General features: G+C 39.8%; 3 pseudogenes; 2 read left to right on the top strand and 1 right to left on the bottom strand.

Moving 5' to 3' along the window:
- Positions 1-65,977: 65,977 nt before the first annotated feature.
- On the bottom strand, positions 65,978-67,723 carry LOC148026761 (laccase-22-like; annotated as a pseudogene).
- On the top strand, positions 67,678-91,699 carry LOC148026760 (laccase-4-like; annotated as a pseudogene).
- Positions 91,700-91,967: 268 nt separating this feature from the next.
- LOC148026759 (laccase-12 pseudogene) lies at positions 91,968-105,610 on the top strand (annotated as a pseudogene).
- The last annotated feature ends 17,999 nt before the right edge of the window (positions 105,611-123,609 follow it).

Raw genomic sequence — 123,609 nt, 5'->3', positions numbered from 1 at the left:
TAAAAGGTGATGATTTCAAGGAAAATTGATTGCTACCATCCTTATTTTGCACCAAGCACATGCCAACCCTCATTCATCTCCACATTTTTAAATCAAGCAAGCCTCTTGTATCATGTGCTTTCAAAGTCTCTATTGTTATTGCCATGATACCTTGAATATCAAGCTCCATGAGCTTGTAGCTTTCCCTTTCAAATGTGAAATATTTAGGTGACACATAGATAAATGGGCTCAATGAACGATGGGTTGCTACATTAGGCCTTTGACCACCGCACTGTAAAATCTCTGCAACATCCTGATCATCGCTCGATGGATTGCTATTATCATGTTTGGAGTATTCTTCGAATTCAAAGTCACTAACAATTCCTCCATTATGGTCCATCATCTAGCAAAGTAGAAATGAAACAAGTGCATTGCAATGAGAAAGCATCTCCCATCAATCCAAACCATTAGCAAAATCACAAAATACCATGCTGTAAGAACTTGTGCATCTCAATCTTTCTTCAATAAGTGTATAAATTATAAATCATTTAGGCTCACCTTGTTGCTTTGTATTAAATCTCCCAACCCGTCCAGATTTGCAGAAACTTGAATGAAACCGTTTTGCTAGCCCTTTTTGCACAAAACCATCCCACAAACATCTGTCCTAGTTTACTTTTAGTAAACTAGGACCTGAATTTTTTAAGGACTAAAAGTGTAGCACCTATCAAACCAATAGAATAATAGGCTAAATAAAGCCACATTGCATCAATAGCCCTTAATATAACCCATTCCATGATCCATCTCGAAAAACGAAAAGGAACACCCGGTTTTTTGGCCTAGTTTACTTTTGGGCCTAGTTTACTGTTTTGGTCTAGTTTACTTTGGTTGCGCCGATAAAGTGCATAGATGTTCGTTTCAATGTCCGAGATCTATTCGAGATGCGTGGCACCTTTTCAACTGTGGATCCCAACTCTCCCCTTCATTGAATACGCGTGCAAGATAGTCTTAAGGGGGGATGGGGGGGTGCATGTGTGCGTGTGTCATTGTTTCTTGGGCCAATATGCAAGATCATCACTTTTGATTGAAGAAGCCAGCTTGCAACTCTTGCCCTTCACAAAATCTTACTCAAAGATGGAGAACAGTTCCATCTTAATAGGCCCACCAAGTCTAGAAGACGTCGGCCCTCTAAGCAAATTTTGATGTTTCTTTTTTCCCCTTCCCTTCCCAAAAGGATTATGAACAAAGGACTTACTTGCCTTGGCCATTGGTCAGATTGATCGTGCAAATAAGTCTCCACTCTTACAAAGGGGCCTAATAGGATGCCTCCCTTAAAGTAAGTGGACATTTTAGACTATCCAATAGGAGAGTTGGATGTTGGCTTCCATGTTGTGTGAATCTTTTCCCATAAAAATAAGGTTGAGCCAGGATCCACAAGTTTGTAACTAATCAAACAGTTTGTGCACAAAGTTTGAGTCTTACAACCTAGATTCTCCTAGGTTCTAATTGACTCCTTCTTACAAACTCGGAGCTAAAGATGTGAATGATCCTTAGAAGCAAATTGCCAAGGGCGTGATTAGGTTCCAACATCGAAGTGTTGGAACTTGCACTAGTCTTAAAGTCCTAATCTAGCACATGTACACACACAAGGGTATACATGTCATAGGTGTAAATCCAGTGGACTCAATTGAACATTCATTCCATCCTAACAGCCCCACCAAATCTAGAAAAAGTCCACCCTTTAAGTAGCATGCTTTTTCTTTTATTTTCTCTCACAAAGTAGGAAATACTTGGCATCACTTTTGTTAGACTGATTGTCCAAATAACTTTGGACTCATACAAGGGCCACACATGCTACTAGTGATTTCCAAACAAATCAGCCTTTTGGATTATCGAATAGGTTTAAGATGGAGAAGTGCAATCCCATCTTGATAGCCCCACCCCAATGTTTGCGTCTCACCAAATCTAGAAATCCTCCACCCGTCAAGCAATGTAGATTTCATCCCAAAGAGTTACAAAACAATGGATTTTTTGGCTTTCCTCGGACTCATCATTTAGAGAAATTTAGATGGACCATGTGAAAAAGTCACTTTTAAGTAAGTAGACCTATCAAATTGTCCACTAGCACTAGCGTCAAATGATGAGTGGTTTGATTCAAACGTAAAAGGAAGAATGTAAAAATGATAGATCAAGATAGCACCATTTTGAATTTAGTCATTAAGTTTATGCATGAGCTTTGAAAATGCAATAACCTTGCCACAAATCATGAGCCCGTTTTATTGTTAGAAATTTTCCAAATTCAAAGTTCGTTTTTAAAAAAAAACTATGAGCCATCTAGAATCTTTAATTGTTTTAAAACTTTTTTTTTTGTTTTTGTACATTTTTTTCTAACTTTTTAGGGTCGAACCTCTCTTTTAATCCAACCTCCAAACTTGAGGGTTGGATCAATTTACAAATGGCTTAATAATTGTAATGGGTTTGTATCTTGCTATATTGAAGCGTATTTCATATTGGTCATTATTTTTGAGTACTTTGGAACCTTTGTAATGAGTTCATGCATTATTCTTGTTTGTTTCAAGTAAAATCACTCCTAGTGCATTATTATCCTCACTATTTTTATCCACACACTTAAGTGTTTCTAATTCTGAGTGCCCTCAATCATGCTTTGTTGGTTATTTTGTAGACATTCTTTCCTATTAGGTAGTTGAACATACTAACAATGTTTCCTTAAAGCAAAAAAAACTAATCACATTTAAATTGAATATGACCATCTAGTAGGTTTCTTTATTATAGCCTTAACAAATGCTCGAGGACAATAAATTAGTCAACCTTTAGTACGAATTCCATGGTTTTTCTATTTGCAATACATCAAGTTTTATATAGAGAAGGAGTACAATCCATGATATTGAGGTGTGAAATAATAAAGTTAATGACAAAAAATGTATTATCCTTCAACAATAGATCCTCTTCGGTGCTATTGCAGCCACATATGAATCGCTCTCACACTATCAAAGTTAATGACATAAATGATGCTCTAAACCATTGGAAGGCCATGCAATGGAGTTTAAGTATCATAAGGTTGGACCCCACACATTTGCTGAAGTCCAACCCAACATGTGCACGTGCAAAAAGACATATATATGATATGTGTATCTGAAGCTCATGTTCTAACTTGACTAGCATTCTCAAAATTTTGGTTGAATATGTTCATATGTTTTTTCCCTTTAATCATTAAAGTGTATCCTTCTAATTCCACTCATTCATAATAACTAGTTGTATACCTAACTAGGAAAATTTATCTGATCAACATTCTGGTTCTATAAGAAAACTAGCAGCAAAACAACTAGTGGAGATTTTTCTATAGTTACAAATATAACATATCAAAGGGAGAATGGTGATAGTGGATTGGAACAAAAGAGTAATTCAAGCATTCTATCTTAAGGAATGGTTACAACTACGAATTAAGGATACGGTGTAGATGTAACTTAAAGCTATCCAAAGATGTGACAAATGCTATAAATTGGAATGCATGTTCAAAACTTGTGCTTTTACTTTGGCTTCGGATTAGGATAGTGAATGACTTACTACAATTGAAACAATTGATTGCATAAAATAAGCAAAGATATCACACTAAGTGCAAGAATCCATTTAAAGCTGTGGTTGTTCTTAAATCTAGATTTGATCAACCAGTTTTTAGGTTAGCAAATAATGAGTGGACAAACTTGGTGTATGGCCTTCATATATCTGCATTGGTGGTTATTGAAATGCAAGTCATCATTTTGAACAAAGATACACATGATATTTAGACCACAGATGTATCAAGAAAATGGGGAGACTTCAAAGTGAACATGGTGAAAGCTAATACGAATTGGCCTTCGAATTTTGTAAGATGAGAAACTATATTTTTTACATGTGATTCATTGAGAAATTTCTATTTTGATTTACCGTGGATGCAAGACTAGGAGTTGACAACAATTTACAATGATTAACAGGTTACAAATAACATCTTCTCACATTACAGATAACCAAATCACTTGAAAATGTAAACTTGCCCTACATGAAAATGATGTTAGCTAATTTTTTTTTCATATTATTTGCAAAATTATTGAAATATTCCTTCACTTGATGAAAATTGGTATGTGTTGTTCTAAGGGTCCAAAACAAAAATTTGTGAAAGGGTTAGTATTTTGGATTACATAAAAGGTCATGTTTAAAGTCTCTAAGCTGGAACAAGTAAAGTTTGTATGGACTTAAGGGGTTCTTAGTTCCATTCAACCTTCTCATTCTCTATCTTCTTTGCTTCCTATCTTAGTTTTCATACAATTATTTTTCTCCATTCCATTTGCCGTGTGAGCATGGATCCTCACATATGGTTTGTAATTTCCTAGCTAAATAACAAACATTTCCCCTCACATTGGCAAATGAGAGTTTTGAGTGACTGTTAAATTTTTCAATAAAGAATATCTCATCACAACCATAGAAAGAAATAGAGTTGTAGGCAAGAAATAGATGTGTTTTGTAAACGAGGAAAGAAGTGTCAAGTGCATCTATAGTCATGTTTATAGTGATTTCAATGCAATTGCATCTATAGGCTTGTGTTTCATTGCAAGTTTCACACAACTTTAAATGAAAATAAATAGATTTATATATGACATCCCATTGATATTTTTCATGTTATTTTAGATAATTATTTAAATGCATTTATAGATACAATATCTATTATTATGCCACAATGATACAACCAATAGCTCTCTAGTTTCTTTTCTCCCCTCCCTGCTTACATGTTGAGCATTGGTTGAATCAATGGAACCAACACATAAAAGACGACAAGAAATAATGTAGCTTGACCCAACAAAATGTATAATTCAAATTTAGAATAAGAAGGACAATGACCAAACAACAATCTTATTTGCATTGTAAAATATAAATGGGTGTACATAAGGTTTTGCAAGACAAAATCTATATTGCATGTAGCATAGGAGAAGGTGAAGCACCAAACTTGAATGTTCTTCATTGCATTACAAATAACTATTTTGAAAGAAAAACTTTGGCTTGCATGAATGTCAATATAGAACTAGTAGAAACTAATATGATGTGTCTCATCCACTATCGTCATCAAAACCATTGGGGTCTCGTTCTCTTGCTTCCTCCTCTCCCTCTTTATTGCCTTGTGCCTATATAAATGAGGCATGTTACACAATGAGAAAAATATTACAATACTTAATATTAGAAATACACAAGTTTAATGAATCTGATGTTAGATAACTTCCAAACTCAACTTCTCATGATGCTTGTTCCTCTCATCCAAAGTGCAACTGCCATGCTATTCTAGTTGGACTTATCATGCCCCAATGTGTTGTTCACTATAAACCTGTTCTTTTACATGCTTCTTCACTTCATCATATATAACTAGGTGCCTTGGGTTGGGTTGGACTCATTGGCCAATGTGTAGACCTCAAGAAGCTATACGTGTATGCCTATGGCTACACTATATATGGCATAGTGTAGTACTATATTGAAACCAACATAATCAATTGCATAACATGTGCCAATCCATGACTCAAAATCATGCACGTTAACCATATTCAAAATTTTGCGAGTGAGAAAGATAAGGTAAGATGCATGTTTTTTATGTGTGGGTTACCATGAGTTAAGAAATTGATTATGTAAGTTTGAGTATGGAATTCTATCCCATACAAAGTATTATCATAGCCAAAGATGTATAGATTCCTAAAGTCTACATATCACCTTAAAACTTGGACTCAACACAGAATTTCTCTCTCATTTCACCATACTACATGTGGAAGGCCATCCCTTCCCATTAGAATGAAAGTTCAAGATCAAGTTGTTACAACTCTAGCAAAAATGTCAAGGTTTAATTTCAATTAACCCTCAAACCATAATTTATATGTAGTGAAGCTCCAAGTAACTCTCTTAATATCAGTGGGAGCTTCTTAGCATTTTTTACTCCCAACAACTACTATTGTCAAAAATTACTATTCCACCCCTTATATGGTGCCCGAGCCCTTCTTGGAACTCATCATCGAGAGTAACAACTTGAATTTTGCATACTATAGGTGTGGAATGTTGGGACTTGAGTGGCATAGTTTGATGGAGAAGTAATGGTTGTCATTGATGGACATGAAGCTAATGATGGTTTAAGGAATGCATTTAGCCTCCTTACATAGATGATGGTTTTAAGCTTGGTCGTGGATGATAAGGATTTGGAGGGGATATATCATTGTTGATGGTGGTAGAATTGACTTATGGGTCCTTTCATAATGTTCATGACTTTTTTAGGGACACAGCTCAAAAGATGTAAGTATACAATGTACAATCAACTAAAGGGCTATGTCATCTACACAATTTTCTCTAAATTTACAAGATTACATTTCTAGAATAGCTTTATTGTTGTAATTTTAACAACTCACAAAAAAATTGATTCAAATGATGTTACTTGATTATTATTTGTTGTGTGTTACTTTACAAAACTTGGTGCAAGAAAGAAACCCTCTTTGTTATTCTTGCTAGTAGTTGACAATGCCAAGAACACATGTATATGAAGAGACCAATCAATTGTTACATGTATAAGCATGTTGAATCTCATTTTTTTTTTTACAATCAAAGTTATTGGAGAGCAATATGTGCCCTTAATAATTTTTGGGATACTTAAAATTTCTACTTTCTAGAATCTTCTTGAATGCACTTTACAAATCACGTTAGTAATAATTAGTACAATTTATAAGGAATAGTGATGCCATGTTGCATCACATAAAATATGCAAATGGTATCACTACAAGTGTCACTTATGTACATTGCTTAAGAGACATTGATAGTGACGTGTCACATATGCAATGGCGAATGTACATAAGTGACATCTACACCTTTGTAACTTAAGCGGCCCTAGTCTTTAAGAAAAAAATAAAATCCCCCCATGATCTCAATGTATCTCTATCTCTATCTCTCTTCCATACACACACACACTCACTTTCACTCTTACTCACACACACACACACACACACACACACTCTCTCTCTCTCATATGTGGAAAATCAGAGTTTGGAGCAAGAAGAATGTGCACAAGAGGGAGAAGAGAGCTCAAAGTACAAGAACAAAATATTTCTTACTAAGTTGCTTAGAGTACAACTTGTGTACACACTCTCTCTCACCTTATGGTGACCCATAGGTTGTTTATATAGCCTCTGCCAAGGTAGAGTTAGGGTTTTCCCTACCTCTTAAGGCCATTCACATCCATCTACTCTCATAGACCCTTGCTTAGGGTGAGTTCCCATGCCTATATTCTAACACCCCCCTCAATGCCAGAGTGGCATCGCATCACAAGACATGTTAAATATCCCTCCCTCAATCAAATGGGATGACTTTATAAATCAGGCTACAAGGATACTCATAGGTAGAGGATGTTACAAGACTCAAAAGAGTCGGTCATCTATGGATTGGGAGGCAAAGTTGGCCTCCGATTCCTTAGGTACTTCTGGAACACTGGGACACTTATTAGGGTGATATGCCCATTCTTTTTGCATTTATTACCCTTCATTTTGTCAAGATATTTCTTCCAACAATTGCATACAATATGCCCTTTTTTGTGACAGAAGCAACACTTAGTAGAAGTGGTATGGACTAACACTTGCTCATGGGAAGTAAATGTTGAATTTCCTTTAGTATGATTTCTCTTCTGTTCATCCAGGAAAGACTAGATGGTACTTGCCAAGGTTGGGTTCGAGATATTTGGTGCGCAAATTGGATGCTATATGCATGCGTAGTGAACACCAAAAGGTCCCCAAGAACAAAGAACTCTACTAAAACTCATAAATTAAAAAGAAGGTTTTGCACGACATGAGGAAAAAAGACAAATTGGGTACAATCTCCCCCCATGCCTTGTGTGAGCACTCCACAAGGCATGTATTTATAAATTTATTAATCTCCAAGCTAAAAAATAGCCCAATTTACAAATAGCATGCTTTGGCTTTTGTGTTTGCTTTTGCCCAAATAAAGAATAAAGCGGTTGGGCATCCAAAAAGTTAGGTTGTGCCCAAATACAATGTCCAATAATGAAATATTTAAATTGAGTGCTTATACACATACAAAAAAATAAATGTTTGTCAAGTGCTTTAATAAATAAGGATGCCTAAATAAATATTAGCATCGCGCCTTTAATGATAAGGCACACACCCATAAAAATTGATCATTTCTTCTAGGTAATCTGAATATAGGCCATCGCCCAGTATTTCCAAACACCACCGCTGTGCCTGCTCCACACATCAACTAAAGCATTCACAATTGTTAAAAAATAATATAAGTAAACCGACAAAAGTGAATATCTAGCAGTCTTCAGCTACAAAATAAATGAATACGTTGGAAATCTATCCTAATCTTAATTTAATATGAGTGCACTCTAAACTCATAAATGTCTATTAATTTAACGATGTATTTTATGGAATCACCTACTGTGGAATCACCCACGTGCATATTAAATTAATATGATGCCCGAAAAGGATAGCCGTCCTCGTCAACTTCTCGCACAAGGAATCCACCTTGTGTATGAGCCCTGTCAAATAAATATAGTTTTACGAAATCCACCGCAAAACCTCACGAAATCCACCGTGGTTTCAAAGAATCCACCGTGGAATATGCCTCCTGACATCATACCCCCGAGGTGGGATAGCATTTGTCCTCAATTGCCATTAGCTCAATGTGGAGTGAGAAGTGAGAGATAATCACTTAGGTGGTGGGTGCATCCATTGGGCCCCTTCAACAAGATGATTTTTAAATTTAACCAAATATCTAGAATATCTATAGCTAGTTCTAGTGGTCATAAAGTCAGTATCTAGAATAGTTTCAAACTCAAGGATTTTAGTTTCTTCTTTTAACAAAGGAGGGTTTTCATAGACAGGGTGGAAAGGTAATTGACCTTTAAAAGGTCGTAACAAACTGATATGAAAAGTATTTTGAATTTTCCATAGTTGGGGTAGTTCTAGTTTAAATGCATTGTCATTGATTTTGTGAATGAGTTTGAAAGGTCCATCAAATCTAGGTGCTAATTTAACAATAGGGTGTTTTCTCAACACTTTGCAATCTTCTCTTTTCAATGTGTAACCAAACATAATCATAAACTTTGAAACTCATGGCTTTTCTTTTCTTATTAGCTTGTTTAGTGTATGATTGCTGGGATTTCACAATCATATCTTTAACTTCATAAAAAATAGTAGCATGTGTATAGGCAATATCATCAACAGCTTTAACTTTGTTCGACAATAACATAATAGGTGTAGGCAATCTATGTCCATAAATGATTTCAAAAGGTGCTTTTTGTGTATCTGTATGTGGTGTGTTATTGTATGAAAATTAAAGTAGATGCAAGTGTGTATCCCATGTTTGTGGTTTTGAAAGTGTGTATGCACGTAAGAGATCTACAATTGTACTATTAGTAGCTTTTGTTTGCCCATTGGTTTTAGGATGAAACGTAGATGAGAAATCAATCTTAGTACATAAATTAGCAAACAAAGTAGTCCAAAATTTATTATAGAATCTAGAATCACGATCAAAAATAATAAATTTTGGCAAACCATGGTTAGTGAAAACAATCTTCAAAAACAATTGTGCAGCTTAAGATGCAGTTAATGTTTTCTTGCATGGCAGGAAATATACTTGTTTGCTAAATCGATCTACTATAGTCCAAATCATATCATGATTAGCTTGGGTGTTAGGCAAACTAGTTATGAAATCCATTTAAATATGTTCCCATGGCCGTTCAAGAATTGGTAAATACATTAACAAACCATATTACTTACCATGGTGTTGCTTGACTCTTTGACAAATTAAACACTCAGAAACAAAGTTAAAAACATCAGTTTCCATATTTGGCTAGTGAAAATCTTCAATCAATGTTCTTAAAGTAGAAATAATACCTTTGGCCTTGATATGGGGAACAACAAATTTCATGCAACACAAACGATCTAAATGGAACAATGACACACAATCTTTTCTCGTAAAACATAAATCCATAAGAATAAGACAAAGAATCAATTGGAACACAGTTATTAGTAACTAATTTGTCCCAATCAGCTTGAAAACTGGGTCATGGTCATAGGTATCTTTCATAGAAATAAGGGAATCAAAACATATAACATAAATATTATGGATACTTGGTCTTCTACATAATGCATCGGCAACAACATTCTCTTTTCCGGGTTGATATTGGATAAGTGGATGAAAACTTTGAATGAAAGTAGCCCATTGGATATGAGGTCTGAAATTTGTGGCTGACTAAGCAGATGTTTGATACTTTGTTGGTCAATTTTTATCATAAATTTCGATCCCATCAGATAGTGTTTCCATTGACATAAGGCTTGTACTACAACTAACAATTCATTATCATAGGTAGAATACTTCAATTTATAGGGTTTAAGTTTGCAATTAGAATAGGCTATGGGATGTGAATCTTGCATAAGAACACCTGCTATTCCTGATCCACTAGCATTAGTGACTCCTAGAAAGAATGATCGATTAAAATCAAGTAATTACAAAACATGTGCATGTGTCAAAGCATGTTTGAATAAATCAATAGACTTTTGCTCATTATCAGACCAATGATATACAACACATTTCTTTAATAATTTCATTAAAGGTAATGCAAGCAATGAAAAATTTTTCATAACTCATGCACATTTTAAAGGATTGGTCAATTCAAAATTTCTTCTATATTTTTAGGATCAACTTGAATACCATCAGAAGAAACAATGTGACCTAAGTATTCAATGTGGATTTGGAAAAATTCACTCTTTTCAGGGTTTACATGGTGGTTGAGAGCCTGGGATTGTGTCTATTCAATCAGATTGTGTCTATAAGATGCTTTACATGGTGGCTCAGAGCCTGGGATTAAATCTATTTTAGGCTCTTCGGGATGTGGAGGTGGTAAACTAGGGGGTAAATCGGTAGAAAAAAATCTTTAAATTGTGAAAGAAATTGTGCGTGCCTAGGACGCATCTGATTTTTCTTAGTTTAAATTTCATTTACCCATACTCAGTATGATTTGCTACCTTTTCTCAATGCACGTTTAGCCTGTGTGTGACTAAGCAATGGAAAATTATCAAAGGTGTACGTTCCGTGTAATGTCATTTGTTTTCCGTTAGAATGAATTTTTGTTGAATGTGTGGAATAATCTATGTCAGGATTATATTTGTGATGCCAAGGCATTCCTAAAATAATATCACTTGCAAAGGCATAACCAAGAAATTTCTACACTCAACATAATCACGAATTTTAATTTCTAAATAATGAACTTCTTGTGTACCATTGTATCTAGTGCCTAAGAATATAGCTTTTATGCGATAATGAGTTGGAACAATATGTAAATTCAATTCTTTTACCAACTTTGCAAAAATAAAATCATGTATGCTCCCATCATTATGCAAAACAATCTTTTCGTGACCATGCACAAGAAATTTCACTATTAATAATGAATGAGGATTTGGCATACCTGGTAAAGTATTTGATGCATTGTCAATATCATCATTATCTTCAATGAAATCTTGTATATCTTCATGGTCTTCATCTTTTGTCGCTCCCAAGTAGTTGATGTGAATGACTAGCTTCTTGGATTGACAGTTCACTGCTAAGTATCTAGGTTGATGGCACTTGTAGCAAACTATAGACTTTGCTTTGGAAATGTTATTGGTAAGGGCTAGCAATTTAGGTATGTTGGGATTTGGCTGGAGAGATGGCTTAGGGTTTGAGTTTGTGTTTGATGGTAAAGGAGGAGGTCAAGTCTAGGGTTTACAGAAAGAAGAAGGAACAAAGTGATTTTGACCAAAGTTACTATTAGTTGGAAATTGTTGTGGTCACTTTTCTCGTCCACGAATTTTGTATTTAGAATCATGGGCCAAAGAAGTTGCATCCTCCAAAGTCTTTGACTTGAACATATTCACTTCCGCATAGAAGTGACCAAGCAAACCGGATATATACTTGTGCTTGTGGATGGCCTTAAGAACATCTTCAAGCATTCCAAGTTACAGTAAGTCACTCCAGAAACGCTTAGTGTATTGTGGTATGGATTCATGATCTCTTTGTTGCAGAAGATCCCACTCTTTGATTTCTTTTTCATGGGATTGAGGTAGAAGAAAATTTTGCAATTTTTTTTTTTAGGTCTCCCAAGTAGTAGGACAATCAATACTCTTGTGGACAATAGTCCACCATAACAATGCTCTGTCCTCTAGATGGTTAGTGACTCATTTGAGTTTATCTTTTTCAGCATATTACTCTTTGTGGAAATAATCATCAAACTGACTAATAAAAGTGAGAATAGTTTTTACGTCACGTTGCCCATTAAAAGTACGCAATTTGAAATTTCTTTTACTTATCTTGGCTTCTTTCATGAGAGACTGTGCTTCGAGTGTCGCATCACCAAATAACATCTTTGGGTTGCGCTCCATCTTGATCAACAGTGGATCGTTGAAGTGTAACCAGCTGTGCTTGCAAAGTTTGACGTGCTCTTTATTCCTCTTAAAGTTGCATCATAATTAGGTCCAATTTTTGCTCCATAGTTGGTTCTAGTAAATCACCTTTGGTCATAAAATCTTCCATGTTTTGATCGGACATCCTGCAAAATCTCAAACAACCTCAAACACTCAAAATCTCGTTAGAAGGATGAGTGTAGCTTAGATTTAGGTTTACAAGGCTTGCTTTTTTTATATAAATATGACTTTTTGTGATCTTGCTTCTTTTATGGGTACAGTAATTGATGACGGTCTTCTTCCAAGCGAGAAAGAGTCTGTGTATGTTAGTTTGCTTGCTAGAAATCAACTCTATCAAGGTGCAGGTGTGAACAGAGGCTTGTTGAAGTTTTTTCTCAAGATTGATTCAGGAAAGAGCTCAATGTGAACAATTGCTAAGCACGAGATTTAAGCTTGAAAATTTTAAGCCTTAGTAAAGCTTAAAAACCTTAAGCCTTATAAAATCTTAATAGATTTTTTTCGAAATCGACACAACGGCGGCACGTTCTGGGCAGATTCGGCAACGATCAATACATGCTCTTGCTACAATCGTTGGAATTAAGAAGGGTTAAGCTTTTCTTAAGATTTGTAAAGCTTGAAAGTTCAAACTTAATGAAGTTTTGTTCTCTAATTTCTCTCTGAAAAAGAAAACTCTTCCAAAGGAGCTTGGGAAGTGGTCCTCAGGGGGTTCTTCACCACCAGGAACATGCTGGTATTGATGGTTCCTCGCGAGCCTGCCTATAGAGCCTGTTTGTTCCAGGAGCTTCGCCTTCGTGCAAGATGGTAAGCGATTGGAAGCCCTTGATCGCAGCTTCACTTTGATACCACTAGTGCACAAATTGGATGTTGTATGCGTGTGTAGTGAACGTGGGAAGGTTTCTAAGAACAAAGAACTCTAATAAAACTCATAAAGTAAAAATAAGGTTTTGCACGACATGAGGCAAAAAGAAAAATAGGGTACAATCTCCCCCCATGCCTTGTGTGAGCGCTCCACAAGGCATGTATTTATAAATTTATTAGTCTCCAAGCTCAAAATAGCCCAATTTACAATTAGTATGCTTTGGCTTTTGTATTTGCTTTTGCCCAAATATAGAATAAAGTGATTGGGCGTCCAAAAGTTCGGGATGTGCCCAAATACAATGTCCAATAATGAAATATTTAAACCGTACGGCTATGTGCATACAACATAATAAATATTTGTCAAGTGCTTTAATAAATAAGCGCGCCTAAATAAAAATTAGCAGCACACCTTTAATGATAAGACATGCGCCCATAAAAAATGATAATTCTTTCTAGGTAATCTGAATACATGCCATCGCCCAGTGCTTCTCCAACACCACTGCTGCCTGCTCTACACATCAACTGAAGTATTCACAATTGTTAGAAAATAATAAAATTAAACTGACAAAAGTAAATATCTAGCAATCTTCAGCTACAAAATAAATAAATAGGTTGAAACTTTGTCATAACCTTAATTTAATATGAGTACACTCTAAACTCATAAATTTCTATTAATTTAAATATGTATTTTGAGGAATCACCCGCAGTGGTATCACCCATGTGCACACTAAATTAATCTGATGCCCAAAAAGGACAAGCGTCCCTGTTAACTTCTCGCAACAAGGAATCCACCTTATGTACGAGCCCCGAAAAAATTTTTAGTTTTATAGAATCCACTGCAAAACTTTGTGAAATCCACTGTCGTCTCACGGAATCCACCGTGGAATATGCCTCCTAGCATCAATATTAGTTAGGGTAGTCACAAGGGTTGGAAAAACCTTCTGCATAGACTTTAGAAGGATGGCAATGGCACCTTCATCATGAATGGGTGTTTGAATGAAGGCAAGATGTGCCATAACCCCTTCATATATGAAATAAACTTGCTTAGATCTTCTCCTTGTTTGTACTCTAGGCTAAAAAACTCAATCTTGAGAAATATCTTGGAGTTCTTCCTTGCAGCACTGTAGAGCCTTTCAAGCTCATCCCACTTCTCCTTGGCAGTGGAGAGTTGGTCAATATGATGAATTAAGGATTCATCTAAATGAAGCATAATAATGGCCTGAGCCCTTTCATCATCTTCTACATCAAGGGGATTGGATGGGTCAATAACTTTGGTCCCTTTTATGAAGGGCTAGTAACCTCTTTCTGTTAACGCGAACACAAAGAGAGCGAAAGAAAGTGGAAAATACGCAGGGCAAAGGCAGAAAAAAGGTAGCCTGACGGAAGGAAAAAAAGGAGAAAAGGCCAAAAGCGCAAGGACAACCTTAAAAGGCCAAGGCAAACACGAAAAGGGAAAGGCACATAAAAAGCGCACCCTAAAATCTTGTAAAAGAGTGCCGGGCTCTCACCCGTGCAATTTGTAAATATAGAAGGGTAGTGAAAAGGAAACAAGGAAGATAAAAGAACAATGGAAAACAGGGCCTCTAGGCTATGACCGGCCATGTAAAAAAGGGAAAAAGGGGATGACCGCCCAAAAGGAAGTAGGGTTTTGTATATAGAGTTGAAAAGTGAATGAAGAGCTCATTCTTTGGTGTGGCAAAACTAGTCTTCTTCTTCCTCTCTTCTTCTCTCCTTCTTGCTTGTGTATGCTCTTGAGAGAGGGAGTGTGAGAGTGTGAGGGAGTGAGTGTGTGTGAGAGTGAGGGATCAAGAGGGTGAAGCTCTTCACCATCTCCTCTCCCCAACTTCTCTTCTCTTCTCTTCTCTTCTCTTGCGTGCGCGGCTATGGAGGATGGAGCTTGGAGATGGAGGAGGCTTGAGGATGCTTGAGCTAGCATTGAGAATCGTGGAGCTACCGAAGTGTGAGAGAGAGAAGGGTACTCGATCAAGCATCAAGGTAAGTTCACTGCATTTGTAGGATCGACGGCGCGTCGGCTAGGTGAGAGATAGCCATGAGAGCTCGCTTGGAACGCTTGAAACAATAAGCGGTCTATGGGTCTTGGCGGTTGAGCGAAAGCTCCCACATTTTGGTTCCGTTGCCAGGACAAACGGATTCAATCTCGAGCACTCGTGCGCCTCATACCGAGCATCGAAGTAGGGTATTCACCCTGAAACGGAGCTTGAGATAGGTAGGAAGTCGGGTGTTTTTTATCTTTAGAACATGTAAGTATTTTGGAACAATCTGGTTATTAATGACTGGAAAACATGGAGAAATTAGTTCAGAGTTTTGCTTTTGATTCAGGATGTGTTTAGGATAGATTAGTAGTAGGAAATCACACACGAAGAGGCAGAGGGCTACTGCTGTGAAACAGGGGAAAAACCACAGGAAACGAAAGGAAAAAACGGAGTAAATGCAAAGGTAACGGCATAGGAAATGCCAGGGAAGGAATCTGTAGTGTGTAGGGCAAAACTAGCAGGGTATAAACTCTGGGAGGGCAAGAGGACCCCATTTCCAACCAACGGAGAGCGAGAGAGATAGAGAGTGAGAGAGTGAGCGAGCTGGGCAGCCGTTCGATCGACCAGAGCTAGGAGGACATCGCATTCGGCGACTCCCAGGTAACCGATCTCCTCCGCCCCACTTCAACTCCATCGCTGGTTAATCGCATGACCAATATGATAAAACACCTAGTGAAAATTGAGCAAATCTACAACTCATCGAACCGGCGGAATCGGATGTCTGACCCAGTGTCCGATTCCTAGAATCGGACACTCGGACTACCATCTGATCGGAATGACCCGTCCAATTACTAGACTCAGACCAACTGGTCCGATCGGACATGCCATGTGGCACTCGGACCAACCGTCCGATTTTTAGAATCGGACGCTCGGACCAACTTGTCTGACTCAAACGCTCGGACCAACTTGCCCGACTCAAACACTTGGACCACTCGGACGCTCTGAGTCGGACCCACCCTGTCCAATCGGACGAAGTAATACACGTCACCAGTCGGACCACCTGTCCGGTCCGATTTCCAAAATCGGACCGATCCATAATCGAACCACTAGGAATCGGATCACCCGGTCTGATCGGACCACCAAGAATCGAACCGCCTGGAATCGCGGACCGCCTAGAATCGGACCCTCTAGGCCGATTCCTCGAACACCTGCCCGTCCGATTCTTGAGAATTGGATACGCGGACCTTAAGACTACCACTCAGCCCTGACATACCTCGTCCGATTCCCACAATCGGACCTCTGGTGAATCGGATGTCCGATTCCTAGAGTCAAACCAAAACAAAACCTGACCCATCCAGGGACACACTGGGGCACTCCTCCAGCGACCCACCCCCACGTGAGCGATAGGAAGCAGCATAGGACCCTGGGACCCGTAGATCGGCCAGGACTAGAGTAGCAAAGCCTGTCAGGCCCAAAACGAGCAAGAGTGAGCAAGATGCCGGGGAATCACTCACAGCACTCTGATTGAATTTCTGCACTTGAAGAACACTTAGGAAAGCCGAAAGCCTGATTGAGCACAAGTGCACAAGGAACAACACACTCATGAGTGACCATAAGTTGAGCGCTGCATTCAAAAATTAAAAAGAACTTACTCAGATAAATCGCCCAAAAAACCCACCACTAGGAGAAGACCCAAGGTGTAAGCAAACGTGCGGAGCGCAAGGTAGGATCAAGCAAGGAGCGACAACGACAAGGATCTGACTTACAACCAGGCGCAAGAATCCCACCATGACAGAGGAAGGCTCAGATCATTGGTTTATAGGGGAGCTAGATGTTAGCACATTTCCAGAAGCCATACAACAAATGGTGAGCAGTTACGATGCGCATGCCAGGTACGAACACCATGGCAGGACGGCAGAGGAAATCATTGCGGACCTAGAGGAGGAGAGGAGGCTAGCCCGCAAGGCATTGCAGGGCATAGCCAAGTACAACAGGGACCAACAAGCCAGGAGCCTAAGGCAAAGCATGGAGCTGCACGAGGTGCAGCAAGTGCTGAACTTGGCTGGCCGAAACTGGACAGACCAGGAAAAAGCACTAGAGGAAGACCTGACGCTGGGTGAGCTCCTCATGAAACGGCTGCTCGATAACACCGCGGTGGAACAGAATACCACTGCGCTAGCAACCTCGCTACTTGCAGGGCTAGGGGCAAACCAGGGCTCAAAGAGGCAAGCCAAAATACCTATTGTGGTCAAGCAACTCGACAAGTACCAGCCACCGGATGACCCATACAGCTTTGTCGAGCAGTTTGAGCAAATCTGCGAAGCCAATGGCCTCAACGACCAGGCCCAACGTTCGCAAGCATTTGGACTCTGCTTAAGAGATAAGGGTAGGACATGGTATACAAGCCTAGTTGCTATAGAACGAGCCAACTTCAATAACCTCAAGGACCTTTTTGTCAAGAGGTTTTCCGAACCCGGATACTCTGACAACCTGCTAGTGCACCTGATGAACGTCATGCAGAAGGAGAGGGAGGGCATCCGCGACTATGTGACCCACGTGAGAAGCCTCCTTAAGAGAATCCCCTTAGGCGAAAGACCGACTGACAGGGTAGTGTCAACCGTATTCATCAGCGGGATTCGGGATGAAGAATTGTACAAGGCACTAGCAGGCAACTCGAGCTTGCAACGGGACGTGGTGGCTAGGGTTTTTGAGGAAGCCATTAGGGTTGATGATGACCAGCTGAAAGAGCGGAGCTCTAGGAGCTCAAACCTAGAAGAAATCAACCCACGGAGTTTAGAGCGAACGCCAACCTCCAGCGAGTGATCCAACGCATCGTCCCAAGATAAGGGGAAGGCCACCGAGACGGACCACGGCTTGGCCGAGGACAAGACGGAACTGGCCAAAATACAAGACATGTTGAGGCGACCGACGCGTCCGCACGTCCAGTGCGTGTACTGTGGAGGAAACCACCTGCCGGCAGAATGTCAGGACCCTAGGTCAAGACCCTGCGCTAACTGTGGAAGGTTCGGCCACGATGCCGCACACTGTAGACTACCACGAAGACTACCATATACGCAACCCTACGGCCAGCTCTATCCGACTAACAAGCCACAGCCATTCTTCGGAAGGGGAGCCCCGCTAGCCCTACCAGTGCCTAACGACATGAAGCCAGCAGTCCCTAGGCTGGACATAAATCCTACTGGTATTCCTAGACCGCCTGGTCCCTATGTGACCCACCCACCGAGCGATGATCCCGTGCACTACGTAGAAGAGCCCAGTGATGAAGAAACCTACATATACCCTTAGGTCTCGCATGATGACAAGGGCAATGCAATCCTCATGGATTACCGACCGATGCCGATGATGGCATTAGGACAAGGACGGGGTAGAGGCCTGGGAGGGCAGCCACAGGATCCGGTCACTTGTTGGACGTGTGGACATCTTGGCCACGTCTCATCACGCTGCCCAGAAAGAGAGCAGCAAAGTAGGGACAAATCTGACCAAAGGTGCGCGGAGTGCGGTATCACCCATCTTTTCATAGACTGCCCAAAACGGAAGCTGTCTTCCAGTTCAGCTAATTTGCCGTCTGTCCCGCTGGGGCTGTTTGGTGTTGAAAACCCCGATGGGGAGGCCATACCTATCCCCCTATGAGTGATGACCCGAGCACAAATGAAGCAGGCCGGTGTCTCTCTGCCAGGACCTAGCAATCTCGACACGACCTCAGTAGGAAAGAAGAGCCGTAGGCGAAAAAAGAAGAGATCAGAGGCTAAGGTCGCACTAAAAACCGACAACATTACGACCTTACCCCACAGAAAGAAAGTCTCAAACGCAGAGGCAGAGACTTCAGCCCCTAGAACTGCCCAAAAGGAAAGCGCTAAGGTAGGGGAATACCCACACCCCAAGCGGCAATTGGAAGCCATAGAAAATGTGAAGGAATGGGTGAGGGAGGCTCAACAGTACCTCAAGGATGTCGGAACCCATCACGGAGGATGAGATTGATGATCTCTCCAGCATGAGTGCGCCGCTATCACTACCCAACCTAAGTCTGCCGAGGCTGCTACGCCACAGGCAGTGCCGTCAAGGCCAAGCCTAGACATAACAGACCCGCAGGACAGCCGTGGCCATTGGCCCGGACAGTCTAAACGAAGGGAAGGACGAGTGTTTAGCAATCTTCTAACCACACTAGTGACCACCCCTGTAATGGTTGGTTTGGGAGAGTTGCTCAGGCAGCACTCTGCCCTATGGCAGGACCTCAAACATTGGGTCGAGAGACCACACGAGCAAGCTCAAGACCAGGATGCGAAAACGCACTTACCAAGTTTGACGCTACACTCAGGCCCTAAATCCTTGCACATCAATGCCTTCTGGGAGGGCTCGGAGATGCACGCAGTCCTGCCAGTCCTAGCCCTGGGAGACACAACAAGAAAGGGGATTGTAGACACAGGAGCTGGGGTTAGTGTGCTTAACCACGCAGTGTTACAGAACTGGGGAAACCCACCTGTCGAAGCTGCTCGGTTTAACGTCATGCTAGCAAACGGTATGCGAGTGAAACCATTCGGGGTCTTGAAGAATTGGCCAGTGAAGATTGCAGGAGTCCAGTTCTCTTTCGACTTTATCGTTATGAAGGGAGTCGACTATGATATCTTATTGGGTCAACCCTGGATGCGCAATGCTAGAGTTATCGAAGACTGGGGTAACAACCTGATCTTCTTGGGCAACCGAACTAACATTGTGAGAATAGAGATGGACACTTGGAAGACCTCGCCAGTTGAGCTAGACGCCATCTCTACTCTACTCAAGGGAAACACCCAGAACAAGGAACCTTATGGGTCCTTAACGAAGTATATCCCTGGTGCGCAGATCGGTCGCTGTATGCTCATGTAGTGAATCCCGGAAGGTCCCCAAGAACAATGAACTCTACCTTTTTTCACAAATTACAATGTAAAAAGCATGAACGACAAGAGCAAGCGACCAATTGGGTTCAATCTCCCCCCATGCCTTGTGTGAGCGCTTCACAAAGCATGTATTTTATGTATATTTCCATCTTCATGCTCAATAATAGCCCAATTTACAAAAATATATCAAGCTTTTAGCTTTTGAGTTTGCTTTTACAAAAATAGGAATAAAGCTAATGGACGGTGACCATAGAGTCTGGCACGCCCAACACAATGTCCAAATAGAAATAACATATCCGTGCGCATAGGCGCATACAAAATAATAATAAATAATCGATGCCTCAATATACATGACAAAATATAGGCGTGGCACCTATCAAAATATAATCCATAGGTCGAATACTCGCTAGACTCCAATGCTTTCCTCCGCCACTGCTGCTATCTCTACACATCAACTAAAGCATTCACAATCGTTAGTAAAATAATACAATTAAACCGACAAAAGTGAATACCTAGCAGTCTTCAGCTACATAAATAAATCAACTGGTTAGAAATAAATCCTAACCTTAATTTATTACGAGTGCGCACTCTAAACTCATAAACATTTATTAATTTAATATGCATTTTGCAGAATCACCTGCTATGGAATCACCCATGTACACACTAAATTAATGAAACGCCCGAAAAGGATAGGCATCCCCATCAACTTCTCGCACAAAGAATCCACTTTGTGTATGAGCCCCGGTCATCAAAGTTTACGGAATCCACCGTAAAACCTCACGGAATCCACCGTGAAATATGCCTCCTGGCATCATACCCCAGGGGGTGGGATAGCAATTGACCTCAATTGCTATTAGCTCAATGTGGAGCTAACAGAGTGGGGAAAGCATTTAAGTCTCTAGCGTGCATCCATTGTGCTTCCTCTACAGGATGCTTCTTAAATTTTACTAGATATCTAGAATACCTTCGGCTAGTTCTAGTGGTCATAAAGTCAGTGTCTATGATAGCTTCTGGTTCAAGTATTTCAGTCTCTTCCTCTAATAAAGGTGGGTTTTCATAAATAGGGTGGACAGGTAATTGGCCTCTAAATGGTCTCAATAAACTAATGTGAAATGTATTGTGAATTTTCCAATGAGATGGTAATTCTAACTTGAATGCATTGTCATTAATTTTATGAATGATTCTAAATGGTCCATAGAATCTGGGAGCTAATTTGACAACTGGATGTCTATCTACACTTTGCAGTCTACATTTTTCTATTCTCAACCAAACATAATCATCAACTTTGAAATTCATGGCTTGTCTTTTCTTGTTGGCTTGTTTGGTATATGATTGCTGGGCTTTAGCAATCATATCTTTAACTTCATCAAATATACTGTTATGCATACTAGCAATATCATCAGCACTTTGAATTCTATTAGACAAAGATGCAACAGGTGTAGATAATCTATATCCATAAATGACTTCAAACGGTGCTTTCTTTGTAGATGTGTGCGGTGTATTGTTATATGCAAACTGTAACAAATGCAAATGAGTGTCCCATGTGTGAGGTTTAGAGATAGTATATGCACGTAAAAGATCTAGAATGGTACTGTTTGTGGCTTCTGTTTGTCCATTAGTTTCTGGATGAAATGCAAATGAGGAACCAATCTTTGTGCCTAGATTAGCAAACAGGGTAATCCAAAAATTGTTACAAAATCTAGAATCACGATCTAAAATGATAACTTTTGGCAATCCATGGTTAGTAAAAATAGTTTTCAAAAACAATTGTGCTGCTTGTGATGCTGTTAAAGTTTTCTTACATGGAATGAAATATGCTTGTTTACTAAATCTATCTACAACTGTCCAAATCATATCATGGTTAGATTTAGTATTTGGTAAACTAGTAATGAAATCCATAGAAATTTGTTCCCAAGGTTTAGATGGAATAGACAAAGACATAAGTAATCCATACTGTTTACCATGATGTCTCTTAACTCTTTGACAAATCAAACATTCAGAAATGAAATTAGATACATCTACATCCATATGCGGCCAATAAAAATCTTCAGTTAACATACGTAATGTAGATATGATACCTCTATGACCTTGATATGGGGGACAATGAATTTCATTCAAAACAAAAGATCGGAATGGAATTGTAACACATAGTCTCTTTTCATAAAACATAAATCCATCATTATATGACAATGAATCAACAGGAATGAAATTATTTTGAACTAATTTATTCCAATCAGAATGAAAAGTAATATCCTGGTGATATGTATCTTTCATAGCAATCAAAGAATCAAAAGATATGACAGAAATATTATGAATGGCAGGTCTTCTACTCAATGCATCAGCCACTACATTTTCTTTTCCAGCTTGGTATTGAATGATAGGATGAAAACTTTGAATAAAGGAAGCCCATTTGATATGACGGTCAGAGATTTGGGGTTGGCTAAGTAAATGTCTAATACTTTGCTGGTCGGTCTTTATCATAAATTCTGAACCCATTAAGTAGTGTTTCCACTGTCTTAATGCTTGTACAACTTCTAATAGTTCTTTGTCATATGTGGAATATTTCAGCTCAGAGGGTTTCAGCTTACAACTAGAATATGCTATAGGATGATTGTCTTGCATAAGTACGGCTCCTATTCCTGATCCACTAGCATCGGTCACTACTAGAAAGAATGGTCTATTAAAGTCAGGCAACTGTAGAACAGGGGCATTGGTTAATGCATGTTTCAGTAAGTCAAAGGATTTCTGTTGATTTTCAGTCCATTGATAAGTTATTCCTTTCTTGAGAAGTTTGGTTAATGGTAAAGCAAGTAATGAAAAATTACGTACAAACTTCCTATAGAAACTAGCAAGACCAAGGAATGAGCATAACTCATGCACGTTTTTAGGAACAGGCCAATTCATTATTGCATCAATTTTCTTAGGATCAACTTTAATTCCATCAGATGATACAATATGACCTAAATACTCAATTTCTGTCTTAAAGAATTCACTCTTGTCAGGATTTGCATACAGTTGATTTTCTTTCAATAACTGAAAAACCAATGACAAATGCTCATAATGTTCTTTCTCATTTTGACTAAACACCAAAATATCATCAAAGAAAACAATTACACAATATTGATATTTCAAAAAGATACGGTTCATCATTCTACTAAAGGTAGCAGGTGCATTAGTCAATCCGAATGGCATGACTAAAAATTCGTAATGACCAAACTGTGTTCTGAATGCAATCTTGAATATGTCAGATTTATCTAGCCTCACCTGATGATAACCAGACTTAAGGTCAATTTTACTAAATATAGAAGATCCTTGCAGTTTGTCCATAAGGTCATCAACTCTAGGAATAGGATACCTATTCTTTACAGTGATCTTATTTAAAGCTCGGTAATCAATACACATACGATAGGTATTATTCTTTTTCTTGACTAACAATACAGGCGCACCGAATGGAGAACTGCTAGGTCGAATTAAACCTCTATTTAGTAATTCCTCAACTTGACTCTGGATTTCTTTTTGCTCTATCTGGTTGTGCCTATATGGTGCTTTGCAAGGTGGTTGTGTGCCAGGGATCAAATCTATCTTATGGTCTTCTGGACGTGAAGGAGGTAAACCTGGTGGTAAGTCTTCTGCAAAACAATCCTTAAAATATGCAAGAAATTCCTTATGCCTAGGGTGCAATTCATTCACCCAAATAAGATAGGATTTCTTCTTTCAGTGTATGAACCAATTTGAATCTCTAAGTCTTGCACTTCCTGTGTACCATTATACCTAGTGGCTAAAAATGCAGATTTTATGCGATAATGCGTAGGTACAGTCTGTAATTTCAATTCCTTTACCAATTTTGCTGAAATAAAATCATGAGTACTACCATCATCATACAAAATAGTCTTTTCCTTTCCATGCACCAAACATTTCATAGTCAATAATGAATGTGGAGTAGGCATACCTGGTAAAGTATCGGAAGTAGTAGTAGTGTCGTCCTCATCTTCAGTGAAATCAGGCATATCCTCATGTTCATCTTTGTCCATGGCTCCAAGATAGTTGATATGAGCTGGTGGCTTCTTTGAATGACAGTTTGCTGCAAGATATCCAGGCTGGTGGCATTTATAGCATACTATTGGTTTGGCTTTGGTTACATTATTTGCAATGGCGGGAAGTCTAGGTACATTTGGATTTGGCTATGGAATAGGCTTAGGATTTGGATTGACATTGGATGGTAATGCAGGTGGTTTAGCCCAATTCTTGCGGAAAGATGATGAAGAGAAACGACCTGGATTAAATCTTCTAAAATTGGAATTGAATTGTTTAGATCCATAATTACCATTGGCTTGGAATTGATGTGGTCGTCTGTCTCTACCTCGTAGCTTATCTTCAGTGTCGTGAGCTAGTGAAATGGCGTCTTCAAGGGTAGCAGGCTTGAACATGTTTACTTCAGCGTAGTAATGTCCAAGAAGTCCAGACATATACTTCCGCTTATGTGTCGTCTCTGGTACGTTTTCAAGCATGCGTAGGTGTAGGAGTGCATTCCAAAAACGCTCTGTATACTGAGGTATAGGCTCACGATCCCGTTGTTGGAGTAGATCCCATTGCTTGATAGTCTTCTCATGAAATTGCGGTGGAAGGAAATTCTGCATGAACTTCTTCTTGAAATCTTCCCAAGTAGCAGGACATTCTATGCTCTTGCATACTACAGTCCACCAAAGTGATGCTCTGTCTACCAAATGATTAGTAACACACTTGATTTTATCTTTTTCTGGATAAGTTTCCTCATGGAAATAGTCATCAAACTGACTAATGAATGCTAGAATAGTCTTTCCTTCTCGTATGCCATTGAAAGTACGAAATTTGAAACTTCGTTTACTTATCTTTGATTCCTTGCGAATGGTTTGAGCTTCAAGGGTGGCGTCGATGGTACGTCGAATCAGATCTTCAGCTTGAGGTTCTTCTTTGTCGGTAGACTCTCTTTGTAATTTTGCGAGTTGCGCTTGCAATGCTTGCCTAGCCCTTCGTTCTTCTTCCAATTGCATCATGATTAAGTCTAGCTTTTGCTCCATCGTAGGCTCAGGTAGGTCGTCTTCAGCCATAAGATAATCCATATGTGGTTCTGTCATCCTGTAAAACTCAAAAGACCTTTCTCACTCAAAATCAAGTTAGCGGGATGAGCGTAGCTCAAGTTCGGGGTTACAAGGCTTATGTGTTTTTGGGTATTTCTTTCTCAATCTTCAAAAAATCTGCGATTTTTCCTTCTTCGTATGCTGAAAATGCTTCAGAAAACCTGCGTATGGGTAGAATACCTTCCAACGAACAACTTTGCAGTTCGGAGCTTCTGCGCAGGAACAACCCTTCTAGGAGTTTTGAGCACAAGTCAGTTCTGACTCCAGTTGACTAGTCTAACTTGCAGAGTTACAGACTTATGTGACTTGTAGAGTTGCAGATTTGCAGAACTTAGTCGACTTAGTGAACTTGCAGAACTTGATCACAGATGACTTGCAGAACTTGATCTCTGAAGTGCGGGACCTGGAGTTTGTTGACTTGCAGAGTTAGGAGATAACTTGTCTGACTTGATTGGGATAAGATTAATGGATTAAGCTTAGTGGGGGGGGCCTTAATTGATGAAAAATGGCGCAGTCGTTGGGGGGGGGGCCGTTTTGATCCGTCACGAATAAAAAACGAAGATCTTTCGATACCTCGCGGACTGATTTTGTGGAGCTAGTAAGCTTCTTTAAAGCTTATAAGCTTAGTATTAAGCTTTTTGAAGGAATTAACTATGGAAATAATAAAGCTTATCTCTCTGTTTTGACAACTTGATGAAGGAGATAAATGAGTGGTCCTCCGCCTGTACAACCCGGTCCTTCGCGATTTGATGACAGAAACAGGGGTTCTTGATCGCCAGAAGTCTGCCTGTATCGACGGTTCGCGACGAGATTGACTGTAGAGCCTGATCATTCCAGGAGCTCTGCCTTCGCACGAGATGGGTAGCGATTGGAAGCTCTTGATCTCAGCTCAGCTCTGATACCACTGGTGCGCAGATCGGTCGCTGTATGCTCACGTAGTGAATCCCGAAAGGTCCCCAAGAACAATGAACTCTACCTTTTTGCACAAATTACAATGTAAAAAGCATGAACGACAAGAGCAAGAGACCAATTGGGTTCAATCTCCCCCCATGCCTTGTGTGAGCGCTTCACAAAGCATGTATTTTATGTATATTTCCATCTTTATACTCAATAATAGCCCAATTTACAAAAATATATCAAGCTTTTAGCTTTTGAGTTTGCTTTTACAAAAATAGGAATAAAGCTAATGGACGGTGCCCATAGAGTCTGGCACGCCGAACACAATGTCCAAATAGAAATAACATATCCGTGCGCATAGGTGCATACAAAATAATAATAAATAATCGATGCCTCAATAGACATGACAAAATATAGGTGTGGCGCCTATCAAAATATAATCCATAGGTCGAATACTCGCTAGACTCCAATGCTTTCCTCCACCACTGCTGCTATCTCTACACATCAACTGAAGCATTCACAATCGTTAGTAAAATAATACAATTAAACCGACAAAAGTGAATACCTAGCAGTCTTCAACTACATAAATAAATCAACTGGTTAGAAATAAATCCTAACCTTAATTTATTACGAGTGCGCACTCTAAACTCATAAACGTTTATTAATTTAATATGCATTTTACGGAATCACCCGCTATGGAATCACCCATGTACACACTAAATTAATGAAACGCCCGAAAAGGACAGGCGTCCCCATCAACTTCTCGCACAAAGAATCCACTTTGTGTATGAGCCCCGGTCATCAAAGTTTATGGAATCCACCGTAAAACCTCACGGAATCCACCGTGGCATGGAATCCATCGTGAAATATGCCTCCTGGCATCAATCCCTTGCCCAGACGATGAACGGGATTGGATGCACATTCTCGCTACACTCGACCTGCCGTTCTCAGATCATGAGGCGTACGAGCAGGCTGTCAAAACAGTTGGCAAGCCAAGAGAAACACTGCCTGCAGCTATCTACATGATGGCAGCAAGCCTCCATGACCTGTCGCTTCCCAAGTGCCTACCAACAGGAGAGAACTCCAGGGAATACTGGGGCACCTAACAGACTGACTGGCACGCAACGCAGCCACCAATCTCAAGCCTCTCCAAGACCTCTTGGAAGAACCCGAGTGGAAGTGGACCAGGGTACACGAACTGAACCTCAGAACTGGGCGTTGGTCCCCAACCAACAAGATGAGGCAGAGCAGGCCTTGGGGGACAATGAGCACTCTAGCGAGGCAGATTCCGGTGACGAATACGAAGATTGCCAACCCTTCGATGAAGGAAGTGAGGGTGAGATGGACACGGTAGAATATGACACCGAAGGGCGAGAGATTGAGCAAATCTGAGCACATGCTAAGCCGCAGCCGAGACCGGCCCTTAGAATGGACCAAGGAGTCATGTGTGCGAAATGTGATCGTGCTTGGTTGGAATAGATGGGAGCTGTGGATTTTAAGCAAGCCGGCCTGACCCAACCAGGAACGACAGCAATGCTTAGAACCGAATCGCCATCCGAACTGCGGCCGCCAGGGGAAACCACCTCCTCTAGTGAAAATGGGAAATTCGACTCTGAATCTGAAGTTGCTTTAGATGATGACCCAGAAATCCCTAGGCCACCCATGACCAGACGCACCAAGGGAGACTTACCCATCCACCTGAGGCGTAGACGGTTACGGCAGAATGAAGCTAAGCGTCCCAACGATGTGCGATCAGAGGAACAAAGGAAGCCACAAGACCTCCCTAAGCGCTTTTCGAAATTCAAGAGAGGGGACAGGGTGGTGGTTCTGCTAAGTGCCAAGCGCCAAGGGCAAACCCGCAAACCAATCGAAGGGCCAGCCAAGGTCAAGGAGGTAAACCTAGCCCTAGAAGGGGAAGCACCCCAACCAGTGTTCATTGCCGAGGACTTGACCACTGAAGAAGAATCCAGCCTTGTCACTCTTTTGCGGGAGTACCAGGACGTATTTGCTTGGTCTTTAGATGAGCTATGAGGGGTAGATCCGAGTGTTGTGACTCACAACATACCCATGACAACGGATGCAACGACGGTCAAGCAGCGACCATACCCCATGAATCCAAAGCACGCCCATGCTCTCAAGGAGGAAATTGACAAGTTGATGAGAGCCGCATTCATTTACGAAATTGAGCACACGGACTGGGTGTCACCCATAGTCATTGTGATGAAGAAAAACGGCAAGATTCGAGTGTGCGTCAATTACAAGAAAGTAAACGCTATGACAAAGAGAGACAACTACCCCTTACCGTACACCGAGCACATGCTTGAGAGGGTGGCAGGTAAGGAAGGTTACAGTTTTCTGGATGGCTTCTCGGGGTACAATCAGGTGCAAGTGCACCCTACGGGTGGATAGGCACAAGACCGCCTTCACCACTGAGTGGGGCGTCTTTGCATACGTAGTCATGCCATTCGGGCTAACCAATGCCCCCACCACCTTTCAACGCCTCATGTGCACCATATTCAAGGACATGCTTCGCAAGGAGTTAGAGGTCTTCGTCTATGACCTGTGTGTCCATTCGGCCTGGAACCAACATCTTGAAAAACTCCACGCGGTCTTTGAACGGTGTCATTTATACCGTCTCTCCCTCAACCCCCTGAAATGTCAGTTTTGGGTGAAGCAGGGATGTATCTTGGGACACGTGGTGTCCAAGAACGACATTGCCACGGACTTCTCAAAGGTCAAGGTCATCGTGGACCTTCCACCCCCAAGTAATTACAGGGGAGTTCAATGCTTCTTAGGTCACACAGGATACTATCGGCGGTTTGTACTGAACTACCGTTGATCGCTAGGCCATTGTACAAACTGCTAATTGTCTTCGAGTGGACTGAATCATGCCAACGAGCCTACGAGGAACTGAAAAAATCCCTAACAATGGCACCTATCCTACAATCCCCAGATTGGACTATGACTTTTCACGTACACATCGACGCCTCTAAGTTTGCCATGGGGGCAGTGCTGTGCCAACCTGGTGAGCATAACTTAGATTACCCAGTGAGTTTTGCTAGCAGGCAGCTCACTGAGACAAATATGAATTATTCGACAACGGAAAGGGAGGGATTAGCCATGGTATTCGCCGTGAAGAAGTTTCGGCATTACCTACTAGCCACCCCCTTCGTCTTCTTTGTAGACCATCAAGCCTTGCTCTATCTAGTCAACAAACCTTGCGCTACAGGACGTATAGCTCGATGGCTTCTCCTGCTCCTGGAGTTCGACTTCTCAGTGGTGGTACAGAAGGGAAAACAACACTACATGGCTGACCATCTGTCCCGTATACCCACAGGAGAAGCTGCTGGACAAGGCATCGTGGACGAGTTACCAGACAGCCACTTATTCCACGTATCCAGCGAAAAAGACCTATTCAGGGCCGATCTGACACCATACTGGGCAGACGACATAGTCCAAGTGCTCGAGCATGGGCTGCCCAAACGACTAATAGAACGGGCACGGCTTAGGCTCTTAATCCTAAAAATCCAGCCCTATCAGTTGATTGCAGGCCAGCTCTATAGGCTGGGGCAAGACGGTCTGCTACGTAGATGCGTATGTGAGCATGAGATGCACGATGTGCTCTCAGAGGCACACAGCGGTATTGCAGGAGGACACTTTAGCGGGGACACTACAGCACGAAAGGTGTTGCAGTCCCAGCTATGGTGGCCCACACTCTTCCGCGATGCCTCACAATTTGTCAAACATTGCGACGAGTGCCAACATACAAGGGTCCCGGTCCGTAAAGATCAGATGGAGTTAACCTCGGTTATCGCTCGCCAACCTTTCGAAAAATGCAGAATTGACTTCATAGGACCCATCAGCCCCGCGGCACAATATTCACAGGCTAGATACATCGTGGTGGCCACGGATTACCTCACCAAATGGGCGGAGGCGAGGGCCACGTGCAAAAACGACGCTAGGACAACTGCCAAGTTTTTATGGAAGCAAGTAATCTTGCATTTTGGTTGCCCCATCGAATTGGTTAGCGACCACGGAACGCACTTCATCAACGAAGTGATAGCCCATCTCCTACCGACCTTCCTCATCATCCATCGCAAATCCTCACCATACTACCCTCAGGCTAATGGCCAGGATGAATCAACCAACAAAATTCTCATCACTGTCCTAACCAAAGTAGTCTCAACCTCACGAAGTGACTGGGATAACAAGTTGATGGCAGCCCTGTGGGCCTACCGACCAGCTTATAAGACGGCCGTCGGACAACAAACGCCTTTTAGGCTAACCTATGGGACTGAAGCTATTCTCCCATTAGAATTCTTCGTCCCTAGCTTGCGGATAGCACTCCAAGAACGATGGGAAGGAAGGGAGGCATGGATGCAATGCTTGGTCGAGCTCGAATACCTGTCAGAGGTTCGTCTCCTAGCCACCCATGCGCTTATCTGTGAGAAAGCCAGACGCAAAAGCTGGTTTGACAAACACGTCAAGCAACGAGAGTTTGAGCCAGGTGACCTAGTGCTCCTCTACTCAGTTAAAGGACACAAACAAAAGATGAAATTCAGAGGTCTCGGACCCTTTAAGGTCCGCACAATCAGCCGAACTGGTAATGTCGAGCTGGAAACACTGGATGGTGAGGGAATGGGCTTCTTCAATGGCAGTCGAATCAAGAAGTACTTTCCGCCCACTCACCCGCTGCATGAACAACCAATGGTGGAAACGCCTGTTAAAATACGCCTATTAAAATGCATTGGCACTCGTCTAGGAGGGGGGTAATGTTAACCCCAACACGAAGAGAGCGAAAGAAAGTGGAAAAGATGCAGGGCAAAGGCAGAAAGAAGGTAGCCCGACGGAAGGAAAAAAAGGAGAAAAGACCAAAAGCGCAAGGACAACCTTAAAAGGCCAAGGCAAACACGAAAAGGGAAAGGTGCATAAAAAGCGCACCCTAAAATCTTGTAAAAGAGTGCCGGGCTCTCACCCGTGCAATTTGAAAATATAGAAGGGTAGTAAAAAGGAAACAAGGAAGATAAAAGGACAATGGAAAACAGGGCCTAGGCTATGACCGGCCATGTAAAAAAGGGAAAAAGGGGATGACCGCCCAAAAGGGAAGTAGGGTTTTGTATATAGAGTTGAAAAGTGAATGAAGAGCTCATTCTTTGGTGTGGCAAAACTAGTCTTCTTCTTCCTCTCTTCTTCTCTCCTTCTTGCTTGTGTATGCTCTTGAGAGAGGGAGTGTGAGAGTGTGAGGGAGTGAGTGTGTGTGAGAGCGAGGGATCAAGAGGGTGAAGCTCTTCACCATCTCCTCTCCCCAACTTCTCTTCTCTTGCGCGCGCGGCTATGGAGGATGGAGCTTGGAGATGGAGGAGGCTTGAGGATGCTTGAGCTAGCATCGAGAATCGTGGAGCTACCGGAGTGTGAGAGAGAGGAGGGTACTCGATCGAGCATCAAAGTAAGTTCACTGCATTTGTAGGATCGACGGCGCGTCGGCTAGGTGAGAGATAGCCATGAGAGCTCGCTTGGAACGCTTGAAACAATAAGCGGTCCGTGGGTCTTGGCGGTTGAGCGAAAGCTCCCACCCTTTCCATCATTTTGTATTTTACCAAGACTTGCCAAGGATGGAAATATTTTCCATTGAGCTTGCGAATTTGAGGCCTTACATCTGCATAGGCCATGGCCATAATAGCTCTGGCATGAATCAAAGGAGAGTACAATAACACTCATATTTTGGATATACCAGCAACAAACTAACATTGGGAGATGGTCTATGTGTTTATAGTTGTACACATAGCCTTACAACCAAGCAAGCACAGGTTAATGACATAAAGCACTTGATGGATTTAATTTTCAACACAATATTAGTGAGTTTGGCAATCTCCCAATTCCCATTTTTTGAATACTAAAAAGGTGGCACATGGATAACATGCCCATAAGTTTCTCAAAACCATATAATGTGACATATCATTGGAAAGCTCTTGAAAAATGGAATCTATTGCACTATAGAGTGCTCGATTTGGAGTTATAGTGTTCAAGTTATGACAAATCCAAAGATTTAACCATGTGTCCCAAACTTATGAAAAATTTCCATATTCCCCAATATGGTGTTTTTTCCATTAAAACACCAGACTGATTCAATATCCAGCTAGAAACATGATTGTAAAATGCAACATTAGTACTTACAAGCACTCATCTCAAAGTTTTATGCCACTTGAGATGTGAAATGTGGATTGTTTGATGAACTAAAGAGGTCCACCATGGGTAAGAGACTTTAAATTAGAGCTTCTAAATCTTCAAATAACTTTGGAGAAGATCAATCTCACTGATTAGAATCACTGTTAAAGCTTAGAAATTGAAAATTTTAAAGAATGGAAAATCTTAAAGCTTTCTAGCTATGGCTGCCAGAAGATAGGCAGTTAGGGTTTGCCTCAGTGTGGCCAACAGAGATGGAATTTTTGCAAACCATTTTAGGGTTAGGAAGCCCACTTGGGGGGCTATAATTTCCCCAAGATGCTTGCCATGATTGCTCCTTCTACAGGCCGCGCCAAGGAGCTAAATAGGAGGTTGCAAAATTTGCGCCAGATTTACAATTTTTGCAATGCTACCCTCCACGACACATTATGTTGCCCTCTGATGTGTCGCGCCAGGTCATCTTGTGTTGGGGAAGAAGTCTTCAGTAGATGTCAAGAGCTGAAACACTCTCTTTTGGCTTCCCCAGGTCCTCTAAAGTCAGGGGGTCAAGGTTTGACTATGGAGGTAAGAAGAAAAAGATAAAGATGATTAAAAATCATGTGCACTGAGTGAAGTTGAGGATAGAGGAAGTTGAAAGGATAAGAGGAGGCTCTAATACCATGTGGAAAATCAAAGTTTATAGCAAGAAGAATGTGCACAGGGAGAAGAAATCTCAAAGTACAAGAACAAAATCTTGCTTACTAAGTTGCTTAGAGTACAACTTGGGTACAACTAGCATTAAAAAGAAACAAAGTGCCATCTCTCAATGATATTCATGGTGTATAAAAACACCAAGACAACTATATAAGATACTTTTAATTAATAATAAACATATATTTAATAACTACAAGATTTTTTTTATAAAGGTTTTTAAGATCGATACATGTTTGTTATGAGTGTCAAAGTCATGTCCATATAGAATCACTACTTTGTTATATCACTTATAGGAGAAATATTACTTTTGTGGATTTTGTATAAAATATTTAGCTGTATTGCCATTTATAAAATGTTTATGATATCCTAATTGATGAGCAGGGTGCATTCCTTCCATATATTTCAAAGTAGAGGCCAAAGGAGTCTGCTTGAGTTGTGATAATTGCAAGATATTCAATGTAAGAGATGGATGACTTGAGGCTGTTGAGATATCGAGCTCCACTCGTGATATGCCAGGGTGACCGTTGTGCATTTATGTCACCGACTTGTTAGCTACAGATGCGGTTGGTACAGCACCCATGAATAATAGCTAGATGACAACTATCCGAATCTACTCTAGTTCGTGGCTCAGTTAGTATGCCACCTTAGTTAGTTGAGTTTGGTTTGAGACCCATATATAGGGTTCTTCTATTTCTTTATACTAGAGTTATTTTGGCTTACACAACTAAAAAAGAGGAAAATTGTTTTCAACCTCCACCTTTGTGTGTATTCCCCCATTGTGTAAGTGAGAAAGCTACAAGTGAGACTCCTTTCTTCTCTCCCACAATCTTGACATGGTATCAAAGCCTAGTTTGTGGTAAGGAGATCAAGAAAGCAAACCAAGTTCGCGGCATTTTGGTAAGACGACCAATGTTGCTTTCATTTTTCGAGTTTGGGAGCAAGTCTCTGCAGGTAGCACAGCCGAAAAGTGCAAGAGTGCATTGTCTCAGATTGAGACGCCCTTCGCGGTGTAGCAAGAGGGTAGTATATGCTGCGGGAAGAGGCTTTAGCCCTCAGTTGCCCTATTTTTTTAATTCGAGGCCATTTCGGGGCCTGTTTTGGAGGCAGAAGTTTTCCGTACGCACTCAGGAAAAGGCCCTGTTTTTTGCTGTGCGACCACTGTTCTATAGGTCGGTGAAAAGTTACCATAGAAATTATATCGTATGCCTGTGCGCAGAGACATTGGGAGTTACAGAATCATCCTTGTTGCCTGTTAATGCAAAATTATCACTAGGAAGTGACTGTGTGGTCAAATACCACTTTCGTCAGTTTTGCAGATTTTCCCTTGTGAGGCTGAAGCTGTGTTTTTTGCAGTGACAGAATTTTTTGCAGTGTTCTGTAATGGCGTCTGATTCTCTTTCACAGATTGTCACTGAAAAGCTTGGCAAGAACAACTTCCAAACATGGAAGTTTAGAATGACGAATTTCCTTATGGGAAAAGGATATTGGGAATTCGTTGCAGGAAACGAAGAAGAACCAGTTCTTCCTGATGTTCCCAATCAACAACAAATGCAGGCATTTAAAGGATGACAGGAGAGAGCCAGAAAAGTTATGTACTGGCTGTCTATCAGTATTTCAGACTCTGTGATTGTGCATATTCAGGATGCAAGTACGCCAAAGGAGCCATGGGATACTTTGTCAAAAATGTATAGCACAAATACGCAAGCCAGGAAAATGCAGCTCAAGCAAGAGTTACACAATGTGCAAAGAGAAAGTATGAACATCAATGACTACCACATGAAGGTGAAGAAGATTGCAGATGCACTTGCTTCCATTGGGTCACCAGAGGAAGATGATGATTTAGTTTCTGTGACCTTGAATGGTCTAGAAAAGGATTATGCACAGTTTCGAACATTGATTTCCATCCGTGAAAGATTTCCTGATTTTGAGGAGTTGATTGGTCTTCTAATTTTTGAGGAGCAGAGAAATGGTAGTGCATCTTCTTCAGGAGGAACTTCAAAAGAAGCTATATTCTACTCAAATGCTGGAAGAGGCAGAGGCAGAGGTAGAGGAGGCCGATCTGGAGGCCGTGGTAGAAATCAGAATATTCAACAAACTCAAGAAAACCAGTCCTATGGAGGAGGACGTGGTAACTCTAGAGGCAGGGGGAGCCAAAGAGGTCGTGGTGGATGGCAAAGATGCCAAAATGCAAACAACAATGTTGAATGCTACTACTGTGGTAAAATGGGTCATATGGCTAAAGACTGCTATAAAAAGCAGAATGACATCACAAATGGAAAATTGCAACAAGGGAATTATGCATCTTCTAGTAGACAGGGTGATGACAGAAATGAGCATTTGTTTATGGTGTAGCACATGACCAATTCTGTGACAAGTGCTAAAAAAAGTAACGATGTATGGTATGTTGACTCAGGTGCATCAAACCACATGATAGGTCATGCCGAATGGATGCATGATGTAAGGAAAATGGAAAAACTAGGATTTGTGGAGATTGGTGATGATACTGTACATCCTATTGTGCAGATTGGAAAAATTCCTTTGTTTATGCACGATGGGAAAAAGAAATACCTGTCGGATGTATTTCATATCCCGAATATCACCAAGAACCTAGTTTCTGTTGGTCAAATGGTTGAGTAGGGCTTGCAGGTCAGATTTAATTCTCATGGATGCTTTGTTGAGGATATGAAAAATAAAGGTTGCTTGATAGCAAAAGGAAAGAAGAAGGACAGAATGTTTACGTTGGATATAGACATGCCTAAATTGAGTGCAGCAATGAACTTTGCACATGGGATCGGTGTAGTTGCAGATATTGATATCTAGCATAAACGCATTGGTCATGTTAATGTACAACGACTTAAATCAATGCAAGCCCAAAATATTATTGCAGGATTGCCTAAATTCAAGGTTGCAGAAATGCATAAGGTATGTGAAGCCTGTCAATTTGGAAAACAAGCAAGGAAACCATTTCCTAGACATGTTCAAGAGAGTAAGAAGCCATTGGAATTAATCCACTCTGATGTGTGGACTACTAAAGCTGCATCTATTGGAGGCTGTCATTATTTTGTCACTTTTATTGATAACTATAGCAGAAAAGTTTAGGTGTATTTTATGAAAAAGAAAAGTGAAGTGTTTGGGTATTTCAAAACTCTTAAAGCTATGGCTGAAAAAAGGCCTGCAAATAAAATGCCTAAGGTCAGATGGAGGGGCAGAGTACCTCTCAAATGAGTTTGCAAGGTTCCTGCAAGAGCATGGCATAAAGCAGCAATATTCATGCAGTCATACCCCACAACAAAATGGAATTGCAGAAAGGAAAAACATGCATATTGGAGAGGTATCTCGTGCCATGCTCAACGAAAAGGACTTGCCAGATTTTCACAAGGCTGAAGCAGTTGCTACAGCAGTCTACATAATGAACAGAACTTCCACTGCAACAATACATGGGATGACTCCAGAGGAGAGGTATACTGGTAGGAAACCAGATATTTCTCATTTGAAGATTTCTAGTTGCATTGCCTATGTTCATGTGCCAGATGAGTTGAGATCCAAGTTGGATCCAAAAGCTGAGAAGTGCATCTTTATTGGTTACTCTCTGCAACAGAAAGGGTATAGATGCTATAACCCTTCTACTCGTAAGTTTACAGTGAGCAGAGATGTTGCTTTTTATGAGATGAGTAGCTGGTATAAACCAGTAAATGTGATTGATGATGTAGATGCACAAAATGGTAATGCTGCACAGAGTTCACAGCAGCAATCACAAAATATTAGTGGACTTGGAGTGTCCTCTAGCAGTGGTTCACGTTCTTTGCCATGGACAGGCAGATTGAGATCAGGAGAATCTCCTCAAAACAATGCAGATAGTGGTATGCAAGTTTCATAAAAAGGAAAAGAGAAGGTAGATCAGGCCATGTTTGATGTGAATGCAGGTCACTCTTATGTGGATGGTGAATCCAGTGGCTCAGAACAGAGCATTGATGATGAGTTGGGTATTCCTTCTATTGTTACACCTGGAGTAAGGAATACCAGGGATGTTTTGAGAGCACCTGGGAGTGAACCTATTTTGCGCAGGTCCACCAAAGCTAGTATCCTGTGGATAGGATGAAATATGATGGATTTACATCCACTCACTATGCCTATATGGTCAAAGTGATAAAGGAACCAGAACCCACAAGGGCAAATCTGCAAAACTGGCAAAAGTGGTATTTGACCACACAGTCACTTCCTAGTGACCATTTTGCATAAACAGGAACCAAGGATGATTTTGTAACTCCCAATGTCTCTGCACAAAAGCATACGATGCAATTTCTGTGGTAACTTTTCACCAACCTGTAGAACAGTGGTCGCATAGCATAAAACAGGGCCTTTTCCTGACTGCGTGCAGAAAACTTTCGCCTCCAAAACAGGCCCCGAAATGGCCTCAAATAAAAAAAACAAGCCCCGAAATGCACTCTTGCAATTTTCGACTGTGCTACCTGCAGAGATCTGCTCCCAAAACAGAAAATGAAAGAAACAATGCTCCTCTTACCAGAACACCGCGAGCAGCAAGAAACAGCGTACAGTTGCCTTGTCGAGCATAGAGGCTGAGTACAGGGGTGCAGCAATGGCTGCATGTGAGGTAGCTTGGTTGCATAAGCTACTTTATGATATGCATCAGTCTACAGATGGGCCAATTGTCATTTATTGTGACAACATGAGCAGTATACACTTGGCAAATAACCTAGTCTATCATGCTAGAACAAAGCACATTGAGGTGCATTATCACTATATGCAAGAGAGGGTTTTACTAAGTCTTATTGATCTAGTTTATGTTAGCACAGAGGATCAGGTAGCTGACATATTCACAAAGGCATTGGGCGTAGAGAAGCTGCGCAAGTTCAGAGACTTGCTTGGTGTGCAGGAATTGGGATTGAGCTCAAGGGGGAGTGTTGAGATATCGAGCTCCACTCGTGATATGCCAAGGTGACTGTTGTGCATTTATGTCACCGACTTGTTAGCTGCAGATGTGGTTGGTACACTGCCCATGAATAATAGCTAGATGACAGCTATCCTTATCTACTCTAGTTCGTGGCTCAGTTAGTATGCCACCTTAGTTAGTTGAGTTTGGTTTGAGGCCCATATATAGGGTTCTTCTATTTCTTTGTACTAGAGTTCTTTTGGCTTACACAACTAAAAAAGAGGAAAACTGTTTTCAGCCTCCACCTTTGTGTGTATTCTCCCATCGTGTAAGTGAGAAAGCTACAAGTGAGACTCCTTCCTTCTCTCCCACAATCTTGACAGAGGCATTTGATGAGCATATTTGTATAATAGATACTCTCTTTAAGCAAGAAGTGATTGAAGGTAAAATATATCTTATTTCTTTATCATTGATGATCTTGTGTTGCATTGATGATGAAAATGAAATATCATCATTCTATATTTTAGTCCATTCATCACTAACAACCTTGAATTGTTCATACAATTCAAGTACATATTAAACTACCTCCTCTCCATAACAATCAAACTTCATGACTTCACATGCATCATGGGATTTTCATAAGTGAAGTATGTATAGTAGAAGCACTTCTTCTGTGGCAAGTGGAGGAGCGCCTTATAGTGATCGCATGTAATGTGTATCCCAAGAATATGTGAGACATGTCCCATGTCCTTCATCTCAAAGCTTTTCTTGAGCTAAACTTTCAAGGCATCCAACTCCTTGTAATCAACATATCATCCACATAGAGGATCAAAATCATAAGGCTACCATCACGAGGCTCCTTCTGTATGAACACAGATATGTATCACTACGAGAATATCCCTGTGAATGCATAAAGGCATCAAACTTGTGGTACCATCTCCTTTAGTGATAAGGCACCATGCCTTTAGTGATAAGACTAGTACCCATCAAAAATAGTAAATTTTCTAGCATTTGGATTTACGCTATTGCTCGGTGCTACCCAACGCCATCGCTGTGTGCTCTACACATCAACTCAAGCATTCACAATTGTTAGAAAATAATTAAATAAAACCCAACTAAAAGTGAATACCTAACAGTGTTCAGCTACGAAGCAATTAAATAGGTTGAAACTCTATCCTAACCTTAATTTAATTTGAGTGTGCACTCTAAACTCATAAAAATCCATTAATTCAATATGTATTTTACAAAATTACTAGCTATGAAATCACCCACATGCACATTAAATTAATCTAGCGTCCGATAAGGAGAGGTGTCCCTATCAACTTCTCGCACAAGGAATCCACCTTGTGTACGAGCCCCGCCAAATAAATAGTTTTACGGAATCCATTGAAAAACCTCATGGAATCCACCATGGAATATGCCTCCTGGCATCATACCCTTGGGGTGGGATAGCAATCGTCCTCAATTTATATTAGCCCAATGTGGAGTGAGCAATGAGGGGTAAGCACTTAGGTTTCGGGTGTGCATCTATTGGGCCTCTTCAATAGGATGATTTTTAGACTTAATCAAATATCTAGAATATCTATGGCCAGTTCTAGTGGTCATAAAGTTAGTGTCTAGAATAGTTTCAGGTTTAAGGATTTCAGTTTCTTCTTCTAACAAAGGAGGTTTTCATAGACAGGGTGGACATGTAAATTTCCTCTGAAAGGTCATAACAAACTGATATGAAAAGTATTATGGATCTTTCAATGTTTGGGTTACTAGTTCTAATTTAAATGCATTGTCATTGATCTTGTGAATTATTTTGAAAGGTCCATAAAACCTAGATACTAATTTAACAACAGGGTTTTTCTCAACACTTTGCAATCTTCTCTTTTCAATGTGTGACCAAATATAATCACCAACATTGAAAGTGATGGCATGTCTCTTCTTATTAGCTTGTTTAGTGTATAATTGTTGGGCTTTTGCAATCATGTGTTTAACTTGAGAAAAAATAGTAGCATGCGTATTGGCAATATCATGAGCAGCTTTAACTTTATTCGACAATGATGTGATAGATGTAGGCAATTTATATCCATAAATGATTTCAAAATGTGCTTTATGAGTAGCTATGTGTGGTGTATTATTGTATGCCAATTGAAGTAGATGCAGTTGTGTGTCCCATGTTTGTGGTTTTGAAATTGTGTATACGCGCAAAAGATCTAGAATTGTACTATTAATAGCTTATGTTTGCCCATTGGTTTCAGGATGGAATGGAGATGAGAAATCAATCTTAGTCCAAAAATTATTAAATAATCTAGAATCATGATAAAAAATAAAAACTTTTGGCAAACCATGATTAGTGAAAATAGTCTTAAAAAACAATTGTGCAACTTGAGATGCAATTAATATTTTCTTGCATGGTAGAAAATATGCATGTTTACTAAATTGATCTACTATAGTCCAAATCATATCATGACTAGCTTGTGTATTAGAAAAACCAGTTATAAAATCCATTGAAATATATTCCCATGGACGGTCAAGAATTGGTAAAGCATTAGCAAACCATATTGCTTACCATAATGTCACTTGACTCTTTGGAAAATTGAACACTCAGAGACAAAGTTAGAAACATCACATTCCATTTGCGGTCAGTAAAAATCTTCAACCAATTTCTTAAAGTGGAAATAATACCTCTATGACCTTGATATGGAGGATTATGAATTTCCTGCAACATAAATGATTTAAATTTAACAGTGACATAATCTTTTCTCATAAAACATAAATCCATCAGAATAAGATAAAGAATCAATTGGAATCGAGTTATTAGTAACTAATTTATTCCAATCAGCTAAAAACGGGAGTCATGGTCATAGGTATCCTTCATAGGAGTAAGGGAGTCAAAGGATAGAACGAAAATTTTATGGATACTTGGCCTTCTACTCAATGCATCAGCAACAACATTTTCCCTTCCTCACTGATATTGGATAAGTGGATGAAAACTTTGAATGAAAGTAACCCATTTAATACGATGGTCAGAAATTTGTGGCTGACTAAGAAGATATTTGATACTTTCCTAGTTAGTCTTAATCATAAATTCGGATTCCATCAGATAGTGTTTCCATTGACATAAGGCTTGAACTATAGCTAACAATTCTTTATCATAGGTGGAATACTTCAATTCAGAAGGTTTAAGTTTGCAATTAGAATAGGCTATGGGATGTGAATCTTGCATGATAACAGCTCCTATTCATGATCCACTAGCACATCAATGAGTACTAGGCAAAATGGTCAACTAAAATCAGGTAATTGCAAGATAGGCGCATGTGTCAAAGCATGTTTCAACAAATCAAAAGACTTGCTAGTTGTTAGACCAATGATACATGATACCTTTCTTTAACAATTTTGTCAAAGGCAATGCACGCAATGAAATATTTCTCACAAATTTTCTATACAAGCTAGTAAGGCCTAAGAAAGAACATAACTCATGCATATTTTTAGGGATTGGCCAAATTTAAAATTTCCTCTATCTTTTTAGGATCAATGCGAATACCATAAGAAGAAACAATATGACCTAAGTATTCAATCTAGGTTTGAAAAAATTCACTCTTGTCAGGGTTAGCATACAATTAAATCTCTTTCAACAATTTGAAAACTAAAGATAGATGTTCACAATGCTCATTCTCATCCTTACTGAAAACCAAAATATCATCAAAGAAAAAAATCACACAATTCTGATACTTTAAAAATATACGATTCATCATATGACTTAATGTAGCTGGTGCATTGGTCAATCCGAAAGGCATAACAAGAATTTCATAATGGCCAAATTGAGTTCTAAATTCAGTCTTTAAAAAGTCAGGTGTATCCAAGTGCACTTGATGATATCCAGATTTGAGATCTATCTTGCTAAAAAACAATGGCCCCTTATAGTTTATCCATGAGGTCATCTACCCTAGGGATCGAATATCTATTCTTAATAGTGATTTTGTTTAGGGCATGATAGTCAATGCACATCCTATAGGTATTATTTTTCTTTTTAACTAATAGGACATGTGCACCAAAAGGAGAACTATTGAGCCTAATGAGTCATCGGTTACTTGTTTTTGGATTTCTTTTTCTTCAATCTGATTGTGTCTGTAAAGTGCTTTACATGGTGATTTAGAACCTAGGATTAAGTCTATTTTATGATCTTCACGATGTGTGGGTGGTAAACTAAGTGGTAAATCAGTAGAAAAACAATCTTTAAATTGTGAAAGAAATTGTGCAGCTTAAGATGCATCTAATTATCCTTAGCTTCAATTTCATTCACCCATACTAAATATGATTTACTATCTTTTCTCAATGCACGTTTAGTCAGTGTGTGACTAAGCAGGGGAAAATTATCAAAGGTATGCAATCCATATAATGTGATTTGGTTTCCATTAAAATGCATTTTCATGGAATGTATGGAATAATCTATGTCAATATTATATTTGTGATGCCAAGGCATTCCTAAAATAAAATCACTATTGTAACAAGTGGCGTCGTATTGCTACGCATCCGAGGTGTGGAATCCACTAAAAATTTGTGTGTGTGACATTTGTTACTTTGTACATACTTAGTCATTGTGTTTATATTTTTGTTTTGCGTGGGCAGTATAGTGGAGAGGGGTTTGGAGAAAGAGGAACTTATCTGTAATGCTCTGGTTGACATGTATGAAAAATTTGGCATGCTTGGAAAAGCCTAAGAAGTATTTGACAATATTTCAGCTTGAGATGTTATATCATGGAGTGCGTGGATTACAAGTTATGTTCAACATGGATATGATGAGCAAGCAGTGATGTGTTTTGAAAAGACACAGCTAGAGGGCCTCTTTCCAAGTGCAATAATATTTTCTTGCATTGTGAAAGCTTGTGGCAACATACGAGCTGTTGAAAAGGCCAAAGAAATACATGATGCGATTGTGAAGGATCTTGCAATGGAGGTTCCTGAAGTTGAAAAGCTAAGGGCTGCAACAAAGGTCATTAATGAATAGCATCTTATGGGACTTGAAGACCTTGATATGCAGAAGGATGTGTCTGTAACAATGGATATGGATGATGGATTTCGAAGTGTTACCAAGGAGAAGATTTGACCTAGCCATCCCATCCTTGATGAGACTCATGTTCTAAGAGAAGAGTCAACTCCTTTCGGGCCTCAAATATCTTCACCAGTCATTCAAACTCCCAAAGTTTCTTTTGAGGACATTGACATTTTGGGATACACCATGCTGGCATGTTATAATCTGACCGAAACCTTACAGAGAGAATATTTTCAATTGGCCTAATAAAGATTCTTGTATGCACTGCAACATTAGCATGAGAGAAGCCGCTTTTCTAGTTAGAGAGAGGAGCTTTACCAACCTGGGGAAGAAAAAGCAACGAACTGGAAAATAGGGGGGGGGGATCTGGACATGGCGAATTGTTTTGAGGGGAAGAACATGGCTAAAAAGGATTCGCGGTGTCAAGAAGAAAAAAGCTGGAGATGCACAGAAAGGAAAAAAGAAGAAGTAGAGACGAGGTCCCTGGACTTTTTGAAAAGCTTTATGAGATGCGTGATCCACAGACAGTTTTTGTCTTTGGTTTCCGGAGATAGTTTGGAGGTGGAAAGTCAACTGGGTTTGGTCTTATTTATGATAATCTGGATGCTGCAAAGAAATATGAACCAAAGTACTGTCTGATTAGAAATGGACTCGCTACAAAGGTGGAGAAATCTCGAAAGCAGATGAAGGAGAGGATTCTCGAAATGGGGAAAACCAATGATGATGAGGATTGGTCTATCGATTGTGATCCAATGTGTAAGAAGACACACTGTTTGAACCAAAACAGGTACTGCTTGAAGAGCATTGCCATGTCTTCTCCACCCTGCAGCAGCTAGTATTCCAGAAACTAAGCAACACAAGGAGGGAAGATAAAAAAGAAAAGAAGATCTAAAAAGGAAAGGTGGGGAAGAGAAAGAAGACAACATCTTGCTGAGTGATTGGGGACAAATTGTGACATCGACATTGGTTCTTGGAAGCTACGACGAAGGAAATGGTGGCAGTGTTGCAGAAGACAAAGAGGATGAGTTTAACAAAGAAGTGATGAAGATGAAGATGAAAATAAGTGTTGCTGCATCAAAGTACTGGAAGAATCGTCAACGTGCATTTCAGAAATAAGTAAAAGTCGAAGGTTTCAACAAACATGAAGCTGAGGAGAGACTTGCAAAGACTGTCAGATGTATTCCGTAGTGCATCATCGAGATGAGCTTGATCCGACCTATCCGCTATGCATTCATTATAAGTGGGTAGTTGATTTGGTTACTATGCCGATGGGTCTATGGTAGATGAGATATATTTTTTTGGCTAGAGAGGATCTTACCAATCATGTTGAATGCAGACCTTTGAAAACGAAGACCACTAGTGCAATATGTAAGTTCTTATTGGAAGAAATTTTCTGCAGGTATGGCTGTGTGGGTAAGATCACTGCAGATAGTGGTGAATTGGATGCAGATGAAGCTAGGGAGTTTTTCTTTCAACTAGGAATCAAGTTGACTCTAACCAGAGCATACAATCCAGAGGGAAATGGAAAGAGTGAAAGAGGGCATTCGCCAATAGTGAAAGCATTAGCCAAAGCATGCAGAGGACGGATTGGAGAATGACTTCTACCATTTGCTTTGTGGGCTGATCGTACAACTCACAGTGTTACCACAAGATATATTCCCGTAGAGTTGATGTATGGTTAGAAACCGGTTATGCCAATTGAGACTTGTGCTTTGATTTGGTCAGTTTTACCTTGGCAGGAGGATTTGACGAGAGAGGAGCTCTTAGCTCTTCGGATCCGACAGTTGGAGAGAAGACCAGAGGATATTCAACTAGCTATTAACAAGTTGAAGGTTGCTAGACTTAGAAATAAGGACAGGTTTGACAGCAGGCATCACTTGTGGCCTAGAGCAATAGAAGAGGGAGACTAGGTATTAGTCTTTGATAGCAGCCTTGAAAATCAGCATACTGCACTTTGGAAGATGGTGAAAAGATGGTTTGGGCCAGACATGTCTTTGATAATCCAACATATGAGCTGACAAAATTGGATGGGACAGTGCTTAAAGTGCCCATTACAAGAAAAAGAATCAAGATTTTCAAGAAAAGAGATGATGAGCATTATGCATTGGAAGAATTTACAAGAGAAGGGCAACAAGAAGAAACTCCAGTAGAAGAGACAGATGATATGACAGATAATCTTGCTGATATACCGGAAATACACAATGAAGAGATTGATCTGTTTGTGGATCTTGACGGTAATGATCATGGGTAGTTGGCCCATCTGGAGGATGCGTAGGATTAGAGGGGGTGGATGTCGTACTGCTGCGCACTCGAGGTGTGGAATCCACCAAAAAGTTGTGTGTGTGACATTTGTTACTTTGTACGTACTTAGTCATTGTGTTTGCATTTTTGTTTTGTGTGGGCAGTATAGTGGAGAGGGGTTTGGAGCAAGAGGAACTTATCTATAATGCTCTAGTTGACATGTATGCAAAATCTGGCATGCTTGGAAAAGCCCAAGAAGTATTTGACAATATTTCAGCTCGAGATGTTATATCATGGAGTGCATTGATTACAGTTTATGCTCAACATGGATCAAGCACTGATGTGTTTTGAAAAGATGCAGCTAGAGGGCCTCTTTCCAAGTGCAATAATATTTTCTTGCATTGTGAAAGCTTGTGGCAACATAGGAGCTATTGACAAGGCCAAAGAAATACATGATGAGATTGTGAAGGAGGGATTGTTGGAAAAAGATGTTGTTCTTGACACTGCATTGGTGGATATGTATGCCAAATGTGGCCTGTTTGTAGAAGCACTAGAAGATCAATTACCATCTACCTTGGATCTTGCAATGGAGGTTCTTGAAGTTGAAAAGCTAAGGGCTGCAACAGAGGTCATTAATGAAGAGCATCTTATGGGACTTGAAGACCTTGATATGCAGAAGGATGTGTCTGTAACAATGGATATGGATGATGGATTTCGAAGTGTTACCAAGGAGAAGATTGGACCTAGCCATCCCATCCTTGATGAGACTCCTATTCTAAGCGAAGAGTCAACTCCTTTTGGGTCTCAAATATCTTCACTAGTTATTCAAACTCCCAAAGTTGCTTTTGAGGACACTGACATTTTGGGATACACCATGCTGGCATGTTACGATCTGACCAAAACCTTACAGAGAGAATATTTTCAATTGGCCTAATAAAGATTCTTGTATGCACTACAACATTAGCGTGAGAGAAGCCGTTTTTCTGGTTAGAGAGAGAAGCTTTACCGGCCTGGGGAAGAAAAAGCAACAAACGAGAAAACAAGGGGGGGATCTGGACATGGCAAATTGTTTTGAGGGGAAGAATAGGGCTAAAAAGGATTCGCGGTGTCAAGAAGAAAAAAGTTGGAGATGCACAGAAAGGAAAAAAGAAGAAGTAGAGACGAGGTCCCTGGACTTTTTGAAAAGCTTTATGAGGTGCGTGATCCACAGACAATTTTTGTCTTTAGTTTTCGGAGACGGTTTGGAGGTGGAAAGTCAACTGGGTTTGGTCTTATTTATGATAATTTGGATGCTGCAAAGAAATATGAACCAAAGTACCGTCTGATTAGAAATGGACTCGCTACAAAGGTGGAGAAATCTCAAAAGCAGATGAAGGAGAGGATTCTCGAAACGGGGAAAACCAGTGATGAGGATTGGTCTATCGATTGCGATTTAATGTGTAAGAAGACGCACTGTTTGAACCAAAACAGGTACTGCTTGACGAGCATTGCAATGTCTTCTCCACCCTGTTAGCAGCCAGTATTCCAAAAACTAAGCAACACAAGGAGGGAAGGGGAAGATCGAAAAGAAAAGGAGATCTAAAAAGGAAAGGTGGGGAAGAGAAGAAGACAAGAGCTTGCTGAGTGATTGGGGACGAATTGTGGCATTGACGTTGGTTCTTGGAAGCTACGACGAAGGAAATGGTGGCAGTGTTGCAGAAGACAAAGAGGATGAGTTTAACAAAGAAGTGATGAAGATGAAGATGAAAAGAAGTGTTCCTACATCAAAGTACTGGAAGAATCATCAACTTGCATTTCAGAAATAAGTAAAAGTCCAAGGTTTCAACAAACATGAAGTTAAGGATGTGAGACAGTGGAAGGTGAAGACGATGAGGTTTGAGGGGAGGAAACTAAGGACGAACGACTGGTACTGCTGAAGGTACAAGAAGTCGATGACGCTCTCTGATCTAGAGAGGACAACTTTGCTGAGAAGAAGGTCAAAGACAATCATCAGCAAAATCAATGTGCGAAAAGATGAACACTAAACGCATGCAGAGGGCTAATATGAAAAGTATTTAGTGGAGCTTATCCAGACTACAATCGGGACCACTTCAATAGTCATAAAGCGAACGAAGGTGTCCTTTTACAACTTGTAAGCTCAAGCTTCCTAGAGAGTGGCCATGAATTGCAAAATCCTTTTGTGATCCAGACTTTTCAGTGTGCTAGTCTTTTATCCAGACGTATTGAAGCTGCAAAATTAATAGAAGCAGGCTTTCAATTCTTGTTAATGGATACAAATTACCAACTGTGGCAAATTGTTTGAAAATATATCTCTGCTCTGCTGAGATTTTTAGGACAGAGGGATCAACAATGTGGAGCTGATTCGGTTTCTCCTTGAACTTGCATTTCATATTGTTGGGGAGAAAAAGCAAAGGGAAAGCACAGAAGATTGCTGAAAATTTAGAAACATATTCTCAAACAGAAGTATGCAGTATATGTGGTGCAAAAGTTCCATACCTTTATGCAAAAACAGAGGAATGTGAAGGACAAAGAAAGAAGAAAAAGAACTATTAGCTGTATTTTCAAAAACGGGACTATCACCTGCACCTCTTCTTGAATTGAGATCCCATCTTGGTCATCCCACTCCACAGTGGCTAGAAGCTCTTGTAATATATGCATTGCTTGTGACCTGTTAGAGGTGCAGGCATGGTCAGATCTATATACAAGTAGGATAAACTCTCCCAATCAGGTGTAGCTGACTATATGTCTCATATTATCTGAAATTCAGCTTTCAAAATGAATGTGATATCGCTAGATTGATCTTCTATCTTGAAATTTGTCAAGGTCCTCTGTGGATGCGACTTTGCTTTCGAAAACCCTTCGACAACGGGATATACACCGACTAGGGTTTAGACACCCCGTCACACTGACCGGGGTATTTAAGGTGTAAGAGCCCCAAATTAGGGCAACCAGTTATTATCAAGATCACACTCTTCACCTTCATCTCTAGCTTCCATGGCTTCCTTCTCCTTTCTCTCCTCTTTTCTCTCTTTCTCTCTCCTCTTCTAGTCTTCTTCCTTTTTCTTCTTGTTCTTTTTCTCTCTCCTCAACTGTCGTTCTCTCTCCCCTGAGCTTCTTTCATTACAAGTGGTATCAGAGCTTCAGGCTTTGGTCCTTTTCCTCTTTCCCCTTTCTCCCTTTTCAAATCCCAAAAACCCTAGTTACTCAGCTTATAGGTATAGGTATAGCAAGAAGGACTGCTGTTAACTCCAGTTTTTTGGAGCAAGTAGGAGCTATGGCTGGAGACTCAAATATATCTGGAGGTAAAATGGTTAAAGTAGAAGGTCATCACTTCTTTTCATGCAAATTTTAGGAGTCCCAGGGCAAGTTGGGGGTTCAACAGTTTAGAGAAGGGAAAACCCACAGTTACTTTTTATTCCAAACTTCTCTCTCTTCCCCATCAAGCTGTTTCCTCAAGCTCCCATGGTGGATTGCCCCAAATCCCTTCTTCTTGCTGCACCTAGGCCTCAACCTCAACATTCAGCCCTCCCACAAGCTCCCCAGGGCAATTTTCTACTTGGCAAGCACCCTGGTGACTACCTTCCCATCAGGGACAGCAGCAGGCAGTAGCCCACAAAATGTGGCACATTTTGTGTTGAGCTGCCTGTCTCTTCCAGCACCCCTGCCCACCTTCTCCTCCTGATTTGCCACCTCCCCAACACTCTTGGGCACTGATTCATCATACCCCTTCCTCTCCCCCTTGGCATTTTGACTTCGGAATAATCTTCCATGGTGGATACAGCTGGGACTGTTTGAAACAGTTTGGGACAGCCATTGATTCTTCTAATTGAAGCTCAACCCCACAAGCCCTTCAGCTCGTGAATGATCTCTCTTGCCCGGATGAAGACATTGAGCTCAGCATGTATGGGAGATTTGCGGGCAGCCATGACAACTTCACTTGAGGCTTCCCATTCTTGAAGCTCAAGCTCGGGGATAAGCTTGGGAGCCTTCTTCATAAGCAAGAGCACTCAAATACTGAAGCACTCTTCTATGGATGCCCAACCAACAACCACGGACTTGATTAATGGAGCAAGCGGCATCATGATGATTCGGGCTTCAACGGTCGTCACAAGCATTAAAGAGGTATGCCACTCTGATCTTAATCTCTCAATTTAGCCACTTGCTGAGCTTAATCCATTGTTGGAGAGATTCAAGATTGCACACAAGCATCATACCTCTTCCCGAATTTCATTGTAATGGCTGATATTAACCCCTACTTTGTCTTATGATCTTGGATGAATATTAGTCAATGTAAATTGGGTAAGTAGCAGCCAGTGAGTCACTGGACTACCAAGGTAACCCCTACCCCAACCTTCATCATTCCTTGCATCTCATGAAAAGGCCCAATGTCTTCTTTCCAATGCATCTCATGCTGATTGCTAATTAAAAATGTCTGCCATGTATACTTCGGCTAAGGAAAAAGGCCGATGCCAAGCGAGGTGGTAAGACAAAAGAGAGGTGACCCTCCCTTACCACTTAAGACCCTGAAGGGGTGCACAACTCGGCCCGGGGGAAACTTTTCCCATCTCTTGGTGATTCGAGCACAATACTTGTTTGTAGGTGCAGGTACTTCCATAAGCCCACTTCCCTGCCCCAATGATCCCTCTTGGATACCCGGCAATGATAATGGCACCCATGTGCAGGTACATGTAGTCAATGGAGATGTATGGCATTGAATGTACTTATGCATGAATGGCAGAGTTGATGGGTATGCAATGATGCTCAGGATTATGTTCAATATGCTCAAGATGCTATTGATGTGTTAGATCAGCCCCCTTGATCTATGCTCTATCCATGTCAGACATTGGCACTAAGGGACACGCATTGTTTTTGGTCACAGTCCTGCAGGACTATCATAAAGATTCCATTGCAGAAAATTATGTCCTAAATTTGGGGGTAAACCCTATAACTCATCTTGAAGAGGGCTTTGTCCCCTTTGAATAAAAAATCTCCCCAATCGAAGTTACGATGTGAAAGTTATGCCCATTTTTATGCACTAGGGTCACTGTGGACAGGTTGCAGACTGCTACAGGACAGGCACTGTAAAACCCCTACAGAAAATTCTGATCATTTTCTATCATAAAGGTTAATAGCTCATATCGAAGAGGCTGTCGTCCCCTCCGGCTTGAGCCCAAAACCTCAGCAATCGGAGTTTCCTACTAAGAGTTATTCCCTTTTTATTGATAGTAGGTCCTGTGGACTATATCCAGATGGCTGGCCAAAAAGGCAAAAGCAATGCCCAAGAGGAACTCCAAAGGGAGATTAGAGACTCCCGAACCTCCATGAATAAGGAACCAAGCTCAGAACAAGATTACCATGGTGGCATACAAGAGGAATGCCTGAAACGGACCCATATGCCCTTCTTAATCACACCCTCTCTCAACATGAGCTCCATCATATGGAACGCCACAATGATATGGTCACCACCCACCACCAGATGATGTCTAAGTTTGATGAAATGATCGAGCACATGGCTATCTCAAACTCAAAGACCCAACAGACCTTGGAATAGCTCACTACTCTTGTTGCTCAGTTAGCAACCGCTTTATCCCAAGAGAAGACCAATGACTCTAAACATGAGTCTAGACGCCCTCCACATCAGGAATTGTCGCATGGACCACAGGGTATACTTGGCGCTAAGGGAATTTCCCCTTCTACTTATGAGATCGGGGAACCCTCTCATATGCATGATGAGCCCCTATTGAATTCCCCTGTCCACCATGCCGGTAACATTCACTTGAGACCTTTTCCCACCTTGGGTCAAATTTCACCCGCTCTACCTAGGAGCCCCCATGCACCACATATGAATCAGTCCCATCAAGGACAATATGGTACAAATGGCTAGCCTGGCAATCATGGATAGCATGGCTATAATGGACAACATGAGCTAAATGAACCACAAGGGATGTATGGATAGTAGGGCATGCATGGCCACCATGGGATGCATGGACAGCAAGGATTTCATGGGCAGCATGGCCCCTATGATTTGTGTGACAAGGTCATCCTCACAAAGTATAATGGGCAATCCCCCTTACCATCGGACTTGGAATAATGGACGTCCAAGTTGGAGTCCTACTTCAACATCTACCCTCGCACTGATGATCAGAAAATACTTTTTTCTTCTCTCCACTTGGAAGTCTTTGCCCACACTTGGTGGCACTATATCAATCAGGAGAATCAACAGTTCATTGATCGGGAAGATTTCAAATGCATATGGTCCAAGTTTTTGTGTCCCCTGTGGAGAAAGAACAGTTGGCAAGAAGATGGTACACTCTTGACCAACGTAACCTCAGCGTACATGACTACACCAATCAATTCATGAACTTGACCATGTATGTGGAAAGCATTAGTGACAATGCTAAATTGCATAAGTACATCTATGGGTTGGAACCAAGTCTATCGGGGCTGATATCATGGCCCAAAAACCCAGTACACTGTTTGATGCAATCGAACTGGCTGAGAGATATGTAAGAAAGTACCGTAAGAATGAGAATTTTCAGCAAGGTTTTGGACCTTCCCGTATCCCTTCACGATCGGCCCCATACGGAGGTGGTTTTCAAGGCTCTTCTATGCCTAATCATAGCCCCAAAGTACCCACTTACCCTGCCTTCCATGCTGAAAGAAAAATGGGCACTTTTGGGACAACATCGGGCTCTATTACTAAAAATTGGTATGCTGAAAATAAACAATCCACTGCATCACCTTCCCATGGATCCAGTAGTCAACGGTTCATCTCCCCAAATGTTGTCAAGGAACAGAAAGAAAAGGGCCTATGCTTTAAATGTGGAGATAAGTACACTGTTGATCATGTCTCCAAATGCTGGTATAAGATAGCTAAGGTCAAAGTTCATAGCATGTATGTCATGGAAGATTGGCACAATGAGGAGGATGACCTGGCCATTGACCAGATTGATCCCATGGAGGATGTTGATCATGAGCAGTTCTATGACCTGGAGGATGGGTTTCCCTTTGACTCGGGCGGTGCACCCTAACATATACTTGATTTAACATCCCACCCACCTGCCACTTCCCTTTTCTCGATCTCCTTGGATGCTTGGACGGGTTCGCGTAGCCCCAGTACCCTTCGCATTCAAGGCAGTATCAATGGAAAGCATGTTTTTATCCTTGTGGATAGTGGAAGCACTCACAGCTTTGTCGAGAAATCAGCCATTGACCGGTTGAAATGTATTCCTATGGCATTACACCACCCCTTGAAGGTTCATGTAGCAAACAGAGAAGAAGAAATCAATACACATGTATGTCCTGCAATTCCCTTATGCTTAGCTGAAAATTATGTGGCACTAGTTGATCCGATTGCCCTAGATATGGGCCCCATTGATGTTGTCTTAGGCTTTGATTGGTTGAAACAATCGGGGAAAATTGCTATGGACTTCTCTCAGCTCTACATGGAGTTTATAATGCATGGACAAACTATCCACCTACAAGGGGTTCGAGATCATGCTGATTTTCAGCTCATTACAACAAAGCAACTCAAACAGGAGTTTAAGAAATGCTCACAGATCTTTGTTTTGCAATTAAATAAGGACAATTCTGATCAGCCCTCCACATTATCATATGGCTCTGCCTTGCAGGCCTTACTTGAGGAATACAATGACCTATTTCAAATGCCTATATCCCTCCCTCCCAAGAGACAAGTGGACCACCTACTTGGCCTTGAGCCCCATTCCAAGCCAGTGAACAAACCCCCCTATCGACTCTCCAAGTGTGAGCATGAAGAGGTTGCAAAGCAAATCAAGGAGTTACTGGAGATGGGTTTCATTGAACCGAGTTCTTCCCCCTATGCATCCCCTATCCTCTTAGTCAAAAAGAAAGATGGCTCCTTTCGCATGTGTATTGACTACAGATATTTGAACAAAATTACAGTGAAGAACTACTATCCCATCCCACGGATTAATGGTTCGTTGGATGAGTTAAAAGGAGCATGCTTTTTCACTAAGATTGACTTGCGCTCTGGCTACCATCAGATTCGTATGTGGACAGGAGATGAGGTCAAAACGACCTTCAGGACTGATCGTGGACTTTACTAGTTTCTTGTGATGCCTTTTGGGTTGACTAACGCCCGTGCCACCTTTCAAAGACTCATGAACAAAATCCTACAACCCTTTTTGTTCAAGTTCATGCTTGTTTTCTTTGATGACATCCTCATTTACAGCAAGTCATCTATGGAGCACTTGACACATGTTTGGAGGGTGTTTGACATATTGAGAGAGCATCGACTCTTTGCTAAGGAGAGCAAATGTATATTCATGCAGACATCTGTGGAGTACTTGGGACACATTGTGAGCAAAAATGGTATATAGGCTGACCCCAAAAAGGTGCAATGTGTTAAGGATTGGCCCACTCCTTCCACCACCACCTCCTTGCATGGCTTTCTTGGTCTCTCTTCATTCTACAGACGCTTCATTAAGCACTATGCCACCATTGCAGCACCTTTGACTGATCTCTTGAAAAAAGAGTCATTCTTTTGGGATGCCACTATAGATCATAGCTTCAAACAATTAAAGGACATGCTTACTTCAACCCCCATCCTTGTTTTCCCTGACTTCTCTAAGCTCTTTACCATTCATTGTGATGCCGGTGGCCAAGGTATTCATTGAGTATTGTTGCAAGAGCATGGTGTGATTGCATTTGAAAGCCGCAATCTTGATGAGAAGGAGATGCAAATGAATGTATACGACCAAGAGATGTTGGCCATCCTCCATGCCATCAAGGAAATGGCACCACTATTTGTATGGCAGCCGCTTCCAAGTGAAAAGTGATCACCGAGTCCTCCAATACTTCTTGACTCAGTCTACTTTGATTCCTAAGCAAAGGCGATGGGTGGCAACCTTACAGAACTATGACTTTGACATTTCACACACGCGGGGCCAGGATAATATTTTGGCTGATTCTCTCTCTCGAACGTGGGGATGTTGAGTGTCATCTATCTCAGAATTGCACAGTGATTGGGTTGAAGAGCTCCAGGAGGCTTACTTGTTAGATGATCATTTCAGCCACATATTTAAGAAATTACAGCATAGGGTTATGGCTGAAAACTCCCAATATCAGCTTAAGCATGGCCTTATTTGGTCCCATGGCAAGATTTTCATCCCACACACTTCTCCCTTCACATAGAAGATCATGGAAGAAATGCATTCTTGCTCCACTGCCGGTCACTTGGGTGTTTTCAAAACATATGACAGGATTGCCAAGAGCTTCCATTGGAAAGGCTTATGGAGGGATGTCAAGGACTTTGTGACCAAATGTGTTCCATGCCAACAGAACAAGGATAGTACACTCATGCCCGCTGGCCTCTTGCAACCTCTCCCTATCCCTGAAGGGAAATGAACTCACATCACAATGGACTTTATCACCGGCCTTCCCATGACTAAGAAAGGGTGGAACAATATCGATGTGGTAGTTGATAGCCTCACCAAAGCTGCCCACTTTATCCCCACTAAGGTCTCAGGTGGCTACTCAGTTTCTGAAAAATGTCTTCAAGTTGCATGGCTTACCACAAGTCATAGTACATGATCGGGATGCAAAGTTTATGAGCAACTTCTGGAAAATAGTTTTTACCTCCATGGGGACCAAGCTTGCTCCGCCCACTGCATACCACCCTTAGACTGATGGCCAAACTGAGAGAGAGTGAACAAATGGCTTGAGACATATTTGAGGCACTTTTTCCATGATGTACAGCATAGTTGGGATACGTGGCTTCACTTGGCTGAGTTTGCATATAATAACTCCACACACTCTAGCATTGGAGTTTTCCCTTTTGAGGCCTTATATGGGTATAAGGTTCCCCTTCCTACAGTCTTGTTTACTAATAAGATCAATCCTCAGAGTCAAGATGAATTGGATCGCATGCAAGCTTTACTACAAGAATGCAAAATGAATCTTCAGAAGGCCCAAACACGCACGAAAATCTATGCTAATGAAAGACGTAGGCATTTGGAATTCCAAGAGGGGGAATTGGTCCTTTTGAAAGTGCCTAAGTCCCGTTACTCCACTCTCAAAGAGGGCAGCAATAACAAGCTAGCCCATCGCTTCTATGGCCCATACCGCATCCTAAAGAGAGTTGGTGACTTGGCCTACCACTTAAAACTACCCTCTACCACCAAAATCCACAATGTGTTTCATGTCACTAAGCTCAAACCCTTCTTAGGCTCCTAAGTGGACTATGTGGAAGAACTTCCCCCCATCGATGAAGAGGGCATCACTCAATATGTTCTTGAAGCAATCATTGGGCAGCGAGATAAGCACTTACGATCCTGATCCATCAAAGAATACCTCATCAAATGGCAAGGCCTACCCTTGGAAGAAGCCTCTTGGCACCCAGCAACCATCCTTGATGAATTTCCCTACCTCCGTGAACCCCAATGGCTGGAAGACTAGCCGGTCATGCCCCAAATTGCCCACTTCCCCCTTGCAGACTGCACACTATTTTAGAACAGTTTTGTACTTATTCAAATCATATGCATGTGCATTCTACATAGGCTAAAATTACTTTTCATAAGCTCCGTTTTGACATATAGAACGCCCCAATTGGAGCCGCCTATCAAAAGTTATGACCAGTTTACTTCAGCCGACCGGTTCAGGACTGCATGCTGTCCCTAGTCTCTCCACACCTATTCTTCATTGTCAAAGGGCTTTGAGCAGTACTTTGCAACCCTCCCTTAGCCCACCCATCACTCCCCTCTATTTCTCCTTGTTTTTGAGAGAAAAAACCTTTCAAGTGGGGATGGATTGTAACAAGCGGAATACACACCGACTAGGGTTTAGACACCCCGTCACACTGATCGGGATATTTAAAGTGTAAGAGCCCTAGATTAGGGCAACCAGTTATTATCAAGATCACACTCTTCACCTTCATCTCCAGCTTCCATGGCTTTCTTCTCCTTTCTCTCCTCTTTTCTCTCTTTCTCACTCCTCTTCTAGTCTTCTTCCGTTTTCTTCTTGTTCTCTTTCTCTCTCCTCAGCTCTCCTTCTCTCTCCCCTCAGCTTCTTTCATTACAACTATCTTACAAAGGCACAACCAAGAAATTTCTCCGCTCAACATAATCACTGATTTTAATATCTACATCATGCACTTCTTGTGTATCATTGTATCCAGTGCTTAAGAATGCAGCCTTTATGTGATAATGAGTTGGAACAGTAGATAAATTCAATTCTTTTACCAAATTTTCAAAAATAAAATTATGCATGCTTCCATCATCATGCAAAATAATATTTTCTTGACCATTCACAAAACATTTCATTGTTAGTAACAAATTAGGATTTGGCATACTTGGTAAAGTATCTAAAGCATCACCAATATGATCATCATCTTCAGTGAAGTCTGGCATATCTTCATGGTCCTCATCATCAGTTACTCCCAAGTGATTGATTTGAACAGCTCTCTTCTTGGACTGACAGTTTGCTGCTAAGTGTCCAGGCTGATGACACTTGTAGCAAACCATAAGATTTGCTTTGGAGACATTGTTGGTAAGGGCTAGAAGTTTAGGTGTATTGGGATTTGGCTAGAGGGAAGGCTTAGGGTTTGAATTTGTATTTAATGGTAAAGTAGGAGGTCGAGTCGAGGGTTTACGGAAAGAAGAAGGAGCAAAGCGGTTCTGATTGAATCTTCGGAAGTTAGAATTGAATTTCTTTGTACTAAAGTTACCATTAACCGAAAATTGTTGCGATCACTTTTCTCATCCGTGAATTTTATCCTCTGCATCATGTGCTAAAGAAATCGCATCCTCCAAAGTCATTTGCTTGAACATATTCACTTCCGCATAGAAGTGACGAAGCAAATGAGACATGTATTTGCGCTTGTGGGTCACCTCAAGAATATCTTTAAGCATTCAAAGTCGAAGTAAGGCACTCCAGAAATGGTTAGTGTATTGCAAGATGGATTCATGATCTCTTTGTTGCAAGAGATTCCACTTTTTGATAGCTTTGTCATCGAATTGAGGGGGAAGTAAATTCCACAAAAATTTCTTTTCAAAGGCTTCCCAACTAGAGGGACAATCAACTCTCTTGCGGACAACAGGCCACCATAATGATGCTCTGTCTGCTAGATGTTTAGTGATGCATTCAAGTTTATCTTTTTCAGCATATTGCTCTTCATGAAAATAGTCATCAAACTTACTAATGAAAGGAAGAACTATTTTTCTATCACATTGCCCATTAAAAGTGTGAAATTTAAAATAGATTTTACTTATCTTGGCCTCTTTCCTAAGAGCTTGTGTATCGAGTGTCGCATCAACAGTACATCAAATGACATCTTTAGGCTGCACTCCGTCTTGCTCAACAATGGATTCTTGAAGTGCAGCCAATTGTGCTTGCCAGTTTTGACGTTCCCTTTGCTCTTCTTGAAGCTACATCATGATTAGATTCAATTTTTGTTTCATAGTCGGCTCTGGCAAATTGCCTTCACCCATAAAATTGTCTATATGATGATGTGACATCCTGCAAAAATATCAAACAACCTCACGTACTCAAAATCTCATTAGAAGGATGAGCATAGCTCAAATTTGGGTTTACAAGGCTTGTTTTTTAATGGCTTTTACTCGGGTAGGGCAATTAAAAATGGATCTTCTACCAAGCAAAATAGTCTTCCACATAGATTGCGGGTGACAACCTATTTGTTGTAAATTCGTTGAGCCAAGTTGTAGGTGGAAACAAGGGCTTACTGAAGCTTGAAAACCAGTTCGAGAGTACCACAACATGAATACCCGCTATGTAAAAGATTGATAGTTAAGATTAATAACTTAAAGCTTTTAAAAAGCTTAATGAAATTGAAATGATCTGTGTAAGACCATGGCACGCATTTGCTAGATTCGACATCAATGAGTATATGCTTCCGCAATTATTTGTTAAATTGTTGAGGCTTTAAGGCTTGTGCCTCTTTTAAGCTTATTAAGCTATAACCTCAAACTTGATAACTTTTCTAGTTCTCTATGAGACAAAAAATGACTTGTAAAAGAACCTTCTTGAGTGATCCTCCACCTGCTATGAAAGGTCCTTTGTGATCAAAGGGTACAACACGAGGTTCTTCACTGCCAAGAACACTCCTATGTTGTCAGTTTGTTGCGAAATGGCGTGTAGAGCCCATTCATTCCAAGAGCTTTGCCTTCACGCAAGACAGCAAGCAATTGGAAGCTCTTGATCTCAACTTCACCCTGATACCACTGATGCACAGATTGGATGTTGTATGCCTATGTAATGAATGCCGGAATGTCACCAAGAACAAAGAACTCTACAAATCTTCATAATTTTATGTAAAAAGTAAAAGGGAATTTGCACGACATGAGATAAAAATATAAATTGGTTGCAATCCTCCCCCATGCCTTGTGTGAACACTTCACAAGGCATGTATTTATAGATTTATTAATCTTCAAGCCCAAAAATAGCCCACTTTACAAATAGCATGCTTTTGCTTTTGCATTTTCTTTTTCCCAAATATAAAGTAAGGAGTTTGTGCTACCCAACGCAATTTCCGTGGCTACTCTACACATCAACTAAAGCATTCACAATTGTTAGGAAATAATTAAATAAAACCCAAAAAAGTAAATACCTAGCACTCTTCAACTACAAAATAATTAAATAGAATGGAACTCTGTCGTCCTAACCTTAATTTAATTCGAGTGCACACTCTAAACTTGTAAATGTCCATTAATTTAATATGTATTTTATAGAATCACCCACATGCACATTAAATTAATCTGACACCCAAAAAGGACAAACATCCTTGTCAGCTTCTCGCACAAGGAATCCACCTTGTGTACGAGCCCCGATAAATAAATAGTTTTACAAAATCCACAAAAAAACCTCACGAAATCCACCGTTGAATATGTCTCCTAGTATCATTACGCCAAGGAGCGTGGTTATAGATGGGAGAGGGCACACCTTAGACATATCCCAATAGGATATGGACTCTGGATGAGAAACCAGGTGCCGTGATCATGAATGATAAGGGGAGGAGGGTGATGGCTCACACGAGAGAGTTGTGTCAACAAGTACTTAAGCACAACATTTGAGAAATTTGGAACAACATACCAAAGGGTAGCAAGGACTATGTGATAGCATCCTTGCACGAGGAGTTTTCAGTACCTACGATGGCAGAGAGGTACTTAAAAGGTCCAGCGGCAGGGTTGGACACAGAGGATTGGCAGAGACTCAGGGATGAGGCCAGAGATTCTCCAGGATGAAGGTAGCAATAGGGGGAGGTAGCGAGGGTATGATTGGAGGTAGGGTTTGTGCATCATCTGGGGACAGGCGTCATAGAACTTATTTGGAGGATTTTGTAATTTTTCCTTTGGTTGTTCTAATTTTCTTATTTGGAAGATCACTTGTACTAATAATAACAATACTACTTTATTTACTTTGTAGTACTCTATCACAAACTGCAATTCTAAAATTTTGGAGACTCAGTATGTAGAGAGACACGGTCTTACTGCACTCATCGATAGATTGTATGTGTGCAGCGGTGGCCTAGTAGGCCATGCCTCCTCCTTATTTTGAGTCATTAGTTTTTCTGTGATGCGCTATGTATTGTGGATTAATCTCTGGTTGTTTATATTGTAGAGTCCATTCGGCACTCCATTGCATTTGGATGAGCTCTACGATGTGGCGAGGAGCTCTAATAGTTGCTTAGATATATTTATTATCCTTTGTATGGACTTGCATATTGCGATATCTATAGATACATTTTCATGTTTATTTTGGACTCTTCTCTCTATTATTCCATGTAGTTTTATGAGTTTTCATCATCAATCTCGTACTTATTTAAATATTGAATCAACAACTCTTTTTTTGCAGCATCTCATGATGCACGTGTCTCCACAATGATTGTGTACTGATTTATAATTGCTTTATGGAACATTATTCATCACATAGTTCTGGAAGGTAGTATGACACCAACTATTTTTTCTTCTCTCTGACAATTACTAATTTTCTTGTACACATCGCTATTAGCATCGGTAAATGCATTGCTATTTGCATTGCTTTGTGATGCATATAGTGATGCAAATAACAATGGAGCTGTAGAGATATGTATATTGACATTTTTAGTGATGATGGGAGCTATTTCTTAGATGAATATTTTCATTGCTTTAGATGTCAATATACGATGTGTAACTTATAGTGTTGGAAATTAAGGATTTGGCCTTTCCAATGGCCAAATCCCTTTTAATTTTCTTCTTTACACTTGTTGGCACATCTAGTAGAATGATTCTATGCACTCATTCATATATCCATCAACAATATACTTTGCACACATTGTTAATTGCACCAATATATGTGTTGGTATATGCTCTAGTATAAATGATGGTATTTGAACTCATATTTACAATGGTTATAGTGATGTGTAGTGACCAAAGCTTTTACTAATGTAAATTCTGATGGCAAGTCTTGATCTTCCAAAAAAAATTTATCCATACTTGTATCCTAGTTTTCATTGGTATTCCCTTTATCTCTTTTAGTGTCACTTTATCTCATTCTAATAATAGGTTTGAAGAGTGTTAGATTAATGAACTTTGGGGTTTTCTTCCAGATCTATCTTCAACTGAAACCCTTTAGAAACTTCAGTTGTTAGTTGATATTTAAAGCATTGCTAATGCAATGCTAGAGGAAGGACCTCTTAACCCCCATACTATTTGCCACAAGCTTGCTACCAAGAATATAAAATATCAAAGCATTTATAGAACATTGGAATTATACATATTTAGGAATTGAAATTGAACCCTTCTAGTCTCTTTGTAAAATGAATTTCATACCACATAATTCATTTCATTTAAAGAGGCATAAAGCAAGGTAGATCTTATTCTTTCAAAAAGGTATACTTTTGCTAGCATATCTCTTTAGACATTAGATTGATGAAATTTAAGAGAGATCGCCATTGGTGGTTGGCAAAAGATAGTGTTCTTATGAAGAGAGTAGGCTATTAGCCACATTGTAATATCAATGCTACATCCTAATAAATAAATAGAGGAAGAATAAGGCCATAACAAAGCTAAGTGCCCATGGAAAATGGTAAAGTCAAATAGTTTTCATATATGTTGTATATTCCTTACATTAAGAGATAAGTATTATTAGTAACTCTCATAACTCATCTTGGCCATCAAGTGAGGTTTCACCAGCACAAATGCAAAAATTCACGACAGTATTCATAAAGCTATTTGAAAAGGAGAAAGAAGGAATAACCTGCATGAGCTAAGTTCTCTTGCAGCCACCATGAAAGGGTGAGTAGGAGTGAGAGAGAAGAGCATAAGTGGAAGCAAGTGCAAGAGCTATGGATGTTTGAACAAGAGAGAAAGACTGGTGTGTGGAAACTTCCAATAGTCACAATGTGTGACCTACATTCCCTTTATTATTCTATCATAATAAATAATAAGCAATAAAGATGAGAGTGATGAGTTGTCATAACATTTAAAAAGATTTCATTGCCACATAATCTAAGCTTTATCAAAACGTAAGGTCAAGGCTCAAAAGTTTTTTTTTTTCAGGTGCAATCAAGGAAATGTTCTCAAAATGATATGTGCTCCAAAGTATATATGTAAAATAAGTTCATATCATAATGCTTGTGTCTTGTGAATCAACAAGTTAGCTTTTGTCAAATAAGAAACTAGCTGTGGAAACAATAACATGTATTATATCCCACAAAACCCAATATAAAAAGACCTTAAGCCTAAAGTTTAGAGTCAATTGCAACATTATATGTTAGTTTGAGTGCGTAGTTTAGTAAAGTCCTTCCAAACTACTAGTAAGATAGTTATCTACTTAATCATGCAACCATTAAGCACATATCATTGTGAAAGATAAGTTTCTAATTAAGACCTTAAAAAGTTTCTGTGATAATACATGAACAGGGTGAACCATGAGAGGCACCATCTGATCGCTATTATAAATTCACCTCAAAGCTCATTGAATCTATCTCTTCAATCTCTATACCAATTGGCCTTAAATTGACATTTCTAGGGATAGAAAAACATCCCACAAAGAGAAATATCAACCCAAATAATCTCATGTAGATACAATTGTTTCCATTATGTCCAATGAGGATCACGAATGAGCCTCCTCACAAATTGTCTTCAAGTGGAAAATTTCTCACTATGTGAGACTAGATGAAAACAACACAAGGTTCATGTGTCCCTTTAGTTAAAAATGAGATTATTCGTGTACCAAAAAAATTTGTGGAGCTCACTAAAGCCAAAATTCAAGTGGCCATGGTAAGTGTGCATGCCGCATCTTCTCTTTACATCATGTTAGCAAAAGAATGGCTTTTAATCTTGATGGAGATTTATTCATGAACTATTTAGCAAGAAGGTAGGTCACGTGGCGGGGGTTCAAGAGTTTGTTGAGGACCAACACCATTGTTGACTAGCAATGTTGTTTCTAAACCCCAGCTTGTGTGCACCTCCAAATGGCAATGCATGAACCATACACCTAATCCTCATAACATGAATGTATTAGAGTTCTTTGTTTTTTCAAAATTTACCAACTTCATAAAATTAGATAATGCATATGTATGCATATGGAATTTTACAATCCATGAATATGTATGTCTTGCTATTAGCACCAATATACTAATAAGTTTAAAGTACTTTCAAAAACATGTGAATGTTTTTTTACATTTCCACTTGTTTTCATGAGTTTTGTGCATCTCCAATTTTAGCTATAGCATCGGTTCTATTTTCTCTTTACCCATTTTAACTATACTAAAATAATAAATATTTACTTGGATTATCGGCTAGGATGCGTATTACTACCCATCCTTCCTTTGGAACATTGACTGTGTTGTGCTCTGGAGGAGGGTCCACCAAGTTGAAATTTTGGGGATCTAATGTGCCATTGTAATTGCCTATGCCCTTACCCGCGATGAAGAAATTGAAACCATGGAGATGGATGAGGTGACTCTCGGCCCCAAGGATGTTGGTACCTTGCAAAACAAGTTGCACACTAGAGTTGAAAGAAAGGTGGCTAACTCTCATCCCTCTCAAAGGGGCTAAATTTGTAGATTAAGTCCCGATAAAGTTGAATTGTATAGTAGGATTGTCTGGGAAGTCAGTGGTCAAGATGCCATTAAGGTTCTTCCTCAAGAAGTAGGTTTGAAGTAGACCGGTATTGGGAAGGTTAAATGAGATGTTGTTTACAGCTGCTAAGAACTTGCCACTAGATGGACCTTGACATTGCTTATTTTGTGGGCATTGTTTTCTTGCTAGTCCAACTGTGAAGAATAAGTCGCGGTCCATAGTTTGGGGAACTGAGTAAAATGCATCTCACCATGGGCATTGCCAGTAGGAATTTGCTGGTAGAGATGGTGGATACTCCCGTGCAAGGAGAGATCTCAATCTAGGGGCAGAAGATCCTGGCATACTCAGCCTAGTCATGAAAATGCAAATAAGGATAAAGATTGTCATTATTGTGGCAAGCATGGCCACATTGCAAAAGAGTGTTGGAAGAAGCAGGCTAATTAGAAGGGTAGACATCAAGGACACTATGCATCTTCTAGCCATGCAGAGCATGAGAATGTTGAGAAAATCTTTGCTATGACTTACGTATGCAATAAGGGCAAGTAGTAAGGAAAGTCTAATGATGTCTGGTATATAGATTCTAGTGCCTCAAATCACATGACACCACATGGTGAGTGGTTTGATGAGCTAAAAAAAGGTGCTAATGGCTATGTATGTATTGGAGATTATTCTCACCATGACATAGCACACACATGGATTGTTCCTTTGGTTATGCCTAATAGCAAAAAAAGCACTTGCATGATGTATTACATGTTCCGTCGATCACCAAGAATCTATTATCTATAGGTCAGCTGGTTGAGCAGACCTACATGTACCATTTAATAGAGATGGCTGCTTCATAGAGGAGTATGGCGGTAGAGGTTGTAGATTGGTTGCTAAAGGTCAGAGACATGGCAGGATGTTTACACGATACAAACATCCGTGAATTGAATGTTGCTATGTTTACTCATGATGGGGCAAGTATTCAAGACATTGAAATATGGCATAAACGGATTCGACATATAAATGTTCAAAAGCTAAAAAATATGTAGCATAAGGAGCTTGTTACAAGACTATCAAGGTTTAAGTATTTTGATTTGTGACATGTATGCTTAGCATGTTAGTTTGGGAAACAAGCCATGTTTCCATTTGCCAAGAATACATGGAATAATAATAGGCCTTTATAGCTTGTGTACTCAAATGTCTAGGGACCTGTGCATAATGCATCACTTGGTGGGTTTTGATACTATGTGACCTTTGTGGATGACTATAGCATGTACACATGGATATAAATCTTAAAGCATAAAGATGAGGTGTTGGATAGGTTTATAAATTTTAAAGCTCATGTTGAAAATGAGCTTAATTATTATGTCTCATGCTTATGCTCTAACGATGGTGGAGAGTATGTATCAAAGGAGTTTGATAAATACTTAGCAAAGCTTGGGATCATGAGGCAATTGACTTGCAGCTATACTCCACAACATAATGGATTTTTTGAAATAAAGAATAGGGTGATTATGGAGGCAGCTAGGACCATGTTAAATTAGAATTATATGCCGTTGCATTATTGGGCTAAAGCACTACTTACGAATGCCTATGTTATGAATAGAACACCTACAATAGAAGTACATGAAAAGACACCTTATGAACAACTCTATGGCTATGAGCCTGATATCCGACATTTGAAAGTAACTGGTAGTATTGCCTATGTCCATGTTCTTGATGACAAATGGAGGAAACTTGACCCTAAAGTAGTAAAGTGTGCTTTTATTGGATATTCCCAGGAAAGAAAGGTATACAAGTGCATTGCTCTAACTACACGAGAGATATTTCTTAGCCATGACATTGTGTTTGATGAGTTATTGGTATGGTGCTAAGCAAGTTGCAGTATATGATGACACTTTATATGGCACGCATATTGAAAATAGACAGCAAGACACTATTTCTAGTAGTGGACCTTCTCACGATGCCTCTGCTAGTGTAAGATAGGAAGGCTTCACAACCATGGGTCTCCATCCACACTGACATGGATATGTCAGTGAGGGGGAGAGATATAGGAAATGAGAAGGTTTTTGATGATATTACAGGTCCATTGACTTCAAGGTATGACTCTTCTACTGGGTATTTGTGTGAGTTGAGGCTTCAAAGGCTACTACTAAAATTATTAGCTATGATGGTGTCATTGTAAGGTGGAAGGGTTGGCATTAGTGGTTGTTGTTGCATGCTAGTATTGGATCTTGAGAAAAACCCCTTATATTCCAAAACTCCAGTCACGGTACTATTGTCAAAAGGAACTGTGGGGCCTATTGAGTCATAGGCCCTTGTTGCAATCAAGTACCTAATAGACATCGGAAACATTTCTTTATGGGTGAGCATAAATATCAAAACCAAGACTCAAAATAAGTTCTCTACAGGTTAATTAATATACTAGTCTTAGAAAGATTTGTTACATGTGAGCACATAAAATCAATACTTGTGTAACTAGCAATTTAAATGGAGTTCAAACAATCAATATTGCAATTTTCTCTTTCAAATTTCTTAATGTATACCATTATGTACCAATTATGGAACCTTATCACTCAAGATTACCTGTCGTCTTGTTGGGTGGTGCTGAGTAAGGCATTTGTTGTTTGGCCAAAAGCAATCCGAATGGCATTCGTGGCTATTGATTTAGCCCGGCATTCACGATTCTCAAAAGATAGGTCTTATTCCTCTCAACGTGGAGCTTAAACATGTCTAAAATAATGCATTGAAGATGTTAGAAGATGGAAGCATATGTGTATGGTGCCCTGAACTCAAGTTTTAGACATAATGTCACTATAGCCAAAGTTCAAAGTGTTTTGTAAAATGTAACAAGATCGGGTTTTAAAAACAGGGAGACCTTCATATACACACATATTTCAGGTTTAGGAGCCTATAGTTAGTTTCAAATGCAAAGGTCAAACGATCCTAGTCCACACCTCATGATCTCTCCTCGTGTTTTGTGGTGAGAAGTCGGCGATATCTTGAATTGTGTGCACCTTCTTACCTTTAGAGGAGCAATTTATAGAGCTCCAGGCTCGCCGTTGATGGTGTAAGCATCAGAAACGTTGGGGCCAGCTCCTGATTGCAACGCTTTCTTGATCACCAGTTCCGTATCCGAGTTCCACCATTCACCTAACATGGCATTTTGAATGAATATTAAATGGCTATATGTACTAGAATGATTGAAGCTTAGTTTGAAGGCAATTTGAATCTGTAACTACGCAAATAGAATTTCTTTCAAACTTACCAAGAACCAAAGGTATTTCCTTGGTGGGAGTCGGGAAGGGATAAGGTGCGTGGAGTTCGGGGAGGATGACAAGAGCCCCGTGGACGGTGGCGCGCATCCAAGATATGTGGGCATGCCAGAAAAGGGTCCCCCTTTGGCCGAGCAACGTAAAGTTATAGAGGTAGTTGTGGCCGGGCTGGATTGGACATTGGGTAATGTAAGCCGGTCCATCGAACCAACCGGTGCGTAGTTGTCTAACTCCGTGCCTTGAAGAATATGTCAAGGCACAAGGGGAAGTAATTATGGACATGGATAAAGCGATAAGAGAGGAGGCGTGCATGTACTACGGCGGTCTATCGTGCTAATTCATTCCCATAGGTTCGATTTACTAATGCCCTTGTTCCTTTGAAATCACGCATTCGATTCCACCACCGAAACCTTTGCTGTTAATCAGGAATTAGTGACAAGGCCTTACCAATGGATAGTTATGTTCTTATCGGGCAACTCGTTGCTGACTTTGATGAGCAACCGATCCCCCTCACGAGCATATAGGGTTGGGCCAGGGAATTGGTCGTTGATGGTCACGATGCGCTTTGTGTGGCAAAGGCGGGTAACATTGGTGTACTTGACCTGATTTGGGAAAACATTCGTATATAAGCAATGTCAAATCCACAACATTAACGAGATCGAAGGGGCGGTATCTTGCGTCTCATGAGATGTTGTGGTGCCGATGGTTGATGAACTCTATTATTTTTTATATGTTTTTCAATGGGGAAAGAGCAAAAGCTAGCTAAGCATAAGTGTAATACGTTAATGTACAGGACCATTTCCTGGAAGGAAACATAAAAACTTAGTAGGGTTCGTGAAGAAGGCTGTGCACAATTCGTCGACTTACATGGAACGCAAAGCGGCGAGTGAGAGGAGCTGGTGGTCGATGACCTACACGGGGGTGGGGGTGGGGGTGGGGGTGGTGATGGAGATCAATATCTGCAAGGCTAGTATCGTGAGGAGGAGCACTAGCCGCCGCCGCCATGTTCCATGCAGACACGAAGAAGAAGGAGCAGAACGAGAGGCATAAGAAGGTCATGCTTCGAGATAGAGAAAAGACGGCCATGGCGCCGAGAGGGTCTCTCTCTCTATGCCTGCGCGACTAGCTGTGTAGACACAGTACTATTGATTGACTTGCATTTCAATAGCCACCAATGTAGATATATGAAGGCCATACACCAAGTTTGTCCACTCAGTATTTGTTAACCTAAAAAATGGTGGATCAAATCTAGATTTAAGAACAACCACAACTTTAAATGGATATATTTGCTTGTTTTATGCAATCAATTGTTTCAATTGTAGTAAGTCATTCACTATCCTAATCCAAAGCCAAAGTAAAAGCACAAGTTTTGAACATGCATTCCACTTTATAGCATTTGTCACATCTTTCGATAGCTTTAAGTTACATCTACACCGTATCCTTAATTCGTAGTTGTAACCATTCCTTAAGATAGAATGCTTGAAGGACTCTTTTGTTCCAATCCACTATAGAAAAATCTCCACTAGTTCTCTTGCTGCTAGTTTTATGATATAACTTGAATGTCGATCACATTAATTTTCCTAGTTAGGTATACAACTAGTTATTATCAATGCGTGGAATTAGAAGGATATACTTTAATGATTAAGGGGAAAAAATGTATGAACATATTCAACCAAAATTTCGAGAGTGCTAGTCAAGTTAGAACATGAGCTTGAGATACACATCTCATATATGTGTCTTTTTGCACATGCACATGTTGGATTGGACATTAGCAAATGTGTGGGGTCCAACCTTATGATATTTAAACTCCATTGCATGGCCTTCCAATGGTTTAGAGCATCATTTATGTCTTTAACTTTGATAGTGTGAGAGCGATTCATATGTGGTTGCAATAGCACCAAAGAGAATCTATTATTGAAGGATTATACATTTGTTGTCATGAACTTTCTTATTTCACACCTCAATATCACGGATTGTACTCCTTCTCTATATAAAAATTGATGTATTGCAAATAGAAAAACCATGGAATTAGTACCAAAGGTTGACTAATTTATTGTCCTCGAGCATTTGTTAAGGCTATAATAAAGAAACCTACTAGATGGTCATAGTCAATTTAAATGTGATTAGTTTTTTTTTGCTTCAAGGAAACATTGTTAGTATGTTCAACTACCTAATAGGAAATAATGTCTACAAAATAACCAACAAAGCATGATCGAGGGCACTCAGAATTAGAAACACTTAAGTGTGTAGATAAAAATTGTGAGGATAATAATGCACTAGGAGTGCTTAGTTGAAACAAACCCTTGAAACAAACAAGAATGATGCATGAACTCATTAGAAAGGTTCTAAAGTACTCAAAAATAATGACCAAAATGAAATACACTTCAATATAGCCATTATTAAGCCATTTTTAAATTGATCCAACCCTCAAATTTGGAGGTGGGATTAGAAGAGAGGTGAGGTGCAAACTCGACCCTAAAAAGTTTGAAAAAATGTAAAAAAACAAAAAAAAGTTTAAAAACAACTAAAGATTCTAGATGGTTCATAGTCTTTTTTAAAAACTGACTTTAAACTTGGAAACTTGCTAACAATAAAATAGGCTCATGATTTGTGGCAAGGTTATTGCATTTTCAAAGCTTGTGCACAAACTTCTTGACTAAATCCAAAATGGTGCTATCCTCATGATACTAGCCTTGCAGATATTGATCTCCATCACCACCACCACCCCCGTATAGGTCATCATCATCATCACCCACCACCAGCTCCTCTCACTCGCCGCTTTGTGTTCCATGTAAGTCGAATGAATTATGCAAAGCCTTCTTCACGAACCCTACTAAGTTTTTATATTTCCTTCCAGGAAATGGTACTGTACATTAACGTATTACACTTATAGTTAGCTAGCTTTTACTTTTTCCCCATTGAAAAACATATACAAAATAATAGAGTTCATAAAGCATCAGAACCACAACATCTCATGAGACGCAAGATACCGCCCCTTCAATCATTAATATTGTGGATCTGACATTGCTTATATACGAATGTTTTCCCAAATCAGGTCAAGCACACCAATGTTACCCGCATTTGCCACACAAAGCACATCGTGACCATGAACGACGAATTCTCTGGCCCAACCCTATATGCTCGGTCTTGAGGGGGATCGGTTGCTCATCAAAGTCAGGCCCAATAAGAACATAACTATCCATTGGTAAGGCCTTGTCATTAATTCCTGATTAATTAAGGCACAACAAAAGTTTCCGTGGTGGAATTGAATGCGTGATTTCAAAGGAATAAGGGCATTAGTAAATTGAACCTATGGGAATGAATTAGCACGATAGACCACCGTAGTACATGCATGCCTTCTCTCTTATCGCTTTATCCATGTCCATAATTACTTTCCCTTGTGCCTTGACATATTCTTCAAGGCATGGAGTTAGACAACTACGCACCAGTTGGTTCGATGGACCGGCTTACATGATCCAATGTCCAATCTAGCCCGGCCACAACTACCTCTATAACTTTACATTGCTCGGCCAAAGAGGGACCCTTTTCTAGCATGCCCACATATCTTGGATACACGCCACCATCCACGGGCCTCTTGTCATCCTCCCCGAACTCCACACACCTTATCCCTTCCCAACTCCCACCAAGGAAATACCTTTGGTTCTTGGTAAGTTTGAAAGAAATTCTATTTGCATAGTTACAGATTTAAATTGCCTTCAAACTAAGCTTCAATTATTCTAGTACATATAGCCATTTAATATTCATTCAAATGCCATGTTAGGTGAATGGTGAAACTAGGATACGGAATTGGTGATCAAGCAAGCATTGCAATCAGGAGTTAGTCCCAACATTTGTAATGAAAGAGACCTAACTGTCCTAACTAAGGGAGAGAAGAGAGAGAAGGACTACAGGAGAAGAGGGAGAGGAGAGAGAAAGACATGAAGAGAGAGAAAGAGAGGAAAGGGAAGAAGAAGAAGAAGAAGAGGAAGAAGAAGCCATGGAAGCTTGAGAAGGTGAAAAGAGAGTTTCTTGATAATTTTTGTGTTGCCTCAAAATATCCTCCTACACCTTATATACTGTTAGTGTGACTGGTATGTTCCCATGCCATGTTCCCATGCCATGTTCCTGTGATCCCCGCTCATTACAAACCATCCCGTCTCATAAAGTTTTTGTCCTAAAAAACAAGGGATGTTGTCCTATCCTGTAAGGGTGTGCTGTAGGAAATCATCCATAACTTTGTGTGAGAAACTTCGAATGGGACAATTGAGGTGTCGTTACGGAGCCCATGAGATGTACTTGTTAACCGTTAGACAAACAAGGTGGAAAATTTGGAAAATCTAAAGTGGAGGACAAAGGCCAATGCAAAAGTGAAACAGAAAACGAAGGCACGCCAAGAAAAATATGGAAGCACAAGAAATGAAGAAAAGTCCTAAATAAAGGAAAAAGATGCACAAGGAAAAGCGCAAGTCAATACTTTTGTAAAAGAGCGCAAGCACATCATGATTTAATTTAAGGAGCATCGGGCTCTCACCCGTGCAATTTGTAAATGTAGATGGGCGGTGGAAAGGAAGCTAGGAAGATAGAAGGACAATGGGAAAAAGGGCCTAGGCCATGGTTGGCCATGAAAAAAAGGGGATAAGGGGATGACCGCCCAAAAGGGATTTAGGGTTTTGTATATAAAGTTGAAAAGTGAATGAGAAGCTCATTCTTGTGTGTAGCCAACGCTTCATCTTCTTCTTCTCTTGTTTCTTTCATTCTTGCTTGTGCTTGAGTGAGGGATTGAGGGAGTGTGAGGAAGTGAGGGAGCGAGTGTGTGAGAGTGAGGGATCGTGGAGAAGAAGCTCCCCATCTTCTCTCTTCATCTTCTCTTCTTCTCTTCTCTTCTCTTTTCTCGTGTGGCTATGGAGGATGGAGCTTGATGGAGGGGGCTTGAGGTTGCTTGAGCTTGCCACAAGGATCGTGGAGCTACCGGAGTGCAAGAGAGAGGAGGGAACTCGATCGAGCATCAAGGTAAGCTCACTACACTTGTAAGATAGGCATTGCGCGTCGGCTATGTGAGAGGTAGCCATGGCCGCTCGGCTTGAAACGCTTGATCAATAAGCGGTCCGTAGGTCTCAGGGTAGAGCTCTGTAGCTCCCCTCCATTTTGGTTCCATTACCAGGACCAATAGAATCGAGCCTTGTGTGCCGCGCGCATCGAATTGAGCATAGAAGTAGGGTTTGCAGCCCGAACCGGTGCTCGAGATAGTTAGGAGATTTAGGAGGTTTTGATCCTCGGAGCAAGTAAGTATTTTTATTTGTTATTGAATATTAGAGTAGGACCATCCATCTCCATCTTTGGTTTTGATTTTTGTTGCATTAGGTTAATATTAGGATAGGAAAAAGAAGGAAAATTGAAGGGTTCTGTTGCTGGAAACAAGGAAATAGGGGCACAGATTCAATCTTTTGGTTGGAAGAGTGTGAGGGCTTAACTTCTGAGGTTAGACCAGGCTGGAATGGGGCAATAAGAGGCCCAGGGAACCAGGAAAGACCACATTTGACATTCTGCCTTGTGAAGAGAGTGAGCTTGAGAGCGAGGGAGAGAGTAAACACCACAACCAAACATGTGTTGCCCTGTAACAGCAGCCCAAACCATTCTCATGAAGCATGATCAACCAGAGAACATAGTTAGGAGACATAGATCACATAAGCATCTTCAAGCTCTTGATGTAAACCTGTAAGTACATTACCACAACTAAGATCACAACTGCCAAGCACTATTTCAGTCCCAAACAATCCCCAAATGCATATTAGAGTGTGTACCATCCATGGGAAGCATCAATACTACATGCATAACATGCTCTAACCAATAGGCATTAAATATCCACTAAGAAGTGCAATCAGCCCTGCTCTAAACAACATGAAATCACTGTCCAAAATTGAGGAGGCAGTGGCTCAAATCAGCCCCAAAACCATATCCAAGTCATGTGACATCATCCCCAAATATTCGGCATCCAAAAGGCGTAAGTATGATTCAAGTATCCACCTCGCAAGCATGATCCATGAGCATGTAACACAACCAAACATGTGCTTCCTTGTAAGAGTAGCCCAAACAATTCACGAAGGATGATCAACTAGAGAGCACAGTCAAGAGACATAGACTGCATAAGCATGTTCAAGCTCTTCATGTAAACTTGTAAGTACATTACCACAACAAAGGTCACAACTGCCAAGCACTATTTCAGTCCCAAACAGTACCCAAATGCATATGAGAGTGTGTACGATCCATGGGAAGCATCAATACAACATGCATAACACCCAAACCATAGCACGTAACCAATAGGCAGTAATTATCCATTGAGAAGTGCGATCAGCCCTACTGTAAGTAAAAAGCATGAAATCACTATCCAAAACTCAGGAGATAGTGGCTCAAATCAGCCCCAAAGGCATATCCAAGTCATGTGGTATCACCCCCAAATGTTCGGCATCCAAAAGGCATAAGTATGCATCAAGTATCCACCTCGCAAGCATGATCCATGAGCATGTAACACAACCAAACATGTGATGCCCTGTAATAGCAGCCCAAACCGTTCATGAAGCATGCTCAACTAGATAGCATAGTCAGGAGACATAGATTGCATAATCATCTTCAAGCTCTTCATGTAAACCTGTAAGTACATTACCACAACCAAGATCACAACTGCAAAGCACTATTTCAGTCCCAAATAGTCCCCAAATGCATATCAGAGTGTGTACCATCCATGGGAAGTATCAATACTGCATGCATAGCACGCAAACCAGAGCACTAACCAATAGGCATTAAATATACACTAAGAAGTACAATCATCCTTGCTCTAAACAGCATGAAATCACTGTCCAAAGCTGAGGAGACAGTGGCTCAAATCAGCCCAAAAAGCATATCCAAGTCATAAGACATCATCCCCAAATATTCGGCATCCAGAAGGCATAAGTATGCATCAAGTATCAACCTCACAAGCATGATCCATGAGCATGTAACACAACCAAACATGTGTTGCCTTGTAACAGTAGCCCAAACTATTCACGAAGCATGATCAACTAGAGAGCACAGTCAAGAGACAGAGACTGCATAAGCATGTTCAAGCTCTTCATGTAAACCTATAAGTACATTACCACAACAAAGGTCACAACTTCCAAACACTATTTCAGTCCCAAACAATCCCTAAATGCATGTCAAAGTGTGTACGATCCATGGAAAGCATCAATACAACATGCATAACACCCAAAGCATAGCACGTAACCAATAGGTAGTAAATATCCATTGAGAAGTATGATCAGCCCTGTTGTAAGTAAACAGCATGAAATCACTGTCCAAAACTCAGGAGGTAGTGGCTCAAATCAGCCCCAAAAGCATATTCAAGTCATGTGGCATCACCCCCAAATGTTTGGCATCGAAAATGCATAAGTATGCATCAAGTATCCACCTCGCAAGCATGATCCAGGAGCATATAACACAACCAAACATGAGCTGCCCTATAACAAAAGCCCAAACCATTCATGAACCCAAAAAGCATATCCAAGTCATGTGACATCATCCTCAAATATTCTGCATCCAAAAGGCACAAGTATGCATCAAGTATCCACCTCGCAAGCATGATCCAAACACCATGAGCATGTAACACAACCAAACATGTGCTTCCTTGTAAGAGTAGCCCAAACAATTCACGAAGGATGATCAACTAGAGAGCACAGTCAAGAGACATAGACTGCATAAGCATGTTCAAGCTCTTCATGTAAACCTGTAAGTACATTACCACAACAAAGGTCACAACTGCCAATCACTATTTCAGTCCCAAACAGTACCCAAATGCATATGAGAGTGTGTACAATCCATGGGAAGCATCAATACAACATGCATAACACCCAAAGCATAGCACGTAACCAATAGGCAGTAATTATCCATTGAGAAGTGCGATCAGCCCTACTGTAAGTAAAAAGCATGAAATCACTATCCAAAACTCAGGAGGTAGTGGCTCAAATCAGCCCCAAAGGCATATCCAAGTCATGTGGCATCACCCCCAAATGTTTGGCATCCAAAAGGCATAGGTATGCATCAAGTAAACACCTCGCAAGCATGATCCAGGAGCATGTAACACAACCAAACATGTGCTACCCTGTAACAAAAGCCGAAACCATTCATGAAGCATGATCAACAAGAGAGCATATTTAGGAGACATAGATCGCATAAGCATCTTCAAGCTCTTCATGTAAACCTGTAAGTACATTACCACAACCAAGTTCACAACTGCCAAGCACTATTTCAGTCCCAAATACACCCCAAATGCATATCAAAGTGTGTAAGATCCATGGGAAGCATCAATATTGCATGCATAACACCCAGAGCAGAGCATTAACCAATAGTTACTAAATATCCACTAAGAAGTACAATTAGCCCTGCTCTAAACAGCATGAAATCACTGTCCAAAACTAAGGAAGCAGTGGTTCAAATCAGCCCAAAAAGCATATCCAAGTCATGTGACATCATCCCCAAATATTCGGCATCGAAAAGGCATAAGTATGCATCAAGTATCCACCTTGCAAGCATGATTCATGAGCATGTAACACAACCAAACATGTGCTGCCCTGTAATAGTAGCCCAAACTGTTCATGAAGCATGATCAACCATAGAGCACAATCAAGAGACATAGACTGCATAACCATGCTCAAGCTCTTCATGTAAACCTGTAAGTACATTACCACAACAAAGGTCACAACTATCAAGCACTATTTCAGACCCAAATAGTCCCCAAATGCATATTAGAGTGTGTATGATCCATGGGAAGCATCAATACAACATGCATAACACCCAAAGCATAGCATGTAACCAATAGACAGTAAATATCCACTTAGAAGTACGATCAGCCATGTTGTAAGTAAACAACATGAAATCACTGCCCAAAACTTAGGAGGTAGTGGCTCAAATCAGCCCCAAAGGCATATCCAAGTCACGTGGGATTACCCCCAAATGTTCGGCATCCAAAAGGCATAAGTATGCAGCAAGTATCCACCTCGCAAGCATGATCCAGGAGCATGTAACACAACCAAACTTGTGCTGCCCTGTAACAGCAACCCAAACCATTCATGAAGCATGATCAACCAGAGAGCATAGTCAGGAGACATAGATCCCATAAGCATCTTCAAGCTCTTCATGTAAACCTGTAAGTACATTACCACAACCAAGATCACAACTGCGAAGCACTATTTCAGTCCCAAACAATCCCCAAATGCATATCAGAGTGTGTACCATCCATGGGAAGCATCAATACGACATGCATAACACCCAAACCAGAGGACTAACCAATAGGCATTAAATATCCACTAAGAAGTACAATCAGCCCTGCTCTAAACAGTATGAAATCGTTGTCCAAAAGTAAGGATGCAGTGGCTCAAATCAGCCCAAAAAGCATATCCAAGTCATGTGACATCATCCCCAAATATTCGGCATCCGAAAGGGATAAGTATGCATCAAGTATCGACCTCGCAAGCATGACCCATGAGCATGTAACACAACCACACATGTGCTTCCCTGTAAGAGTAGCCCAAACTGTTCAAGAAGCATGATCAACCAGAGAGCACAGTCAAGAGACATAAACTGCATAAACATCTCTAAGCTATTCATGTAAACCTATAAGTACATTACCACAACAAAGGTCACAACTACCAAACACTATTTCAGTCCCAAACAATCCCCAAATGCATATCAGAGTGTGTACGATCCATGGGAAGTATCAATACAACATGCATAACACCCAAAGCATAGCACATAACCAATAGGTAGTAAATCTCAACTGAGAAGTACAATCAACCCTACTGTAAGTAAACAGCATGAAATCACGGTCCAAAACTCAGGAGGTAGTGGCTCAGATCAGCCCCAAAAGGCATATCCAAGTCATGTGGCATCACCCCCAAATGTTTGGCATCCAAAAGGCATAAGTATGCATCAAGTATCCACCTCGCAAGCATGATCCAGGAGCATGTAACACAACCAAACATGTGCTGCCCTGTAACAAAAGCCCAAACCATTCATGAACCCAAAAAGCATATCCAAGTCATGTGAAATCATCCCCAAATATTCGACATCCAGAAGGCATAAGTATGTATCAAGTATCCACCTCACAAGCATGATCCATGAGCATGTAACACAACCAAACATGTGCTGCCCTGTAAGAGTAGCCCAAACTATTCACGAAGCATGATCAACCAGAGAGCACAATCAAGAGACATAGACTGCATAAGCATCTTTAAGCTATTCATGTAAACCTATAAGTACATTACCACAACAAAGGTCACAACTACCAAACACTATTTCAGTCCCAAACAATCCCCAAATTCATATCAGAGTGTGTACGATCCATGGGAAGCATCAATACAACATGCATAACACCCAAAGCATAGCACGTAACGAATAGGTAGTAAATATCCACTGAGAAGTACAATCAACCCTACTGTAAGTAAACAACATGAAATCACTGTCCAAAACTCAGGAGGTAGTGGCTCAAATCAGCCCCAAAAGGCATATCCAAGTCATGTGGCATCACCCCCAAATGTTTGGCATCCAAAAGGCATAAGTATGCATCAAGTATCCACCTCTCAAGCATGATCCATGAGCATGTAACACAACCAAACATGTGCTGCCCTGTAACAAAAGCCCAAACCATTCATGAACCCAAAAAGCATATCCAAGTCATGTGAAATCATCCCCAAATATTCGACATCCAAAAGGCATAAGTATGCATCAAGTATCCACCTCACAAGCATGATCCATGAGCATGTAACACAACCAAACATGTGCTGCCCTGTAAGAGTAGCCCAAACTATTTACAAAGGATGATCAACCAGAGAGCGCAGTCAAGAGACATAGACTACATAAGCATGTTCAAGCTCTTCATGTAAACCTGTAAGTACATTACCACAACAAAGGTAACAACTGCCAAGCACTATTTCAGTCCCAAACAGTTCCCAAATGCATATGAGAGTGTGTACGATCCATGGGAAGCATCAATACAACATGCATAACACCCAAAGCATAGCACATAACCAATAGTGTAATATCTCCACACAATAAAAGTTAGTTGGTTAGTTCGAAAGTTAGTTAGTCAAAAAAATAAGTTAGTAAGATTACTAACTAAAGACTAACTAAGCTAAAAACTAACTAGTATTAATTATTAATCATTTTTATTTAATTTAAAATATTTGTATTTAGAAAATCGAGAGTCGTAAATTCGATATTTTTCTTGGATTGGCAAAGACCATAGCTACCCTTCACGTAAATTACAATGTGAATGAGACTTATGAGTTATATTAATCACTAGGTTGATGTGTATAGTTTAGATGGTCCAAAAATATTAGATTTTGGGCAAAGCTAGTATATTTTAGATATTTTAGATATTATCCTTTTTTTTAAAAGATATGGAGATTTTTAGAAACTGGATGTCATTTAAAAGAAAAGACAAGAGATATTTTAGTTAGTTTGGAGATTTTATAAAAAGAAAAAAATAAAGAGAGGATTTGTGAAATCGTATGCGCCGCGATCACAGTACACAGGCAGTGGACAGCACTTCGAATAGAGAAAAGAAGAAAGAGTGAACTGAGAGCTTTCTAACCAAGTGTCTTGGGTTTTACCCCCCTTTCAGAGCCAATGGAACCATTAGATTTATGATTTGAGCATCAGATCACTGATTTTTCCAAGATCCCCCTCCACAAAGAGCTCCACTTCTCAACCACAAGCCCTCTTCTCTAATTCACTATAAATATGAGGTATGGGAGAGGCATATAGAAGCATAAGGAGACCCTGAAAGGCTGCAAGAGAGAGGGAGAGAGAGAGTATACCCCTCCAAGAGATTGTGAGTGAGAGCTTGAGAGAGAGAGAGAGAGAGAGAGAAAGAGAGAGAGAAGAGTCACCCCGAGAGGCTGCAAGGAAGGGAATTAGCTCAATTCCCTCTATCTCGATCCTCGACTTAACCATTTTCTCTTACACTCTCCCATCTTGAATCTATTCCACCTCCTTAATCTCTTGAGTCTATTTGCGGACGATGGCCTCCAAGCGAAGAATGTCACGTGTGGATGACAATCTTGCAACTAGAAACAAGGCTTCGGACAAAGGCATCACTATCAATCCAACTGCGGTTCCTGTCGTAAGTAATGTATTTTCAAATTGATAGATGCTTGCTTTGATTCTTGTATGAGATACGTTAGGCCCCATACTATGATGCACGAGTATAGGTCATGGAAAAGGATAAATTCCATCTCACCTACTCGGAAGATGGAGTTTGTGAAGTGCATATATCAAGGGAAGATAATTGCACCTAGGTACATATGACTTATTTACTAGTAGAGCAATTACAAGGAAGAATTAGTCAAGCGTTATGAATGCCATAGTCGTCAAAAGAACGATATTAAAAAATTGTGCACACAAATGCTAGATTAAAGTATAGTCAAGGGTTATAAATAGCATAATTGCTAGAAGAATATGACATTAAGAATTATGAATAGAGAAGTACTAGTATAAAGTCTAGATACTTCAAAAGTACTTAGCCTAAGAACCCAAATATTAGGAAAAACTGGATTCTAGCTCAATGCACGACCTATTGGAGTCTAATTAGTTGAGATCATCTCGCACTTATCTTATTAAGTACTCACACGTTATGCCTATAACATGTTTGATATATGAGGATAATTTTCTAGTTGTATCATGACTTGACTAAGAGCTAGTACAAGAAATTGATCATAAGGGTTAAAACTAGGATGTCTTGAGATCCGTTGGATAACAGTGACTTTTGCCAGTCCAAATCCAGGGTTGGGTTACCAATCAAGGTAAGTGACCCATAGAACTTACATCATGAATAGTGTTTGAACCCTTAACATAAGCCCTAGCCAAAGGAAAGAAGTGTTAAGATCATGTTCTCATAGTATTGCTCTTAGATCCCAAGGGGAAGAACAAATATACGATAGAAATGTTATATCATCTATTCTTGCATTGTTTTGGAAAGAATGCAATTGGTTTTGTTGGTTGATCAAACAATATCCTAAATGCTTTTATATTCAACTAGTTGTTAGTTGTTGTTTGGATGATTATTCCAAGTGCTTGTGATTTATGGTAAATGCATGGCAAGGGTCTGTGATGACAAGTCGCCATGGGAATAAAGGAATGTTTTCTTGGAAAATGATATTAGGCTGAATGCCTTGTTTGTGCTTGATTCTTAAAGGATTTAATTAAGGAAGGATATATTATATGGGTGGATCACCTCCATGGTCACACCGCGTATTAACTCGAGAGGGCACTGCTCGATTCATGGGCCGAAGGTCAAGTGGTGAAAAGGCCAACCACGGGAGTGATGTTTCGCTCCTAGACAGCTTGCGGGTCACTTGGAGCTCTAGACACCCCTTGCTAGGTCTAGAATGGAGTTGAAGACCTCCGTGGCCCCCAACATCTGGGCATGTTGGGAGATCCTATTCTAGATAAAGGATTGAGTTTGTGGTGCCATGTGAATTGGACCAGTTACTTCTGCAGGGCAGAAGGGATACTTCTGTTGGACAGAAGAGAAACATAATTTCTCCTGTATGGGCGGGAGACAAAGATTAACTTGAAGATAAGTTAAGGAACTTGTTTGATCTTGTTTGTCAATAGATTGCATTTCTCTGTTTTTGTGTCTGTGCTGTAAGTTATGCGAACGAACCCTGTTCCCTAAAAGGCTTAATTAATGAAGCTGGCTTTAAGTGTCACACATAAATGTGGTAGGATCTAATTAGAAAACTAAAGCTATTAAGGGAAGCGGGTGGGCGGAACCCCCAATGGGTCCATCCTACGGTAGGGTGGTCCCAGAGAACTAGGAGGCTTCTCACAAGGTTTACCATCTTCGACCTTAGAAATTGTTAGGATAGAACCTCGATTCATGCCGTTTTAGGGGACCAGAATGGGACTATGCCCTATGGGCAGGGAGGTTGAGCAATGCATCCCTCTCGTTTTCCATTCTCTTTGAACCAAGTGCGGCATGGATCTGCTTCGGATTGGGTATCTCTGTGTAAAGTGGGATGTCCAAAACCCAACGCTAGAATGCTAACAGGAGACATTGACAACTAGGAACCCGAATTTCAGGTCGATCCTAGTGGGTTCGGTCGTGAACGTTCTGTTGCGAGGCGGATTCGAGAAACCCTAGGTGACAAAACTTGAAACATTCCCTGGGAGTGCCGGGTAGCGACCCTTAGATTTGTTTCTCGATAGACCGCTAAAAGAGTGCCTGGAAAGCCAATGGGTGGGCACCTCACAATTGGTATCAAAGCAAAACTTTATGATGATACATGATTGATTAACGTAGGGTTTGTAGACATATCCTGAACAAATTAATCTAAGCATTATGGCTTGATTGTTAGCACCTTCTATACCCACGAATGTTGACATGCAAGAGAAGAAATTCCTTCTCAAGCAAATTAAGGCACCCGAGTTTGATGGAGAAGGGATAGACATCGCAGCAGAGGTAGAGATTTGGATTGAGTCAATGGATGACTATTTCTTTGCTTCGGGAACTGCCTCTACCAATCAAGCAATGATAGACAAACTTAAGTTAGTTGGCCAGGCTCGATTATGGTGGAAGCAATGGTGCAAAGATGAAGGTGTTTCTGAAGCCGCTATTACTTGGGTTCAGCTGAAAGATGCTGTACGCAGACGATACCTTCCGCCAACCTACCAGACTTTGAAGATGAATGAATTCTTCAAGCTAAAGCAACTAGAATTAACTTTGGAAGCTTACTACTCAAAGTTTGTAACCCTACTAAAATATGCACCACCTATGGATATTGCGCAACAAGTATCCAAGTTTTTCCATGGCCTAAACACTCCTCTGAACCACCGCCTTGAAGCAATGCATCCAACAGACTTGCAAGACGCATTATTCCAAGCAAATCCAATCATCCAAGAATTTAAATCAGAAGATTATATTAAAGATGACTCTCGAGATCTAGGTAAGAGATGCCATACATGTGGAGAGATAGGGCACATCCGTAGGAGATGTCCCTACCGTCAATGTTTCCATTGCAATGAACTAGGACATGTCCAAGCAGACTGCCCTAGCTTAAGTCTAGAAGATATGGAGCCTCCAAGAAAACGAAGCTACACAAGTGCAGTCTTTAGATATATAAAGGAATCAGATGAAGACGAAGACTTAGAACCTACTACACCACTTCATGATTATTAGAAATCCTAGAAATTTTGTCGACATGAAATACAACTTGTATCGGAATAAACTTTACTCTTAACTTGAGTAATATGAGTTGCATCTATTTTGAGCCTAGAACTTGCAAATGATTAGAGATACTTTGGCAAGGAGTGATAGTTATAACATGCAATGAATTTCTCTTAAGTCATTTCTTCTCAACTAATATAGATTTGGTCTTACGAGGATGTCGAAGCTTGGAAGTATTCTTTAGTATTACAAGCAAAGCCAATTGTCCATGGAACTCAGTCTCGAACTAAGGATAGGACAATCTGGAAATGTAGTTTCCAAGATAAAGGACCACTCCAATCTGCTAAAAGAATCCTAGGACACTTTGGTCTAAAGAAGAAAATCCTGCAAAGGACAACCAAGAACCTTGTGACCGCAAGTGATAAATCTCCGCGCTCTTTCTATTGTAGGGAGTTAGGTCATTTCAAAAGGGAATGTCCAAAGCACCCTAAACACCGATGCTCCGAGTGCCACAACATTGGACATAACTATATCAATTGTCCCAATGGAACTCGAAGAGAACTTGAGCTTACAAGAAATAAGTCGTACAAGCTCCAGTGATCTAAAATATACCAAGTGCTTAGGAAAAACCTAGAAGATATCCATGAGATGTAACTACAATAAATTTTCTATTGTAACCAAGACTCAAATATATCAAATACCATAGGTTGTTTTTTCAAAAGACCGTATGTCTGTGAGAGATCAAAGTAGCGCAGCGAAAGCATGGTGGGTCCATATCCCACAGGTTTCAAAATGATACCCCCCATTTCTCTCGAGATGAGGACATCTCGATTTCTCTAAGGGGAGGAGGATGTAATATCTCCGCACAATAGAAAGTTAGTTGGTTAGTTCGAAAGTTAGCTAGTCAAAAAAATAAGTTAGTAAGATTACTAACTAAAGACTAACTAAGGTAAAAACTAACTAATATTAATTATTAATCATTTTTATTTAATTTAAAAAAAATATTTAGAAAATCGAGAGCCGTAAATTTGATATTTTTCTCAGATTGGCAAAGACCATAGCTACCCTTCACGTAAATTACAACATGAACGAGACTTATGAGTTATATTAATCACTAGGTTGATGTGTATAGTTTAGATGGTCCAAAAATATTAGATTTTGGGCAAAGCTAGTATATTTTAGATATTTTAGATATTATCCTTTTTAAAAAAAAGATATGGAGATTTTTAGAAACTGGATGTCATTTAAAAGAAAAGACAAGAAATATTTTAGTTAGTTTGGAGATTTTATAAAAAGAAAAAAATAAAGAGAGGATTTGTGAAATCGTGTGCGCCGCGATCGCAGTACATAGGCAATGGACAGCACTTCGAATAGAGAAAAGAAGAAGGAGTGAACTGAGAGCTTTCTAATCAAGTGTCTTGGAGTTTTACCCCCCTTTCGGAGCCAATGGAACCATCAGATTTATGATCTGAGCATCAGATCACTGATCTTTCCAAGATCCCCCTCCAAAAGAGCTCCACTTCTCAACCACAAGCCCTCTTCTCTAATTCACTATAAATATGAGGTATGGGAGAGGCATATAGAAGCATAAGGAGACCCTGAAAGGCTGCAAGAGAGAGGGAGAGAGAGAGTATACCCCTCCAAGAGATTGTGAGTGAGATCTTGAGAGAGAGAGAGAGAGAGAGAGAGAGAGAGAGAGAGAGAGAGAGAGAGAGAGAGAGAGAGAAGAGAGAGAGAAGAGTCACCCCGAGAGGCTGCAAGGAAGAGAACTAGCTCAATTCCCTCTATCTTGATCCTCGACTTAACCATCTTCTCTTACGCTCTCCCATCTCGAATCTATTCCACCTCCTTAATCTCTTGAGTCTATTTGTGGACGATGGCCTCCAAGTGAAGAATGTCACGTGCGGATGACAATCTTGCAACTAGCAACAAGGCTTCGGGCAAAGGCATCACTATCAATCCAACTGCGGTTCCGATCGTAAGTAATGTATTTTCAAATTGATAGATGCTTGCTTTGATTCTCGTATGAGATACCTTAGGCCCCATACTACGATGCACGAGTATAGGTCATGGAAAAGGATACATCTCATCTCACCTACTCGGAAGATGGAGTTTGTGAAGTGCATATATCAAGGGAAGATAATTGCACCTAGGTACATATGACTTATTTGCTAGTAGAGCAATTACAAGGAAGAATTAGTCAAGCGTTATGAATGCCATAGTCGTCAAAAGAACGACATTAAAAGATTGTGCACACAAGTGCTAGATTAAGTATAGTCAAGGGTTATAAATAGCATAATTACTAGAAGAATATGACATTAAGAATTATGAATAGAGAAGTACTAGTTTAAAGTCTAGATACTTCAAAAGTACTTAGCCTAAGAACCCAAATATTAAGAAAAACTAGATTCTAGCTCAATGCACGACCTATTGGAGTCTAATTACTTGAGATCATCTCGCACTTATCTTATTAAGTACTCACACGTTATGCCTATAACATGTTTGATATATGAGGATAATTTTCTAGTTGTCTCATGACTTGACTAAGAGCTAGTACAAGAAATTGATCATAAGGGTTAAAACTAGGATGTCTTGAGATCCGTTGGATAACGATGACTTTTGCCAATCCAAATCCAAGGTTGGGTTACCAATCAAGGTAAGTGACCCATAGATCTTACATCATGAATAGTGTTTGAACCCTTAACATAAGCCCTAGCCAAAGGAAGGAAGTGTTAAGATCATGTTCGCATAGTATTGCTCTTAGATCCCAAGGGGAAGAACAAATATACGATGGAAATGTTATATCATCTATTCTTGCATTGTTTTGGAAAGAATGCAATTGGTTTTGTTGGTTGATCAAACAATATCCTAAATGCTTTTATATTCAACTAGTTGTTAGTTGTTGTTTGGATGATTATTCCAAGTGCTTGTGATTTATGGTAAATGCATGGCAAGGGTCTGTGATGACAAGTCGCCATGGGAATAAAGGAATGTTTTCTTGGAAAATGATATTAGGCTGAATGCCTTGTTTGTGCTTGATTCTTAAAGGATTTAATTAAGGAAGGATATATTATACGGGTGGATCACCTCCATGGTCACACCGCATATTAACCCGAGAGGGCACTGCTCGATTCATGGGCCGAAGGTCAAGTGGTGAAAAGGCCAACCACGGGAATGATGTTTCGCTCCTAGACAGCTTGCGGGTCACTTGGAGCTCTGGACACCCCTTGCTAGGTCTAGAATGGAGTTGAAGACCTCCGTGGCCCCCAACATCTGGGCATGTTGGGAGATCCTATTCTAGATAAAGGATTGAGTTTGTGGTGCCATGTGAATTGGACCAGTTACTTCTGCAGGGCAGAAGGGATACTTCTATTGGACAGAAGTGAAACATAATTTCTCCTGTATGGGCAGGAGACAAAGATTAACTTGAAGATAAGTTAAGGAACTTGTTTGATCTTGTTTGTCAATAGATTGCATTGCTCTATTTTCATGTCTGTGCTATAAGTTATGCGAACGAACCCTATTCCCTAAAAGGCTTAATTAATGAAGCTGGCTTTAAGTGTCACACATAAATGTGGTAGGACCTAATTAGAAAACTAAAGCTATTAAGGGAAGCGGGTGGGCGGAACCCCTAACGGGTCCATCCTACGGCAGGGTGGTCCCAGAGAACTGGGAGGCTTCTCACAAGGTTTATCGTCTTTGACGTTAGAAATTGTTAGGATAGAACCTCCATTCATGCTGTTTTAGGGGACTGGAATGGGACTATGCCCTATGGGCAGGGAGGTTGAGCAACGCATCCCTATCGTTTCCCATTCTCTTTGAACCAAGTGCGGCATGGATCTGTTTCGGATTGGGTATCTCTGCATAAAGTGGGATGTCCAAAAACCCGACGCTAGAATGCTAACAGGAGACATTGACAACTAGGAACCTAAATTTTAGGTCGATCCTAGTGGGTTCGGTTGTGAACGTTCCATTGCGAGGCGGATTCGAGAAACCCTAGGTGACAAAACTTGAAACATTCCCTCGGAGTGCCGGGTAGCGACGCTTAGATTTGTTTCTCAATAGACTGCTAAAAGAGTGCCTGGAAAGCCGATGGGTGGGAACCTCACAAATAGGCAAAAAATATCCACTGAGAAGTACGATCAGCCTTATTGTGAGTAAACAACATGAAATCACTGTCCAAAACTCAGGAGGTAGTGGCTCAAATCAGCCCCAAAGGCATATCCAAGTCATGTGGCATCACCCCCAAATGTTTGGCATCCAAAAGTCATAAGTATGAATCAAGTAAACACCTCGCAAGCATGATCCAGGAGCATGTAACACAACCAAACATGTGCTGCCCTGCAACAAAAGCTCAAACCATTCATGAAGCATGATCAACCAGAGAGCATATTCAGGAGAAATAGATCGCATAAGCATCTTCAAGCTCTTCATGTAAACCTGTAAGTACATTACCACAACCAAGATCACAACTGCCAAGCACTATTTCAGTCCCAAACAGTCCCCAAATGCATATCAAGGTGTTTACGATCCATGGGAAGCATCAATATAGCATGCATAACACCTAAACCATAGAACGTAACCAATAGGCAATAAATATCCACTGAGAAGTATAGTGAGCCCTGCTGTAAGTAAACAACATGAAATAACTATCCAAAACTCAAGAGATAGTGGCTCAAATCAGCCCCAAAAGCATATCCAAGTCATCTGGCATCACCCCCAAATGTTTGACATCCAAAAGGCATAAGTATGCATCAAGTATCCACCTCGCAAGCATGATCCAAGAGCATGTAACACAACCAAACATGTGCTGCCGTGTAATAGAAGCCGAAACCATTCATGAAGCATGATCAACCAGAGAGCATAGTCAAGAGACATAGATCGCAGAAGCATCTTCAAGCTCTTCATGTAAACCTATAAGTGCATTACCACAGTCAAGGTCTTAATTGCCAAGCACTATTTCAGCCCCAAACAGTCCCCAAATGCATATCAGTGTGTGTACGATCCATGGGAAGCATCAATAGTCACTAACCAATAGGCATTAAATACCTACTAAGAAGTACAATCAGCCCTGCTGTAAGTAAACAACATGAAATCACTATCCAAAACTCAGGAGGTAGTGGCTCAAATTAGCCCCAAAAGCATATCCAAGTCATGTGGCATCACCCCCAAATGTTCGACATCCAAAAGGCATAAGTATGCATCAAGTATCCACCTCGCAAGCATGATCCAAGAGCCTGTAACACAACCAAACATGTGCTGCCCTGTAACAGAAGCGGAAACCATTCATGAAGCATGATCAACCAGAGAGCATAGTTAGGATACATAGATTGCAGAAGCATCTTCAAGCTCTTCATGTAAACCTATAAGTGCATTACCACAGTCAAGGTCTCAACTACCAAGCACTATTTCAGCCCCAAACAGTCCCCAAATGCATATCAGTGTGTGTACGATCCATGGGAAGCATCAATACTGCATGCATAACACCTAAAGCAAAGCAGTAACCAATAGACATTAAATATCCACTAAGAAGTATGATCAACCCTGTTGTAAACAACATGAAATCACTATTTGAGATAGACATCTACCAAAGTACTGCTGACATAAAGTTCTATTTCCAATCCTCTTTTCAAAATTTATAAGTGTACTTTACAGCTTATTTCTAGGGATTGTATGGTGCCACAAGCCTTCAAAGTGCAAAAAACTTTCGCAGAATCAGGAGATATGCCTTCCAGCTGCATACATATCCTACAATCAATGCTTTCCATGCCATCATGCATATCCAATGGATGGTTTATTAAACACATGGCATGGTTTTGCAATGTCAACCGTTTCAATCGTCGATCCCATCTTTAGATTCAGAAGTCTCTTGCACATCAAAGGGTTGATATCGTTTTTCTGATTCCTCAGAATTTTTAGAATTCCCAACCACCATCCTCGATGACTTTCTCTGCGTTGTTGACATACCCCCATGAGAGCATTCCTGCCCCCTAGCATTGTTGACATACCCTACCCCTATTCAAGCAACACAATCACTTGAAAACACAAAAATGTCAAGCTTCAATATGAGCACAACCACAATTAGCAAATATAATGACAACAATGTGCAAACACCCTCACCTCTCTAAGATGTTGCAGCCCTCAATCTAGATTTACTGAATATCATGGAACAGAATATACCTACAAGACCTATACAAACTCTACACACAACAAAAAGTGCTTTGAAGTACAAAAAAAAAAAATATTGAATATCACGTATGCTAAAACCAGATTTAAAAACCTAATGCAACTGCGAAAGAAATATTTTCATTTTAATACTAGCCAAAACAACTTGTATGATAACTCTACATCAAAACAGCCCATGCAAAGGCAAAATAGATCTTGTCATTTTAATACTAGCCAAAACAGCCCATATGTACAAGGTATGTGGCATGAACATGAGAAAATAGGAAGGGGTCCTTGAAGGCACATAAGCATTAGCAGGATCATACAAAATGGTATGAAAATCCACTACAGAAAATGGACTCTTCTAGTAACCATAACTAGTATTTGCTACACTACTCCATTTGCAACACACTAGTGCACCAATCTTGTAATCCTCTCTTTAAATCTTCTATGGCAGAATGAGCGAACCAAGATTTTGAAATCTGCATGATAAAAAGACCACCAAACTATAAAAAGACCACTCACCCAACGCCTTGACACCTTGTCTTGTAGTGCCCCCTCAATCAAAAACTTCATGTAGGCCATAACATTGAACCCGCAACCGTTGCTATTGGGTTGCTGAGGGCAAGTAGGTACAACTAGATCTAACTCATGCGGCCTCTTCAAGTCATCACTAAGCTCTATATCTGTTGCAAAGAGCGCAAGACTCTCTAGTGCATGGTGCACAGTTGGTAAACACTCGCGAGCCTCGATCAACCCAAGGAAGTAAAAATACAAAAGGCTTATGCCTTTGCCTTCTAAATGTGAAACCCTCTTAAATTTAGGGTTGTAAAGGGCATACAAAACCCAATTATTTTCTCATTAACAAAAATAATATTTAAATGTCCAAGTCAAAGAGTATATTCAATAACAATGATATTGATAAAACCCTAATTTAACCATGCAAATGTTTACCTCAAGATAACTGGAAAAAAAATAAATGTCAATCTCGATGCATCCACACCATAAAAGAAATTTAGCAACACTCGTGATTTTGGACGTGCCGCACTCACAAACAACTGAGTACCATAAGCTATCAATGAAGCACACCCTCTCAAGAATCTCTGATGATAAGGTGTGTTCCATCCACCTGGAAAAGAAGCTTCGATTACCAAACCAACATACCCAAATGCATACATAACAATGTACTATGATATGCAAAAAATTTACTTACAAACCAAATAGGTTGAGAGTCTGAGTAGACGCCTCTGAGCCAACAATGGACTGTATCATTGTAGTACCAACCTCAGCATGTACACTTGTCTCTATCCTGTACACAAAACTATGGTACTAAAAACACTACGAATCACACAATATTACATAAAATATTAAAAATAGATACCATCAACCCTAAACCTGCAACGAGCCATCTGGCCCCTCATTTGCAAGGGACTCCCTCCTATGCATTGTGGCTCAATAGTGCCATTGAAGATCACAAATATATATGCACATACAGCCTCCTCAGATGATAACAGTGAAGAGATGCCAATAGTGGTCATATCATCCCCAGCACATGGACCTCTGGATCTCAATCCCCTCTGTCGAGGGGCACACTATCTCTACTATGCATAAATCAATACATAGCTTTCAACAGATAAAATGAGCTCTGATTAGGAGAGAACTACAATATTAAAACCACCTCAAGACTCACCAATGGGGGCGATATGGGCTGCGACTCAAGATTCAAACCTTTGAATGTTGATAGGAAGGCCTGCGAAGCACTTCGAAATTGTGGAATAATGCACTCAGTTGATGTGAGACCAGGTTCTTGAGGAGCCCATTTTGGGTCCTAGTCTCCATCATGTGCATTTCCATCGCTAGTAAGATCTCTAACATGGGGTCTAGCTATGTCATCATCGCCGACTACACCATCATCACCATCTTCATAATTGTCAACCCCTTCAGAAAAAACCCCAGGTCTCCTTTTATGCCTCTCGTTCTGCTCCTTCTTCTTCATGTCTGCGTGGAACATGGCGGCGACTAGTGCTCCTCCTCATGATACTAGCCTTGCAGATATTGATCTCCATCACCACCACCAACCCCGTATAGGTCATCATCATCATCACCCACCACCAGCTCCTCTCACTCGCCACTTTGTGTTCCATGTAAGTCGAACGAATTATGCAAAGCCTTCTTCACAAACCCTACTAAGTTTTTATGTTTCCTTCTAGGAAATGGTACTCTACATTAACGTATTACACTTACGCTTAGCTAGCTTTTGCTTTTTCCCCATTAAAAAACATATAAAAATAATGGGGTTCATAAACCATCAACACCACAACATCTCATGAGACACGAGATACCGCCTCTTCGATCGTTAATGTTGTGGATCTGACGTTGCTTATATACGAATGTTTTCCCAAATCAGGTCAAGTACACCAATGTGACCCACCTTTGCCACACAAATCACATCGTGATCGTCAATGACCAATTCCCTGGCCCAACCCTATATGCTCGTGAGGAGGCTCAGTTGCTCATCGAAGTCAACCAACGAGTTTCCTGATAAGAACATAGCTATCCATTGTTAAGGCCTTGTCACTAATTCCTGATCAATCAAGCCACATCAAAAGTTTCGGTGGTGGAATCGAATGTGTGATTTCAAAGGAAGAAGGGCATTAGTAAATATAACCTATGGGAATGAATTAGCACGATACACCACTATAGTACATGCATGCATTCTCTCTTATCGCTTTATCCATGTCCATAATTACTTTCCCTTGTGCCTTGGCATATTCTTCAAGGCATGGAGTTAGACAACTATGCACCGATTGGTTTGATGGACTGGCCTACATTACCCAATGTCCAATCCAGTCCCGGCCACAGCTAACTATATAACTTTACGCTACTCGGCCAGAGGGAGACCCTTTTCTAGCATGCCCACATCTCTTGGATGCGCGCCACCATCCACGGGGCTCTTGTCATCCTCCTCGAACTCCACACACCCTATCCCTTCCCAACTCCCACCAAAGAAATACCTTTGGTTCTTGGTACATTTGAAAGAATTTCTATTTGCATAGTTGCAGATACAAATTGCCTTCAAAATAAGCTTCAATTATTCTAGTACATATAGCCATTTAATATTCATTCAAATGCCATGTTAGGTGAATGGTGGAACTCGGATACAGAATTGGTGATCAAGCAAGCGTTGCAATCAGGAGCTGGCCCCAACGTTTTTTATGCTTACACCATCAACTGCGAGCCTGGAGCTCTATACAATTGATCATGTAAAGGTAAGAAAGTGCACACAATTCAAGATATCGCCAACTTCTCACCACAAAACACGAGGAAAGATCATGAGATGTGGAACAGGATCGTTTGACCTTTGCATTGAAACTAACTATAGGCTCCTAAACCTGAAATATATGTATATATGAAGATCTTCCTGTTTTTAAAACCCGATCTTGTTACATTTCACAAAACACTTTGAACTTTGGCTATATTGACATTATGTCTAAAACTTGAGTTCAGGGCACCATACACATATGCTTCCGTCTTCTAACATCTTCAATGCATTATTCTAGACATGTTTAAGCTCCACGTTGAGAGGAATAAGACCTATCTTTTTAGAATCGTGAATGCCGGGCTAAACCAGGAGCTTTTCCTCAGCCTTGCAAACCACACACTTTTAGTGGCGGAGGTTGATGCATCGTATACAAAACCCCTTTCCACCACGAATGTCATTCGAAACAACGAATGCCTTACTTAGCACCACCCAACAAGACGGCAAATAATCTCGAGTGATAAGGTTCCAAAATTGGAACATAATGGTAGTTCTATATACATTAAGAAAATTGAAAGAGAAAAATGCAATATTGATTGTTTGAACTCCATTTAAATTACTAGTTACACAAGTATTGATTTTATGTGCTCACATGTAACAAATATTTTTAAGACTAGTATATTAGTTAATCTTTAGAGAGCTTATTTTGAGTCTTGGTTTTGATGTTTATGCTCACCCATAGATAATGTTTTCGATGTCTATCAAGTACTTCATTGCAGCTAGGTCCTATGACTCAGCAGGCCCCATAGTTCCTTTTGACAATAGTACCGTGACTAGAGTTTTGGAATATAAGGGGTTTTTCTCAGGATCCAATACCAACATGCAACAACAACCACTAATGCCAACCCTTCCACCTTACAATGACACCACATAGCTAACAATTTTAGTAGTAGCCTTGGAAGCCTCAACTCACACAAATACCCAGCTAAAGTGCCCCAAACTCTGGACCGCCACTTATTCTTCACGGTTGGACTAGCAAGAAAACCATGCTCACATAATAAGCAATGTCAAGGTCCATTTGGTGGCAAGTTCTCAACAGCCGTAAACAACATCTCATTTAACCTTCCCAATACCGCTCTACTTCAAACCTACTTCTTAAGGAAGAACCTTAATGGCATCTTCATCACTGACTTCCCAGACAATCCTACTATACAATTCAACTTTACCGGGACTCAACCTAGGAATGTAGCCCCTTTGAGAGGGACAAGAGTTAGCTGCCTTTCTTTCAACTCTAGTGTGTAACTTGTTTTGGAAGGTACCAACATCCTTGGGGGCCTGAGAGTCTCGGGGAAGTTAAGATATATATATCTCTGCATCACATGCGTTCAAGGCTTATTTATAAATATCCTTATTTGTGATTTTTTTCTAAATAAAATATAACTCTTTTCTATTCAATCTGTAAATAACCCCTATAAATTACACCCTTATGTATGTAAAATACGTATAAAAATAGGATTTTAAAAATACCTTATTTTAAACCCACGTGATGCACACATATGTTCATGAGTAACTTACTCGAGCCAAGAGTCACCCCATCCATCTCCATGGTTTCAATTTCTTCATTGTGGGTAAGGGCATAGGCAACTACAATGGCACATTAGATCCCCAAATTTTCAACTTGGTGGACCCTCTAGAGCACAACACAGTCAATGTTCCAAAGGGAGGCTGGGTAGCAATACACTTTCTAGCCGATAATCCAAGTAAAAATTCATTATTTTAGTATAGTTAAAGGGGGTAAAGAGAAAATAGAATCGATCATATAGCTAAAATTGGAGATGCACAAAACTCTTTAAAAAATGTAGAAATATAAAGAGGCTTTCACATGTTTTTGAAAGCACTTTGAACTTATTAGTATTGGTGCTCATAGCAAGACATACATATTCATGGATTGTAAAAGTCCATATGCATTCATATACATTATCTAATTTTATGAAGTTGGTAAATTTTGAAAAAACAAAGAACTATAATACATTCATGTTATGAGGATCAGGTGTATGCTTCATGCATTGCCATTTGGAGGTGCACACAAGCTAGGGTTTAGAAACAACATTCCTAGTCAACAATGGTGTTGGTCCTCAGCAAACTCTTGAACCCCCGCCACTTGACCTACCTTCTTACTAAACAAGTCATGAATAAATCTCCATCAAGATTAAAAGCCATTCTTTTGCTAACATGATGTAAAGAGAAGGTGCGGTGTGCACACTTACCATGATGGCCACTTGAATTTTGGCTTTCGCGAGCTCCACAAATTTTTTTGGTACACAAATAATCTCATTTGTAACTAAAGGGAGTACACAAGAACCTTATGTTTTTTTCATGTAGTGTCACATAGTGAGGAATTTTCCACTTGAAGACAATTTGTAAGGAGGCTCATTCGTGATCCTCGTGGGACATGATGGCAACAATCGTATCTACATGAGATTATTTGGGTTGATATTTCTCTTTGTGGGATGTTTTCCTATCCCTAGAAATTTCAATTTAAGGCCAATTGGTATAGAGATTGAAGAGATAGAGTCAATGAGCTTTGAGGTCAATTTATAATAGCGATCGGATGGTGCCTCTCATGGTTCACCCTGTTCGTGTATCATCACAGAACCTTTTTAAGGTCTTAATTAGAAACTTATCTTTCACAATGATATGTGCTTAATGGTTGCATGCTAAAGTAGATAACTACCTTACTAGTAGTTTGGAAGGAATTTACTAAACTACGCACTCAAACTAACATATAATGTTGCAATTGACTCTAAAATTTAGGCTTAATGTCTTCTTATATTGGTTTTGTGGGATATAATACATGTTTTATTGTTTCCATAGCTAGTTTCGTATTTGACAAAAGCTAACTTGTTGATTCACAAGACATAAGCATTATGATATGAACTTATTTTACATATATACTTTGGAGCACATATCATTTTGAGAACATTTCCTTGATTGCACTTGAAACCAAGAAACATTTGAGCGTTGACCTTGCGTTTTGATAGAGCTTAGATTATGTGGCAATGAAATCTTTTTAAATGTTATGACAACTCATCACTCTCATCTTTATTGCATATGAGGAAAGTGTTTCTCTTCATGTAATCACCAATTATCACTTTTACATTAGGACATGCAGCATAAAGCTCTCCTGAAGAATTATTTGCGGTCCTCATACGCCAACCATGATCAGTGTCTACAAGCCATGCACCATTTTCTACAATCCATGCCCAATGACATTTATCTTGGACCCATGGTCAAGTAAAGCAACACAAGGAGTTTCACGTTCTCCTATTTTCAATACCGTTTCAATGGTAGCCCTAGCCCAATAATTTATTGTGTAGTGACTTCGAGGAATAAGTCCTAGAGTCTCTTCCCCATATTGTTGCATCTACCTTACTCCACTATGCATATTGCTACAAGACAATGCATTTTCAGCCACTTTCTTCTCTTTTCCACATGCTGTCCACTGATTAGTAGCATCATGCATAGATAATCCAATACTTACTTCATTCTCACATTCAGCTTGAATACCCAACAAACTAGTTTTCTCTTCAAATTGCAACAATGCACTAGTGGTATCACCAAGAAAATGATGCTTCCTCTTAATTATGTCAATGATCTCATCATGAAATTCTTGCTTGGCAATGCCAAGCACCTCTCCCAAGGTGTATTCTACCTAACTTTTTAAGATCCGTTCTTTAAGAGCCTTCTTAAGATCTGTGGTTGTCTCAATGTTAGACTGCAACTTAAATCCTAGCTAGTTGCCCTTCTTTTTGCCCTCTTGTTTGTTATCTTGTATTTGCTCGTGACTGACCTCTTCCATAACATGCTCGGGAGGTGGCTGATTTGCATCTTTAGGCTAATCCACACTTCTTCTTGTCATTCTTTTAGATGTCCCTGCAATATCTTCATCTCTTTTTTGTTTTTCTTCCACAAGTACATCTGTGTTTTGTACCTTTGCTAAATATGCATACACTGAATATGCATCTACCGGTGATTCCCAACCAGTTATGTCAGGAATGTCTTGCCCTGTATGAGGCATTTCACAATCAGTAACCTTTCTCTTTTCAGCTGAATGTAAAGCATGTGTCCATATTTTAGCCTTTGGACCAACCATCACTTGGCCATGCATTCTATCCAACTGTAGACCAAAAGTAGAAGCATGTACCACCACATAAGCATTTCAAACAGCCAAGTCTTCCAACAACTTCTGCATGCCTCCCTTTCCAAAATTCAAAGCAAGAGGAAATCCCATTTCTTATGCATGGACCTTGCCATCTTTCCAAAAGATGAGCTGTCATGCCAAGGCCTCCTGATAGGCAGCACAATCCTTTCTCTCATGATGCAAATTGTCACACCACATACATCTTTTTCCTAGCTTAGGGGCTGTTGTTCGTCCCCTTTCCTCTTGTCCTTTTTCATCCAATTTTGCAACCTTCAATTGAAGATCCTGAATGCCTTTGACCAATTCATCTAAGACATCTTCCCTAACAGAGGGAACAATAGCATGTACAGCCATAGGGTTAGCCATAGAAGTAGGTGGCTTACTGGATACATCAATTGTCTTTCCCATAACAGTGGACAAGCTAGAGACATGCAATCTTTCTCTTCTTCTATGCTTCTTCACAAGTGCAGTAACAACTTCCTTGACATGTCTTCACTCTGTTTTCAAACCTGTCTCTGTAGTCTAATCCTCCAGCAAATCATCAAGCTTCTCTTGAAGCTCAGGATCAGCTGCCTGTAGAAATAATTCAATTTTTTGACTTGCAAGAGCTTGCTATTCTGCAAGATCCAAGTGCTCAAATTGACTTTCAAATTCTCTTAACAATTCTATAGCCACAAGACCCCTTATTGGGTTGTAAAACCCACTCCTAAAAAGTCTTGCGCGTAATCAAACTGGTGTCCTCAATGTAAAATTGTTCCCTAAGTGTCTTCTTGAAGGCTACCTTGTCAGCATCCTATAAGTATAATTAAGTTATCCATGCTTTTAGTTCATGAACAGTAACATGTAAAAAATACAGGCTCCATGCACATTGAGCCACCCCAAAGAATTCCTGCCTAGAAAAATTACTATTTTTGATGGGTGCGCACCTTATCACTAAAGGCGTGGTGCCTTATTACTAAAGGAGATGGCATCACAAGTTTGATGCCTTTATGCATTCAAAGGGATAATCTCGCAGTGATATAGACCAGTGTTCATTTAGAATAAGGCTCATGATGGTAGCCTTATGATTTTCATCTTCTATGTGGATGATATGTTGATTACTAGGAGTTGGATGCCTTGAAAGTTTAGCTCAAGAAGAGCTTTGAGATGAAGGACATGGGACAAGTCTCACATATTCTTGGGATACACATTACATGCGATCACTCGAAGGGTCTCCTCTACTTGTCAGAAAAGGAGTACTTCTATTATACATGCTTCACTTAACAAAATCCCATGATGCATGTGAAGTCATGAAGTTTGATCATTATGGAGAGGAGGCAGTTTAATATGACTTGAATTGTATGAACAATTCAAGGTTGTTATTGATGAATGGAATAAAATAGAGAATGATGATATTTCATCTTCATCATCAATGCAACACAAGATCATCAATGATAAAGAAAGAAGATATATTTGACCTTCAATCACTTCTTGCTTAAAGAGAGTATCTATGATACAAATATGCTCATCAAATGCCTCAAGTCATCCATCTCTTACATTGAATATCTTGCAATTATCACAACTCAAGCAGACTTGTTTGGCCTCTACTTTGAAATATATGGAAGCAATGCAACCTGCTCATCAATTAGGATATCATAAACATTTTATAGATGGCAATGGAGCTAAATATTTTATACAAAATCTACAAAAGTTATATTTCTCCTATAAATGATATAACAAAGTAGTGATTCTATATGGACATGACTTTGACACCCATAACAAATGTGTATCGATCTTAAAAACTTTTATAATAAATTTTGTAGTTAGTAACTATATGTTTATTATTAATTAAAACTATCTTGTATAGTTATCTTTGTGTTTTTATACACCATCAATATTATTAAGATATGCCACTTTGTTTCTTTTTAATGTCTTTAGTAGCCTTAGTTCTATGTTGGAATTTCTTATTGGGCTAAATCCAATTTTGTGCTTCCTATCTCAACCAATAGCTAAGGCTTAACTAACTTCATTTAGCTTCCTATCTATCTTATCAAACAGATAATGTTTACTTACAATAAATTTTATGTATGCATTTTTTGAAAAAGAAACACTTGGTCAAAGGCTATATCTTTAATCTCAAAAAAATATAAACTTTTGTCTTGGTATATAATCTACATTTTAGATGGAACTTTTCAACATAAAGATATTTATTTATGCATCTACATACATAGAACTTGAATAAAAAAGTAGATTATTTAACGTGTGTGTGTTTCTTTACACAACAAAAAGAATCATCACATCAAAGCTTGTCCAGTGGGATCATTAAAACAAGTTGTTAAATGTCTAGTTAGTAGCACCTCTTTTTAAGATTTTAGTTTATGTAAAATTATGTAAATTGAAATAATATCATGATTGCATAGAAAACTCACGGTAGATTGTAATATTGCATTTACTTCCTTTCTCTTAAAATCCGTAGCATCATAAAATTTGGCCATAAAAACATATCTTTATTTGTGTGCTAGTTCTCTTTATGCTTCAATAAATCTTATATATTGTTACATAAAACTTGAAATTTTCTTAAGTATATCCTAGCTAAGCCTCCTTGATGTTTCTACCACCATATAACATCACATTTTGTAGTACAATATAAAAGATAGAGTGAAATAAAAAATCTCCTAGTAGCTAAATACCTTACACTTCATCACATGAACTCTCAAGATGTGTGATCTCACATTCTTATTCATCGAAATAAGCCATTATTTAAAATGGGACTTGGAAAATCCCAAAATCTGTAATATGATGTCTATTTCTCTTTATTTGATTTATTCTCATGAATTATAGTAAGGAAAATATAGATCTTATTTCACTATTTATTTGATTTAATCTCACAAATTATTTTGAAAAAAAATTATGTATATACCACTAATGTATCATGTTTGCAATCTCAAACTTGAATTGTGTTCTCAAACTTACATCCTCAATCTTGTGCTCTTGAACTTGATTTCTCAACTAGAGAGAGAGAGAGAGAGAGAGAGAGAGAGAGAGAGAGAGAGAGAGAGAGAGAGAGAGAGAGAGAGAGAGAGAGTGTGTGTGTGTGTGTGTGTGTGTGTGTGTGTGTGTGTGTGTGTGAGAGAGAGAGAGAGAGAGAGAGAGAGAGAGAGTGTGTGTGTGTGTGTGAGAGAGAGAGAGAGAGAGAGAGAGAGAGAGAGTGTGTGTGTGTGAGGAAGTGACATGGTAAGAGAGTGAGAGTAAGAAGGATATGAAGAGAGAGAGAGAGAGTGTGTGTGTGTGTATGTTGTTAGAATATAGGCATGGGAACTCACCCTAAGCAAGGGTCTATGAGGGTAGATGGATGTGAATGGCCTTAAGGGACAAGGGAAACCCTAACCCTAGCTTGGCAGAGGCTATATAAATAGCCTATGGGTCACTATCAAGTGAGAGAGAGTGTGTACCCAAGTTGTACTCTAAGAAACTTAGTAAGCAAGATTTTGTTCTTGTACTTTAAGCTCTCTTCTCCCTCTTGTGCACATTCTTCTTGCTACAAAATCTGATTTTCCACATGGCATTAGAGCCTCCTCTAATCCTTTCAGCTTCCTCTATCCTCAGCTTCACTAAGTGCACGTGATTTTCAATCATCTTCATCTTTTTCTTCTTACCTCCATAGCCAACCTTGACCCCCTGACTTTGGAGGGCCTGGAGAAGACAAAGGAGAGCATTTTAGCTCTTGACATCTACTAAAGACTTATTCTCCAACACAAGGTTACCTGGTGTGGCACATCAGAGGGAAACATAATGCGTCATGGAGGGCAGCATTGCAGAAATCGTAAATCTGGTGGCACAAATTTTACAACCTCTTGTTTAGCTCGTTGGCACGACATATAAAAGGCGCAATCATGGCACGCATCTTGGGGCAATGATAGCGCCCAAGTGGGCTTCCTAACCCTAAAAGGATTTAACAAATTCCATCTCTATTGGTCACATAAAGGCAAACCCTAGTTGCCTATCTTCTGTTAGTCATAGCCAGAAAGCTTCAATCTTTTCCATTCTTCAAAATTTTCAATTTCTAAGCACTAACAGTGATTCTAATCACTGATTGATCTTCTCCAAAGCTAGTTGAAGATTTGAAAACTCTTATTCAAAGTCTCTTACCCACAGTGGACCTCCTTAGTTCATCAAACAATCCACATTTCACATCTCAAGTGGCATAAAACTTTGAGATGAGTGCTTGTAAGCACTAACGTTGCATTTTACAATCATGTTGCTAGCTAGATATTGACTCAATCTGGTGTTTTAATTGGAATAAAAATTAAATCCATCGAGTGCTTTATGTCATTAACCTGTGCTTGCTTGGTTGTAAGGCTATGTGTACAACTATAAACACATAGACCATATCCCAATATTAGTTTGTTGCTGGTACATCAGAAATATGAGTGTTATTGTACTCTCCTCTGATTCATGCCAGAGCATAGATTTTATTGATAAGTCGTGCTCCACCAAGAACTCCTCTAGGCCACATTATCAAGAAGCGCCTAAAGTCTAGTCAAAGTGCACCTCCTTGAAACCTAGGAAAACAATAAATCTTTAATCAAGAGTTGTTCGAAGAACATGACCCCCTAAATCCTATCTTGAGATATTGTATATATATGATTTCCAACCGTTTTCAACTCTACAACTTTGAAAGCTAGCTATCACTTCTATTATTCGGTTGTACTTGGCCAGTTGTAAAGGACTAGATACTACCATTGCTTAAGGAAATAGGTAAGACCTTTCTATAATGGCCATGGCCTATGCAAATGTAAGGCCTCAATTTCACAAGCTCAATGGAAAAGATTTCCATCCTTGGCAAGTCCTGGTAAAATACAAAATGATGGAAAGAGGCTACTGGCCCTTCATAAAAGGAACCAAAGTTATTGACCCATCCAATCCCCTTGATGTAGAAGATGATAAAAGGGCTTAGGCCATTAACATGCTTAATTTAGATGAATCTTTAATTCATCATATTGACCAACTCTCCACTACCAAGGAGAAGTGGGATGAGCTTGAAACGCTCTACGGTGCTGCAAGGAAGAACTCCAAGATATTTCTCAAGATTGAGTTTTTTAGCTTGGAGTACAAATAGGGAGAAGATCTAAGCAAGTTTATTTCACATATGAAGGGGCTAATGGCACATCTTGCCTCCATTCAAGCACCCATTCATAATGAAGATGCCATTGCCATCCTTCTGAAGTCTGTGAAGAAGGTTTTTCCAACCCTTGTGACTATCCTAACTAATATTGATGCCATGAGGCATATTCCACGGTGGATTCTGTGAGACCATAGTGGACTCCACGAGGTTTTGTGGTGGATTCCATAAAACTAATTTTTTTTAATGAGGTTCGTACACAAGGTGGATTCCTTGTTGCGACAAGTTGACGGGGATGCCTGTCCTTTTTGGGCATCAAATTAATTTAGTCTGCACATGGGTGATTCCACAATGTGTGATTCTGCAAATTACATATTTAAATTAATAGACATTTATGAGTTTAGAGTGCACTCATATTAAATTAAGGTTAGGACAAAGTTCAAACCTATTTATTTATTTTGTAGCTAAAGATTGCTAGGTATTTGCTTTTTTCAGTTTAATTTTATTATTTTTTCTTAATTGTGAATGCTTCAGTTGATGTGTAGAGCAGGCAGCGGTGGTGTTGGAGAAGCACTAGGTGATGGCGTGCATTCAGATTACCTAGAAGAAATTATCATTTCTGATGGACGCACGCCTTATCATTAAAGGTGCAGTGCTAATATTTATTTAGGTACACTTATTTATTAAAGAACTTAATAAATATCTATTATTTTGTATGAACATAGGTGCTCAATTTAAATGTTTCATTATTGGACATTGTAGTTGGGCACAACCCAACTTTTTGGATGCCCAACCACTTTATTCTTTATTTGGGTAAAACCAAATACAAAAGCCAAAGCATGCTAATTGTAAGTTGGGCGATTTTTGAGCTTGGAGATTAATACATTTATAAATACATGCCTTGTGGAGCTCCCACACAAAGCATGGGGGGAGATTGTACCCAATTTGTCTTTTTGCCTCATGTCATGCAAAACCTTCTTTTTACTTTATGAGTTTTAGTAGAGTTCTTTGTTCTTGGGGACTTTCCGACGTTCACTACGCGTGCATACAACATCCGATTTGTGTATCTGTGGTATCAAAGCGAAGCTCAGATCAAGGGCTTCCAATCACTTACCATCTCGTGCGAAGGCGAAGCTCATGGAACGAACGAGCTCTACGGGTAGTCTCGCGACGAACTATCAATACTAGCGTGCTCCTCATGGTGAAGAACTATCTGCTATGCTGTGAGATCAGGAAGGACCACTTCCAGGCGATGAAGGACCACTTCCCAAGATCCTTTGGAAGACGTTTTTATTTCAGAGAAAAAAAAGGAGAAAACTTCATTAAATTTGAACTTTTAAGCTTTACAAAGCTTAAGAAAAGCTTAACCCTTCTCAATTCCAACGATTGCAACGACAACATGTACTGATCGTTGCTAAATCTGCCCAGAATGTGTCGTCGTCTTGTCGATTTTTTTAAAAAGTCACTAAGCTTTTATAAAGCTTAAGGTTTTTAAGATTTATTAAGGCTTAAAACTTTCATGCTTAAATCTCCTGCTTAGCAATTGTTCACAGTGAGATCTTTCCCGAATCAATCCCAAGAAAAAACTTCAACAAGCCTCTGTTCACACTTGCACCTTGACAAAGTTGATTCCTAGCAAGTAAACTAACATCCGCACACTATTTCTTGCTTGGAAGAAGACCGTCATCAATTACCATACCCGCAAAAGAAGTAAGATTGCAAAAAGTCATATTTTTTTTTAAAAAGCAAGCCTTGTAAACCTAAATTTGAGCTATGCTCATCCTTCTAACGAGATTTCAAGTGTGTGAGATTGTTTGAGATTTTGCAAGATGTCTGATCAAAACATGGAAGCTTTTATGGCCCCGCAGGTGATTTATTGGAACCAACTATGGAGCATAAATTGGACCTAATTATGATGCAACTTTAAGAGGAACAAAGAGCACGTCAAACTTTGCAAGCACAACTAGTTACACTTCAACAATCCACTGTTGATCAAGATGGAGCGCAACCGGAAGATGTTATTCGACATACGATTGATGCGACACTCAAAGCATAGTCTCTCAGGAAAGAGGCCATGATAAGTAAAAGAAATTTCAAATTACGTACTTTTAATGGGCAACGTGACATAAAAACTATTCTTGCTTTTATAAATCAATTTGATGATTATTTCCATAAATAGCAATATGCTGAAAAAGATAAACTCAAATGTGTCACTAACCATCTAGTGGACAAAGCATCGTTATGGTGGACTATTGTCTGCAAGAGTATTGATTGTCCTACTACTTGGGAGGCCTTTCAAAAGAAAATTTTGCAAAATTTTCTTCCACCTCAATTCCATGAAAAATCAATCAAATAGTGGGATCTTTTGCAACAAAGAGATCATGAATCCATACTGTAGTACACTAAGAGTTTCTGGAGTGTCTTACTACAACTTTGAATGCTTGAAGATGTTTGTGAGGTGATCCACAAGCACAAGTATATGTCTGGTTTGCTTGGTCACTTCTATACGGAAGTGAACATGTTCAAGCCAAAGACTTTGGAGGATGAAATTTCTTTGGCCCATGATGTTAAAGACAAAATTCATGGACGAGAAAAGTGACCGCAACAATTTCCAACTAACGGTAACTTTCGTACAAAGTAATTCAATTCTAACTTTCAAATATTCAATCAAATTTGCTTTGTTCCTTCTTCTTTTCTGTAAAGCCTAGACTTGACCTCCTCCTTTACCATCAAACACAAACTCAAACCCTCAGCCATCTCTCCAACCAAATCCAACATACCTAAATTGCTGGCCCTTACCAATAACGTTTCCAAAGCAAAGTCTATAGTTTGCTACAAGTGCCATCAACCTAGACACTTAGTAGTGAGCTGTCAATCCAAGAAGCCAGTCGTTCACATCAACTACTTAGGAGCGACGGAAGATGAAGACCATGAAGATATACAAGATTTCACTGAAGATGATGATGATATCGACAATGCTTCAAATACTTTACCAGGTATGCCAAATCCTCATTCATTATTAATAATGAAATGTCTTGTGCATGGTCACGAAAAGATTGTTTTGCATGATGATGGGAGCACACATGATTTTATTTCTGTAAAGTTGGTAAAAGATTTGAATTTACATATTGTTCCAACTTCCAACTCATTATCACATAAAAGTTGCATTCTTAGGCACTAGATACAATGATACACAAGAAGTTCATGATTTAGAAATTAAAATTGGTGATTATGTTGAGTGCAGAAATTTCTTGTTTCATGATTTAGAAATTAAAATTGGTGATTATGTTGAGTGCAGAAATTTCTTGGTTGTACCTTTGCAAGCTAGTGATATTATTTTAGGAATGCCTTGGTGTCACAAATATAATCCCGACATAGATTATTCCACACATTCAACAAAAATTCATTCTAACGGAAAACAAATCATATTACATGGAACGCACACCTTTGATAATTTTCCATTTCTTAGTCACACACAGGCTAAACATGCATTGAGAAAAGGTAGCAAATCATACTTACTATGGGTAAATGAAATTGAAACTAAGGAAAATCAGATGCATCCTAGTCACACACAATTTCTCTCACGATTTAAAGATTGTTTCGTTGCTGATTTACCCCCTAATTTACCACCTCCACATCCCGAAGATCATAAAATAGATTTAATCCCAGGTTCTCAACCAGCATGTGAAGCATCTTATAGACACAATCAAATTGAATAGAAAGAAATTCAAGCACAAGTCAAAGAACTGTTAACCTGAGAAGTTATTAGGCCCAGCAGTTCTCCTTTTGGTGCACCTGTCCTATTAGTTAAGAAGAAAAATAATACCTATAGGATGTGCACTGATTATCGTACCCTAAACAAATCACTGTTAAGAATATTCCCTTTCAAGTCTCCCCATTTTCTTAATACATCTATGGTCTAAATATCATGTGTATCTTTGTTCAAACTTGTTGACTTGCATTTCAATAACCACCAATGCAGATATATGAAGGCCATAAACCAAGTTTGTCCACTAAGTATGTGTTATCCTAAAAAATGGTTGATCAAATCTAGATTTGAGAACACCCACAACTTCAAATGGATTCTTGCACTTGTGTGATATCTTTGCTTGTTTTATGCAATCAATTGTTTCAATTGTAGTAAGTCATTCACTATCCTAATCCAAATCCAAAGTAAAAGCACAAGCTTTGAACATGCATTCCACATTATAGCATTGTCACATCTTTGGATAGCTTTAAGTTACATCTACACCGTATCCTTAATTCGTAGTTGCAACCATTCCTTAAGATATAATGCCTGAAGGACTCTTTTGTTCCAATCCACTATCACCATTCTCCCTTTGATATCTTATATTTGTAACTATAGAAAAATCTCCACTAGTTGTTTTCTTGCTAGTTTTCTTATATAACCTGAATGTTGATCACATTAGTTTTCCTAGTTAGGTATACAACTAGTTATTATCAATGCGTGGAATTAGAAGGATACGCTTTAATAATGAAAGGAAAAAAATATGAACATATTCAACCAAAATTTTGAGAGTAAGGGCATAGGCAACTACAATGGCACATTAGATCCCCAAAATTTCAACTTGGTGGACCCTCCAGAGCACAACACCGTCAATGTTCCAAAGGGAGGATGGGTAGCAATACGCTTCCTAGCCGATAATCCAGGTAAATATTTATTGTTTTAGTATAGTTAAAATGGGTAAAGAGAAAATAGAACCGGTCTTATAGCTAAAATTGGAGATGCACAAAACTCATGAGAACAAGTGGAAATGTAAAAAAAGCCTTCACATGTTTTTGAAAGCACTTTAAACTTATCAATATATTGTTGCTAATAGCAAGACATACATATTCATGGATTGTAAAAGTCCATATGCATTCATATACATGATCTAATTTTATGAAGTTGGTAGATTTTGAAAAAACAAAGAACTCTAATACATTCATGTTATGAGGATCAGGTATATGCTTCATGCATTGCCATTTGGAGGTGCACACAAGCTGGGGTTTAGAAACAGCATTCCTAGTCAACAATGGTGTTGGTCCTCAGCAAACTCTTGAACCCCCGCCACTTGATCTACCTTCTTGCTAAATAGTTCATGAATAAATCTCCACCAAGATTAAAAGCCATTCTTTTGCTAACATGATGTAAAGAGAAGGTGCAGTGTGCACACTTACCAGGGCCACTTGAATTTTGGATTTCGCGAGCTCCATAGATTTTTTTGGTACACGAATAATCTCATTTGTAACTAAAGGGACACAAGAACCTTGTATTGTTTTCATCTAGTCTCACATAGTGAGGAATTTTCCACTTGAAGACAATTTGTAAGGAGGCTCATTCGTGATCCTCATTGGACATAATGGCAACAATCGTATCTACATGAGATTATTTGGGTTGATATTTCTCTTTGTGGGATGTTTTTATATCCTTAGAAATGTCAATTTAAGGCCAATTGGTATAGAGATTGAAGAGATAGAGTCAATGAGCTTTGAGGTCAATTTATAATAGCGATCGGATGGTGCTTCTCATGGTTCCCTGTTCGTGTATCATCACAGAACCTTTTTAAGGTCTTAATTAGAAACTTATCTTTCACAATGATATGTGATTAATGGTTGCATGCTAAAGTAGATAACTACCTTAGTAGTAGTTTGGAAGGACTTTACTGAACTACGCACTCAAACTAACATATAATGTTGCAATTGACTCTAAACTTTAGGCTTAAGGTATTCTTATATTGGGTTTTGTGGCATATAATACATGTTTTATTGTTTCCACAGTTAGTTTCTTATTTGAAAAAAGCTAACTTTTGGATTCACAAGACACATGCATTATGATATGAACTTATTTTACATATATACTTTGGAGCACATGTCACTTTGAGAACATTTCCTTGATTGCACTTGAAACCAAAAAACATTTGAGCCTTGACCTTACTTTTTGGTAAAGCTTAGATTATGTGGCAATTAAATCTTTTTAAATGTTATGACAACTCATCACTCTCATCTTTATTTCTTATTTTTTTTTAATGATACAATAATAAAGGGAATGTAGGTCACACATTGTGACTGTTGGAAGTTTCCACACACCAGTCTTGCTCTCTTGTTCAAACCTCCATAGCTCTTGCACTTTCTTCCACTTATGCTCTTCTCTCTCACTCCTACTCACCCTTTCATGGTGGCTGCAAGAGAACCTAGCCCATGCAGGTTGTTCCTTCTTTCTCCTTTTCCAATAGCTTTATGAATACCGTCGAGGATTTTCGCATTTGTGTTGGTGAACCTCACTTGATGGCCAAGATGAGTTATGAAGGTTACTGATAATACTTTTCTCTTAACGTAAGGAATATACAACATATATGAAAATGTGAGGTGCCCGCCCATCGGCTTTCTAGGCACTCTTTTAGCGGTCTATCGAGAAACAAATCTAAGCGTCACTGCCCGGCACTCCCAAGGAATATTCTGAGTTTTGTCGCCTAGGGTTTCCCGAATCCGCCTCGCAACGGAATGTTCACGACCAAACCCACTAGGATCGACCTAAAATTTGGGTTCCTAGTTGTCAAGGTCTCTTGTTAGCATTCTAGCATCGGGTTTTGGACATTCTACTTTATGCAGAGATACCCAATCCGAAGCAAATCCATGCCGCACTTGGTTCAAAGAGAATGGGAAACGAGAGGGATGCGTTGCTCAACCTCTCTGCCCATAGGGCATAGCCCCATTTCGGTCCCCTAAAACGGCATGAATCGAGGTTCTATCCTAACAATTTCTAAGGTCAAAGACGGTAAACCTTGTGAGAAGCCTCCCAGTTCTCTGAGACCACCCTGCCGTAGGACAGACCCGTTGGGGGTTCCGCCCCCCCGCTTCCCTTAATAGCTTTAGTTTTCTAATTAGGTCCTACCACATTTATGTGTGACACTTAAAGCCAGCTTCATTAATTAAGCCTTTTAGGGAACAGGGTTCGTTCGCATAACTTATAGCACAGACACGAAAACAGAGTAAAGCAATCTATTGACAAACAAGATCAAACAAGTTCCTTAACTTATCTTCAAGTTAATCTTTGTCTCCCGCCCATACAGGAGAAATTATGTTTCGCTTCTGTCCAACAGAAGTATCCCTTCTGCCCTGCAGAAGTAACTCGTCCAATTCACATGGCACCACAAACTCAATCCTTTATCTAGAATAGGATCTCCCAACATGCCCAGATGTTGGGGGCCACGGAGGTCTTCAACTCCATTCTAGACCTAGCAAGGGGTGTCCAGAGCTCCAACTGACCCGCAAGCTGTCTAGGAGCGAAACGTCATTCCCGTGGTTGGCCTTTTCACCACTCGACCTTCGGCCCATGAATCAAGCAGTTCCCTCTCGGGTTAATACGCGGTGCGACCGTGGAGGTGATCCACCTGTACAATATATCCTTCCTTAATTAAATCCTTTAAGAATCAAGCACAAACAAGGCATTCAGCCTAATATCATTTTCCTAGAAAACATTCCTTTAATCCCATGGCGACTTGTCATCACAGACCCTTGCCATGCATTTACCATAAATCACAAACACTTGGATTAATCATCCAAACAACAACTAACAACTAGTTGAATATAAAAGCATTTAGGATGTTATTCGATCAATCAACAAAACCAATTGCATTCTTTCCTACCAATGCAAGAATAGATGATATAACATTTCCATCGTATATTTGCTCTTCCCCTTGGGATTTAAGAGCAATATTGTGCAAACATGATCTTAACACTTCCTTTCTTTGGCTAGGGCATATGTTAAGGGTTCAAACACTATTCATGATGTAAGTTCTATAGGTCACTTACCTTGCTTGATAACCCAACCTTGGATTTGGATTGGCAAAGTCATCGTTATCCGACGGATCTCAAGACATCCTAGCTTTAATCCTTATGATCAATTTCTTGTACTAGCTCTTAATCAAGTCATGAGGCAACTAGAAAATTATCCTCATATATCAAACATACCATAGGCATAACGTATAAATACTTGATAAGATAAGTGCAAGATGATCTCACGTAATTAGACTCCAATAGGCCTTGCATTGACCTAGAATCTAGTTTTTCTTAATATTTGGCCTCTTAGGCTAAGTATTTTTTAAGTATCTAAACTTTAAACTAGTACTTTCTATTCATGATTCTCAATGTCATATTCTTTTAGTAATTATGCTATTTGTAACCCTTGACTATACTTTCATCTAGCACTTGTATGCACAATCTTTTAATGTCGTTCTTTTGAAGACTATGGCATTCTTAACGCTTGACTAATTCTTCAGTGTAATAGCTCTACTAGCAAATAAGTCATATGTAACTAGGTGCAATTCTCTTCCCTTGATATATGCACTTTACAAACTCTATCTTCCGAGTAGGTGAGATGAAATTTATCCTTTCCCATGACCTATACTCGTGCATCATAGTATGGGGCCTAACGTATCTCATACGAGAATCAAAGCAAGCATCTATCAATTTGAAAATACATTACTTACGATCGGAACAGCAGTTGGATTGACGGTGATGCCTTTGCCCGAAGCCTTGTTGCTGGTTGCAGGATTGTCATCCGCACGCGACATTATTCGCTTGGAGGCTATCATCCGCAGGTAGACTCAAGAGATTAAGAAGGTAGAATAGATTCAAGATGGGAGAGCGTAAGAGAAGATGGTTAAGTCGAGGATCGAGATAGAAGGAATTGAGCTAATTTATTTCCTTGCAGCCTCTCGAGGTGACTCTTCTCTCTCTCTCTCTCTCAAGCTCTCTTTCAAGCTCTTTCTCACAATCTCTTGGAGGGGTATCCTTCTCTCTACCTCTCTCTCGCAGCCTCTCGAGGTCTCCTTATGCCTTTTTTATGCCTCTCCCATGCCTCATATTTATAGTGAATTAGAGAAGAGGGCTTGTGGTTGAGAAGTAGAGCTCTTTGTGGAGGGGGATCTTGGAAAGATCAGTGATCTGATGCTCAGATCATAAATCTGATGGTTCCATTGGCTCCAAAAGGGGGGTAAAACCCCAAGACACTTGATTAGAAAGCTCTCAGTTCACTCCTTCTTCTTTTCTCTGTTTCGAAGTGCTGTCCACTGCCTCTGTACTGCGATCACAGCACGCGCGATTTCGCAAATCCTCTAATATTTTTGGACCATCCAAACTATACACATTAACCTAGTGATTAATATAACTCATAAGTCTCGTTCACGTTGCAATTTACGTGAAGGGTGGCTACGGTCCTTGCCAATCCAAGAAAAATATCGAATTTACGACTCTTGATTTTTCTAAATAAAATATTTTAAATTAAATAAAAATTATTAACAATTAATGTTAGTTAGTTTTTACCTTAATTAGTCTTTAGTTAGTAAACTTACTAACTTATTAATTGACTAGCTAACTTTCGAACCAACCAACTAACTTTTATTGTGTAGAGATATTACAGAAAACTGCTTGACCTCACCATTTGCCATGGCCACTTATCTTTGTTATGGCCTTATTCTTCCTCTATTTATTTATTTGGATGCAGCATTGATATTACAACTTAGCTAATAGCCTACTCTCTTCATAGGAAAACTATCTTTTGCCAACCACCAATGGCGATCTCCCTTAAATCTCATCAGTCTAATGCCTAAAGAGATATGCTAGCAAAAGTATACCTTTTTGAAAGAATAAGATCTACCTTGCTTTATGTCTCTTTAAATGAAATGAAATATGTGGTATGAAATTCATTTTACAAAGAGACTAGAAGGGTTCAATTTCAATTCCTAAATATGTATACTTCCAATGTTCTATAAATGCTTTGATATTTTCTATTTCTGGTAGCAAGCTTGTGGTAAATAGTATGGGGCTTAAGAGGTCCTTCCTCTAGCATTGCATCACCAATGCTTTAAATATCAACTAAGAACTCAAGTTCCTAAAGGGTTTCAGTTGAAGATAGATAAGGAAGAAAACCCCAAACTTCATTAATCTAACACTCTTCAAACTTGTTACTAGAATGAGATAAAGTGACACTAAAAGAGATGAAGGGAATACCGATGAAAACTAGGATACAAGTATGTATAAATTTGTTTTGGAAGATCAAGACTTGCCATTAGAATTTACATTAGTAAAAGCTTCGGTCACTTCACATCACTAAAAGTAACAAAATACTTCACACCACTTAACAAATTGCATGACATGGGACCACATACATCCAAATGAACAACAGCCAATGGCTTACCCAAGTATGTCATACCAGACTTTTTATGTGTATTTTGTGTCTATTTGCCATATAAACGATGATCACAAGACTCAAAGTACTTATAGTCAAGGGACTGAAGATATTGCAAATAAGTAAGCATTTTCATTTGTTTCAAGGACATGTGCCCAAGGCGACGAAGCCATAGAGATACATGTGGCAAGGGGTAGAGAGTATTGGACTTAGTACCACATACAATTACAAGATTCCCATGGTAATCTTCCATGAGGAATCATCAAAAGAAACTACGTAACCTGCATCATCCAAAGTGCCAGCATAGAGATAAGGCTCTTTGTGAGAGGTGATACATGATGTACATCATAAAGAGTAAATATGCAACTTGAATCAAACTACAGTTTGACATCACTAATACCAACTATCTCCAATGCCAAGTTATTTTCTAAAAGAACAAATCTAGTCATGCTACGATAGGAGTGAAACCACTCTCTATGAGGGGTCACATGAAAGAAAGCACCCTAAATCTATGAACCAACACTGAGTATACCTTGATAAAGCATCAATTAGCTATGAAGTATCAAGAGAAGAAGCTACAAGTATGAAATCATCATTAGAATCAGTCTGCACAACATTAATCTCTTTAATCTTAACTCTTGATTTGCTAGGGACAATGCTGCAGTTATCATTGTTGTCCTTTAATTTACCATTGCTCGTCTTTGTGCTTATCCTCATGCATCTTATGGCACTATGTCCAAATATGCCCTACTTTCCCATAGTAATGACAAGTCAACGAGGACTTAACGGCCATGGAACTTACCCGCCATTACCACTCCTACCATTATTGCCTCTAAGTATCATAGCATAAGAGGACAAGAAGCATCAACATTCTTTTTATTAATCTCTTTAGTCAAGAGTGCACCCTCTACATCCTAAAATTGTAATCCATCAATAGGTATGTTGGCACACATAGCAGTATGAAAGGTATCCCATGATTTAGGTAGTGTAACTAAGAGGAATAAGGGAAGAAGAGTATCCTTGGATTTAATCCCTTGCAAGTGTTTTCTCATTTTTTATTCTACTTTTGTTCTAGTGGGAGCTGTTGCTCAACACTTGGATGTTACATTAGGAATTTGATTCAATGTTGAGGGTCTTATAGTGAGATTGTGGGACTTGGTGACATGTACATGCTTAGTGGGCTGATCTAACATTAGGCCAACACCTATCTCTGGCATGATGTTGTTAGTGATGTATGCATCTTGGTTGGTTATGTATTGAGCTAACGTTACATTACTCAATTCCTTGTGCCTTTATTTGGTCTCTTATGTTACCCATGAGACCTACTCTATGCATGATGGTTATGTCTATGGGATGCATCTCAGCCTAATACACTTATCCTTTGACAAATCCCATTGCCACTTACATCTTCACTCACTGTTAGTTGGAGTTATTCCCTAGTAGTTTTCGTTTGTCTTATATTAATGATTTTTCCTCTTTCATATTGATTTCTTATTGATGTATTTCATCTTCAGCATGTTGTAATTGCAGTTTACTACACTATTCATGCAAGCAATCATCTTCATTTGACAGGTTCTTTCTATTGAGTTTGTGGATAGCTCATTACCTGGTGAGTACCCCTTGTTTTTAGCTTGATTTAGCAGTGGTTTTGTGACTATTTGTAGTGCCATCATTATGACCATTGGCTCAAGTGATAGTGCTATTTTTAATATTGACAAGTTGGATGGCACCAACTATAGCTACTAGAAGGTCCAAATTCGACAAGTTTTAGTGCAAAAAATGCAAGTTAGACCTTTGAAACATAAGGTTGTCAAGCTAAACTTATTGATGCAAAGGATTGGGATGAATTAGATGAGTTATGCAAGTCCACCATCATATTATCCCTCTCTAATGAGGTTTTCTATAAGGTTTTCTATGATAGACAGTGCACATGGGAATTATGGAAAAAAATTCACAATCTCTATTACAAGTAGATCCTCCCTTCTCAAATGTATTGGCTAAAGAAACTCATGGATCTTTGCATGAAGGAGGGAAATTCTATGACAACTAAGTTAAATGAGCTTCATTCCATTATGGTCATTTGTCTTTGCAAGGGATTGAGTTTAAGGGCACTCTTCTTCCCTTGTTCCTCTTAGTTACACTACCTAAATCATGGGATACATTTTGTATTGCTATGTGTGCCAACATAGCTACTCATGGGTTACAATTGTAGGATGTGGTGGATACACTCTTGACTAAAGAGGTTAACAAAAAGAATGTTGATGCTCTCAATACTTCACAACTAACTGATGCTTTGTTCAGGTATACTCAGTGTTGGCTCATAGATTTAGGGGCTTCCTTTCATGTGACCCCTCATAGAGAGTGGTTTTACTCCTATCGCAATATGACTAGATTTGTCTCTTTGGATAATGGCTTGGAATTGGAGATAGTTGGTATTGGTGATGTCCAACTGCAATTTGATTCAAGTTGCATATTTACTCTTTATGATGTATGTCATATACTGGCTCTCACAAAGAGTCTTATCTCTATTGGAACTTTGGATGATGTAGGTTACGCAGCTTCTTTTAGTGATTCCTCATGGAAGATTACCCATGGGAATCTTGTCATTATGTACATAGTGCTAAGTCTAATACTCTCTACCCCTTACTTGTATATGGGTCAATTGATCATATTTTGGCAGTGGTGGATGAAAATCCACATGTATATTTGTAGCATCATCACCTTGGGCACATATCCTTGAAAGGAATGAAAATACTTGCTTATTTGTAGTATCTTTCATCCCTTGACTATAAGTGCTTTGAGTCTTATAAGCATTGTTTATATCCTAGGAAAACACGTCATATATATAAAAATTCTAGTGGTATGACATGCATGGGTGAGCCTTTGCCTCTTGTTTATTTAGATATGCGTGGTCCCATGTCACGCAAGTCATTAGGTGGCATGAAGTATTTCATTACTTTCATTGATGACTATATGCATAAGGTTTGGTCATATCCTATCAAGCATAAATAATAAGTCTTGACTACATTTCAATGTTGTCTTACTTTGGTTGAGAACCAATCTATGTATAGACTAAAATGCCTAAGGTTAGATAATGGGGGTGATTATGTATCTAAAGTCTTTGAGCAAGTTTTTGATGAGAGGGTTATTAAGCATCAGTTGACTGCCCCATATACCCCCTTCCAGAATGGTATAGCCAAGCACATGAATAAGACAATTCAAGAGCGAGCTCCGAGTATGCTTAGCCAAGTAGGATTACCATAGTAGTTTTGCGATGAAGTAGTTACTACTACCCCGTGCACTTGATAAATTAGTCCCCATATACTCCTCTAGACTATTGCATTATATAGGATGTATGGTCTAGAAAACCTCCCTGATATACTCATTTGCATATCTTTGGTCATGAGTCATTTGCCATGTATCCAAGGACAAGCACAATAAGCTGGATTCTAAGTCTAGGAAATACATATTTCTTGGTTATGGGGATGCAGGTGAGATGGGCTATCGCCTATGGGATCCATAGGCTCAGAAGGCTATCTATAGCCACGATGTTGTTTTCTATGAGAGGAGAAAATGAATAAGAAGCCGAAGTATGTCATTGAGGTACATGGGGTGATATTTCAAGAGGAACCTCCTGCTACTATACAACCAGCTAGACAACCTATCACGGCAACAATTGATGTCCTAGTGGCCCAAATCCTTGATGCTCCACAGGATGTACAAGTGTCACAACCGTTTTTGAGGTGGTCTATAAGAGATAGACAACGGCGTGCATGGTGTTATCCCTCTATGGATTATGTTATGGTGAATCTCTTACTTATGATGAGGCCATGCACGAAGGTGATAGTCACTCTTGGGAGAGGACTATGTAGTTTGAGTATGACTTATTATAGAAAAATCATACGTGGGATTTGGTTCCTTTGCCTAGTGGCAAGCATGCTTTGCCATGCAAGTGGATGCACATTGAAAAGTATCCCTGGGAACCCAAGCTAGGATAAAAGGCCGAATTGTTTGTTAAGGGCTTCAAGCAAGAACATGGTATAAACTTTGATGAAGTATTTTCTCATGTTTTGAAAATGACTATCCTATGCTTGGTACTAGCTTTGTTTGCTCAGCTTGACTTTGATCTTTATCATATGGATGTCAAGACAACTTTTCTTCATGGTGGGAAGTTACATGATGAGATTTACATGAAGCAACCTAAGGGCTTTGTAAACCCTGGCAGGGAACACCTAGTGTGTAGATTGCAAAAGAGACTTTATGGCCTTAATCACGTACCTAGGGAATGGTGTCATAAGTTTGATGTCTTTATGCATTCACAAGGATATTTTCATAGTGATATGGAACCATATTTATATATGAAAAAGGCTCGTGATGGCAACCTTATGATTTTGATCCTCTGAGGATGATGTATTGATTCATGGAAGTGCTTATTATGAGTTGAATGCCTCAAAAGGTTAGCTTAAGAAGAGCTTTGAGATGAAGGACATGGAACAAGCCTCACATATTCTTGGGATGCACATTACACGCAACTGCTTTAAGGAAATCCTCTACTTATCATAGAAGGAGTATATCTAAAAGGTCCTTGAATGGTTTTATTTGCAGAATTTAAGCGTATTGATTGTCCTTTACCTTCGCACACGTGAAGGTTAGTCAGGCCGATTGGATGAGATGGCCAAGATCCCTTATCCATATGCAGTGTGGAAATTTTGATGTATGCCATGATAGCCACTCGTGTCCTGACATAGCATTTGTAGTAGGAGTTGTGGCATGCTATATGGCTAGACTTGTCTGATGGCATTGGAATGCCATCAAGGGTATCATAAGAGGTACCTAAAGAGCATAGCAGCTATGCACATTTGTTATGGTGGCCATGATATAAATTTGTGAGATAGTCTAACTCTGATCATGCAGGACGACATTTAAATAGTAAAAATTCCACCTCCGTCTTGACCTTTGCTAGAGGTATTATTTCTTGGATGTCTAGGGTGTAGAAATTCACGGCCTTATCTACTATAGAGGTAGAGAATGTTGCAGCTACTAATGAGGCTTGCAAGGAGGCTCTTTGGTTAGGCCGTGACCTTGATATTATTGATGTGGTCCCTACACTACATTTAGATTCCATGAGTGCTATTCTGTTGGCCTTCGGTCTTCCATGCAATGACGAATCACATTAAGGTGAGTTGCCACATTATTTGAGATGTCATTGAGGGCAAGTGCATTGAGCTTGTCAAGATCACAACTGACAAAAATACTGTAGATTTGCTCACTAAAAGTCTCTCAGAAAAGTGTTTTGCCTTCCTTAGGAAGTTGATGGACATTGGATGAGATGACGTTGTCAAGTGTTTTTTTTAAAATTGAAAACCCCTAACAAACTATAGTAGTTTGGTTTGATTTTTTTTAGCTTAGTTTTATGCGTGACTATTTTTTTTGTCATTTTGTAAATGGATTTCTTGTGTTTGTTTAGCTTAGGATTTGTTTCTATCATTTTGTTTGGTTTGCTGAAGTGTGAAACTTGATAGCCTTGGTCAAGCTTGGTATTTTTCTGGACAGGTTGGAGTTGGATTTTGCTAGTAGTTGTCAAACGTTGTGAGCTAGGATTAATTTCTTGTTGATACTCTTGCACATCACAGGGATTATGGGTTCAAAATAGTTATTTGTAATGCAATGAAGAACATTCTTTTACACTATATTAGAGAATTTGGGGATCTCCCAAGTTCCAATCTCAAATTAGAATGAAAGATTTGACCTTGTGGCTAAATATTAATCCCTTTTTTGAAGATAGAACTTGGTACTATCATCTTTATTGTATCTAGAAAAAGTTTTACCTTCAAGGAAGGGGGTACCAATTTGACCGTGTGACCAAATATTAACCATCCTATAAATTCCCAAAGTATATGAAAATTTCCAAAATCCCTAATATAGTGTTCTTTGGTAGCTTCACCTTCTCCTATGTTTCATGCAAGATAGATTTTGTCTTGCAAAACCTTATGTACACCCATTTATATTTTACAATGCAAATAAGATTGTTGTTTGGTCATTCTCCTTCTTATTCTAAATTTGAATTATACATTTTTTTGGGTCGAGCTACATTATTTCTTGTCATCTTTTATGTGTTGGTTCCATTCATTTAACCAATGTTCAACATGTAAGCAGGAAGGGGAGAAAAGAAACTAGAGAGCTATTGGTTGTATAATTGTGGCATAACAATAGATATTGTATCTATAAATGCATTTAAATACTTATCTAATATAACATGAAAAATATCAATGAGATGGTATATATAAATCTATTTATTTGCATTTAAAGTTGTGTGAAACTTGCAATCAAACACAAGCCTATAAACACAATTGCATTGAAATCACTATAAACATGACTATAAATGCACGTGACACTTATTTCCTAGTTTACAAAACACATATATTTCTTGCCTACAACTCTATTTCATTCTAGTGGTAGCGATGAGATATTCTTTATTGAAAAATTTAACACTCACTCAAAACTCTCATTTGCTAATGAGGGGAAATGTTTGTTAGCTAGCTACTAGGAAATTACAAAAACCATATGTGAGGATCCATGCTCACAAGGCAAAAGGAATGGAGAAAAATAATTCCATGAAAATTAAGATAGGAAGCAAAGAAGGTAGAGAGTAAGAAGGTTGAATGGAACTGAGAACCCCTTAAGTCCATACAAATTTTACTTGTTCCATCTTAGGGACTTTAAATATGGCCTTTTATGTAATCCAAAATACTAACCCTTTCACAAATTTTTGTTTTGGACCCTTGAAACAACACATACCAATTTTCATCAAGTGAAGGAATATTTCAAGAAGTTTGCAAATAATATGAAAAAAACAATAGTTAGCATCATTTTCATGTAGGGCAAGTTTAGATTTTCAAGCAATTTGGTTATTTGTAATGTGAGAACATGTTATTTGTAACCTGATAATGGTTGTAAATTGTTGTCAACTCCTAGTCTTGCATCCACGGTAAATCAAAATACAAAATTTTCAATGAATCACATGTAAAGGAGATTATTTCTCATCTTACAAAATTCCCAAATCAGGTCAAGTACACCAATGTTACCCGCCTTTGCCACACAAAGCGCATCGTGATCATCAACGACCAATTCCCTGGCCCAACCCTATATGCTCGTGAGGGGGATCGGTTGCTCATCAAAGTCAGCAACGAGTTGCCCGATAAGAACATAACTATCCATTGGTAAGGCCTTGTCACTAATTCCTGATTAACAGCAAAGGTTTCGGTGGTGGAGGTTGGAGTTGAATTTTGCTAGTAGTTGTCAAACATTGTGAAATAGGTTTAATTTCTTGTTGAGACTCTTACACATCACAGGGATTATGGGTTCACATTGCACTTATTTGATGCACTACAGTCGGGGGTTGTCTCTTGATTTTATCAAATACTTCCATGCCATGGGTTTGGATTATGCACATTTAGCTCTATCATTGACCATTTGCACGATCCGAGGCCCATTGCAGTCGTATGCAGTAAATCCTGGTTGCAAGTGCACTTGAGAGAGCACCTTCATTGAGCACACACATTTCTTACACGCATGATGTTTGGGTTGTTTATCACAAAGTTAGGAACCTCTGGTTGAGTGGGTAAGGTGGTTAGGTGAGTTAGAGGGTCATGATGGACACTGCCAATGGTGAGATGGGTTGTTCTTATTTGGTCAACATCTTGAGGACCATCATTTTCTTGAGTGATTGTGAGAATTTGGGTGGAGTAGAGTATAACATATTTTCTTGTTGAGGTTTGAGAGGCTTGGCCTTACTCTACTCCTCATAAACTTCTTGTACATGAGTAAAGAGAGTGGAGGGTTGCATGCAGGAGTGTGAACTCTTGTTGTACTAGTTGTAAGTCAGAGATTTTGAATGTTGAAGCGTCGAGTAACGGCCCAAGGTTATCAAGCTATGAAATTTCCATGATGTTGGATTTGTATTCAAAGTTTGTTTTGAACTTTGTTCGAAGTGTTGGTGTTTTTGAAATTGTTGGAAGGTTGTGTGATGCTCTACCCACATAAATTGGATTTTAAGTTATTTTGAGCTACAAGAGGCACTATGTATTGTTTAGTGTGTGTGGTTCATGTGGTGTTTATCGAAATATTTAAATTTTTTGTGTTGTGTTGTGCATCCAACAAAGTCAATTTTCCCAACCAACACTCCTTAACATCTCATTATCGGGTTGTGAGTGATACTTGTTCTTGATCACCACTCTCGTAACATCTCTTTTTTGGTGCCCTCATTGGGGAGTATCGAAATTGACTTTGTCTTGGTTGTTTTACATGTATGTGATCTAGTTTTGATTTGTTGTGATTGTTGAAAATGGCTAATGATTTTCTTGAGTTCCATGGTAATTATATAGAAGATCTCGAAAGATCTTTAGAAAAAATAGAGCTGTGTTGTTTGATAGGGAGAGTGACCAGTCCTAAGGCTAAACTCAAAATTCTTAGGTATCAATTGCAAGGAGAAGCACGAAATTGGTTGCTTGACTTTGAGAGAAACCTAAAATTTAGGAGACGAAATTTGGACTATGAGACTGTTAAAAATGCTTTTTTATCTAGGTTCAAAAAAACAGAAAGTCAATGTGAGATTTGGGCGAAAATAGAAACTTGTGTTCAAAAAGATGATCAATGTGTTGAGGATTTTGCTAGGGATTTTGAAAGATTGAGGAATCAATGGATTTCGACATTGTCAAAAGGTGAGACAGTCCCAATTATGTTGAAGATAATGTATTTTGTAAATGGGTTGAAATCAAAAGATTGGAGAGTGAAAATAGAGATTAAGAACCCAAAGACTTTTGAGGAAGTGGTGAAGATAGCTAAATATCAAGAGAGGAAGACCATAAGAAAGAAAGAGTTAGGGTTTGATAAACCAAGGGAGAGGTTGAGTTCAAAGCAAGTTAAGAGAAAAGTTTTTGAGGAGAAGAGAGTTAGTTATGCCTATCTTGAGAGAGGTATACTATATTCTCTGTTTAGGAGAGATGAGTTGACTTGTGAGAAATCAATTGAAGTCTATGAGGAGAAATTCCCTAGGGTGGTTGAGGATAAAAATACTTGTTAACTGATTGGAGTGATGAATCTAGAAGTGTGAAGTTATACCCATTGACCACGGATACTTCTAGTCCAGTGATTAGTGATTTAACTAAAAAGGACCAAGAGATGAGATTTTTTAAAGGACCAAGAGTTATCATGTTCTTTGAGAGAGGATGAGAGTCAAGAGATTTTTGATATTTTTGATGAGGAAAGGAGTGACGGAAGTTCTAAAAGTCTTGGGAGTACTAAAGAGAGTAGTGACAACTTTGAGAATGAGTGTATTTGTCTTGATGGACCTAAGTGTTTGAGAGAAGAAGAGAGAAGAGAGGATGAATTTTTTAGTCTTTTGGAAAATCATGAGGGCAAGGGCTTAGAAATTGTAAGGTTTCAAGATGAAGTTGAAGGTTCGAATTTTTTGTGTGATGAGTTTATTGAGATTTGTAGTGAGTTTGATTGTAAGTTTGTTGATCAAGAAAGTATTGAGGTTTTGGATTCTGACTCTTGTTGTGATTTTGGTGTTGTTTTTGTTGACTTTGATGAGTCTTGTGAGTTGTTTGGTTATGGTTTGAGTAGCCCTAGAGAGGCTTTTGTTTGTGGTGCTGATGATGTTTTTTTAGTAGATCTAACCTCATGCTTCTTGATAGTTGTGTGGATGATTTTGTTTGGTTGATTTTGGCAACAATGTCAATGAGAAAACTTCATCTGATAGTCTTATGGTTTCTTTGAGTTCTCCTAAAGTTGGTGATGATGTTTGTAAAGATTTTGATTGGGGTTTTGAGGACCCTAAGAGTGACATTGATGAGGATGAGAGAGAAAATTTGGGTATGCTTTGGAAAGGATTAAAAACTTGAGAGAAGAGAGATCTAACACTAAAGGTAAAGAGTGTGAAGAAAATTGTGAGATTGTAGTTTAAGAAAATTGGACAATTAGGTGTTTGGATGAGGATAATGACCTTAATATGTTGCCTAAGATGTATGTATGTGATTCTTGTGGAAAGTCTCATTACATTGTTTGTGAGAATGATGTGGGAAAGATTCTTTGTTGTGTTTGTTTTCTTGAAGAGATGAAGTCTCGTTGTTTGGATGAATGTCTGGAGGAGGTTTTGTTTGATGTGGATCATGGTGTCTTTGGATATTTTGTGATGATGGGAGATGATTTTCTAGTTTTTCCTCAGATGTTTGCAATCTCTATGTATGAGTTTGATTTTGGCAACATAGAAAGAGTTAAAACCTTGTTTCAAAACCCTAGCTTTGTCATGTTTTTCTTATGGGAGGATGGGAAGAGTATGTGGATTGTCATTGTAGGTGATGAGATGTTTTTCTTTCACAATGTGAGTTGTTTTGAGAACTTTGGATTTGAAAATTTGAGGATTTTAAAGAGAGATTTATGGAAGAATTTTGTGTGTTACACTACAAGATATAGATGTTATAGCGACGTTTAAAGCAACGAAAATACAAACAACAAAATTTGCCCCCGTCATCGCAAAAAGCGTCGTTATTGACGACGCCATAGAACCGTCGCTATATGTGTCGCTATATGCGTCGTATTTGCGACGCATATAGCGATGGTTACAGAGAATTTGCGACGCTCATAGCGACGCCAATAGCGACGCGAGCAGTAAATTTGCGACGCAAATAGCGACGGTAACAAAGAAAAAAAAATTTGTGGCAGGGCAGTTTTTTTTCACACATAGCACTGTGTGCTGTATGAGAGCCATACAAAATAGTTTCTGCACTGCTGCATACAAAGCGTTTGCAAACAAAAAGAATGTATACTGAAATCATAAAATTGATACATGAAATAAATACATGATCGCATAAAATGCGATTGGTACAATCATGAAACGATATCACTAATACATAAAAAATGTCTACATAGATCAGGCGACTAAAAACTAAAGGTGTGTGAGCTCTAAGGATCCAAGGGCGAGCTACAAATCCTCGTTCCCCGAAAGCTCGTCCCGCTGCAAAGGAGCATCAAACGGATTCTGCAGAAAAAGAAACAACATATCAATCCACCATACAATAATGCATTCAAATATCTCATGGTAACTACGGACAAGAAAGTTGAGTGACTTATAGGGCCGCCGCATCTATACAATCAGTCGATCAATGCCCTGAGACCGTGCCTCTCTGCATATTGAGTCTCAAGGCCTTGCGGATCGTGATTTGTGATGGAGTGCTGCAAAGAAAACAAAATGCTAACTGTTAGAAACATGATTGTCAGTACAAAGAATATCTCAAAAAAATAAATAAGCAAAACAAAAGAGAAACTTACAAAGTCCTCCAAATATGTCCTGTGGCCGCCACTCCCAAGATGATGCACCGATCCAGCCTCGATTCATGCCCTGGCCGCCTCCCGCTGCTGACTCCAACGTCCTGGCGAATTTGTAGCCTCCTCCCTCAGTCGGCGCCAGTTGTTTGCATCTAACCACTTGGGCTTTGGAGCCCCACTCTTGATTGCCTTGCGTGCGTCGGATCGTCTATGTGACATTTATGCATGCATGCATGCAATCCATCATCCAGCCCGTAGAGAATCTATCTACTGCGGCGACTGGCACCGAGAACTCCTCGTGCAAGGATGCTACTATGTAGTCCTTGCTCCCCTCCGGTATGTTCCTCCAATGATCCAGGACGTTGTGCCGAAAAACTTGTTGGCACAACTCCCTCATGTGAGCCATCACCCTCCTCCCCTCATCATTCATGATGATGGCTCCTGACCTACTATCCACTAGGTATCCATAGCCCCTAGGAGTCTGCCTAAGATGGGCCCTCTCACATCTCCATCCATGCTCCTGGGCATATCCAGGAGACCCCTGTACATCCGGTGTACCGACGAGGGTACCCTCTCCCGGAGTGCCACTCAAAGGGGTGCCACCAAAGGGGGTGCCACCAAAAGGAGTGCCACCAAAAGGCGTGCCATCTGTCGACAGCTACGCAAAAGCCGGAAGTAACTAGAGTGGACGTCCCCACAGGTGTGAAAACTCCTGGAGGTGACGCAGCTCCAACTGAACGACGAGACGGAGACACCACGTCCGTGTCTCCACAACAGCACCCCCCTAATCCTCCTGCAGTCGCAGTCCCTCCCTCTGGCCCAAGTCGCGAGCGTCGAGATCGTTTGCTCAAAGTTGAAGCATCTGATCGCGCTGAAGCTGATCTAGTAGAGCACCATGACGAAGAACGAGACAGCTCCTCATCTGCCATCTCTCTGAATCTTGCGAGCTAATTTGGAGACATGCGTGCCATCATGTCCTGAAACTCCTCATCGCTCATCTCTCGACTCATCTTGAAAATTTCGATACCTGCACAGATAAAAAATGATGTTAGAATAATCAATTTAAACTATACAAAGCACATTCATGTAAATCATTTTTTCAAAATCCCTCTTAAAATGCATATCTTATCTACCTTTATGGAAGATCTAAACAATGAATTGAGTAATACAATTCTCCAAGAATGAAGTATTCTATGGTCCCATGTTAATCTCTTGACACAACTCTGCATACACTGGAAGGTCAATAGACATGTCACCACAAAAGAACGAGTCTGCCTCGTTCTCAAAAAATTCTACGACTTCTGTATTTCCATCATTGTTAGCCGATGCGGGCTCCAAGCTTGCGGTGGCCTCCACCCCTTGTAATATCGGCCCCTCTATTTGCATATTTTCTTCATCTATGCCTGGAACATCACTTTGATCATATACTCTCGCACCTCGAGGAGTTGAAGGTATAACACACCACCATCGAGGTTGTCGGGGGTTTGGATAGAAGATTACCTGTTCACAAACACTTACAAAGCGAGTTCAAACCATTGTGACATAAACCATGTCGTATTACAATTAGCAAGCAA

Source organism: Lygodium microphyllum, chromosome 13 (assembly GCF_053477565.2).
Source record: "Lygodium microphyllum isolate KBCC chromosome 13, Lygodium_microphyllum_v1.1.10, whole genome shotgun sequence".
In the NCBI taxonomy this organism is placed as follows: domain Eukaryota; kingdom Viridiplantae; phylum Streptophyta; class Polypodiopsida; order Schizaeales; family Lygodiaceae; genus Lygodium; species Lygodium microphyllum.
Note: the sequence above shows the minus strand (reverse complement) of the source record. Positions and strands in the feature narration are given on the sequence as shown.